Source organism: Leptodactylus fuscus, chromosome 2 (assembly GCF_031893055.1).
Source record: "Leptodactylus fuscus isolate aLepFus1 chromosome 2, aLepFus1.hap2, whole genome shotgun sequence".
Classification (NCBI taxonomy): Eukaryota; Metazoa; Chordata; class Amphibia; order Anura; family Leptodactylidae; genus Leptodactylus; species Leptodactylus fuscus.
In genome coordinates, this window is record NC_134266.1 from 47,393,927 (window position 1) to 47,538,105 (window position 144,179).

Consider the following 144,179-nt stretch of genomic DNA (forward strand, 5'->3'; position numbering starts at 1 on the left):
GTTATGTGCGCGCTTATATATGGTAGTTATGTGCGTGCATATTTATGTGCGCGCATATTTATGGTAGTTATGTATATGGTAGTTATGTGCGCGCATATATATGGTAGTTATATATAAGGTAGTTATGTGCGCGCATATTTATGTGCGTGGTTATATATGGCAGTTATCTGCACGCATATTTATGTGCGCGCATATTTATGGTAGTTGTGTGCGCTTATTTATGTGCGCGCATATATATGGTAGTTATATATATGGTAGTTATGTGCGCGCATATTTATGTGCGCGCATATTTGTGTGCGCATATATATGGTAGTTATGTATATGGTAGTTATGTGCGTGCATACATATTGTAGTTATATATAAAGTAGTTATGTGCGCGCATATTTATGTGCGCGCTTATATATAGTAGTTATGTGCGCGTATATTTGTGCGCGTATATTTGTGCGCGTATATTTGTGCGCGTATATTTGTGCGCGTATATTTGTGCGCGCATATTTGTGCGCGCATATTTGTGCGCGCATATTTGTGCGCGCATATTTATGTGCGCGCATATTTATGTTCGCGCATATATATGGTAGTTATATATATGGTAGTTATATATATGGTAGTTATGTGCACGCATAGTTATGTGCGCGCATATTTATGGTAGTTATGTATATGGTAGTTATTTGCGCGCATATATATGGTAGTTATATATAAGGTAGTTATGTGCGCGCATATTTATGTGCGTGGTTATATATGGTAGTTATGTGCGCGCATATTTATGTGCGCGCATATATATGGTAGTTATATATATGGTAGTTATGTGCGCGCATATATATGGTAGTTATGTGCGCGCATATTTATGTGCGTGGTTATATATGGTAGTTATGTGCGCGCATATTTATGTGCGTGCATATATATGGTAGTTATATATATGGTAGTTATGTGCGAGCATATATATGGTAGTTATGTGCGCACATATTTATGTGCGTGGTTATATATGGTAGTTATGTGCGCGCTTATTTATGTGCGCGCATATATATGGTAGTTATGTGCGCGCATATTTATGGAAGTTATGAATATGGTAGTTATGTGCGGGCATATTTATGTGCGGGCATATTTATGTGGGGGCATATTTATGTGCGTGCATATTTATGTGCGCGCATATTTATAGTAGTTATGTGCGCGCATATTTATGTGCGCGCATATTTATGTGCGCGCATATTTATGTGCGCGCATATTTATGTGCGCGCATATTTATGTGCGCGCATATTTATGTGCGCGCATATTTATGTGCGCGCATATTTATGTGCGCGCATATTTATGTGCGCGCATATTTATGTGCGCGCATATTTATGGTATTTATGTGCGCGCATATTTATGTGCGCGCATATTTATGGTAGTTATGTGCGCGCATATTTATGTGCGCGCATATTTATGGTAATTATGTGCGCGCATAGTTATGTGCGCGCTTATATATGGTAGTTGTGTGCGCGCATAGTTGTGTGCGCGCATAGTTGTGTGCGCGCATAGTTGTGTGCGCGCATAGTTGTGTGCGCGCATAGTTGTGTGCGCGCATAGTTGTGTGCGCGCATAGTTGTGTGCGCGCATAGTTGTGTGCGCGCATAGTTGTGTGCGCGCATATTTATGGTAGTTATATATATGGTAGTTATGTGCGGGCATATCTATGTGCGCGCATATTTATGGTAGTTATGTGCGCGCATATCTATGTGCGCGCATATTTATGGTAGTTATGTGTGCTCATATCTATGTGCGCGCATATTTATGGTAGTTATGTGTGCTCATATTTATGTGTGCGCATATTTATGTGCGCGCATATATATGGTAGATATATATGGTAGTTATGTGCGCGCATATATATGGTAGTTATGTGCGCGCATATATATGGTAGTTATGTGCGCGCATATTTATGTGCGCGCATATTTATGTGCGCGCATATTTATGTGCGCGCATATTTATGTGCGCGCATATTTATGTGCGCGCATATTTATGTGCGCGCATATTTATGTGCGCGCATATTTATGTGCGCGCATATTTATGTGCGCGCATATTTATGTGCGCGCATATTTATGTGCGCGCATATTTATGTGCGCGCATATTTATGTGCGCGCATATTTATGTGCGCGCATATTTATGTGCGCGCATATTTATGTGCGCGCATATTTATGTGCGCGCATATTTATGTGCGCGCATATTTATGTGCGCGCATATTTATGTGCGCGCATATGTATGTGCGCGCATATGTATGTGCGCGCATATGTATGTGCGCGCATATGTATGTGCGCGCATATGTATGTGCGCGCATATGTATGTGCGCGCATATGTATGTGCGCGCATATGTATGTGCGCGCATATTTATGTGCGCGCATATCTATGGTAGTTATGTGCGCGCATATGTATGTGCGCGCATATTTATGGTAGTTATATATATGGTAGTATGTGCGCGCATATTTATGTGCGCGCATATTTATGTGCGCGCATATTTATGTGCGCGCATATTTATGTGCGCGCATATTTATGTGCGCGCATATTTATGTGCGCGCATATTTATGTGCGCGCATATTTATGTGCGCGCATATTTATGTGCGCGCATATTTATGTGCGCGCATATTTATGTGCGCGCATATTTATGTGCGCGCATATTTATGTGCGCGCATATTTATGTGCGCGCATATTTATGTGCGCGCATATTTATGTGCGCGCATATTTATGTGCGCGCATATTTATGTGCGCGCATATTTATGTGCGCGCATATTTATGTGCGCGCATATTTATGGTAGTTATGTGCGCGCATATTTATGTGCGCGCATATTTATGGTAGTTATGTGCGCGCATAGTTATGTGCGCGCTTATATATGGTAGTTGTGTGCGCGCATAGTTGTGTGCGCGCATAGTTGTGTGCGCGCATAGTTGTGTGCGCGCATAGTTGTGTGCGCGCATAGTTGTGTGCGCGCATAGTTGTGTGCGCGCATAGTTGTGTGCGCGCATAGTTGTGTGCGCGCATAGTTGTGTGCGCGCATAGTTGTGTGCGCGCATAGTTGTGTGCGCGCATAGTTGTGTGCGCGCATAGTTGTGTGCGCGCATATTTATGGTAGTTATATATATGGTAGTTATGTGCGGGCATATCTATGTGCGCGCATATTTATGGTAAATATGCGCGCACATAGATATGCGCGCATATTTATGGTAGTTATGTGTGCTCATATTTATGTGTGCGCATATTTATGTGCGCGCATATATATGGTAGATATATATGGTAGTTATGTGCGCGCATATATATGGTAGTTATGTGCGCGCATATTTATGTGCGCGCATATTTATGTGCGCGCATATTTATGTGCGCGCATATTTATGTGCGCGCATATTTATGTGCGCGCATATTTATGTGCGCGCATATTTATGTGCGCGCATATTTATGTGCGCGCATATTTATGTGCGCGCATATTTATGTGCGCGCATATTTATGTGCGCGCATATTTATGTGCGCGCATATTTATGTGCGCGCATATGTATGTGCGCGCATATTTATGGTAGTTATGTGCGCGCATATGTATGTGCACGCATATTTATGGTAGTTATGTGCGCGCATATTTATGTGCACGCATATATATGGTAGTTATATATATGGTAGTATGTGAGCGCATATTTATGGTAGTTATGTGCGTGCATATTTATTTGCGCGCATATTTATGTGCGCGCAGATATATGGTAGTTATATATGGTAGTTATATATGGTAGTTGTGTGCGCGCATATATATGGTAGTTATATATAAGGTAGTTATGTGCGCGCATATATATGGTAGTTATGTGCGTTCATATTTATGTGCGCGCATATTTATGGTAGTTATGTATATGGTAGTTATGTGCGCGCATACATATTGTAGTTATATATAAGGTAGATATGTGCGCGCATATTTTTGTGCGTGCTAATATATGGTAGTTATGTGCGCGCATATTTATGTGCGCGCATATCTATGTGCGCGCATATTTATGGTAGTTATGTGCGCGCATATCTATGTGCACGCATATATATGGTAGTTTTGTGCGCATATTTATGTGCGCGCATATATATTGTAGTTATATATATGGTGGTATGTGAGCGCATATTTATGGTAGTTATGTGTGCGCATATTTATGTGCGCGCATATATATGGTAGTTATATATATGGTAGTTATGTGCGCGCATATTTATGTGCGCACATATATATGGTAGTTATGTGCGCGCATATATATGGTAGTTATATATATATGCGAGCACATAAATATGCGCGCACATAACTACCATATACATAACTACCATATATATATGCGTGCACATAAATATGCACGCACATAAATTTTATATTTATGTGCACGCATATATATGTAGTAGTTATGTGCGCGCATATATATGGTAGTTATATATAAGGTAGTTATGTGCGCGCGTAGTTATGTGCGCGCGTAGTTATGTGCGCGCGTAGTTATGTGCGCGCGTAGTTATGTGCGTGCGTAGTTATGTGCGCGCGTAGCTATGTGCGTTATATGTGCGCATATTTAGGTGCGCGCCTATGCGCGCTTATATATGGTAGTTATGTGCGCGCATATTTATCGTAGTTATGTGCGCGCATATTTATGTGCGCGCATATATATGGTAGTTATGTGCGTGCATACATATTGTAGTTATATATAAGGTAGTTATGTGCGTGCATATTTATGTGCGCGCATATTTATGTACGCGCATATATATGGTAGTTATATATATGGTAGTTATGTGCGCGCTTATATAAGGTAGTTATATATATGGTAGTTATGTGCGTGCATATTTATGTGCGCGCATATTTATGTACGCGCATATATATGGTAGTTATATATATGGTAGTTATGTGCGCGCTTATATAAGGTAGTTATATATATGGTAGTTATGTGCGTGCATATTTATGTGCGCGCATATTTATGTACGCGCATATATATGGTAGTTATATATATGGTAGTTATGTACGCGCTTATATATGGTAGTTATATATAAGGTAGTTATGTGCGCGCATATTTATGTGCGTGCATATTTATGTGCGCGCATATTTATGGTAGTTATGTATATGGTAGTTATGTGCGCGCATATATATGGTAGTTATATATAAGGTAGTTATGTGCGCGCATATTTATGTGCGTGGTTATATATGGTAGTTATGTGCGTGCATATTTATGTGCGCGCATATTTATGGTAGTTATGTATATGGTAGTTATGTGCGCGCATATATATGGTAGTTATATATATGGTAGTTATGTGTGCACATATATATGGTAGTTATGTGCGCGCATATTTATGTGCGCGCATATATATGGTAGTTATATATATGGTAGTTATGTGCACGCATAGTTATGTGCGCGCTTATATATGGTAGTTATGTGCGTGCATATTTATGTGCGCGCATATTTATGGTAGTTATGTATATGGTAGTTATGTGCGCGCATATATATGGTAGTTATATATAAGGTAGTTATGTGCGCGCATATTTATGTGCGTGGTTATATATGGCAGTTATCTGCACGCATATTTATGTGCGCGCATATCTATGTGCGCGCATATTTATGGTAGTTGTGTGCGCTTATTTATGTGCGCGCATATATATGGTAGTTATATATATGGTAGTTATGTGCGCGCATATTTATGTGCGCGCATATTTGTGTGCGCATATATATGGTAGTTATGTATATGGTAGTTATGTGCGTGCATATATATTGTAGTTATATATAAAGTAGTTATGTGCGCGCATATTTATGTGCGCGCTTATATATAGTAGTTATGTGCGCGTATATTTGTGCGCGTATATTTGTGCGCGTATATTTGTGCGCGTATATTTGTGCGCGCATATTTGTGCGCGCATATTTGTGCGCGCATATTTGTGCGCGCATATTTGTGCGCGCATATTTGTGCGCGCATATTTGTGCACGCATATTTGTGCGCGCATATTTGTGCGCGCATATTTGTGCGCGCATATTTGTGCGCGCATATTTGTGCGCGCATATTTGTGCGCGCATATTTATGTGCGCGCATATTTATGTGCGCGCATATATATGGTAGTTATATATATGGTAGTTATATATAAGGTAGTTATGTGCGCGCATATTTATGTGCGTGGTTATATATGGTAGTTATGTGCGCGCATATTTATGTGCGCGCATATATATGGTAGTTATATATATGGTAGTTATGTGCGTGCATATATATGGTAGTTATGTGCGCGGTTATATATGGTAGTTATGTGCGCGCATATTTATGTGCGTGCATATATATGGTAGTTATATATATGGTAGTTATGTGCGAGCATATATATGGTAGTTATGTGCGCACATATTTATGTGCGTGGTTATATATGGTAGTTATGTGCGCGCTTATTTATGTGCGCGCATATATATGGTAGTTATGTGCGCGCATATTTATGGAAGTTATGAATATGGTAGTTATGTGCGGGCATATTTATGTGGGGGCATATTTATGTGCGTGCATATTTATGTGCGCGCATATTTATAGTAGTTATGTGCGCGCATATTTATGTGCGCGCATATTTATGTGCGCGCATATTTATAGTGGTTATTTGTGCGCATATTTATGTGCGCGCATATTTATGTGTGCGCATATTTATGTGTGCGCATATATATGGTAGTTATATATATGGTAGTTATGTGCGCGTATATATATGTGCGCGCATATATATGGTAGTTATGTGCGTGCATATTTATGTGCGCGCATATATATGGTAGTTATATATAAGGTAGTTATGTGCGCGCGTAGTTATGTGCGCGCGTATTTATGTGCGCGCATATTTATGGTAGTTATGTGCGCGCATATTTATGGTAGTTATGTGCGGGCATATTTATGTGCGGGCATATTTATGTGCGGGCATATTTATGTGCGCGCATATTTATGTGCGCGCATATTTATGTGCGCGCATATTTATGGTAGTTATGTGCGGGCATATTTATGTGCACGCATATATATGGTAGTTATGTGTGCGCATATTTATCTTAGTTATGTGCGCGCAAAGTTATGTGCGCGCAAAGTTATGTGCGCGCAAAGTTATGTGCGCGCAAAGTTATGTGCGCGCAAAGTTATGTGCGCGCAAAGTTATGTGCGCGCATATTTATGTGCGCGCATATTTATGGTAGTTATGTGCGCGCATATATATGGTAGTTATATATAAGGTAGTTATGTGCGCACATATATATGGTAGTTATATTTAAGGTAGATATGTGCGCGCATATTTATGTACGCGCATATTTATGTGCGCGCATATTTATGTGCGCGCATATTTATGGTAGTTATATATATGGTAGTTATGTGCGCGCATATTTATGTGCGCGCTTATATATGGTAGTTATGTGCGTGCATATTTATGTGCGCGCATATTTATGTGCGCGCATATTTATGTGCGCGCATATTTATGTGCGCGCATATTTATGTGCGCGCATATTTATGTGCGCGCATATTTATGGTAGTTATGTGCGCGCATATTCATGTGCGCGCATATCTATGTGCGCGCATATGTATGGTAGTTATGTGCGTGCATATTTATGTGCGCGCATATATATATGGTATTTATATATATATGGTAGTTATGTGCGCGCATATTTATGTGCGCGCATATTTATGGTAGTTATGTGCTCGCATATTTATCGTAGTTATGTGCACGCATATTTATATATATACCATATATATGCGCGCACATAAATATGCGCACATATAACTACTATAAATATGCTCGCACTTATGTCCACGCATATTTATAGTAGTTATATGTGCGCATATTTATGGTAGTTATGTACGCGCATATATGTGGTAGTTATGTGCGTGCATATTTATGTGCGCGCATATATATGGTAGTTATATATATGCGAGCACATAAATATGCGCGCACAAAACTACCGTATACATAACTACCATATATATGCGCGCACATAAATATGCACGCACATAAATTTTATATTTATGTGCGCGCATGGTTACGTGCGCGCATATATATGATAGTTATGTGCGCATATTTATGTGCGCGCATATATATGGTAGTTATATATATGGTAGTTCTGTGCGCGCATGTGCGCGCGTATATTTATGCGCGCATATATATGATAGTTATATACACTCACCGGCCACTTTATTAGGTACACCATGCTAGTAACGGGTTGGACCCCCTTTTGCCTTCAGAACTGCCTCAATTCTTCGTGGCATAGATTCAACAAGGTGCTGGAAGCATTCCTCAGAGATTTTGGTCCATATTGACATGATGGCATCACACAGTTGCCGCAGATTTGTCGGCTGCACATCCATGATGCGAATCTCCCGTTCCACCACATCCCAAAGATGCTCTATTGGATTGAGATCTGGTGACTGTGGAGGCCATTGGAGTACAGTGAACTCATTGTCATGTTCAAGAAACCAGTCTGAGATGATTCCAGCTTTATGACATGGCGCATTATCCTGCTGAAAGTAGCCATCAGATGTTGGGTACATTGTGGTCATAAAGGGATGGACATGGTCAGCAACAATACTCAGGTAGGCTTTGGCGTTGCAACGATGCTCAATTGGTACCAAGGGGCCCAAAGAGTGCCAAGAAAATATTCCTCACACCATGACACCACCACCACCAACCTGAACCGTTGATACAAGGCAGGATGGATCCATGCTTTCATGTTGTTGACGCCAAATTCAGACCCTACCATCCGAATGTCGCAGCAGAAATCGAGACTCATCAGACCAGGCAACGTTTTTCCAATGTTCAATTGTCCAATTTCAATGAGCTTGTGCAAATTGTAGCCTCAGTTTCCTGTTCTTAGCTGAAAGGAGTGGCACCCGGTGTGGTCTTCTGCTGCTGTAGCCCATCTGCCTCAAAGTTGGACGTACTGTGCGTTCAGAGATGCTCTTCTGGCTACCTTGGTTGTAACGGGTGGCTATTTGAGTCACTGTTGCCTTTCTATCAGCTCGAACCAGTCTGGCCATTCTCCTCTGACCTCTGGCATCAACAACGCATTTCTGCCCACAGAACTGCCGCTCACTGGATGTTTTTTCTTTTTCGGACCATTCTCTGTAAACCCTAGAGATGGTTGTGTGTGAAAATCCCAGTAGATCAGCAGTTTCTGAAATACTCAGACCAGCCCTTCTGGCACCAACAACCATGCCACGTTCAAAGGCACTCAAATCACCTTTCTTCCCCATACTGATGCTCGGTTTGAACTGCAGGAGATTGTCTTGACCATGTCTACATGCCTAAATGCACTGAGTTGCCGCCATGTGATTGGCTGATTAGAAATTAAGTGTTAACGAGCAGTTGGACAGGTGTACCTAATAAAGTGGCCGGTGAGTGTATATATGGTAGTTATGTGCACGCATATTTATGTGCGCGCATATATATGGTAGTTATATACAGTCCTATGAAAAAGTTTGGGCACCCCTATTAATCTTAATCATTTTTAGTTCTAAGTATTTTGGTGTTTATAACAGCCATTTCAGTTTGATATAGCTAATAACTGATGGACACAGTAATATTTCAGGATTGAAATGAGGTTTATTGTACTAACAGAAAATGTGCAATATGCATTAAACCAAAATTTGACCGGTGCAAAAGTATGGGCACCTCAACAGAAAAGTGACATTAATATTTAGTAGATCCTCCTTTTACAAAGATAACAGCCTCTAGTCGCTTCATGTAGCTTTTAATCAGTTCCTGGATCCTGGATGAAGGTATTTTGGACCATTCCTCTTTACAAAACAATTCAAGTTCAGTTCAGTGTGATGGTGGCCGAGCATGGACAGCCCACTTGCAATCATCCCACAGATGTTCAATGATATTCAGGTCTGGGGACTGGGATGGCCATTCCAGAGCATTGTAATTGTTCCTCTGCATGAATGCCTGAGTCGATTTGGAGCGGTGTTTTGGATCATTGTCTTGCTGAAATATCCATCCCCGGCGTAACTGCAACTTCGTCACTGATTCTTGAACATTATTCTCAAGAATCTGCTGATACTGAGTGGAATCCATGCGACCCTCAACTTTAACAAGATTCCCGGTGTCAGCATTGGCCACACAGCCCCAAAGCATGATGGAACCTCCACCAAATTTTACAGTGGGTAGCAAGTGTTTTTCTTGGAATGCTGTTTTTTTGGACGCCATGCATAACGCCTTTTTGTATGACCAAACAACTCAATCTTTGTTTCATCAGTCCACAGGACCTTCATCCAAAATGAAGCTGGCTTGTCCAAATGTGCTTTTGCATACCTCAGGCGACTCTGTTTGTGGCGTGCTTGCAGAAACGGCTTCTTTCTCATCACTCTCCCATACAGCTTCTCCTTGTGCAAAGTGCGCTGTATTGTTGACCGATGCACAGTGACACCATCTGCAGCAAGATGATGCTACAGCTCTTTGGAGGTCATCTGTGGATTGTCCTTGACTGTTCTCACCATTCTTCTTCTCTGCCTTTGATATTTTTCTTGGCCTGCCACTTCTGGGCTTAACAAGAACTGTCCCTGTGGTCTTCTATTTCCTTACTATGTTCCTCACAGTGGAAACTGACAGGTTAAATCTCTGAGACAACTTTTTGTATCCTTCCCCTGAACAAATATGTTGAACAATCTTTGTTTTCAGATCATTTGAGAGTTGTTTTGAGTAGCCCATGATGCCACTCTTCAGAGGAGATTCAAATAGGAGATCAACTTGCAATTGGCCACCTTAAATACCTTTTCTTATGATTGGATACATCTGGCTATGAAGTTCAAAGCTCACTGAGGTTACAAAACCAATTTTGTGCTTCAGTAAGTCAGTAAAAAGTAGTTAGGGGAATTCAAATCAATAAAATGATAAGGGTGCCCATACTTTTGCACCAGTCAAATTTTGGTTTAATGCATATTGCACATTTTCTGTTAGTACAATAAACCTCATTTCAATCCTGAAATATTATTGTGTCCATCAGTTATTAGATATATCAAACTGAAATGGAAATATTTAGAACAAAAAATGATTAAGATTATTAGGGGTGCCCAAACTTTTTCATAGGACTGTATATGGTAGTTATGTGTGCGCATATTTATGTGCGCGCATATATATGGTAGTTATATATATGGTAGTTATGTGCGTGCATATTTATGTGCGCGCATATATATGGTAGTTATTAGAGATGAGCGAACAGTGTTCTATCGAACTCATGTTCGATCGGATATTAGGCTGTTCGGCATGATCGAATCGAACACCGCGTGGTAAAGTGCGCCATTACTCGATTCCCCTCCCACCTTCCCTGGCGCTTTTTTTGCTCCAATAACAGCGCAGGGTAGGTGGGACAGGAACTACGACACCGGTGACGTTGAAAAAAGTAGGCAAAACCCATTGGCTGCCGAAAACATGTGACCTCTAATTTAAAAGAACAGCGCCGCCCAGGTTCGCGTCATTCTGAGCTTGCAATTCACCGGGGACGGAGGTTTCCGTCCAGTTAGCTAGGGGTTAGATTCTGGGTAGGCAGGGACAGGCTAGGATAGGAAGGAGAAGACAACCACAACAGCTCTTATAAGAGCTAAATTCCAGGGAGAAGCTTGTCAGTGTAACGTGGCACTGACGTGCTCAATCGCCGCAACCCAGCTTTCCGCGGATCCTGAATGGAATACACTGACAGTGTATTCCCGTATACCCGATATATACCCCGATACCCGTTCCAACGGTGTGCCCCCCCACCTTCACCCCAGAAATACCCTGCAAGTCCCCTAGCAATAGAATTGGGGCTATATACACCCACAATTTTTACTACTGGTATACAGTGCCATTGTCTGACTGGGAATTCAAAGAATATATTGGGGTTATAAATACCCTCATTTCTTGCTACTGCCATATAGTGCCAGTTTCTGACTGGTAATTCAAAGAATATATTGTGGTTACGTGCACCCACAATTTTTACTACTGGTATACAGTGCCATTGTCTGACTGGGAATTCAAAGAATATATTGGGAATACAAATACCCTCATTTCTTGCTACTGCCATATAGTGCCAGTGTCTGACTGGGAATTCAAAGAATATATTGGGAATACAAATACCCTCATTTCTTGCTACTGCCATATAGTGCCAGTGTCTGACTGGGAATTCAAAGAATATATTGGGGTTACGTGCACCCACAATTTTTACTACTGGTATACAGTGCCATTGTCTGACTGGGAATTCAAAGAATATATTGGGGTTATAAATACCCTCATTTCTTGCTACTGCCATATAGTGCCAGTTTCTGACTGGTAATTCAAAGAATATATTGTGGTTACGTGCACCCACAATTTTTACTACTGGTATACAGTGCCATTGTCTGACTGGGAATTCAAAGAATATATTGGGAATACAAATACCCTCATTTCTTGCTACTGCCATATAGTGCCAGTGTCTGACTGGGAATTCAAAGAATATGTTGTGGTTACGTGCACCCACAATTTTTACTACTGGTATACAGTGCCATTGTCTGACTGGGAATTCAAAGAATATATTGGGAATACAAATACCCTCATTTCTTGCTACTGCCATATAGTGCCAGTTTCTGACTGGTAATTCAAAGAATATATTGGGGTTACGTGCACCCACAATTTTTACTACTGGTATACAGTGCCATTGTCTGACTGGGAATTCAAAGAATATATTGGGAATACAAATACCCTCATTTCTTGCTACTGCCATATAGTGCCAGTGTCTGACTGGTAATTCAAAGAATATATTGTGGTTACGTGCACCCACAATTTTTACTACTGGTATACAGTGCCATTGTCTGACTGGGAATTCAAAGAATATATTGGGAATACAAATACCCTCATTTCTTGCTACTGCCATATAGTGCCAGTTTCTGACTGGTAATTCAAAGAATATATTGGGGTTACGTGCACCCACAATTTTTACTACTGGTATACAGTGCCATTGTCTGACTGGGAATTCAAAGAATATATTGGGAATACAAATACCCTCATTTCTTGCTACTGCCATATAGTGCCAGTTTCTGACTGGTAATTCAAAGAATATATTGGGGTTACGTGCACCCACAATTTTTACTACTGGTATACAGTGCCATTGTCTGACTGGGAATTCAAAGAATATATTGGGAATACAAATACCCTCATTTCTTGCTACTGCCATATAGTGCCAGTGTCTGACTGGGAATTCAAAGAATATATTGTGGTTACGTGCACCCACAATTTTTACTACTGGTATACAGTGCCAGTGTCTGACTGGGAATTCAAAGAATATATTGTGGTTACGTGCACCCACAATTTTTACTACTGGTATACAGTGCCATTGTCTGACTGGGAATTCAAAGAATATATTGGGAATACAAATACCCTCATTTCTTGCTACTGCCATATAGTGCCAGTGTCTGACTGGGAATTCAAAGAATATATTGTGGTTACGTGCACCCACAATTTTTACTACTGGTATACAGTGCCAATTTCTAACTAGGAATTCAAAATGCGCAAGGCTCCCGGAAAGGGACGTGGACGAGGCCGTGGGCGAGGTCGGGGGAATGGTTCTGGGGAGCAAGGTAGCAGTGAAGCCACAGGGCGTCCCGTGCCTACTCCTGTGGGGCAGCAAGCATTGCGCCACTCCACAGTGCCAGGGTTGCTTGCCACATTAACTAAACTGCAAGGTACAAACCTTAGTAGGCCCGAGAACCAGGAACAGGTCTTGCAATGGCTGTCAGAGAACGCTTACAGCACATTGTCCAGCAGCCAGTCAGACTCTGCCTCCTCTCCTCCTATTACCCAACAGTCTTGTCTTCCTTCCTCCCAAAATTCCGAAGCTTTACAGAACAATATCCCAAACTGTCCCTGCTCCCCAGAGCTGTTCTCCGCTCCTTTCATTGTCCCTCAACCTGCCTCTCCACGTCACGATTCCACGAACCTAACAGAGGAGCATCTGTGTCCAGATGCTCAAACACTAGAGTCTCCTCCATCTCCGTTCGATTTGGTGGTGGATGACCAGCAACCCACCCTCATCGACGATGATGTGACGCAGTTGCCGTCAGGGCATCCAGTTGACCGGCGCATTGTGCGGGAGGAGAAGATGAGACAGGAGTTGGAAGAGGAAGTGGTGGATGATGAGGACACTGACCCGACCTGGACAGGGGGGATGTCAAGCGGGGAAAGTAGTGTGGATGTTGAGGCAGGTGCAGCACCAAAAAGGGTAGCTAGAGGCAGAGGCAGAGGTCAGCAGCTTAGGCGAAGCCAGGCCACACCCGGAATCTCCCAAGATGTTCCAGTTCGTACCCAGCCCCGAAAAACTCCCACCTCGAGGGCACGTTTCTCGAAGGTGTGGAGTTTTTTCAAGGAATGCGCCGAGGACAGATATAGTGTTGTCTGCACAATTTGCCTCTCGAAATTGATTAGGGGCTCTGAGAAGAGCAACCTGTCCACCACTTCAATGCGCCGTCATTTGGAATCCAAGCACTGGAATCAGTGGCAGGCAGCAACGGCAGGACAAAGGCCGCCTGCCGTTCACGCCACTGCCACTGCCTCTGCCACTGCTGACTGTGCTGGCGATGCACTCCAGAGGACGAGCCAGGACACCACTTCATCTGCCTCCGCCACTTTGTTGACTTCTCCCTCATCCTCCCCTGTTCCTGTCTTATCTCCTTCTCCTGCACCATCAAAGGCACCATCAGGCGCTTCTTTACAACAACCCACCATCTCTCAGACATTGGAGCGGCGGCAGAAATACACTGCTAACCACCCACACGCGCAAGCCTTGAACGCCAACATCGCTAAACTGCTGGCCCAGGAGATGTTGGCGTTCCGGCTTGTTGAAACTCCCGCCTTCCTGGACCTGATGGCAACTGCGGCACCTCGCTATGCCGTCCCTAGCCGTCACTACTTCTCCCGGTGTGCCGTCCCCGCCTTGCACCAGCACGTGTCACTCAACATCAGGCGGGCCCTTAGTTCCGCGCTTTGCACAAAGGTCCACTTGACCACCGACGCGTGGACAAGTGCATGCGGACAGGGACGCTACATTTCACTGACGGCACACTGGGTGAATGTAGTTGAGGCTGGGACTGCTTCCCAAACTGGCCCGGTGTACCTCGTCTCCCCGCCTAACATTCCTGGCAGGGACACGAGAAGAACACCCCCCTCCTCCTCTACCGCCTCCTCCTCCGCCACCGCCTCCTCCTCCGCCACCGCCTCCTCCTCCGCTGTTAGATTGACCCCAGCTACGAGTTGGAAACGTTGCAGCACTGGCGTTGGTAGACGTCAGCAGGCTGTGCTGAAGCTGATCAGCTTGGGGGACAGACAGCACACTGCCTCCGAGGTGAGGGATGCCCTCCTCGATGAGACGGCAATATGGTTTGAGCCGCTGCACCTGGGCCCAGGCATGGTCGTTTGTGATAACGGCCGGAACCTGGTAGCAGCTCTGGAGCTTGCCGGACTCCAACATGTTCCATGCCTGGCCCACGTCTTCAACCTAGTGGTGCAACGTTTCCTAAAGAGCTACCCCAATGTTCCAGAGCTACTGGTGAAAGTGCGGCGCATGTGCGCCCACTTTCGCAAGTCGACAGTAGCCGCTGCTAGCTTAAAATCTCTCCAGCAACGCCTGCATGTGCCACAACACCGGCTTTTGTGCGACGTCCCCACACGCTGGAACTCAACGTTTCAGATGTTGAATAGAGTGGTTGAGCAGCAGAGACCTTTGATGGAATACCAGCTACAAAACCCTAGGGTGCCACAAAGTCAGCTGCCTCAGTTTCACATCCATGAGTGGCCATGGATGAGAGACCTTTGTGACATCCTACGGGTCTTTGAGGAGTCCACAAGGAGGGTGAGCTCTGAGGATGCGATGGTGAGCCTTACAATCCCGCTCTTGTGTGTTCTGAGAGAATCCCTGATTGACATCAGGGATAACTCAGATCACACAGAGGAGTTAGGGATAGCATCCGATCCGTCACAGCTGGAGAGTAGGTCCACACATCTGTCCGCTTCACTGCGTTTAATGGAGGAGGAGGAGGAGGAAGAAGAGTTGTCCGATGATGTGATGGTGATACAGGAGGCTTCCGGGCAACTTCGAATCGTCCCATTGTTGCAGCGCGGATGGGTAGACATGGAGGATGAGGAGGAAATGGAGATTGAACTTTCCGGTGGGGCCAGAGGAGTCATGCCAACTAACACTGTGGCAGACATGGCTGAGTTCATGTTGGGGTGCTTTACAACCGACAAGCGTATTGTCAAAATCATGGAGGACAACCAGTACTGGATCTTTGCTATCCTTGACCCCCGGTATAAAAACAACATCTCGTCTTTTATTCCGGTAGAGGGGAGGGCCAATCGCATCAATGCTTGCCACAGGCAATTGGTGCAGAATATGATGGAGATGTTTCCAGCATGTGACGTTGGCGGCAGGGAGGGCAGTTCCTCCAGTAGGCAACCAAGTTCTCACCGGTCCACACAAACGAGGGGCACACTGTCTAAGGTCTGGGACACCTTGATAGCACCCCCTCGCCAAAGTGCCGCCACGGAGGGTCCTAGTGTCACCAGGCGTGAGAAGTATAGGCGCATGTTGCGGGAATACCTTTCCGACCACAGCCCTGTCCTCTCCGACCCCTCTGCGCCCTACACATATTGGGTGTCGAAGTTGGACCTGTGGCTTGAACTTGCCCTATATGCCTTGGAGGTGCTGTCCTGTCCTGCCGCCAGCGTCCTATCTGAGAGGGTGTTCAGTGCAGCCGGTGGCATCATCACTGACAAGCGCACCCGTCTGTCAGCTGAGAGTGCCGACCAGCTCACTTTGATAAAAATGAACCACCACTGGGTAGAGCCGTCATTTTTGTGCCCACCTGTGTAAAGCACCCCAACATGAAACTCCATGTCTGTACTCAACCTCTCCAATTCCTCTGCATCCTCATACTCATCCACCATAAGCGTTGCACAATTCTGCTAATACTAGGCTCCCTCCACCCTGATTTCCCCCAACTCTGCTGGTTAGAGGCTCCCTCCACCCTGATTTCCACCAACTCTGCTGGTTAGAGGCTCCCTCCACCATGAATTTGCCCAAACTGGGCTGTTTAGAGGCTCCCTCCACCATGAATTGGTCCAAACTGGGGTTTTTAGAGGCTCCCTCCACCATGAATTGGTCCAAACTGGGCTGTTTAGCGGCTCCCTCCACCATTAATTGGTCCAAACTTGGCTGTTTAGAGGCTCCCTCTACCATTAATTGGTCCAAACTGGGCTGGTTAGAGGCTCCCTCCACCATGAATTGGTCCAAACTGGGTTTTTTAGAGGCTCCCTCCACCATGAATTGGTCCAAACTGGGGTTTTTAGAGGCTCCCTCCACCATGAATGGTCCAAACTGGGCTGTTTAGCGGCTCCCTCCACCATTAATTGGTCCAAACTGGGCTGGTTAGAGGCTCCCTCCACCATGAATTTGCCCAAACTGGGCTGTTTAGAGGCTCCCTCCACCATGAATTGGTCCAAACTGGGGTTTTTAGAGGCTCCCTCCACCATGAATTGGTCCAAACTTGGCTGGTTAGAGGCTCCCTCCACCATGAATTGGTCCAAACTGGGTTTTTTAGAGGCTCCCTCCACCATGAATTGGTCCAAACTGGGGTTTTTAGAGGCTCCCTCCACCATGAATTGGTCCAAACTGGGCTGTTTAGCGGCTCCCTCCACCATTAATTGGTCCAAACTGGGCTGGTTAGAGGCTCCCTCCACCATGAATTTGCCCAAACTGGGCTGTTTAGAGGCTCCCTCCACCATGAATTTGCCCAAACTGGGCTGGTTAGAGGCTCCCTCCACCATGAATTGGTCCAAACTGGGTTTTTTAGAGGCTCCCTCCACCATGAATTGGTCCAAACTGGGGTTTTTAGAGGCTCCCTCCACCATGAATTGGTCCAAACTGGGCTGTTTAGCGGCTCCCTCCACCATTAATTGGTCCAAACTGGGCTGGTTAGAGGCTCCCTCCACCATGAATTTGCCCAAACTGGGCTGTTTAGAGGCTCCCTCCACCATGAATTTGCCCAAACTGGGCTGGTTAGAGGCTCCCTCCACCATGAATTGGTCCAAACTGGGGTTTTTAGAGGCTCCCTCCACCATGAATTGGTCCAAACTTGGCTGTTTAGAGGCTCCCTCCACCATTAATTGGTCCAAACTGGGCTGGTTAGAGGCTCCCTCCACCATGAATTGGTCCAAACTGGGTTTTTTAGAGGCTCCCTCCACCATGAATTGGTCCAAACTGGGTTTTTTAGAGGCTCCCTCCACCATGAATTGGTCCAAACTGGGGTTTTTAGAGGCTCCCTCCACCATGAATTGGTCCAAACTGGGCTGTTTAGCGGCTCCCTCCACCATGAATGTGCCCAAACTGGGCTGGTTAGAGGCTCCCTCCACCATGAATGTGCCCAAACTGGGCTGTTTAGAGGCTCCCTCCACCATGAATTTGCCCAAACTGGGCTGTTTAGAGGCTCCCTCCACCATGAATTTGCCCAAACTGGGCTGTTTAGAGGCTCCCTCCACCATGAATTGGTCCAAACTGGGCTGATTAGAGGCTCCCTCCACCATGAATTTCCCAAAACTTGGCTGTTTAGAGGCTCCCTCCACCATTAATTGGTCCAAACTGGGCTGGTTAGAGGCTCCCTCCACCATGAATTTGCCCAAACTGGGCTGTTTAGAGGCTCCCTCCACCATGAATTGGTCCAAACTGGGTTTTTTAGAGGCTCCCTCCACCATGAATTGGTCCAAACTGGGCTGTTTAGAGGCTCCCTCCACCATGAATTTGCCCAAACTGGGCTGGTTAGAGGCTCCCTCCACCATGAATTGGTCCAAACTGGGCTGGTTAGAGGCTCCCTCCACCATGAATTTGCCCAAACTGGGCTGTTTAGAGGCTCCCTCCACCATGAATTGGTCCAAACTGGGTTTTTTAGAGGCTCCCTCCACCATGAATTGGTCCAAACTGGGCTGTTTAGAGGCTCCCTCCACCATGAATTTGCCCAAACTGGGCTGGTTAGAGGCTCCCTCCACCATTAATTGGTCCAAACTGGGCTGGTTAGAGGCTCCCTCCACCATGAATTTGCCCAAACTGGGCTGTTTAGAGGCTCCCTCCACCATGAATTTGCCCAAACTGGGCTGTTTAGAGGCTCCCTCCACCATGAATTTGCCCAAACTGGGCTGGTTAGAGGCTCCCTCCACCATGAATTGGTCCAAACTGGGTTTTTTAGAGGCTCCCTCCACCATGAATTTGCCCAAACTGGGCTGGTTAGAGGCTCCCTCCACCATGAATTGGTCCAAACTGGGTTTTTTAGAGGCTCCCTCCACCATGAATTTGCCCAAACTGGGCTGGTTAGAGGCTCCCTCCACCATGAATTGGTCCAAACTGGGCTGGTTAGAGGCTCCCTCCACCATGAATTGGTCCAAACTGGGGTTTTTAGAGGCTCCCTCCACCATGAATTTGCCCAAACTGGGGTGTTTAGAGGCTCCCTCCACCATGAATTTACCCAAACTCTGCTGGTTAGAGGCTCAATCCACCCTGATTTTCAAAACAAATGTTGGTGCCAACCTCAACTTACTACAAGGGCCAAATTCACTGCTGGTGACAAGCTCTCCTCACTACAAGTGCCAAATACACATGTTTCAAGGTGTTTTCCTACTGTCAGAGAGGTGGTATTGAGTGTGTAAAGTGTGTAGTTGTTAGGCTGTGATGTTGGGGTAATAGAGGGTCTTTGGTGTGTTAGATGCCCCCAGACATGCTTCCCCTGCTGTCCCAGTGTCATTCCAGAGGTGTTGGCATCATTTCCTGGGGTGTCATAGTGGACTTGGTGACCCTCCAGACACGGATTTGGGTTTCCCCCTTAACGAGTATCTGTTCCCCATAGACTATAATGGGGTTCGAAACCCGTTCGAACACACGAACATTGAGCGGCTGTTCGAATCGAATTTCGAACCTCGAACATTTTAGTGTTCGCTCATCTCTAGTAGTTATATATATGCGAGCACATAAATATGCGCGCACATAACTACCGTATACATAACTACCATATATATGCGCGCACATAAATATGCACGCACATAAATTATATATTTATGTGCGCGCATGGTTATGTGCGCGCATATATATGGTAGTTATGTGTGCATATTTATGTGCGCGCATATATATGGTAGTTGGTATATGGTAGTTATTTGCGCGCATGTGCGCGCGTATATTTATGCGCGCATATATATGATAGTTATATATATGATAGTTATATATATGGTAGTTATGTGCGCGCATACATATGGTAGTTATGTGCACGCATATTTATGTGGGCGTATATATATGAAAGTTATATATATGGTAGTATGTGAGCGCATATTTATGGTAGTTATGTGCGTGCATATTTATGTGCGCACATATATATGGTAGTTATATATATGGTAGTTATGTGCGCGCATATATATGGTAGTTATATATAAGGTAGTTATGTGCGCGCATATATATGGTAGTTATGTGCGTGCATATTTATGTGCGTGCATATTTATGTGCGCGCATATTTATGTGCGCACATATATATGGTAGTTATATATATGGTAGTTATGTGCGCGCATATATATGGTAGTTATATATATGGTAGTTATGTGCGCGCATATATATGGTAGTTATATATAAGGTAGTTATGTGCGCGCATATTTATGTGCGCGCATATATATGGTAGATATGTGCGCGCATATTTATGTGCGCGCATATATATGGTAGTTATATATATATAGTAGTTATATGTGCACATATTTATAGTAGTTATATGTGCACATATTTATGTGCGCGCATATTTATGTGCGTGCATATTTATGTGCGCGCATATATATGGTAGTTATATATAAGGTAGTTATGTGCGCGCATATTTATGTGCGCGCATATTTATGTGCGCGCATATATATGGTAGTTATATATATAGTAGTTATATGTGCACATATTTATAGTAGTTATATGTGCACATATTTATGTGCGCACATATTTATGTGCGTGCATATTTATGTGCGCGCATATTTATGGTAGTTATATATAAGGTAGTTATGTGCGCGCATATTTATGTGCGCGCATATATATGGTAGATATGTGCGCGCATATTTATGTGCGCGCATATATATGGTAGTTATATATATGGTAGTTATGTGCGCGCATATTTATGTGCGCGCATATTTATGGTAGTTATGTGCTCGCATATTTATCGTAGTTATGTGCGCGCATATTTATGTGCATGCATATTTATGTGCGCGCATATTTATAGTAGTTATATGTGCGCATATTTATGTGTGCGCATATTTATGTGTGCGCATATATATGGTAGTTATATATATGGTAGTTATGTGCGTGCATATTTATGTGCGCGCATATATATGGTAGTTATATATATGCGAGCACATAAATATGCGCGCACATAACTACCGTATACATAACTACCATATATATGCGCGCACATAAATATGCACGCACATAAATTATATATTTATGTGCGCGCATGGTTATGTGCGCGCATATATATGGTAGTTATGTGCGCATATTTATGTGCGCGCATATATATGGTAGTTGTATATATGGTAGTTATGTGCACGCATATTTATGTGGGCGTATATATATGAAAGTTATATATATGGTAGTATGTGAGCGCATATTTATGGTAGTTATGTGCGTGCATATTTATGTGCGCACATATATATGGTAGTTATATATATGGTAGTTATGTGCGCGCATATATATGGTAGTTATATATAAGGTAGTTATGTGCGCGCATATATATGGTAGTTATGTGCGTGCATATTTATGTGCGCGCATATTTATGTGCGCACATATATATGGTAGTTATATATATGGTAGTTATGTGCGCGCATATATATGGTAGTTATATATATGGTAGTTATGTGCGCGCATATATATGGTAGTTATATATAAGGTAGTTATGTGCGCGCATATTTATGTGCGCGCATATATATGGTAGATATGTGCGCGCATATTTATGTGCGCGCATATATATGGTAGTTATATATATATATATATATAGTAGTTATATGTGCACATATTTATAGTAGTTATATGTGCACATATTTATGTGCGCGCATATTTATGTGCGTGCATATTTATGTGCGCGCATATTTATGGTAGTTATGTATATGGTAGTTATGTGCGCGCATATATATGGTAGTTATATATAAGGTAGTTATGTGCGCGCATATTTATGTGCGCGCATATTTATGTGCGCGCATATATATGGTAGTTATATATATAGTAGTTATATGTGCACATATTTATAGTAGTTATATGTGCACATATTTATGTGCGCACATATTTATGTGCGTGCATATTTATATGCGCGCATATTTATGGTAGTTATGTATATGGTAGCTATGTGCGCGCATATATATGGTAGTTATATATAAGGTAGTTATGTGCGCGCATATTTATGTGCGCGCATATATATGGTAGATATGTGCGCGCATATTTATGTGCGCGCATATATATGGTAGTTATGTGCGCGCATATATATGGTAGTTATATATATGCGAGCACATAAATATGCGCGCACATAAATTTTATATTTTATATTAAATTATATATTAAATTATATATTTTATATTAAATTTTATATTTATGTGCGCGCAGTTATGTGCGCGCATATATATGGTAGTTATGTGCGCGCATATATATGGTAGTTATAAGGTAGTTATGTGCGCGCATTTTTATGTGCGCGCATATATATGGTAGTTATGTGCGCGCACATTTATGTGCGCGCACATTTATGTGCGTGGATATATATGGTAGTTATATATATGGTATTTATGTGCGCGCATATTTATGGTAGTTATGTGCGCGCATATTTATGTGCGCGCATATGTATGGTAGTTATGTACATGGTAGTTATGTGCGCATATATATATGGTAGTTATGTGCGCGCATATATATGGTAGTTTTATATATGGTAGTTATATATATATATATATATGGTAGTTATGTGCGCGTTTATATTTATGCGCGCATATATATATGGTAGTTATGTATATGGTAGTTTTGTGCGTGCATATTTATGTGCGCTCATGTATATGTGCATATGCACACACACATTCCATTTTTCTGTCTGCAACTTTGTCTAGCTTCTCCAATGGTAGTTCTGTGGCTCAGCCCCATTGTCTACATACTGGACCCTACTCGGTTCACAGGTGCCATACTACCTCTGTCCTATGGAGACATATTGGGGCTTTTTGGATCTCTGGAACCAGCTACCCCCAATGGCCAGGGGCGAGACTTCTGCACTACAAATACAGGAGGAAAGTAATGATTCTGGAAGGGGGCAAATACTTTTTAAGTCTTATGTGCGCGCACATATACAGGGTGGGGCGCATATATATGTGCGCACATATACAGGGTTGGGCGCATATATATGTGCGCACACACACACATATATATGCGCACACACACACAAATATATATATATGCACACACACACACACATATATATATGCACACACACATATGTATATATGCGCGCACATCTATATATACTCTACACAAACACCCACCAGCAAACCCCCCCTCCCCCCCTTTCACTTGAGATCCTCAGAGACTCCTTATCTGAACTAGAAAGAGATTTCACATACTTCAAACAACAAATTAAAAGGAACCTCAGTGACAACAACACAAATAAGCAAACCATTGCTGAGCCGACCAGGCTGAGGTGTGAAGCCCTGCAGAAACTAGAATGCGATTTTCATAAACTACGCCAAGAAAACGCAGAATTGTGGAAAGTGATAGCAGACATGAAATCTCAGATACAACACCTCACCCAAGAGAGAGGGTCAGAGAATGAGGGGGGTGAGAAACAAAGGACAGATAACAGACAGGACCCCAACAAAGCAAAAGGAAATACAACACAGGAGAGACCAGAGCTGCCCCTCACCCAAAGAACAGAACCAGAGCTACCCCCCAACCCAAGATCAGAACCAGAGCTGCCCCCCACCCAAAGAACAGAACCAGAGCTATCCCCCACTCAAAGAAGAGAACCAGAGCTGCCCTCCATCCCAAGATCAGAACCAGAACAAACCCCAACAACCCAGCCGAACAGCAGACAAGTCTTGACGAGGAGATCACCAGGTCCAGATATTGTCCTGATCACAGACTCCAATGGCAAATACCTGGACACAAATAGACTGTTCCCAGGGAAAAGAGTCACCAAAATCCGCTGTTTAACAATCGAAAAAGCAAACGCTGTCATCAACGACCCTTATTTCACCAAACCCAACCACGTCATCATACACACAGGGACAAAACACCTTGAGGCCCAGGACCAGCACCAACAGATAGCGGGACAGCTGACCCAGCTAGCAGAGAAAGCGCAACAACAGTTCCCAGACTGTAGTATCATCCTGTCATCTCTGCTCCCATGAAAAGACATCTCTGAACACATCATCAGAGATATCAATTTAGAGCTGGCGTCCAAAATTCGATCAACATCAGGTATCACCCTGGCACAACACACCTCATAGACAAGCACAGGGCCGGCTCCAGGTTTTTATGGGCCCTTGGGCGACAGAGCCTCAGTGGGCCCCCTTGTAAAGGAGGTGGGGGAGTCGAGACACTGTGTGTTGCAGATGAAGCGAGTGACGTCACACAGGAGTGTGGCGTCACCAACGCCATACCTCCCAATTTTTAAAGAGTAGAAAGAGGGGCAAAATCTGCGCGCCGCGGCAAATTTGGCTCCACCCACTTATGTTGACTCTGCCCATTCTCATTAATTTATCATGTGCTCCCACACAGTATAATCCTCCTACAGTCACCCGTAAATTATATGCCCCCCCTCCATCTATCCCCCAGTTTCATATACACCCTTCCTCTGCCCCCAGTTTCATGTCCCCCCTCCATCTCTGCCCCCAGTTTCATCACGTTCTCCCCTTTCATCTGCCCCAGTTTCATGTCCCCCGTCTCTGCCCCAGTGTCATGCTGTTCCACCCCCCATCTGCCCCAGTGTCATGCCGTCCCCCCCCTCCATCTCTGTCCCCAGTTTCATGCCATTCTCTCCCCACCCCCTTCATCTTCCCCAGTGTCATGCCATTCCCCCCCTCCCCTTCATTTGCCCCGCTGTTTCATTGGGCCCCCTCCATCTCTGTCCCCAGTTTCATGCCATTCTCTCCCCACCCCCTTCATCTTCCCCAGTGTCATGCCATTCCCCCCTCCCCTTCATTTGCCCCCCTGTTTCATTGGGCCCCCTCCATCTCTGTCCCCAGTTTCATGCCATTCTCTCCCCACCCCCTTCATCTTCCCCAGTGTCATGCCATTCCCCCCTCCCCTTCATTTGCCCCCCAGTTTCATTGGGCCCCCTCCATCTCTGTCCCCAGTTTCATGCCATTCTCTCCCCACCCCCTTCATCTTCCCCAGTGTCATGCCATTCCCCTCTCCCCTTCATTTGCCCCCCAGTTTTATTGGGCCCCCTCCATCTCTGTCCCCAGTTTCATGCCGTTCTCTCCCCACCCCCTTCATCTTCCCCAGTTTCATGCCGTTCTCTCCCCACCCCCTTCATCTTCCCCAGTGTCATGCCATTCCCCCATCCCCTTCATTTGCCCCCCAGTTTCATTGGGCTCCCTCCATCTGTCCCCAGTTTCATGCCGTTCTCTCCCCACCCCCTTCATCTTCCCCAGTGTCATGCCATTCCCCCCCCTCCCCCAGTTTTATGGGCCCCTTCATTATGTTCCACCTTAATAATTAATACAAAAAAAACCACTTACACTCACACTCACCTTCCATCGCTCCCCCGACGCTCCTCTCTCCGCTCTCACTCCATTCACATAAGCGATTAAAGCAGGACCTGTGTGTGAGATCAGTTCTTGCTTTAAAGCTGCGGCCCTACTTGTGTCTGTAGGCGCGATGTGATGACATCATCGCGCCTACACACGCACGCCGGGCCACAGCTTTAAAGCAGAAGCTGATCTCACACACAGCTCCTGCTTTAATCGCTTATGTATTTAATTCAGCTCATCGGCGTCCGTCTGACGCCGATGAGCTGATATTGGGACAGGCAAGTGCTGGGGCGGGCAAGTGCCGGGGGGCCCCCAGAGGCTCTGTGGGCCCCGGCACTTGCCCGACTATGCTGTGCGCTGATGCCGGCCCTGGACAAGCATCACCTATATGATAACAAACACCTCAACAAACAGGGAGTCAGCCTCCTGGCCAAAGAACTTAAAGACAGTGCTCAACAGAGACCCCTGGCCCATACACCACACAAGACAAAAACCTGTGGAGAAGTCACCTGTGGAGAAGTCACCTTCCAGGAGACACACCCAAACACCATACCCCCCTCAACATACAAGACAAAGACCCATGGGGGGGTTGCCTGGCAGGAAAATATCTCAAACACAACATCTCCCCCAAAAAACTGGAAATTGGGACTACTACAAGCCAGGGCGGAAGCCACCTGTGCCATACAGAACAAGGCAGAGCACAGACATGGAGGAGATAAAAAACATGCTCAGCACCCTGTGCAACACACTGCTCCAGACTGGGATCCACAACATGGCCACCAGTCAGGAACCCAGCCCGTCCTCTGCAGGACAGCTCATTACAAGGTTTACCCACCAAAGATGACACCACTGACTATCAGTAGCTGGAATATCCAAGGGCTGAACGCCTCAGCCTTTGGATCCAAACCAAACGATCCAGACTTTATAGACAGACTAAAAAACATAGACATCCAAATCCTCCTAGAGACATGGACCCGGGCAGAAGATGAATCTCTAACACCCATGGGCTACAAGGAATTCTCTGTCGCTGCCCGGAAAAGCAAGACTACCAAACTAGGCCGCCACTCAGGAGGCATACTAATATGGTACAAGGAGGAGCTTAAAGAACATGTGAAAGCCATCAAACGCGGTGACAACCACATGTGGATAAAAATAAGCAACTCCATCCTCAACGGGCAACACGACATTTATCTCTGTGCAGTATACATCCCCCCATCAGAGTCCCCTTACCACAACCCAGACATCTATGAGGTCCTACAAAGGGAAGCTGCCCAATTCCAGTCCCAAGGAGAGTGCTGATCTGCGGTGACCTAAACGCCAGGACTGGAACAGAGAAAGACTTCCTGTCCTCTGATGGAAACCTGCACATCCCGGTAGGCGAGGTCCACCACCTGGAGTCTGCACAGAGAAGAAGAAATAGCTATTACATAGTCGTCAACAAGAGCGGGAGACAGCTGCTGAATCTGTGCCGGAGTCTGGGACTGTACATAATGAATGGGCGTACCAGAGGGGACTCTCAGGGACGCTTCACACTAAACTCCCATGTGGGCAACAGCGTGGTGGACTATATCATCACAGATGCAGACCCAGCAGACATAGATGCTCTCATAGTCACCCCTGAGACACACCTGTCAGACCACAACCAGATCCTGCTGTACATGAGATCCACTGACAAGCCCCTCACACAGCAGCCCCACCAGATTGGTCTCTACAACTTACCACCATCCTTTAAATGGGCCAGTCACCGAGCCACCGAATACACCAATGCGGCTAACCGACCCGAAATCAAGGAACTGCTCACAAACTTCTATATGAGTTCCTACCAGCCAGACCAACAAGGGGTCACCCAAGCAGTGAAGGACTTCAGTAACATCCTGTACACCACAGCAGAACTAGCAGGCCTGAAAAAGACAAAGCCCAAGAGACCGACTAACAAACAGTCTCACAAATGGTTTGAGACTGCAAGGTTCTACATCATTCTCTAAGGGCAGCCTCCAGCCAAAAACACAGGGACCCCAACAACAGAGAGACGAGGGAAGCCTACAACAATCTATGCAAGCAATACAAGGGCACCCTCAGAGAGAAGAAACAGAGGTACCTCTCCCACAAAATAGAGCAACTAGAGGACTCCCTCCAGGACAGCTCATTCTGGGAGACCTGGCACCACATGGGCACAAAGCCCAAGAAAAACTCTCTCCACATCCAAAATGGCAATATCTGGCTCAACTACTTCAGAGGTCTCTACAAAAACATCCCAGAAGAAGAACTAATCCCAGAACAGCAACGGATAATCACCAAACTGAGGGACATGGAGAAAGTCATCAAAGACTTCCAGAACCGTCTGGACTCGCCAATCACCATAAAAGATATACAGGAAAGAATTGCCCTGCTGAAAGGCAAAAAGGCCAGTGACCCTGACGGCATCCTACCAGAGATGATCAAATACAGCCCTCAAGCAATACACGCGGCACTGGCAAAGCTATTCACCCTCGTGCTCAATGCTGGACACTTCCCCCAAGACTGGAACAAAGGTCTCATAACCCCCATCTACAAGAATGGAGACCATTATGACCCCAACAACTACAGAGGGATCTGCGTCAGCAGCACGCTGGGGAAACTGTTCAACAGCATCATCAATAACAGAATCCTCACCTTCCTCACACAACATGGGGTCCTCAGCAAGAGCCAAGCAGGGTTCATGCCAAACCACTTCACCACAGACCATATCTACACCCTGCACAGCCTCATCAAGACGCACGTCCACAACACCAGAAGAGGCAAGATATTCACCTGCTTCGTGGACTTTAAGAAGGCGTTTGATTCAGTATGGCACCCAGGTCTACTCCTAAAACTCCTATAGAGTGGAATAGGAGGAAGAACATACGACATCATCAAGAGCTCCTACACCGGAAACCAGTGCAGTGTGAAGGTGAATGGAAAAAGGACAGCATACTTCCAACAGGCCCGAGGGGTCAGACAAGGCTGTAGCCTGAGCCCAACGCTCTTCAACATCTATATCAATGAACTGGCTACAGCCCTGGAGGCCTCACCCTGAACAATCGAGAGGTGAAGTTCCTGCTATATGCCGACGACCTCCTACTCCTGGCCCCCACCGAGAAAGACCTCCAAGAAAGCCTGTCAGTGCTGGAAAAATTCAGCACCACATGGGCCCTACCCATCAACCACAAGAAGACCAAAGTCATGGTATTTCAGAAGAAGGGCCACAATACAGCCTCCACCCCACAGTTCACACTGAACGGCTCCACACTGGAGAAAACCAACAGCTACACCTACCTGGGGCTGGAGCTCAGCCAATCAGGAAGCTTCAAAGCAGCAATAGAAACCCTGAAAGCAAAAGCCTGCAGAACCTTCTACGCCATCAGAAGACAACTGTACCACCTCAAACCACCGGTGAGGGTCTGGCTGAAGATATTTGACGCAGTCATCTCCCCGATCCTTCTCTATGGCAGTGAGGTTTGGGGCCCAGCCACCTACCCAGACCAGTCAAAGTGGGATTCCAGCCCAACAGAGAACTTCCACCTGGAGTTCTGCAAATACCTGATCCATGTCCATCGCAACACCTCCAACATGGCCTGCAGGGCAAAGCTAGGCAGACTCCCCCTATGGCTCACCATACAGAAGAGGGCGCTAGCTTTCCAGGCACACATCCAGGGGAGCAAGCCCGACTCCTACCACCACCAAGCCTGGCTAAGCCACCTGAGCAAACCAGACACTCACCAACCAAACAACAGCCAACCACCAAACCAAAAACACCAACAGATGATAACCAAGGCCGAAATAAAGGCGACCACAGAGGCAAACAGAGAGTGGTACATTGAAGAATGGAGAAACGAAATAAATAACTCCAAGAAACTCACCGTGTACCAATCCCTACAAAGGGACTACACCATGGCCACCTACCTGGAGAGAATACGCCACCCCAAACACACAGACCCTGAGCCGGTACAGACTGAGTGCCCACAACCTAGAGATAGAGACGGGGCGACACAGGCAGACGTACAAGCCACGGGAGAACAGACTGTGCCAGCACTGTGACCAGGGGCCCTAGAAGACGAGACCCACTTCCTGCTACACTGCACCAGATACTCAGCTGTGAGGGCCGTCTACTACCAAAGACTCTCTGCCCACATCCCAGACTTCATATCTGCAGACGAGAAGAGGAAACTCTACATCCTACTGGGAGAAGAAGAGGCCACTGTGGAGATCGCTGCTCAATACCTGTCCAGCTGTCACCAAACAAGAGGAAGATGAGACTCCACGGACTATTATATTTATCCCAATACACCCGCCCCACCCCACCCCCACCTCCCCATATAGCGGTCACAAACGAAGAGGAAGATGAGACTCCACGGACTGTTATACCCCAAACCAACCGCCCCACCCCACCTCCCCATATAACGGTCACCAATGAAGAGGAAGATGAGACTCCACGGACTGTTATACCCCAAACCACCCACCCCACCCCCACCATACCCACCACTCACCCACCCGGGTCCAACTCTTCCCCCCCCCCCCCCCCCCCCGACACACTTTACTAGCTTTGGCAATGCCAAATATCTATTCGGACGTGCCAATAAAGCTTTTTTGATTTGATTTATATATATATATATATATATATATATATATATATATATATATATATATATATACACACATGCACATATATATGCACACAAAGTCCTGCATGTCCGACTTTGTGTCCAGTTAAAAAAAAAAAAAAAAAACTGTTTCGCCACGGAGACCAGAAGACGCTCACGGGCGGACACTTTGCAAACCCATTCAAATGAAAAGTGACTGCCAGTTTTCGTCTCCTATCCAGTTTCTCGGGCAGAGGACGGAAACCTGCAAAGCGAAGAGCGTGAACAGGTGTGAACCCGCCCTAACATACATTCAGCACAGATTACTATACAATTGTATAGTGAATACTGGATATTAACGGAAAACAGCAGCTTCACTCACAAAACTGCTGCCGATGTTACAAGCCGTGCGGCTTCTGAGTAATACAGCACTTATCTACTACATATAAGCAATATACAGTACTACACTCACACCACACTGAATAATGGTCAGCCTTACATTCAATGAGGGGATTCACATATCCGGGTCACGGACTGTCAAACAATACAACATGTTCTCTTTCCTCACAGATCTCTTCATACACTGACTATATACTATCTTATACCATCTGACACCTCCTAAGTACAGTATGTGATACATGGATACAGTGCGAGACATAAGAAAAGGTCCTTACGGAGTATAGTAAATAGGCAGTTCAGTGTGAGACAGCTAAATACTATCACTGGAAGGACCTCACCGGTATGAAACCTTGTAAGTCAGTCACACTTTTTGCTGAAAATGTTTTTTTTCCATCTTTTATTGATTTCAAACAATTGTTGGAATAATAAAGATAATATGTGTCTTATCTTAAAATTTTTACGATGTAATCTTGTCCCTTCATTGTGAGATTTACAAACATTACTGAAGCCGGAGCCCATTTATTATAAAGGTCCTTACAGAGAGCGGGGTTTAGCCAATTCACTGTGAATACTATAAGAGTTCAGGACCGACAAATAGGGGCAAAAATGGTCCCTACAAATGATGGGAAATAGACGGCTCACATAGAGTTGGCTAAATACCATCACTGGTGAGGACCTGGTCCCTCTGGAGTACGGGATTTAGCCAATTCACTGTGAGCTGGCTAAATACTATCTCAGTTAAGGACCCGACCACTAGGGGGCAAAAAGGTCCCTACCAGTAATGGGAAATAGACAGCTCACACTGAGCTGGCTAAATACTAGACGCTGTAAGGACCAGGTCCTTACGGCGTCTAGTATTTAGTCACAACCATTTTACTTCCACTCAGAATATAGCAGTGGACGCAAGATGTGTGCCCCAGCTCCATTCATTTTAATAGGACTGCAATACGTTAAATAAGTTTTTAAGTATTGTGCTTTACTTATCCACACTATGGTTATTCTGGGGGTGGAGTCGTGTTGATTTCCATGCAGTGTTACCGCCCACTTGACTATTAAACCCTAATTTGCATCAACACTAAGGCTGAGTTCACACGGGGTATTTTGAGGCCGTATCCGCCTCAAAATCCTGACCAAAAAGATGGCTCCCATTGAAATCAATGGGAGCCGGTTAGGTCTTTTTTCCAGGAGCCGTTTGTTCTGGTTCCCGGAAAAAAAAGAACAGACGTGTTCATTCTTCAGGTGGAGTCGCCTTGCGAATCCACCTGAAGATACTCCCTCCCGAGTTGGCCTATTCATTTGGGCCTAATCTGAAGTGGAGTACGTGACTGGATGCCGATGCAGTGCACCGCCATCCAGTCGTAGCTACCCATATCTTGGACTGGAACCTGAGGTGGCCTCCGCCTCAGGTTCCAGACCAAAAAACCCTGTGGAAACCCGGCCTAAAAGGTCTTATATCTTCGGAATGGCTGTGGATTAACCAACACCACAATACTCAGGGTGACAGCGCCTATCAGATGAGGAATGTCATTGGGCTTTTTAGACCTGGTGACAGGTCCTCCTTAAGGCCGGGGCCCCCACATGGTATAAACGCTTTGGCACAAACCGCAGCATTTTACAGTCTCTGCAAAGTGGGTGGGATCCACACATTGCAGAAAAATATGCGCAGCGGAAATGCTGCGCATGTCAATTATACCCACAGAAATGCCAGCGGTTTCCCGTTAGGTATAACAGAGCAGGAAACCTCTGTGAACTTTTTAAGAATACAGCTGCAGGAAAAACTGTGATATGTTGCCGCCGAGTTTTTTCCCGCAGCCCGCTATATGGGGCCTTAGCCTTAATATGGTTTTGTGGATTATTACTAAATTATTGGAGTATGTTACATCTCTTGACTAGAAATAACCCAACACTACATTAAATCCATACACACAATACACAACACATTTTAAAATCCAGTTTGCATTTTATTTGACGCTTGTGTAGAAACAGTAAAAAATAAGCTGGAAATTTATGCCTAACACATTGTGAATCCGGCACAGGTTTGGTCAGCTATAAGGAGTGCAAAATTAGTGCATTTATAAAGTATCATCATTTACAGTGTCCCTTCATGAACAAGTGGTCTCAACTGTACAGTCTATACAAATAAAACATGGAAAACCAATCTACTAGCTAAAAAGTCATCATTGTATCAGCTGAACACTACAAACATTCTGGGAGAATAGAAAGGAGTCATTGCATTCATACAGTGCGGGACTGGTTATCACACAAGCGTGTTTTAGCTCTGTATTCACAAGGCCTGTCCCTAGAAAACCTGATCTTTGTATATCTGGAATGGTGTACATGTCTGCAGTGTCTAAGGCCCCATAAATGTATGATAGACGCACACGGTGTGTGCCTGGTTATATACAAGAAGGCTAAAGGAAAAGTACTGAGAACAGTGCTACATCTATACTTATAACCTGTATCTAATCTCATGTCATAGGCAGTGCATGGTGTAGTCATCCTCACCTCCAGCAGTTTAAAGGGGTAGTCTCATCCCAAGAACAAGGGTCATCCAGTCCCTGTTTTCTAGTCACAATGAGTGGATAGGGGGACACTGATGTGGTGGCTCACTGCATTCACTTCTATGGGACTTCACGAATAAGTGAGCAATACATGGCCGACCCCCTGTCCACTCACCGTGAACATCCCATTCTCAAGACAGGTACCTGTGAAATATTTGATACATCAGACCCTCTGTGTTTAAGGTCTGTTAACCGAAGGCACTGTGAGAAGTTGTCTGAGATGTATGCAAATACAACAAAAAATCACATTGCATGAAATCTGATAAGCTGCAAGGAAAACAGGTCTTCAATTTATTAGCAGTGTCAGGATTCTGGGAACTTAAAAGCAAAAGTTTATGTAGCGACCGTGGTCCGGTCAGACTAGCACCTCTTCATTTAGAAGTTACTTATAGGCCATGGCTACAAGGAAATTCATTGTAGCGCTACTGATCGATATAAAGTGTACCTCCAGTTATATAACAACTTTTTATAACTGTAGAGTACAATTGAATATAAGAAATTTTGTTGTTTATCTTATTAAAGAAAAATGCTTCTTTCTCCATTTATCAGATTGCTTTCTTCTTCCCTCTTATCACCGATAGAACCTGTATCCAGACAGAAAGTGGATAGTCTGTCAGACTCACAAAAACTTCAAGTTACCTTTAACATAGTCTACAAAGAGAGAAGGGGAGATGAGCAACTGGTCGAAGGAGACTGTGATAAGGAAGGAAGCAGCCTGTTAAATGGAGAAAAAAGCATTTTATTTAATAAAATATATTACAAACTTTCATATATTTACTTGTACTATTCATTTATGACAAGTTGTTTTACAATGGGACATGAGAGGCAGAATACGTTGATCTGTATGTAATGTTGTGGACTGCAACGGTCACTTGAGAAATTACATCAATAAAAATCAACAGTCTCTATGAAATTTAAGAAACTCGAAAAACATTTGTGAAACATTTTGCTCCCTGTTCCAATGAACAATAAGTATACAGCGCTACTATGGAGTGATACTATGACTGACTGCATCCCAGTCTGCACTCACACTTCCTTATAAATAGTGAATGTGAGAACGACTTATTTTTTGCCAAATAATTTCTTTGGAAGAGGTTTCTACACTTTTCTTTCACAGAATACGATTTTTGACAAGCCATACGCCGTTCCCACATAGTAGGAGTGTGTGATATTACAGAAGTGTGGGTGCAGCCTTCTATCCCAGGAGTCCCTCCATAATGTATGCCGTGCACACAACTCTGTGGTATTTATGGCTTTGATGGGAAATCACAATTTTTTACAGCCACAGAATATTTCACCACAGGTTTGCAATTTCGTCAAAATAAAGAATTCTGGACTTAGATTTCACGGCATATTTTCCTGATGCAAATATATACCTCATGAAGATGCCCTTATAGATCTAGAATTATACCATGTGCATGGGCCCTAAGGCCTTATTCACATGTCAGTGTTTGTAGGCCAGAACCAAGAGTGCAGACTACACAGAAATAATGTATAATGGAAGGATTTGTACCTGTTCTGTTTTAGACCGGTCTTTGATTCTGGCTTAGAAACATTGATGCAAAACAAGGGTATGTGAATAAGACCCGAGAATTCTGCAACTGATCTTTAAAGTAGATAAAGGGAACCACAGTCGAATGAGGCAGCGAATGTGTACTTGCATCTAGTCTATAGGGTCTGAGGGTTACTGCCGTTTTAGCGATCCGACTCTGTTGTTCGGGTCTCCTGGCAGACGGAGAGCTGGGTGCAGATGTGAACCTAGCATAATACATTTGTTGGGTTGAGATGTCCTGGATCCGCTCTACCCACTTTTTTGAAAATTTAAAAAAAATCCAATTTTTGAGTAAAAAACAAGCACATGTGGCAAAGATTGTGACTTGTTATAATAAATTGGCGCCAAAGTGCCTCCGATATTCATATGCCCTGGCCAGTTACTCAATTACAATATCTACCATACATGAGAGATTACATGACAATTCTAGAAGAAACTGCTCAGTACACTATGTTGGTAGAGCAGTATTAGTGTTAGTCTTTGGTATAAGTATCTCTATAGACAGTCCCTTGTGATAACATATAAGCTGCCAATAGTGGTTAACATGTAGCAGAAACATCAACAACCGTCGTTGCTGTCCGCATGCGTTTTGTATACTCCAGTTTCTAATATTAAAATTGGTCCTTATGGTTCATGGTCATACATGATAGGTCAGCATTGGAATAAGCGAATGTGTGTGTGTGGGGGGGAGGTGTTTGGTTAAAGTGGAATTAACGCTTAGTGGTTAGTTACACAACCCTATAGGCCATAAAATGGGAGGATAAGGGGTTCACTATCAAAAGTATGCATATAATGATATAGGATATTATTGTAGAGTAGTACCAGGTGTGAACTGACTTCTGCCACGTGTTTGTAGCATTGCATTCAATTTACCCCCTTGATGTGCAGCAATAGAGCCGTGTAATACTGGAATTCTTTATAGTATCAGAATTAGTAAAAATAAGTTCCAAGGGAACCTGACAGTTCTATTTTAGTAAATACTTGCATGCCAAATGAATTTACAATGTGGCTGCACCTTTTCCCTTTTTGTTATGTCATTCTTTTGTTATTCCTCCTGGAAATGTAAAACTTAAAGGGAGTCTGTCACCAGGTTGAAGTGTAATAAACCAGACAGGTCAGGCTCATCTGAATGTATTGCCTCATTTATTTAACAATAGAAAAATGAGCAGTTTGGAGCACCGAAAGCAGCACCATTGCCCCAAACTACTGTCCCTCGCACTGCTCTAATAGGCCAGAACAAATACAAGAAAAGGGGACCAGGCGAGATTTCAGCAGGAATTATGATTCCGGTCCAAAAGCCGGGTTGCCGCGACTGAAAGTCAGTGCACTACATCGGCAACCAGCCACGCACTCCGCTCCGGATTAGGCCCAATGAATGCGCCTAGTCCAGAGGAGGGAGTATCTTCAGGCCAAATCGTGAGGTGACTCGGCCAGAAGAATGAGCACCTCGCTTCTTTTTTCCAGGACCTGTTTCTTGTTGAGCGGCTCCCACTGAAATCAATGGGAGCCATCTTTTTGGTCAGAATTTTTAAGCGGATACGGCCTTAAAATCCTGACCAAAAAACTACATGTGAATTTACCCTAATAACAGGTATCATCTTATTGAAATATTGCCAGGAGGAGTAACAAAGGAACCGAACAGAGCAGCGTTCTAAGAAACAGAATTGTTATTCCAGATATTTACTAAAACAGACATGTCAGAAAAGAAGAAAGGTCAGCTTTATAACATATGACAGTAAAGGTGGGCTTGAAGATGGAATGTGTTTAAAACAGTGCAAGCTATTGTTCTTTGTAGTCAGCCAATGTAAGATGAAAGTGTTCTCATAGGGGAAGCATTTTTACTATGTAGACTTAGATCACTGGTGAGTCTTAAAGTAAAATGCCACACCTTTGTGAGGATATAGTCAATAGCTTATAAAGGCATTTGAAGTCAGACCTATGGTGGACCAGCAGCTTGGGATTAGTTGAGAAAGAGGAGGTCTTTTCCCAGTTCTCATTGGAGAGGTCACATACATGATCACAGTGCCCATGACATAATGGAGATTATAGTGGGACACTGCTTACACTGCTTGTAAAAGCAATATAGAGTGAAGTGTATTGGATAGAGTAGCGTTTGACACTTTAGGTATTAAGGAACATATCACTTGGCCAGATGCAAACTAAGCACATGTGCTGCTGCTGGATCTCTCCCACCAGGTTCTTTGGAATGGGGTTTGAGATATGAAGACCAGCAACAACCCATGCATTGCAAGCTTGCCTATCACGTGTTCTTCTGTTCAACTAGCAGATGATGAGATCCGTGGAGCAGGGTGGTCTTTATGGTCTCATAGACTGCCTCACAGCCTCCTGCAGGGATTTCCTGGTCACTAAAAGCCGGACCACTTCCTCATTTGGTTTGGTGAGACGCTTTCGGGCCTGATCGTGTGTGACCATGGTCATGTCCCATCCGTTCACCTGGCAGAGACAAGGAGGAGATGTTTTAGAAGGAGGAATGAAGGGTTTTCCACAGTGTGCCTTTAGATGTAGTAGAATTAAGTGAAAACTTAAGATGGTTTATTTACCTGCATGATTTTGTCTCCCATCTGAAGTCCAGCTACTTCTGCAGGTCCTCCTTCAGTCACTCGTGTGACATAGATACCCTGGAATTCAAAGCAGGTAGCTTATAGTTCATTTTGCTAAATGGTTAATTCACATGTGGTCAGTTTGGTTTTGCTGCTGTGTTAGGTTATTGCAGCAGAATGTAGTGAATGGCGTTTCGGGACACGAAGAATTTTACAAAACCAACAGCTGGTCACAGTATTCTTGACTCCAGGTAACATAAATAAAATCTCTAACTTTTCCATGCATTTTTTCTGTTTTTGCATAATGTATATTGATGATCTATTTTCAGGATAGGTTATGAATATTAGGCCCTGTTCACACGGGGCAAGAGGGGGTGGATTTTGGCGCAGAATCCACATCATAATCTGCCCCCTCACAATAGCGGTCTATGTAGACCGCTAGCGCTTTTTTTTCCGTGAGCAGCATGAATGGGACCTGAATGGGACTAACCCATGTGATGTATAAATGTTACCTGTGAAGCGGAAGGTGTTAGACCCCCAATATCAGTTATTGATGATCATGGAATGCACTCAGATATCAGTCCCAGTGTCATCCGAATTCCGCTGAAAACTCTGCCCCACATCAGAAGCACACTTGGTCATATACATGGGGCATGAGTACAATGTACATGAATGGAGTCTCACTAGGACCTGAGAATGTGACTTCAAGTTGCAAAAAAAAAAAAAAAAAAAAATATATATATATATATCTATCATTGTTCCATTTCTTTTTGTGAATCCTAGTCAAAGTCACAGCACTCTCAGATCACAGTGCGACTCCATTCGTTTACATTAGTGGCTCGGTGACATGATGCTCTTTTAGTGTGTGTAGGAAAAAAAAAAAAAAAAGGTCAAAGCCAAGGTTGCAATATGGCCCTAGCCTAATATGGAGAGGGGAATAGGGAACCTGTTAATGTATCCCTGGCGTTATTAACTTTTGATTGTGAGATTTAGTAAAGGGATCCTATCAGGAGGTGGGTGAAGTTGGATGTACCTGCACTGGGTTCACTGTCACACCGTGCATGCTGCAAAAGCTGCCAGCCGGTCAGGAAAGGATTGAGAATGGTTTGTGATGACATATGTCTGCCAAAGGGATGTCAAGTAAACCAGAATGTTGGCAATTAGGGGACAGCCATTGTGACTAATAATTCAAGGTGCTGCACCTCCATGACGCCAACTTGTATACAGCGCCTGCGAAGTTTGAAGTACACATCTTTTGGAGAATACTGGTTATACATATAGGTATGTGCATAGTCAGCTATAGTACACACTATAAGGCAGTATTGGAGATCTGGAGACGTAAATCCTCCTGACAGGTTCCCGTTAAACAATCACTGCCTTTACCATAGAACAAGTATAGCAATGTGCAGTCCTATTTCTGGTATGTGATCCTCACCTTATCTGTCTTATCTTCCGAAAAAGGGTTCTGGCTGGGGTCTTGATCAATTCCTCCTCCAATACTGAACCCTAGGATCAGGTTGCATCCCTGACGCAGCTTATGGATTTCAACTCTTTGCTATAAAGAAAATAGAAGAGAGAAACAGAATCAGTCTGCGGTAGAATAGATATATCACCAGTACAGGATATAGTTCATATATATATATATATATATATATATATATATATATATATATATATATATATATGCGTATATATATATATATATATATATATATATATATATATATATATATATATATATACTGCATATATGGTGTACAGACAGCAGTGTCCTCACCTCTCTGTGTATACCTTTTCACTCTCAGGTCACTGGGACCTGGCCAAGCCTTTTGGCTAATTCCACTGTGCATTGTGTAGAGGATGATCTCATACAGAGAAGAATGACAAGAGGATCTTGGTGACACGTGCAAGACTGAAAAATGATTCCAAGTCTACAGGATCAGATAAAACCTTCAGTCTTGTTCACACATTTCATTTTATTCTAGCTTTTCTACAGTAAGTAAATGGCAAAAACAACAATTTTACACTTGAAGGCCTATCAGTTTATGATACTTTTTTTCAGACCCCAATAGGACACATTAGGGGAAATTTCCTAAGCTAAACACTCCAGAATTCTTGCTTTAAAGGGGTAGTCTGGGCTAAATTAAAAATGTCACTGGGGTCGGTGTCCTCGCTTCAGAGGGTTCAATTCCCCTTTCCCAATGGTTCACGGACTGCCAGACCAGACAGGCAGAGGGTGGTCAAATGCCCACTATGGCCAATCACTGGTCTCAGTGGTCACTTGCGGGATACCAGTGATGTCACTGCTAATATGTCACCGTTCCCAGCAAATGACCGCTAAGACCAGTGATTGCTCGTTGTGGTCACCCTCAGCACTTCCGGCACCAGAAGTCCATCGACTGGAGTTTATACTATAGTTTGCCACCTAAACCAGATTGGGCGTAGGTTTTATTTTTTAAAACCACCACAGAGAGATTTCACTTTAGCTGGGATAACCCCTTTAATGTGCACCGAGAAACACCCCATCATTGCATCATATTTATTTTGTGCTTTAGGCACTTTCTTTTACCACACTCAACATGGACTTTTGGTTTTGTGGGAAAATGGACATGTTTTAACGGGTTCCCCACCCCCTCGGACGGAATACAATCGCAAGTCGAAACGCTGTGCTGTAAAAGCACACGGACCCCATAGACTATAATGGGCTCCCCATTATAGTCTATAGGGTCCATGTGCTTTGACAGCACAGCACTTGCAATTACGATTGTATTCTGTCCGGGGAGTCTCCATGCGGACTCTAACCAAGCGGAATACATACGCTAATGTGAACCGACCCTTTACCAGGGGCCTCACTAGCCGCTGCATAAGCGGCAGTGCTTTACAGTTAAAGTGAATGGGATTTAGGCCGAAAGCTGAGGAAAGCAGCCACGAAGAAATCTGCAGAGAAGCCATAGCAAAAAAAAACACCACATCAAGAAACAACCGCCATGATTTTACAGAGGAAATGCTGTTGAATTTCCCTTCGGCTATACATATGAGGAAGAAATGTCTGTTTTGATATTATAACATTGTAATCTACAAGTATGTTCGCATGGTGAAATCTGTACAAGTTTCAGGCACTAAATGTTGACCAAATTCTGCTGAGGAATCCACCGAGGAGTCTGCAAATTCTAACCCAGCCAGGAAGACGTTTTCTGCCTTCTTTTCACTTCAATCTACCTGAAGATCGAGGAGGACGCTTATCTCTTTGGCTACCAGCTCTCTCTCACCTATGTGAACGTACCCTGACATGCAAGGACAAAAACATTAGGAAATTCTCAAATCCCTAAGTAAAAAAGTGTGCCATTTATTCTGAAATTCTATGGGAACAGACTGAATAGGGCCCCGACTTAGAGAAGCGAATAAGGGACATGTTTGCTTGCCTTGCCCTTGGATACCACAGATAAGCACAGGCCTATGTACTCACTGCACAAGTGCTGAGGTAACCTCCAGCGATGAGAATAAACAAATCCACCTACATATTACACTTCTCTGAGGTAAAGTCATTCTCTACCACTGGCAGACGTCTCTCAGGTATGTTCAGTTCTCCATCGGAGACTGATGCACTTTTTTGCCCAGGACATGATGGACAGCACAAGAGATACCTGACTGACCGTATTATAGTCAATGGGATGGGTTGTTGTCCGTCAATAAATAATACCGATTGCATCTTTCCTTTTTTCTGTTTTTATAAAAGAAGGAACTCAGATACGACCCAAAATATGACCCATGTTACCCAAATCCTGTATTATTGGGGTGGTTTCAAGACTCCCACTTTACAAGCCAAAATAATGAACATTGGCTACTACTCTGACCAAGTTGGCCCATCCATGTATTACAGGTTCATCTAAAGCTACAGTTCTACTTCCACACCTTCCCCAAGTACTAACAGCAAGAGAAGTCGAACCAGTCCAAGACCACTTTCACACAGTCAGTATTTGGGCAGTATTTTTTAAGGCTAAATTCACATGTGCGTAGGGGGTTATAGTGTGTGGGTCCAAAATCGCCAGATGAAAAAGTCCAACTTTTTTTCGATTAGCAGTTTCAGTTTTAAAGAATGGATACTCGAGAGTCCCCGTTATAGTTAAAGGGGTTCCATTGATATGCCACAAGCTATATCCATAAATATAATAATGAACCATTTAATATTGAAGCTGAAGTTTGTAACTTTTTTTCTGTCTCCGACTTTTTTGGTCTCCCATTTATTACTCTGAATCTCGGTGCGGTTTCCAGCCAAGAATTAACAGGACCCCCGCATGCTTTTCAAAACTTGCATACAGTAAAAAAAGAAGAAAAAAAAAACCCTTGTATGTCAATTTTTTTTTATATACATAGAGATGAATTAGCATGTTAAGACCCTGTATGAACAAGCCCTTTGGAAATAAAATTACTATATTATAGTCATTGTCTTTTTACTGATACACATTTACAGACATAACCTCACCTATGGATTATGTATAGGGGCCCAGTGTTCAGATGATGGGTGACAGCCCCTTCCTTATATCCCACACAATGAATCAGGCCTTCCCCTTACTGTAAAGTATGGCTGCTTGTAAAGACGGATGACCAGGCAGCAATTGTAGGGAGAGGCAGGAAAAGATCACAAATGTTCTGACATGTCAAACGCTATATAAAAACTGCTGTCAAAGTCTGGGATGACTCAGGCGGGAACTGACGGTGAGTCTTAGGAATGCAGTTGCGATAGGCACGTCACACACACCTCCGCTAGCACCAGGACACACTCTGTGCGATATCTTATACACCACTTCACTCCGACACTGTATCAGCTCTTGGGCTATTTTCCCAATGACCAGTTTACAATAACCTTATATAAATTACAATAATTTACAAGATCGCATGTTGATGAACTGACTTTCTGATGATGTCATATAGTGGGGGGCTACTTTTTAATGTGTAGGTGGTAAGGTATGCATGGGATGAATGCAAAGAAACCAGTGTTTCCATAAGGCCCTGTTTACACTTGTATTGTAGATTCCTTTTATAACATAGTGCCGGAGGTGTCGTACGACATATATCAGCTCCTGAGAAACCATACTGACTTATCATAGACCTGATATACTGTAGTTATGTCATGAAGAAGACTAGTAATGCATGTAGTAGTACGATTCCCATGTGACAAAGGCCTCCGATACAAATGTGAACAGGCCCTTTTTCTTCATTCAATGGCATAGACAAATTAATTTATCCTTTAAATAGCACCTGCATATTCCATAGCCATGTGAAACCACAGGAACCAGTAACCAATAGAACACAAAATGACAGATATTGGAAAAAGGATTGCGGTGAACAACATGGGAAATGGAAGAAACTGATTCAACTGCCCGAGGGAGAGAATTCCAGAGTACGGGAGCAGCACAGGAGAAGTCTTAAAGAATGGAAATGACTATAGCCTATGGTCACAGAAAGATCTGAAAGTGGTAAAGATGGGAAGGGAGGTAGATTCATGAACATCTATGGGATTTGTGAGGATCCAGAGATGAAGTCAATGTACAGACAACATAAATTAGAATGTTACAGCTCAGGGACTAAGAAAACACCTTAAGGAGAGTGCACCTTTGCAGGCGTATGGAGACTTACAAGCCATTTTCGCACCACTGGGAGATTCTGGGGAATATGCAAATCTGTTTTCCAGGATGTCATTAGGAAAACAATGTTACAATGTTACAGCTGTCAAGACACTCTCACATGACTGTAAAGCCACAATCAAACAGTCCATTTAGCATCAATGGGGCATCTATTTTTGCGAATCCCTCTGACAGTAGAGGGATATCAGTGCCGAAACTAACAACACCGATATCTCTGGCACCTGGGCACACACTGGTAAGGATCACAGTGCCTTGAATTCAACGTCAGCTTTTTCTCGGTATATAATACTGCGCATCTCTGAGGACATGAATGGTCCTCTTTAAAGGAGCTCTCTGTTTTCCCAGTCCCTTAAAATGGATCCTTGACAACGAGCTGTTCAGAAATTGTTTCCCCATGATGTTACCATCAGCATGGGAAAACATGTTAGTAAGTGTTCAATTTCCCTGCAGTGCCACCACAAGGGGAAATTAGGCATTACACAATGAACATTTGGATCAACTGGTTGTCAAGAGACGTTCTTTGTAACCTGTGTCCTCTCTGGCCAAGAGATGAAGATCTTGAACAGAGGATAAAATATACACCACATGTAAACTACCTGACTAGTGACATATAACAGGGTAAGTCGAGAGTTTTGACACGGACTTATTATTAGGACCGGACATCGATATCAGATCAATGGAGCTCCACTTGAATGAGAACTAAGCTGCAGTACCCTGCATAGCCACTGTGCACAGTAAGGCGCTGCAGCTCCTGCTACCACCTGATCAGAAAGATGTCAGGTATCGGATCAATCTGATATTGATGATCTTTCCTTAGGACAGGTCATAAATCGTGGAAAACCTATTTACAGGTAAATTGTTTGTACTCAATGCAAAAAGACTAAATACATCTTAAATTTATAACAAAAATTGTAACAGGTTTATAGTAAATCCTCCATCGGGTTACACTTATGGCTTCTATATCACATCTGACAATTTAAAGATAGCAGCCACCAATACTACAAAGCTCTAGTATTCCTCCGGGCACCACACCAAATGTCTGACTGTCTTCTAACAAAGACCCCACTATCCAAAAAGATTAAAGCGGCGTCCTGCACTTGTAGCCCGGCGTTTTATTTAGCATTCCACTTGCTGACCTCCATGAGCGCTGGTTCTGTGCCGCACATCCGCAATCTTTTATTTTTAGATCCATGAATAGAGACGAAGACCAGAGCATAATAGATCTCTATAGGGTAAAATCTGGGTATGTGCCCACTCGTATCTCTCCTGTTGTGTGTAATAAGCCTTAATTAAATAGAGGGTTAATTCCTGCCATTCCTTTCAAGGGGGTGTAAACTTTTTGTACCTCGTTTGGCAACCGTTCCTACACATAAAGCGGACCATCAGCTCTCCTGAAATATCTGCTTTTACTAAATCCTTTCCTTCTCCATGGAATAATTCTGTTAACTCTCCTGGAAATTTATGAACACAACTGATAACGGTGTGTTACCATTTAGGGCTGTGTACATACTACATCTAATCACTGTTGACAATGGCAGACTTTGTAGGGACACAAAGGGAATAGTAACACCCAGTTATCAATGTACTCATACATTTCTAGGAGGAACAACAGAGGAACAGCACAATGCAAGGTTGTAAGAAAAGATGATCCAGACTTGTTATTCTGTGGTGAAGTATTTACTATACGAGACACATCAGGAAAGATGATAGGATCTCCATTAAATGGTGGTCAGCTCAACACCTGCTATCTCTCCTGTCCACCCCATGTACATGCACACTTGGTACCAAGCATGCATGTATATCAATAGAGAGATGGGATAAACAGATACAAGAGACCTTTGGCAGTGGATTAGCTCCCATGAGAGCAAATCTTAAAGTACATGTCTGATCCCCCCTCCTTCCTAATATATGCCATTTTAAAAATGCTGGGAGACCCCTATAGACAACAGATAGTTAGCCAATCTCACTGAGTTTGGGAAGCAGCTTTAGGCCCCATGTACACATCTAAGTGTGCAGTCTGTGGGGGCATCTGATGCTCCGTTCTGATGATGGCAGAGAATGTCCTATCCACATCTGCGGAAGCCACAGATTCTCTAGGGTAATGCTGAGCATGTGAACATATACTTAAGCTGGATATATATACATATATATATATACAGTCCTATGAAAAAGTTTGGGCACCCCTATTAATCTTAATCATTTTTAGTTCTAAATATTTTGGTATTTGAAACAGCCATTTCAGTTTGATATATCTAATAACTGATGGACACAGTAATATTTCAGGATTGAAATGAGGTTTATTGTACTAACAGAAAATGTGCAATATGCATTAAACCAAAATTTGACCGGTGCAAAAGTATGGGCACCTCAACAGAAAAGTGACATTAATATTTAGTAGATTCTCCTTTTGCAAAGATAACAGCCTCTAGTCGCTTCCTGTAGCTTTTAATCAGTTCCTGGATCCTGGATAAAGGTATTTTGGACAAACAATTCAAGTTCAGTTAAGTTAGATGGTCGCCGAGCATGGACAGCCCGCTTCACATCATCCCACAGATGTTCAATGATATTCAGGTCTGGGGACTGGGATGGCCATTCCAGAACATTGTACTTGTTCCTCTGCATGAATGCCTGAGGATTTGGAGCGGTGTTTTGGATCATTGTCTTGCTGAAATATCCATCCCCGGCGTAACTTCAACTTCGTCACTGATTCTTGAACATTATTCTCAAGAATCTGCTGATACTGAGTGGAATCCATGCGACTCTCAACTTTAACAAGATTCCCGATGCCGGCATTGGCCACACAGCCCCAAAGCATGATGGAACCTCCACCAAATTTTACAGTGGGTAGCATGTGTTTTTCTTGGAATGCTGTTTCTTTTTGGACGCCATGCATAACGCCTTTTTTTATAACCAAACAACTCAATTTTTGTTTCCAAAATGAAGCTGCCTTGTCCAAATGTGCTTTTTCATACCTCAGGCAACTCTATTTGTGGCGTACGTGCAGAAACGGCTTCTTTCTCATCACTCTCCCATACAGCTTCTATTTGTGCAAAGTGCGCTGTATAGTTGACCGATGCACAGTGACACCATCTGCAGCAAGATGATGCTGCAGCTCTTTGGAGGTGGTCTGTGGATTGTCCTTGACTGTTCTCACCATTCTTCTTCTCTGCCTTTCTGATATTTTTCTTGGCCTGCCACTTCTGGGCTTAACAAGAACTGTCCCTGTGGTCTTCCATTTCCTTACTATGTTCCTCACAGTGGAAACTGACAGGTTAAATCTCTGAGACAACGTTTTGTATCCTTCCCCTGAACAACTATGTTGAACAATCTTTGTTTTCAGATCATTTGAGAGCGGGCTGTCCATGTTCGGCGACCATCAAACTTAACTGAACTTGAATTGTTTTGTAGAAAGAAATGGTCCAAAATACCTTCATCCAGGATCCAGGAACTGATTAAAAGCTACAGGAAGCGACTAGAGGCTGTTATCTTTGCAAAAGGAGGATGTACTAAATATTAATGTCACTTTGCTGTTGAGGTGCCCATATTTTTGCACCGGTCAAATTTTGGTTTAATGCATATTGCGCATTTTCTGTTAGTACAATAAACCTCATTTCAATCCTGAAATATTACTGTGTCCATCAGTTATTAGATATATCAAACTGAAATGGCTGTTGCAAACACCAAAATATTTAGAACTAAAAATGATTAAGATTAATAGGGGTGCCCAAACTTTTTCATAGGACTGTATGTATATATATATATATCTATCTTAGGGGTGACCGGTTGATCTAATATATATGGGGCTTCTCTCCTCTCCTCTCAGACAGGATAATGATCAGGCAGTAGGATTTCAGACGCCTCATCCTTTTGTTCATTGAAGGACCAGATGAACGGAAATACTGATCCATTCCATATTGGCCAAAAAGAGAGCCCCAGAAGCTGGGTCCATCTGGGGTCCTTCGGGTACCCGTCCTATTCAACTAAAATCTCTGACCAAAAAGGTCAGGTTTGCATAGAGAATGTCAGTCTACGCGTTTCAATATGTGGATAAATGGTTAAAGGGATTGTCCGGGAAGTTTAGGTTACCTTACCTGATCCAGCAACCTTCGGCACTCCAGCTGCTGTGAAACTACAACTCCCAACATGCTCCATTCACTTCCATGGGAGTTCCAAGAACAGTAGAGCAAGCATGCATGCAGGGAGTTGTAGTCTTACAACAGCTGGAGCGCCGAAGTTTGTCTACCCCTGTCCTAGATGGTGGACCTCGGGCTGGGTCATATCGCCATCTCCTTACCTGTAGTAATAGTAATTACCTGCGAGATTAGGGGGGGAAAAGCACTACTTCCATCACGTGGGGCAGGGGTCTGCAACCTGCAGGTCCATCATCACATAAGTTAACGCAAAGTCCCTGGACAACCCCTTTAAGGCCCCATGTACATGACCATAGTTCTTCTCCATAGATTATGGATACCACAGTCATACACTACTATGGCCTCATACACACAGCTGGAATTCTTACAGATCAGTGTACGGGCCATAGAAGAAATCCCAAAAATACAGACTAGGTGCCATTCCTATCTGCGGCACAGATTCGTCCATACTAGGTTATGGGATTATACAACATATGGATGTCATACGGGGATGTTTTTTGCTTCTTTAGATGAGAGTTTCTAAAAATATTTTCCATGTTAAAGTTTCTTGCAACAAAGTATCACCGTGAGACGACATGTAAGAAGTATGGAAGTCACAGGATCTGGGGGAAATATAACTGTACTACATGTCATCTAGTGGTCGGTGCAGTGAATCAATCACAAGTCATGAAAAAGTTTTTTTAAAAAAAGTTTCCAGAATAGTTCCACTTGCATTGCATTATTGTATCATGCTCACAGTGGTGACATCATCAGTGACATCATCATCACTGTCTGGTCACCCCTGCACAGGCTGGTCATGGAGCGAGGCGCTGGCTGCAGACCAGTTCAGGCACAAGTCACCCAACAACTTGTTACAAAACACTCCGGCTGCATAAAGGAACTATAACGCATAAGTGTGAACAAGGCAAGTAGGTAAAACTTACCACAACGGCAGTGACTGGCTGTCCCGGGATATACGACATCTCTGCGACTATTCCACAACTCGTCGCCACCACCCGCAACTGGACAAAGCGGCCCGGGCCTCGCACACGCCCAGCTCATGAATATTAATTAGCAGACACACCCTTATCTGAATAACACCGCCCACCTCGTAAACGTCATACTAGCAGTCAGGCAGCTGATTCACACCCTGCGGGCGGGGCGTGAGCTATTGAATTATTTAGTAAACTAATAACCACGCCCATTACAAGTTTCACCGTCGTATGGAACAGCTGCACACCACGCCCACCTCCAAAACGTCACGTGTTCTCATGAATTATGTAGTAACTTCATAACCACACCCTTTAGAAGTTTCGCGGTTGGTATAGTACAGCTCCACGCCCGCCTCCTAAAAAGTCACGTGTTGTCGTGAATTATATAGGAACTTAGTAACCACGCCCATTGGGATGTAGTACAGCTACGCCCCGCCCACCTCCAATAAGTCACCAGATTTACCCCTGAGTTATGTGGTAACGCGTAAACCGCAACCATGAGGCGTTTTACATGCGGTGTACTGCGGCTTCGTTCTGTTCATGTGTGTTCAGTACACTTTGAAAGAGACGGTGCCCTCAATAAATATGGCCGCCTGTATTCTCCTCATAGTCACGTCTAAAACAGCTTCCGGGGTGAAAGATCACTTCCTTTCAGTTCCTGAAGATGGCGGTGATCGTCCTGTAGTGTTCGGCTGGTGGTAGTAGAGTGGTCGGTAGAAGGAGGCTGTGGGCTCGGCAGACGGTGTCGCATCTTCGGCAGAGGTGCGGTATACTCGGTATAGGCTCCATGTGGACGTCATATCTGTCTGTATGCAGAGTGTCCATTCATTGCGGCTGTCATTACCTGCCTGCAGCACAGGGGGCGACACTTAATCCTGCCCCGTGTCATCCCTTCAGTCACATGTACTAGTGGCCAGATTGATGCAGGTGTCAGTAACTGTTATATGTGAGGTAGTCAGTGACTAGTCATATAAAGGGTCTTATTTTTTTTGGCCCTAAACTGCGCCCCTCCACTCTGTGGGTTGTCTCTGGTATTACAGGTCAGTTTCGTTACGCTAGGTATACATTGATGCTTGGGCCTCTGTCATTCACATCCGCATGGGGACCCGAAATATAGAGACCTGTCCGCTTCAGAAGCGGTTACCTGCACACCCTATAGACTATATTGGGTACTGCCAGTTTTATACTGGACTTCTCTCTGTCTTATGTAAGCGAATCTGTGACGGAGTCTACTATGGCACCTGAATTCAGTCTTAAAGGGGGTCTCCATGGTTCAATGTTCATGGCCTTATTTTGGGATCAGTTATCTGTAACAGATTGGTTGGGGTCTGACAGACGACACCTCCAATAGACATAGGACGTGTGATATTTTTGGGGCTCCTGCTGATTATGAGACTGGGGATCTCATGTCCCCTGTATTACTGGAGCGCTAGATCAAGCAGGGGTGCTGCCTCTCCTTTCCTCCTATTGGTCGGGGTGAGGTGGCCAATTACTGGGCTTAGCTAGCTCCATAAGTCCAATAGAGGATAATACATTTTATTTATATATCGCCAACATATTCCACAGCGCTGTACAATTTGTAGGGTTCAAGTACAGCCAAAAAAATACATAACAAAGAAATAGTCACTTCACACAATGGGACTGAGAGCCCTGCTCACAAGAGCTTACAATCTTTGAGGCACATATACCATATACAGGAGACACTTGATCGTCGGCAGCAGTCTGACCTCCAATGATCTGACACGACTCACCTGTCCTGTGATAGCTGGTGAGAACTTCATACAACCAGATTCTCTCCCTTCACAACAGAACAGGCCCCTATGATATCATATATGTGATAGATACTAACACATTTGTGGCCCCCCCATTGCAAATTGAGTCTGACAACAGTCCGGGTGTATCTTTAACACTTGGTGGACGGATGATTTACTTCACTGGGAGTGTCGGAGATAGCAAACCAGATGACGTGCCTTCATTAATCCTGACTGTGGTTAGGCGGATTTCGCAATGGAGGGGAGACACTCCTTGTTTTCAGGATTGGTTGGGATCTTAGTACTCCGCACCCCACTGATCAGGTATTTTGTCCCTTTAAGTAGATTTCCTGGGATTAAACCAGAGATAGGACTTGTATATGTGTGAATGCTCAGCATGTTATAAAATTGAAGTAATTCATTGCCTTGGCCAGCTCTGTGCTGCACCTTTGTTTTGATACTGCTAGGGCTTGCTGTGAATAGGATTACCAATGTTAGACACTACAATTCCATGATCTCTCCTATCTCTCATTCCAATTGCTTCTATGACCCTTCCTTTAAGCTAGAGCTACATTTTGACCACAAAACCAGTTGCTGGACCAAAGAGCACTGCGTCAGTGCGACTCCATCATCACTGGAAGTCAGTGGAGTCTCATAGAGTAGAAGACTGATTACTATTCCAAAAAGATTGAGTAGTGTTAGATTTTTTTTTTTTTTAAACCACTAGATGGCGCAGCACCTTTGGAGAGCAAAGGGACTCCATTGGTAAGCTGGAGTCGCAGCTAAAGTCGCTGTATAGCCTGACCCTAAGGATGTGAGATAGTGATGATTATAGTAGGTCACTGACTTCACATTCATTCATATCTGAGGCTGACACTACTCTGCTGTTCAGCCTGAAAAAGGATTCCCCAAGTGACAAAGAGGAGGGGGAGAGGCACATGAACCTGCTAGAAGTGTTGTATAAGTGTTATTAGTTACAGGGATTGTCCAGTATTAGAAATTATGACTGCTTCCATCCTAAAACTGTGCAATTTCCATAGGTTGTGGCTGATATTACAGCCTATGGAAATGAATGGAACACAGTTGCAATACCACACACAGCTTGGGTTCAGGTGTGGGGCTGTTTCTTATCATTTAAAAAAAAAATACAATTTTTTTTTTTTGGAATCTTGGACAACCCCCAATCCTGTCCTTGGCTATTGATATGTCTCCATATTCAGCTGTAACAATGCATTGCATGGACAATGAAGGATGGTATAGTAGGGACATATGCACCCACTTATACTCTTCTCTATGGAGGTGGACTGTAGCAGTGCATGGTTTGCATGCTCTCATAGTGTCTTTGTTGCCCATTGTAACCAATTACCACTCGGTGTCATTTCCAAAAATGTACTTATTAGCCCAGCTGTGTGTTATGGTCAACAGGGACCCTCATTGAGTGTACATTTCAGTTTAGGCTCTGTTCACACTGTCAATTTATTTTATTTTCACAATCATAGGAGAAGAAAACCTCTAGATCCATCATATAATGGACACCACTGGCATCTGACTGACCTTTTTGACTTCAGTCTGGCAGTAAGATTAGTGCTGGATGCTGCACTATACTTTCCACCAAATAGGACTGAATCTCTGACAGAAGTGTGAACAGAGTCCTACTTACGTGATAGTCTTTCCTTTAACAGATCCCATTCCCCGCAGTCATGGGTCTGATATAATAGAGTTTTTATAGTACAGTCTTCACATTTGTCATCCATTGCAGGCAGGGTTGATAAGGAGCTAATGGTTTTTCTATTCTGTTGCACAGCCATAGCTGGAGTCCATCCACTTGCTGCAATGGCTGCGCTCGGTCTGAAGAGAGAAGGTCCGCAGTTTATCAGTGAAGCTGCAGTCAGAGGGAATGCCGCCGTCCTCGACTACTGCAGAACATCGGTTTCTGCTCTCTCCGGAGCCACAGCTGGAATTCTCGGCCTCACCGGCCTGTACGGATTCATCTTCTACTTCCTCGCCTCTTTTCTCCTCTCCCTGCTATTGGTGTTAAAGTCTGGACGCAGGTGGAACAAATATTTTAAATCCCGGAGGCCACTGTTTACCGGGGGGCTTATCGGCGGCCTCTTTACGTACGTCCTGTTCTGGACTTTCCTCTACGGCATGGTGCATGTGTACTGAGGTCGGCTGCCTTTCAGGAACACTCTTTTTAATGGAATTCATAGACTCATCCCCAAGAATTGATCTGACCTAGGGCGTTAATTTTTACATGAATGTTTCTGCTTGTTCTGTTAGTAAATTATCACAGTTCTGTATCCCTTCCTCTATTAAACAGTTCTAGGCTTCTCACCTTACTTGTATCTTGTCAGATGATTCGATTAATTCACAGGAAAATGATATAGAGCGCCATCTGAACTATGCAGTAATCTGTACGATCAGTAATATGTGTGTATTCTCTATGTTTTTAGACCTTATACTGACCTCAAACAATATGCTTACAGTGTGGACCTCTAACGCTTGATGAAATCTTCAGCTGCTACATATGTGACTTGATCAGTATGTTGATTCCTAGCTGTATATGCATATCTATATGAAATAAAGCTATATAAAAAGGGAAAGTAGTAATAGGTATATGTCCTGATGGGTATTGCCACAGTATGGGCCCAAGCTTTTCACTTTGACTGTACTGTTCATAGAAAATTCTCATAAAGGCCTAGGCATGTTCTTGAAACTCTTCTAACGTCACAAGGTACAGTGGCCTTTCGTGTTAGACCCATTTCACATCTGCGTTCAGGAGTCGTCCCCCCCCCCCCCCCCAAACAGAAACCTATACGCATAGAAAAGTGGTTATCTGGGAAAGCACAGACACCGTAGACTATAATGGGGTCCGTGTGGATTCCGCACAAAACAAGGCGGAGAGAAAAGTCCTGCAAGCAGCATGTTTCATGCGGAAACCACACGGACCCCATTATAGTCTATGGCGTCTGTGCTTTCCCAGGTAACTGCTTTTCTACGCGTATAGGTTTCTGTTTGGGGGAGGGGAGGACTTCCTGATTGCAGATGTGAAATGGGCCTTAGACTAAGGTCAGCTGAATGTGGTAGGACCAGCTGACCATCTAAGGGTAAATACCCATTCATATTATGTCAGGGGATAAAGGGATTGGACATATTGAAAAGCAACATACTTGATCCTTTGTCGTCTGGCAGTGGTGTACTCCCCTCTTACTATACTGGACACATGCATGCTTTGCCAAGCCAAGCTTGGCTTTTTAGTATTGGATGGCAAGGAAAACAACCATTGACTGAAATAAAAATAAAAAGTGTAGCTGCTTTTAGTCGCCATTTGCTATGGCTACCTTTCATTTACTGTACAGTCCAAACCCCTTCTTTGTGTTAGGTCAGCAGTTGCTGGAGGTCGCTTCATCTAATGCAACACTCCTTTGCTTAGGCATTTTTGGGGTAACTTTGGACAAACCTCTCTGCTGTTGGGGTAGGGAACTTTCAGATTTGCTACACGACTGATCCATTCTGCCTTCTATATCTTCTGCTAAGAATACAGCATTGTACAACTCCATGACCATCAGCCACTAGGTGACGTCCCCCATGCGTTTTACTAACTGAAGACCCAAACTGCGCTGGAATCTTGCAACATAAAACTTGTGTGTCTACCTCTGCTGTATTTCATTAAAAAAAAAAAAAAAAAAGGGTTGTGTGGGATTAGTAAACATGGCTGCTTTCTTCTTGTCAGTAAATGACCTCCGGTCCATTGGTTACATGGCAATGTTACAACTTGGTACCATTAAATTGAATAAGACTAGGTTGCAGCATGACCATGTGACATGATGTTTCTTTTTCCAAAGAAACTGGCCATGTTGTCTAATCCCACTAAGCCCTTTTAATGGCTATTGTATCAGGCTCACTAAAAACCATTGAAGACCATTTGAAGCTGAAGGTCCAAGAGTCCGAAGATAATCACGTATGTTTAGATTGATAGTGAGCTGCGGAGTAGTCATGGAGACCTTACATGTTCACACTTATACATACCAAACATCATGTGTTAATTCACCTGATCTGAAAAGCATGAAACAGAAACAACTTTATAGAATTGAAAAATACCAGCGCACATTAGAATAATGCAGGATATAAACATTCTGGTCATGTGCTGTGTTCAGACTGTGCTGCTGTCAGGTGCTACATGCAGGAGAAGGGGCACAAAAGCAAATCTTACAATACAGACCTCTATGACTTGATGAATAGTATCACATGCTCTTATTTTAATGGTCATGAGGATCCATTGCTTGTTTTTCTATCCTGCTGCGTCCTCTCCATCCTTTGAAGATGAGTCTTTGCAAATTATCTCTCAAAACAATAGTTCCCAATAAATGGGCTCATAGCAGGATACCTGCATGATATGTCTGTCCTGGACCCACGTAATACTATAACTACAGCAGTAGGAAATGGTATGTTGGGTTAGGGTGTGCTATAGTAATATCAGGATATGACATTTCTTTATAAAGAAACCTCCCAATATATTATGTACAGTATAAAGTTGTATAGACATATTCACATGTTATTGATACTTATTCAGGAATTGGGCAATGAGACTCCATACAAATGAAGAGATATCATTTAATAGAATACTCCAAAAAAAAAAAAAGCCAACTCACAAAACACTCGCAGTACAGCGCTATAGACGCTGCTGTGAGGAAGGACGTTCCTGACTGACTGTCAGAAACGCCTTTCTGACGGTGAAGGGCTACAGTATCGGCACTGCTAGCTCTTCACCCAGGGCACAGATCGTGAAAGCCAACAGTGCACTGAATTCAGCGCCCTGTCGGCTTTCCAGCGGTGTATAACACCTCATGTGCCCCAGAATGGAGAAAGGTCCTCTTTAAGCTACACCCCATTGTTTTACAGGGGGCAGACATTCTTTGGTGTATACAATGAATGTGATGTTAAGCGTGTAGACCATACTTTAGCACAATGTCAGATTACAGATTTGCCAGTCATTCAGGAGCCTTGGAAAGGTTCTTAACAAGCCTTAAAACTGGCCTATAAAAGTCATCTTTAAAATTAGCTGCAAACAGTTGTTCATGGTGGTGGACAGCCTTCCAATGATGTGATTTATCATGTTGGAATTTTTTTGGCGATTCTTGGCTGACTCTAAACTTGTATGCAGGACCAGGACAAGGTACTTTGGTGTCCTAGGCAGATTAATCAAATTGTTACCCCAAAGTAAATGAAAGACCAAGCCCCCAAATTAATACATAGACTACCAATTAGACCCCAAGATTAAAAACAATTAAAAGGTAAACATTTTTGCAAATATAATGACTTCGTTTACAGACTTGTAAAGACTTTCTCTAACCATCTTAGTGGTAACAGTCGCTTGTCTTTTTCAGTTGCCATTGGATACATCCATGAATACAGCCAGGATTTTCATATTGTGTCTGGATTATCTTCTCATATGTGTAGTGTCCCTGCCTGATAACCTGTCCACAATAAGGAAATCATGGCTAGCTTTCTGACAAGTCCAAGACCATAGAACGTTTCTGTACTCATGGTCGTATTGACAACCTATGAAGACAACAGACTGTCACCCCTAAGGGGACGTGCACACTACCGCTGCTGTCCGCCAGGGGTTTCCGTCCTAAACCCTGGGGAAACTAAACAGGGGACAGCTTGCCGGCGGTCAGTTATAAAACCCATTCATTTGAATGGGTTTTTAAAGGTAACGGCCGGTGTCCATATGTGGCCTGTCCTCCTGGAAACCAATTTTTTTGCATGGACACTTAAAGTCCTGCATGTACGACTTTGTGTCTGTGCAAAAATAAATGGTTTCAAGGCAGCCCGCTACCTTTAAAAACCCATTGAAATGAATGGGTTTTATAGCTGACTGCTGGTAAGCCGCCCCTGTCTAGTTTCTCCAGTGTTTAGTACAGAAACCCCTGGGCGCACAGCGGTGGTAGTGTGAACACCCCTAAGATGATTAGAGAAAATCATTAAAACTCTGCAAAATTTTTAGTTATTTATGTTTACAAAAATGTTTCACTTTTGTCTACAAATCTAAATCTGGTTATGCCCATAATTCAATCCCTTTAATACATGTGGTCGATCAGAACCTAAGATTATTATGGACTACAGAAGAGACTAATAAAGAGTAATAGAGACCCCTGAACCAAAAATGATTGTAGACCCCAAATTATTAGAGCAAGCCATAAATGATTACAGAAATAATGGAGATAACAATACCTAAGACATCTCTGAGGCTCCTTCCTGCCGCTGCTGAGAAGTCGTCCTGTTGCCATTTCCACTCAGTTGATAACTTTATATTAATCACAATTTTATTGCTGAGAATCTTTTTTTATTCATTTATTTATACTCTCGTCTTTCTCATTGTTACAAGGTCTCAGATACAGTTCAGATTACAGGTATTATATCACTGATACATGATGATACGTCAGTGACACTTATAGCTCACATAGATGGTCATTCATGGCGCTGGGTGGAGTGGAACACATGCTAGTTGTTTCAGAATGGACAGTGTGAATTTGGAAGCTTAAATCAACCTTCCCTATGAGACAAGTGCCTATGACCTGTGTTCCTATGACCCACAGCCATCATTTCTTTATATAAAATTCTATATAGATTTATAGTTTGTTTTTCAAGTTTAAAGGGATTATCCTATGACGTACTGTACACCATCTATTCAGAAGGTAGGTGCGAAATCACTGGGGGTCTGTCCGCTGGAACCCTCACCAGGCAATAAGACTGTGGCTTGGAATAGAGCGGTGGTCTTGGATGCGCCCTGCCACACCATTCACATTCTGTGGTAGCAGTGCCCTTGCATGAGCACCACTTCATCGAACGGAGCGTCTGTCCTAGTAACTTTCCTATGGGTAGGTGATGTTTGTTATGGGAGAACGCCTTTAAGAAAATAAAGGGGTTACTAGTTTGGGACTCTATTAGCCATAGTAGATATGGGCTACACAGTGCACCTTTATCAATGCATCCGCATACAGCCCGTTGCTAAAATAACCATGTTATGCTTCATTTTCCCTGTTGGTGGCGCTGTATGTGAACTGAACACTTACCACCAGGTTCCGTCTCAGTTATCGTTAAGGGCTTCTTCTAACAAAATGGGATTGTGAATCCTTTTAAGGGCACAACTTGTCTAACTTTATCTTGCAGGTCTCTTTAGCCCTGTTTACACCCACATGGCCCTCTCCTGTCCATTGCACCCAGCTTTTCTGTCACCATGAACGCTGATCCCTAGTATGTTGCATCACCTACCCAGAGATTTGCCGCATGACGTTATACATGCAAGCTCATTGTAGCTTGGAATGAGATAACTTCTCTCTACAAAATACTGATTTCTTATTTATTGGGCACATTATTATTAGCGATGCAATGTAAGATCCAATGCATGCTCCAAGATGATCTGTCAATATAAAAATAACCATATCAAGTTTCCAAGATGTCAAGAAAACTACACTGAATTCTACCTGCAAAGCAGTAAATGGCGCTCGTCCATGTCTCTATGATGAGTCTCTAAAGTGCTTGTTCTCCAGAGGATGAGATTGGCAGGAGAATACATGATGAATCCGAATGTCACAGTGCAAAGAGGGTGCAGCAATATGGTCGCCTTGTGTAACAGTATTGCAGCAACCCACTGAAGAGTTCATGCTGCAGGAAATCTTCATCTATCCGGCTCACAGCAGCATGATGTCTATTAGAAGCAATAGTTGGGAAAACAAAGGTTCATGGATGTACCCCACCAGAAGACCAGTGTGTCCAGCCATACACATCTCCCTGACAGGCGCTTCTCTTGGTTCGAGGTTTGTCCCATGGTCAAAAGTTAGGTCTCCACACTCTGCAGCTGTTTCATTTGGTCTATGGCGTCATGGCTTTTTGATTTCTTTTGACCATTGACTGGCAAGGTTTTCTTGGATGATCTGCAGATATAAAAGTATTATATACAGGTAAACATAGGTAATAACAGACCGAATACGAGGTACAAGGTCACATGGTGCATGAATGGCCTTCCGTTCAACCATGGGGCTGGGGCTGCTTTGCCTCTACAACTATTAGGGGGGCAGGTGTCCCCTTTTATGAATAGTTGGGGATCAAAATTTATTACATACCACATGGATATCAGTTTTGGACTCCACAAGATCTCTGAAGGTATCCTTCCAGGCTTAAGGATTTATGGTCTATGTGTAGCTGTATGAAGCTGCTTCCGACATTGGTCCTATACTTAATCTAAGGTTGGAAGCAAAAGTTCTTTCCCAGGTATATCAGCGGGGTGCTGTCACTGCAGCTTAAGTCAGTGGGATCTGAGTGGCAGTGATGGTGCCTTGAAGCTATACAGGGAATGGAGTTTTGTGCCTCTAGACCTGTATTGTGTATAGGACAGGCTCTATACAGCTGATCAGTACAGGGGCTGGCTATTGGCATCAACCGATCAGGTATTTATGGACTATCCTAAAGATAGTCCATAAAAACTTTAACCCATGGACAGTCCCTTTATCTTTTTTAGCTATATCTGGTAGAGGAGCCCTTCTGTTTTTCACTACCAACACACAGTGAGCCCCGAGCACCCATGATCTCACCACCTGTTCGCTGGTTATCTTCCCTTGCACCACTTTTGGTAGGTAATAACCACTACATACTGGAAACACTCTGTAGGATTTGCTGTTTTGGAGATAACCTGACCCAGTTGTCTAGCCATCACAGTGTAGCCCCGCAAACCTGCTCAGCTCCTCATACTTGCCTATTTTTCCTACCTACAAACCACCAATGTTAAGAGCAGAATGTTTACCTAAAGTCTTATATATCCCACCCTGTGACATTGCCATTGTCAAGAGACAATCCATGTTATTCACTTGTCAGTGGTTGTAATGTTATGGCCAAATGGTATAGTTATACCATAAATATCTAAGAAACGCTAGGTTTACACTAGTATACAGGTTTGCGACAAATCCAGTGGAGAGAAAAGTCCTCCTTGTAGGCCGATTTTAAGTGGAATGTGGGATGGAGTCTTGTACGGAGACTCGAACACTAGTTTGAACCTAGTATACGAAGAAATGTTAGGTCTATTGATGATACTTACTTTACTTCTTCAAATTTCTTGTCTCGGTAAAAGTTACTCTTTTTGATGAAATACAGCAAGACCAAGTCACAGAAGAAAGCTCCCTGGAGGAAGAAGATAAGCAGTCAATGCTCAAACCTAAACTATCATATCTGTCATATCTTCTGTTGTCTATGATTGACAGGAAAGGAAAATAAAACCTAGATTCTCAATGATATTGAGATTGTGAAATGATATTTGGAAATCAGGCATAGTGTGTGACACTTGTAAGGCAGGTGTTGTGACATACAGGAGAATTCCTTCTGTGGGCATCTCCAAGTCTAGTAGACTCACCCATGGTTTACATTAGCTACTCATATGCGCTGTTCACACATAGGAATTTGACACTGATTTAAGAGCGGATTCTATCCCCAAATCAGTGGCAGATTCTGCCCTGGTTAATATAGAAGGGTATAGATTTCTTCAGGGGATCAATTTGGAAATCATAAGAGATGATAATATATGTCATTGACTGTGGATAGGGAAGGTGTCCATAATGGCACAAGCCCATCCGAGATTTCTTCACAGTATACAGTAACAAATATAAAACCTGATGTTACTGAGACCTGATGTTACACAGGTTACAATTTACCACCTAATACCATTTTCCATCCAAAACTCACCATTCAATCCATAAGAAGTGAATAATCTTCGGTATCAGTAGATACAGAGTCCTGAACCCCTTGAGGTTATCATTTCTTATTTACTTAGAATTATATCTCGCAATGTATATACAATGTTATATAATGTGGATAAACTGTATCAATACTGTATATACTGTATACCATGTTTGTTACTATACTTTACGTATATATGTACAAACATAACAAGGATGCTGATAAACCCAGTTTAATAGAAATTCTTTTCCTCCTTACCGCGCCCATCAATGCCAAGCCGGAACCAATATTAATAATCGTCGGGATAATATTAAACTTCCCAGCCTGTAAAACACATGAAACAAAATCTTTTATTTTTTCTGCATAGAATTGTATTAAGCCAAATATAATACAGTGAACTCAAAATCCATAAAGTATATACTAGTGAGTGGTAAACACTAGAGAGTAATATATACTACTGAGAGCTAAACACTAGAGAGTATTATACACTAGAGAGTACTATATACTAGAGAGTACTATACACTAGAGAGTGCTATATACTAGAGAGTGCTATACACTAGTGAGTACTATACATTAGAGAGTACTATACACTAGAGAGTACTGTACACTAGAGAGTGCTATACACTAGTGAGTACTATACACTAGTGAGTACTATACACTAGTGAGTGCTATACACTAGAGAGTACTATATACTAGTGAGTGCTATACACTAGAGAGTGCTATACACTAGTGAGTACTATACATTAGAGAGTACTATACACTAGAGAGTACTGTACACTAGAGAGTGCTATACACTAGTGAGTGCTATACACTAGTGAGTGCTATACACTAGTGAGTACTATACACTAGAGAGTGCTATACACTAGAGAGTGCTATACACTAGAGAGTGCTATACACTAGTGAGTACTATACATTAGAGAGTGCTATACACTAGAGAGTACTGTACACTAGAGAGTGCTATACACTAGAGAGTACTATATACTAGTGAGTGCTATACACTAGAGAGTGCTATACACTAGTGAGTACTATACATTAGAGAGTACTATACACTAGAGAGTACTGTACACTAGAGAGTGCTATACACTAGTGAGTGCTATACACTAGTGAGTGCTATACACTAGTGAGTACTATACACTAGAGAGTGCTATACACTAGAGAGTGCTATACACTAGAGAGTGCTATACACTAGTGAGTACTATACATTAGAGAGTGCTATACACTAGAGAGTACTGTACACTAGAGAGTGCTATACACTAGTGAGTACTATACACTAGTGAGTGCTATACACTAGTGAGTACTATACACTAGTGAGTGCTATACACTAGAGAGTACTATATACTAGTGAGTGCTATACACTAGAGAGTGCTATACACTAGAGAGTGCTATATACTAGTGAGTGCTATACACTAGAGAGTACTATATACTAGTGAGTGCTATACACTAGAGAGTGCTATACACTAGAGAGTACTATACACTAGAGAGTGCTATACACTAGAGAGTGCTATACACTAGTGAGTGCTATACACTAGAGAGTACTATATACTAGTGAGTGCCATACACTAGAGAGTACTATATACTAGTGAGTGCCATACACTAGAGAGTACTATATACTAGTGGGTGCTATACACTAGAGAGTACTATATACTAGTGAGTGCTATACACTAGAGAGTGCTATACACTAGAGAGTACTATACACTAGTGAGTGCTATACACTAGTGAGTGCTATACACTAGAGAGTACTATATACTAGTGAGTGCCATACACTAGAGAGTACTATATACTAGTGAGTGCTATACGTTAGAGAGTACTATATACTAGTGAGTGCTATACACTAGAGAGTGCTATACACTAGAGAGTGCTATATACTAGTGAGTGCTATACACTAGAGAGTGCTATATACTAGTGAGTGCTATAAACTAGAGAGTGCTATATACTAGTGAGTGCTATACATTAGAGAGTACTATATACTAGTGAGTGCTATACACTGAGAGTACTATATACTAGTGAGTGCTATACATTAGATAGTACTATATACTAGTGAGTGCTATACACTGAGAGTACTATATACTAGATTGTGGGGATAACGTCTATCCTTAGGGAGAGACCACCTTCTCAGGTGTGTGGAGACTTATACAGCCATAGTTGCTCCACTGCAAGGGAACATGGGAAGAATATGCAAATCTGTCTCCCAAGATATAAACAGGGAGACAGTGCCTCTGTTATGTTGCCCTCTATAGCAAGCACCCTGAACAACATGCCCGACTTCCCAGAAGTCTTTACTGCATGATGCGAGGTTATAACCAAATCAATTTCTCAGCTACGGACGGCACCGTTTCTGTTTCTTTGGACTTCATCAGCACAGCCTAGAGAGAATTGATTTGGTTTAAGTGAGAGGCTAAAAGACCAGATTGTAGCCGAGACAGAAACGGTGCCGTCCGTAGCTGAGAAACTAATTTGGTTATAACCTCGCATCATGCAGTGAAGGCTTCTGGGAAGTTGGGCATGTTGTTCAGGGTTGCTTGCTATAGAGGGCAGCATAACAGAGGCACTGTCTCCCTATTTACATCTTGGGAGACAGATTTGCATATTCTTCCCATACTATATACTAGTGAGTGCTATACACTGAGAGTACTATATACTAGTGAATTTCTTGGTTGTAGTCCCTTATTATATCATCTGTTCCATTATATAATAAGTTCCATTAACTTCCTTAGGCTACCGTACCTGCTCCAAAATCTACTATAATTCGCACCAAATTTGCCTTTGGATTTTAAAATTAACTCCATATATCTCTGGGTGAAAAAAACCCCTGCATTGTGTACATAAAATCAAGAAAATCCCAATGACTTAAATGCTAGAGTATTTTGCTGTGGATTTTCCATAATCAAATCTGCACTGAAAATCTGCCTGTGTGCATGTACCCCAATGTGGGCGCTTCAAAATGAGTTTCTAAACCAGTCAACCCCATTATGTGTTCCATTTATTATGTTTGTATCAAGAATATTATAGGGGTGTTCCCACCTTACACACAGTGGCGGATCCAGGCTTTGCGGGGCCCTGGGCAATTGACTGTGGCGGGGCCCTACTTACAAAAACCCGACAAGTTTTTTTCTGTCCGCTTGAAAAGTCGGACATCTTTAGGACAGGCACGGAGTGTAAAACAATGCACCCAATGTCAATTTAAAGGGGCTCTATCAGCAAAATTATGCTAATAGAGCCCCACATATGTGTGAATAGCCTTTAAAAAGGCTATTCAAGCACCGTAAATGTTATATTAACCCCCGGTCCCATTTTTAAATAAAAGCATAAAAACATATATGCAAATCTTACCGAACGTGTACCATGGGCGGGGATAAACGATGCGACGTCAGCTTCAGGCACACCTGCCTCTTCTGTCTTCTTGGAGCGACACCCTCTGGTCCTGTCTCTTCTGCCGGCTTCCTATTGGTCCTCTTCCGGCTTGAGGTCTTCAAATCTCGCGCCTGCGTAGTAGCACTTCCCTCCGGATCGCTACTGTGCAGGCTCACTTGCCATTTTACTTAATGGCAGTTTGCAAGTGTGCAGTACGCTCGTATAGTTCTACGGGGACTGGCAAGTGAGCCTGTGCAGTAGTGCTCCGGAGGGAAGCGCTACTACGCAGGCGTGGGATATGAAGACAAGAAAACGGAAGAAGACACGGAACCAGAGGGTGTAACTACAAGAAGACAGAAGAGGCAGGCGTGCCCGAAGATGACGTAGCATGGTGCATCCCCGCCCATGGTGCACGTTCAGGTACGATTAGCATATATGTTTTAATGCTTTTATTTAAAAATGGAACCGGGGTTTAATATAACATTTACGGTGCCTGAATAGCCTTTTTAAAGGCTATTCACGCATATGTGGGGCTCTATTAGCATAATTTTGCTGATAGAGCCCCTTTAAATGAATGCAGAATGTCATGGACACATCTAGTGTCCGCTGCTAATGTCCGTGCAAGATTTTGAACAACATTAGCAGCGGACACTGACGGTAGTGTGAACGCCCCCTAAGATACTCCATGTGCCTCATATTAATAGCAATTAACCCTATCATGTCCTTCACAATAACCACCTGTGTGCCTCACATAAGAGTTACTGATATGTGAGAGACATGGAGGTAATAATGAAGTATCTTCATGATTAGTACCCCCATATGTCTCACATATCAGTAACCCTTATGGTGAAGTACACAGGGGGTTAATGTGAGGGACATGATGGGGTTAGTTGCTATTAATATGAGGCACATGGAGTTACCAAAACTAAATGAATAACTCCAAATGCCTGACATTAATAGGCATAGTAACCCCTCTCCCCCTTCCAGCCTGTACCTGTGCGTTCTTTCTTTACTTTCACTTTGCCGAAGCTTCCTCTTCTCCCTCTAATGTGTGCAAGATGCAAGATGGCAGGGTTCATCTTCTGTATAGCGATAGGCTCCGCCTTCTGAGCTCTCCTCACCCTCTCATTGGTTGACAGAGGGCAGTCAGAGAAGTGCAAGTGCTGGGGCCCTCGGCAATTTCCCTGCCGACTGACCCGACCTGCGTTTTGTTAAGTCCGGGCCCTGCTGCGGGGCCCCGCTGGGCTCGCCCGGCCCTGGATCCGCCCCTGCTTACACATCTTCAATACAGGCTTTCATGGACCATGACCCAGCCTAGGGGGTGGCTATCAGCTGGCGTGCCCAGGCTCTCTCCATTCACAGCATTATGAGCAGGCCTTTCTGTAACTCCCATAGAAGTGAACGAAGACAGCAGACACCAGCCTCACCTTTTAGGAGTAGGGATTGGTGGACACCTTGTAGGTCCTAGGAATGTGACCTGGATCTATCAGATATTGATGGCATATTTTGTGGATATGCCACAAATATCTAAGGCAGAAGCTCCTTTTACAGAACATATAGCCATATACTTTTCAAGACTTTTCTTCAGGACAGACCACCAATGTTTGGTCAGTGGTGGACTGATTTTTGTTACCCCCACCGATTCACACAGTGAAGAGACGATGGTATGTTAGTTAACACCATGTCCTCTACTCTGTCTACACAGGTATAGAGACTCATCCATAAAGGTGGCGGTGCTTGGTATTACAACTCGGTCATATTCACCTGGATAGGACTTTCCCATGAATTTTTCCTGGATTTGACCAGTATCATTTTGGTTATAGCTTCAATTTTCAAGGGCCCAATAAGAAGTACATAGTCTGCATGTATGGTGTCTATACCATGGTAGGGTTCAGTACTGACCTCTAATAGATAGCCCTGTTATTTACATTGTCTGCATTGTTGTATATTAGACTTACCTTTCCATTCACCATGATATCAAAGCGAATACCATAAGCCTTTATCAGAGTCCTGTAATCGGATCCATTAGCATCACGGTAATACTTTGCATACCTTAAATGAGAAAGACATATAGACATTAATATCATAGCGGCGGTCAGTAGTCACTATTATACGTCTGTCTCTTTGGAGACTACATTGGAAAAAACTTTTGAACATAACAGTAAAAACCATTTATGACTAATGTGTTTATTAAAGAGTTTTCTCTGCCCAGCTGAATATGATGATATTTTGTAGCTATAGGGGGAACAGAACAGATGGCAGCTGTGAAGTTATCGGGGGTGCAAAACAGGTAGCATCCATGTAGCTATCAGGGGTGCAGAAGAGGTGTAAGGCATGAAGCTAATGGGGGTGCAGAGCAGGTGTAAGCCATGTAACTAATGGGGGGTGCAAAACAGGTATAAGCCATGTAGCTAATGGGGGTGCAGAACAGGTATAAGCCATACAGCTAATGGGGGCGCAGAACAGGTATAAGCCATGTAGCTAATGGGGGTACAAAATAGGTGTAAGCCATGTAACCAGTGGGGGCGCAGAACAGGTATAAGCCATGTAGCTAATGGGGGTACAAAATAGGTGTAAGTCATGTAGCTAATGGGGGCGCAGAATAGGTGTAAGCAATGTAGCTAATGGGGGTGCAGAACATGTATAAGAATGTAGCTAATGGGGGTACAAAATAGGTGTAAGTCATGTAGCTATTGGGCTGCAGAACATGTGCAAGCTGTATAGCTGTTGGGGTTGCAGAGATAACCTATATGGTCCCTATATATAGAGATCTCTATATGCCAAGACATAGTCACTTATTCTGCTCATTGCATAGTAGTGTGTATATATCTTATAGAGTTTTGTGTAATCACATATGGTACAAAGTAAAAAGGACTGAGTTAAGTGTTACATACATACATGTTACATGTACTATAGGACAGCATCATAAGGGCAATATCTGAATCTGTACAGTAAAATGAACTTGTAGTCTAGTTAGACATGTATACCTGAAATTGTATCCTGAGGAAACAGTTTTTTCCGTGAATTTATTATCCAATCGAGTAAATGAATATTGGGGATGGCACTCAGAGGCGTCTCTGTCAAGGTTACAGTCCCATTCTATCTGAATGCCAATGACTCCACCCTGGGAATAGAAGTATATTTCATCTTTAGGTTATAATGTTCATTTTGCTGCTACGGCAGGTGCGACTGACATGGGGACATTTTCTAAAAGCAAATTTCCTGTAGTCGATCATAGATTTTGAATTTTGAATAGAAATAATTATATACATGCATGTAGCACCTCATAGTCCCACTAGAGGGCAGCATTGATGTTAAAAATTCTACAGTATGTTAGTGATTAATCCTACTTCACACTAAGGGTTCATGTACCTGCAGATATAGATATGATTTTATTTTTATATACTAAATTATGTGCTGATTAATTATACAATATATCATGGGTTGTGTTTTTATGATTCACAGCACCAATCTTTTTCACGACTGTGTCTGGAATTGCAGGTCTGACCTATACTCGTGCATGCTATCTCTTTAAAGCTAAGGATCCATGCAAAATGCAGCGATTTTGGCTTCTGTGGAAATGCAGTGGAAAAAAAAACACTGCATATTTTTTGTAAAACACAACATGTTGATTTTAGCTGCAGAATCTTGAGCAGTTTCCCTATAGATTTAATAGGGAAAAATTACACAAAGGAAAACACAGCAAAAACATTATAGAAAAAAAATGGAGGACTACAGAGTTTAGATGGCTGGCACAGGAAAGGCTTACAATACATTTTATTACTAGCACTGCCCATTCCATTACTGGATTGACAGCAGAGTGCCCTCATTACTAATATTAGTAGTGTCAGCAATGTGTCGCCAACTATTAAGTATTCCTCATTACCAAATTACCCCCGCACCGGCGTTTGGGACTGGTGCCCTAAATGTACAGTATAATGATGACATGAACACAGAAGCTGTGACAGCCAGTCTACCATAGCGACAGCAGAGATCACAGTTTAACCCATTAGATGCTGCTGTCAACACCCTGCATCATCTAAATGATCAAAACTAAAGTATTTACAGCATCCATCTCCAATCCCTGATGGCATATATCGGAAATGAAACAAACAAGTCAAAACAGATACATGTGCCCCAAATGGTGCTATTCATAAACTAATAGATTCTCTTTAACTTTTGTTACAGTCCCTTGAAATAGAACAATATATCAATGCGCCCCAAGGGTGGATTCACACTATGTTGATCAATGTCCGTTGCTGTCACAGGATGAAAGCAATGGACATTAAGTAACAGATGCAGATGGAGCCCACTCCATCGGGTGTCTGTCTACATTCAGTCCCATGTAAAAACATGACATTAGCTTTCTTGTATCATTGTTTTTTTTTACTTTTCTAATGGAAGAAAAAGTCTTGGACTTCCATTATTAAAAAGTAAACAAGATGGAAGAAAGTGTCCATCATGTTGTGTACATTAGAGTCAATGGGAGTGGACACATATAGAGGAGTCCCATCTATGTCATGTTATGATGGATGACAGCAATAGACTGTAATAATAGTAGTGCAAATGTAGCCTAACACAGGAGGTGTGCCCCTGCTTAAAGGGATCCTATCTTTTAAACACATTTTTTCTAACTAACACGTTCGGGCCACGAGAAAATGGCCCGCCCCCAGTGCTGCAAGAGAACTCATTTACATACAGAGAAAAAAACGGAATTTCAAGCGAACGGTGGCGCGGAGAAGACAACGAAAGGTAGGAGAAGAAGTTTCCCTCTGCAGTTGTTCTGCCCCTATTATACCTATACATAAAATGTCAGCGTTTCCATAGGTATATTTGACATGTTGCGATTACCAAGTGTTTTTTATTCGCAGTATTTCTGGTGCAGATTTTTACTGCAAAGTTAGATGGGATTAGCCAGAGATTGTAAAACGCATCGTCATCTTTTTCACAACATGGGACCCCGGTCTCAAAGAGGAGCTGTTAGCTCTCCTGATATGTCTGTATTGTTAAATACTTGTATTCCCCATGATATAACAATCCTGGAGCATCTTCATCTAAATATGTGAGTATATTATAGCCTCATGTGGCCACATTAGACTCTTAGTATTATCAGTCTTCCATAAGAATATAGACTAATGTCACTTACCTCCAGTGCCATTTCCTGAAAGTTGTTTCCGGACCACGAGACAATTTTTCCCAGGTAAAAGATAGGACAGTAGTGGTTCTCTTTACTATATCGACACGTCTTAAGAAATGAATCATCGTCTGTGTTCAGAATGTTGGTTCTATAAGAGAGAATGTAATACATACATGGTGAAATATATTTATACAGTATATATATATATATATATATATATATATATATATATATAGATATATATATATGATGTTCTTCTCTTTTTAGTTTTTGTTTTATTGCAGAATCTTAATATGAATGGCCTGCTATGTAATATAATGGTGGCTCATTCTCATTCTGACTCATAGATGGAATCCAGAACAAAGGACCCCCCTCTCCTTGAGGTTCATACATTTAATAGGGTCTATGGTTAAGGGGTCATCTTATCTTTAAAAGAAAGCTAACTGTAACCAACATGAGACGGTTTAGTTCATGGTACTTATACTTTGTTTTTAGAGAAAATTGTCAGGATATTTTTGATAACCTCTCCGCAGGCAGCATGCAGTATTGTTAGGCTGGGGTGCCATGGGATTGACTGTGATTTGCCAGCGGCGGAGATGCCATGGGAAAAATCGCAGCATTCTACAGTAAAATCAAAGTGGATAGGATTCTAGTGAACGCCATGCCCACTTTGCAGTAAAAACTGCAGTGTGGACACACTGCAATTTCGGCGCGGTTTTGGAAATCGCAGCATGTCAATTATACCTAAAGAAATGCTGGTGGTTTCCCCATAGGTATTATTGTAACAGAAAGTCCGCAGAGGAAAACTACGCAAACTTTCTGTCTAAAATGCTGCGGGAAGAACTGCGATGTGTTGCCTATGTAGTTTTTCTTGCAGCGCTTTTTTGCTGCGGGACGTCCCGTGGGGCCTCAGTTTTAGGCTAAGGACCCATGGGCCGTATCCGCAGCACTAAAGCGCTGCGGGAAGAACCGCTGCGTGAACGCATTGCGGTTCTTTCCACAGCGCTTTTAATAGAAAGATCACAGAGTTTTCCTCTGGGGACTTTCTCTTAACATTATATCTACGGGAAAGCCACCGGCGTTTCCATAGATATAATTGACTGCTGATTGATTGAATTGATTGCTGAGATTTGCAAAGCCTCAACGGTTTTGCAAATTGCAGCGTGTCCACACTGCGTTTTTTTCCGCAAAGTGGACATGGGATTCGCATGAATCCCATCCCCTTTGCTTGCACTGTAAAACGCCGCGATTTTTCCCACAGCGTTTCCGCCGTGGGCAAATCGCGGCGTTTACGTCCCGTGGGGCCCTGGCCTTAGACACGCTTCATGCAGCAGGGTTTTTTTCTGCAGTGAGCTTGTGTAGGTTATAAGAGCTCATAGGCTAAGGCCACACTGGGCGGAAAAGCAGCAAAAAAAATGCAACAACGCAGAGAAAACGCTGCTTTTTCTGTCGCGGTAACAACTACACATGTACATGCGGTTTTCATTGTGTTTTTCAGTTTTGTGCTGCGGAAATTCATATGAGTTTTCTGTTGAGTTTTTCATCGTGTTTTTGCTCGAGTTAAACCTTAGCCTCAACCAAGCAAAACAGTGAATTTTGTCTACGGATTTTGATGCTTTTCTGTGAAGTTTCCGCAACACATTTATCATGTTGCGTTTTTCACACTCTCCATAGAAATCTATGGAGGAGAAACTCAGCGTTTCCGCAACTATAATTGACATGCTGCGTTTTTCAAAAACTCAATTGTTTTTGAAAAATGCAGCTTTTCCGCATCGTTTTTTTCCGCAGTGTGGGTCTAGGATTAGACAAAATTGCATTCACTATGCTGGTACTGCGTTTTTTTCTGCTGCGTTTCCACAATGCCCAAAAACGCTGCGTATCTGCCCAGTGGGGCCTTAGCCATAGTCAGGTTTGGACTGGGTAACTTGCTGCTTGTATCGAATGGCTTTACCAGCCCAAATCTGGTTCAGCTGAACTGAAGTGGCACACTGTGTTCACCTGAACTGCATTTGGGCTAGTAAATCTGCAGGATATACAAATTAAGTTTCACAGCCCAAGCTCAGCCTTGTAACATAGCTCTAAGGCCCTTTGCAGAAGATGGTGGAGTTGCCGGAAATAGGAGCCACAGAAGCACGGCTGCAAAATGACAGGAATAGGACCTGTCCTGAGTTTTGTGGCCTGGACTGTCAGCCCGTGCACAGAACCGTGCAATACATGGTCGTCTGTGTGGGCCAATAGAAATGAATGGGTCAGTGTCCTATCCGGGAAAAACCTGGATAGCACACTGAACTCACCTCCAGTCTTCTGCAAGGGACCTAAGGTTGAAGCCCTACATTGCGAAAACACATAATTTTTACCCGCAAAGTGTATGAGATTCTGGCTAATCATATCCTTACATTGCAGAAAAAGACACTGCTGAAAATTTTTGCATTTTTGAAAATCGCAGCATGCCAGTTATACTTGTCAACTGATATATATAGTTATATAAGGGCAGAAAGGTAAACTCTGCAATAATGCATTTGCATCCGCTGTGTTTTTTCCGCAGCGTTGTATTGATAAAATGTGAAATCCTCCACCCACCAGTTGCTGATTGACAGCTTTCTCCCTTAACACATACCACCAATAGAAAACCAATTATACTGTAGGATTTTGCAATACAATTGTTTTTCTAAACCAACAAGCACAGTAAGATCTCTATGGCTCTGGCTCCTACACCGCAGACACGAGCCAGAGCAGGATACTGTATAGTTCACTGCACACACAGCTTGGCAGGTCTGTGCTGTGGGATAACAGCAAAATAAAATATAAAAAAACACAATTATATTGCAAAGTCCTAATCTGCAAAGTGTACCTTCGGTTTCACTACAAACACTGTTGTAGGAGGTTTTTAGGATTAAAGTATTAATGAACCACCTTTAGGATAGGTTGTCAATATCAGACCTGTGAATAGACCACAGTGTTCACATGAGCTCTGCTATCTTTTTACTACATACCAAGCACAGCGTATTGATGCTCAGTCTCATTCACTTGAATAGGACTGAAGCCTAGTTCACATCTTCTTTGGTAATATGTTCAGGGGAGTCTGCATGCGGACCGACCCAGCCCCCCCCCCCCCCCCCCCCGAACAGACTACTGAATGCATTGGCAAGCGGTGTGCAGTAAGAGCACATGGACCCCATAAACTATAACGGGTCTGTGTGCTTTCCACAAGGTCTCCGCACGGAACATGTGGTTAGAAAAGTAGTTCACGATCTACTTTCCTCTCCACATGACTCGTGCAGAGACCGCGTGGAAAGCACACGGATCCCGTTTCAGTCTATGGGGTTCGTGTGCTCTCACTGTACACTGCTTTGCAATGCGTTCAGTAGTCCGTTCGGGGGGTCGGAGGTAAGTATGATGGGGTGAAGTGGTAAGGACATTCCATTTCTGGAAAAAGGGAAATGGAACATCACCGGTAATCATAAAATGTCCCTGTGGCGGTCATATGGATAAATATATATTTTCGATAAATTATGTAATTTAGAAAGTAGGCGGGAGGAGCGTGTTTTGGATTAGGGTAGGAATTAGCTTTCATCCCGGACAACCCCTTTAATAATATCACAGTATTCAGGAAAGCCATAGGCTCCACTTAGTGGTGACAACAGGTTGTGAATACCCTGTCCCTATGGAGAGTGCATTACCTAGACTGGACTACTTACAACATACAACATATAAAACAACTAATACAATCAAATATCATAGTACTGAACATGCAGATAATGCATTTTGTTAACTGTTAAACCTCGTGCACACGACCGAATGTTTCCTTTGCAGTGGATTGTAGTTGGATGACTTTGGATGACTCTTGGAGTGATATCCGAGAGCCATCAGACTGCGTTCAATGATGCATTCATGTGGGGGCTTTTCATCCATGTATTGCTAGGAATCCCAGACCTGGCACATTGTTGAGGCCAGTAAATATGACTAACACACAGGCCGAGTTTCAAGGCTGATACTTGGTCGTGTGAATGCGGGGTTAGTGTCGCTCTGTATGAATATATTATTAGCTGTTTTTGTTCACTCCTTGTATATAAAGTAGATAATTCCAGCTCATGTTTCATCATAATTCATTCACAAATGGAACAGGAACCATTCTACTGTCATTTCTCTATAACAATGCACAATAAAATATAGCAAATAAGCCGACACTAACTGACACTAACTGACACTTACTTTGAAAACTTGAACTTTGGAAAGCGTATGGAGTTTTTAATATAGACTGTGAAGTTCTCAGCTTTTCCCAGCACTGGTATTCTAAGAATAAAGAGAAAGAACATATTAGTACATGTAAATCAGCAAAATAGTCTAATAATACAAACATATCTACAAAACCATTCAATGCATTGAATATATCCCTTGTGTGTTAGAAGGAAAGCCCCAAAATCTGATGAACATCAGAAAGAACTGCAATACTGGTGCTTGTTCTCGCTACACTTCCAAGGTTTGGGGCATAATTTTACCTAAAATGTAATTTATTTGTCATGTGATGTCTATGGACTCCTATCATTTATACTTCTACTGTATATGTCTATGCCAGACTGCAAGGAATTCTGTAAATCTGCAGTCACATATCCCTAGATTAGAACTCATGGATTGAGTTTTAAATATTCATGTGCTAGAAGATTAATAAAGAGCAAGATATATCAAGTCATTTCACCTTTGGTTGCAAAAAATGTTAGAACCTGTTTCAACAAGATGCTATGTATACAGTATATGTAGTTCATTGCTTTAGCCAATTATTCCAAAGGAGCCTCCAAGGACAGATTTTCCTAGAGAGATGAATCCCTTAGGGTGCATTCACAGGGTGCGGACCCCGCGTCAAAATCAGCGCTGAAAAGAAAAAGACTCGCATTGACTTCAATGGGTTCTGTTTTTTGCGCGGAATCCATTGAAATCAATGGGAAAAAATCCTCTCATTGATTTCAATGGGTTCCGCATGGAAAACAGAACCCATTGAAGTCAATGGGAGTCTTTTTTTTCAGTGCTGATTCTGACACGGGGCCCGCACCAGAATCAGCGCCAACTTCCTCCGTGTGAATGCACCCGTAGGTGGGAAGACTAACCCTAGAGTCATATGATCATGGTAGAAATCGGCTGTGAAAAATGGATATTTTTCACAGCTGTATCGCAGGGCTCCAAGGCATCAATATGCAGTCTCTCATATGATCTCTCATATATATGGTCTCTAATGTAAGACTTTTACCATAATTGATACATATTAGACTACGTTCACATCTACAGCAAGCTAAGCTATTTTGTTTAGTAAAATAACAGACACTACAAGGAAACCTGATGAACCTTATTATGGTCAGTGGTATCCATTGGGTGCTGTTATGTGCATCATGTTATAGATCCAAACAGAACCGAAAAGTAGATTTAAAAAAAAAAAGAAAAAAAGAAAAAAAAAGAAAAGTAGAAAAAGCAGCGGATTAAAATCTTAACTTAATCTAAGAGGATCTTACTGTGGCTTTTGCCTCTTCTCTAGTGGACACCAAGCAAATATTTCACACATTCCTGTCGTGTTTACTGCACCCGACTTCAAGCAACGTCCAGTCTTGACCCCTAAAATGACAATTTTGTCTACTGTAAGGGAGCGTTCACACTACCGTTGGTGTCCGACAGGTAGTGTCCGCTCCTAGCGTCCGCTCAAAATCTGTCACGGACACTAGGAGCGGACACTAGCTGTGTCCGTGACACCTGTCATTTATTTCAATGGGCATCGGGTGCGTTCTTTTGCACTCCGTGCCCGTCCTTTCCTGTCCGCAAGTGAAGATGTCCGACTTCTCAAGCGGACAGAAAAACCCTGCATGCAGGGTTCCTCTGTCCGCTTGAGAAGTCGGACATCTTCACTTGCGGACAGGAAAGGACGGGCACGGAGTGCAAAAGAACGCACGATGCCCATTGAAATAAATGACAGGTGTCACGGACACAGCTAGTGTCCGTGACAGATTTTGAGCGGACACTAGGAGCGGACACTACATGTCGGACACCGACGGTAGTGTGAACGCCCCCTAACACTTGATAATAGGTCTACAGCAAAAATTCCTAAAATAGAATTTGCAAATTAAATTTTTTTAAAATAAATTTATAAATTCTGCATTTTTATGTTGTAGGTAAATATGTGATAATTGACCCAAATATCCCAGATAGTTTGGGATAGTGAAAATAGAACTGGAAGTGAAATTATTATACTCTGGTGTCTCTTCAGAGGTGAAAAAAATAAAAAACATTTATACTCACCCTACCTCACCACTTCTGGCCTCCTGGTGGCATCAAGAATTCTCTCTCTGCCTCCTAGGTGATGTCTGGTGCTCTCCTTGGTGATGTCATACAGCAGGATCACTGCTGAGGCCTATGAGTGGTCACATCGGCACACCAAGCATCATGATGTCATAGCACTTGGCCTGCTCATGTCACCACTGAGGCCCAATCACAGACCTCAGCAGTGATCCTGGGTGTGTGACATCACAGGAGAACACCAGACGTCATCTAGGAGGTGGAGATGCTGGATGCCGGAGGGAAGCCCAAAAGTGGTGAGGGAAGGAGAGTATAAATGGCAGGCCCCACCTGTTATACTCTAGGGTTTGAAGAGACCAAAGAGTACAATAATTTTGCTATTGGATCTATCCAAACTTGTTTGACCCAAAACAAATCAGGGACCTGTGCCACCCGAAACAAAATGGATCTTAGGAGTTTCGCCCAACTCTAGTGTTAATCAGAGTCATAACTTAAAGCTCCTTAGCCCTCAAAAATGGGGCCTCTGCCGACCTTGTACTATTTAGAGCAGTGGTATATTTTATATGGCAGAGGGCCTGGTAATGACTACTACCTCTGCACCCTCTATAGCTCTATACGTCCATGGTGGTAATAGCTGAGCAGAAGACAAATTATATCCTAGCATGGCTTCTGAATTTATATTTCATGTATCAGGTGCAGAATAAAATATTATTTATTAGAGATATATCATAAAACAAGTCATAAAAATAAAGTTTAAAAGTCGGGACGATTATTTTATGATTTTATAGGTTGATCCATTTGGTAAATATTTCCCTAAATTCTCCACTTTCCTGCTGGTCTGAGTTATATTCACACTAAATGGTTCGGCGATGGGATTTCTGGATGGCTTCTCTTCTCTTGTACTTTATTTTGTCACATTATCTGCTTTTCTGTTCAATTAATGAAGACAATCTCCTCTAAGTATTTATGGCTCTTCTACTCTTGGTAAAGTAATTTGTGCAATGAACAAGAGACGCTGCCAGTACATTAGTAAATGTGATGACGTGATACCATTGCCAGCGATGACTGGTTCACCCTCTGGGCAGTCGCTGTTCTTGGTGCACACTGCATCAGGGATTCCAAAACTCTGCAGGAAAAAATAGAAAAATATATTTTTATGGATATTTTTGAGATGAAGTCGCAGCAGCTCTGTACCATTTGTCAGGTTAGGACACATGAAGATATCCTGGTTTAGAAGTAAACCTTCTTGGGGAGAATACTGTTGTGACATGGCATCTGATAATCACAACAGATAGTACAAAATTCTATTGGTGCTGTTTTTTGGTCTCGTTCACGTTAGATATTGAGTTATAGTACAGTTATGTTTCTCAGCGCTAATACTAATAAACCTAATTTATATAAGGTTAAACAACAAGCTGTGGCCTATGGCCCCATCCAGTGACATCCCCTGACATAAATTTTGACAGGTTTCAATTTGCGGTGACCAAGGTTACTCTGGTGGATGCAGCCATGTCCCGGATTCACCAAACAGCTCATTTGCAGTCAGATTCTTGGCAGCAATAATGCAAAATAAAGATATTCTCACAATGTTGCTAACCAACCCCCTACAAAAGCATAGAAGTGATTTTGGTGATGATAGACTCCCTTTACTATTACCTACCCTATGAGTGCCACTTGTAATACTAGTAGTCCAGATTGTGACTGATACATGTGTAGTTACATATGTGCATACCATGATGAATTTTGTTTGCATGCTGAATCAAAGTAATACACAATCAGAATAATTAGCCATGGGTGTACCGATCACAGAAATGGCCATTGCACCTGCTATGGGGTGCTGGAGAGGGGAGGTCTAGCCCTAGTTGGTCCCTTACCTCTTACTGTGCAGGATCCCCCATTCCAGGAAAACTACATTGTTGGAAAACATGGAGCTGTGGAATTGAGCCAAGAGTCATGGAAGCTGCATGGAAGGGTAAGCAAAAACCTATGTAGCAAAGCCTAACAACATAACTGGGGCTCATTTTAGCCCTTTCTATATCTACTACACAGATGCTACCGAACATATGGCAATTCAAGTGGTATTCCAATTTTAGGCTTTTACGATATATACATGTAGTGCACCATAACTTCCTCAGCTGTAAGTGTCACATCTGTGTCCATCATCTATAAGGATAATGTTTTTCAGCTAAGGAGTGAGGTATGCTTTACATACAGTCCTATGAAAAAGTTTGGGCACCCCTATTAATCTTAATCATTTTTAGTTCTAAATATTTTGGTGTTTATAACAGCCATTTCAGTTTGATATATCTAATAACTGATGGACACAGTAATATTTCAGGATTGAAATGAGGTTTATTGTACTAACAGAAAATGTGCAATATGCATTAAACCAAAATTTGACCGGTGCAAAAGTATGGGCACCTCAACAGAAAAGTGACATTAATATTTAGTAGATCCTCCTTTTGCAAAGATAACAGCCTCTAGTCGCTTCCTGTAGCTTTTAATCAGTTCCTGGATCCTGGATAAAGGTATTTTGGACAAACAATTCAAGTTCAGTTAAGTTAGATGGTCGCCGAGCATGGACAGCCCGCTTCAAATCATCCCACAGATGTTCAATGATATTCAGGTCTGGGGACTGGGATGGCCATTCCAGAACATTGTAATTGTTCCTCTGCATGAATGCCTGAGGATTTGGAGCGGTGTTTTGGATCATTGTCTTGCTGAAATATCCATCCCCGGCGTAACTTCAACTTCGTCACTGATTCTTGAACATTATTCTCAAGAATCTGCTGATACTGAGTGGAATCCATGCGACTCTCAACTTTAACAAGATTCCCGATGCCGGCATTGGCCACACAGCCCCAAAGCATGATGGAACCTCCACCAAATTTTACAGTGGGTAGCATGTGTTTTTCTTGGAATGCTGTTTCTTTTTGGACGCCATGCATAACGCCTTTTTTTATAACCAAACAACTCAATTTTTGTTTCCAAAATGAAGCTGCCTTGTCCAAATGTGCTTTTTCATACCTCAGGCAACTCTATTTGTGGTGTACGTGCAGAAACGGCTTCTTTCTCATCACTCTCCCATACAGCTTCTATTTGTGCAAAGTGCGCTGTATAGTTGACCGATGCACAGTGACACCATCTGCAGCAAGATGATGCTGCAGCTCTTTGGAGGTGGTCTGTGGATTGTCCTTGACTGTTCTCACCATTCTTCTTCTCTGCCTTTCTGATATTTTTCTTGGCCTGCCACTTCTGGGCTTAACAAGAACTGTCCCTGTGGTCTTCCATTTCCTTACTATGTTCCTCACAGTGGAAACTGACAGGTTAAATCTCTGAGACAACTTTTTGTATCCTTCCCCTGAACAACTATGTTGAACAATCTTTGTTTTCAGATCATTTGAGAGTTGTTTTGAGTAGCCCATGATGCCACTCTTCAGAGGAGATTCAAATAGGAGATCAACTTGCAATTGGCCACCTTAAATACCTTTTCTTATGATTGGATACATCTGGCTATGAAGTTCAAAGCTCACTGAGGTTACAAAACCAATTTTGTGCTTCAGTAAGTCAGTAAAAAGTAGTTAGGGGAATTCAAATCAATAAAATGATAAGGGTGCCCATACTTTTGCACCGGTCAAATTTTGGTTTAATGCATATTGCACATTTTCTGTTAGTACAATAAACCTCATTTCAATCCTGAAATATTACTGTGTCCATCAGTTATTAGATATATCAAACTGAAATGGCTGTTGCAAACACCAAAATATTTAGAACAAAAAATGATTAAGATTAATAGGGGTGCCCAAACTTTTTCATAGGACTGTATGTAAAATTTCATCTCTTAAAAGCATGGGGAAATGGTTGAAACATTATTTGTCAGTGCCTGGCATTCAGCTGAACATATCGTTTCTATTTGGCCGGGTATAGTAGATGTTATATTATATATCAAAATTTCTCTTTGGGAATATGAAGAATTTCATGGCATGAAACTAGGACTGAACTATAAGATATTTGTCAGCTTAAAAGCTTACTGGAAATTGTATCCAGCTTGGAGTTTCAAATACATATTTGAAATATATGGTATACAGGCAGGTCCCAGAAGAAACATCTCATAAACATCTCTGGTTTTCATCAAAGGTGTGTTATCACTCTTTCTGAAGGATAGGGGATAGGTTTCGGAAATGGGAATTTGAGCTTGGGTGCTCCATTCTTATTAACAGTAGGGAGCCCCATTTTTGTCTCCCATTGGGTTCCCAATGGTCAATCCTCAGCATTTAGGTTGGGGAGAGGGTTACTTCAAAACACTTTTATCTTGGGTAGTATAAAAATTAGAATGGTAGTTTTGGTTTAATTTGATACCTGTATACTTACCATAAATATCATCAACTGAAAGCACAGTTGGGATTGGTATATTTATATGTAGCTGCAGCTACTCCCAATCCCAACTCTGTTTCCAGCTGATGATATCTCTGGAAGTAACACAGGTAGAATGTGATCTGATTAACCCCTGAATAATGGGCTTGTGGGAGCCCGGGTGGCACACGGACCATGTAATCCATACATGTGCCATCCAAACTGTTCAACATATACACACAAACTTCTAGATATCACTTTTCACTGGTACATGCAGATTATGGAAGTTGACATTTAGTTACCTATTCCAGTTTTATTTTTCTTACCTCACGACATTTTTCTTGTCTCTGATTAGGAGTGACGATTAAATTGGTTACTACAAAAAACACATTCTCACCCTGAAAAAGGAAATAAAAAAATGTGTTTTGGGTTTTTTAATTTGCATACTTTATAGAATAAAAATTACACCAACCTGAGGAGGTATGACATAATCCACCACGTCCCATAGTCTTGGCCCAAGTTCAGTGGTGTTTGTATAGGCGACTCCTTTTAACTTTGTTATGACAGAGCTTTGTATGGATGTGTCTATATCTTGATAACCTTTTTTAACCACAAACACCCACCTGTCCGATCAAAGAAGAATACATGATTGAGCCTTGACTAGGAAACAGCAGAGTATAGTGCGACACATCTGTATCCATTCTATAGCTGGATGGGGGGGCAGGACAGCATTTAGGGGACACTATGATGTCAAGGCAAAAATTAGTGCATGCCACAGTATAGTGATGTCACAGTCGAGAAATACTGCTCGTATAGATGTCACATAATAGGGGGAAAAAACACAGTGATGTCATGGTTAAAAACTAAGAACTACACTACCGTTCAAAAGTTTAGGTCACTTAGAAATGTCCTTATTTTTGAAAGAAAAGCAGAGTTTTTTCAATAAAGATAACATTAAATGAATCAGAAATACACTCTATACATTGTTAATATGGTAAATGACTATTCTAGCTGCAAACATCTGGTTTTTAATATATACATAGGTGTATAGAGGCCCATTTCCAGCAACCATCACTCCAGTATTCTAATGGTACATTGTGTTTGCTAACTGTGTAAGAAGGCTAATGGATGTTTAGAAAACCCTTGTGTAAGTATGTTAGCACAGCTGAGAACAGTTTTGCTGGTTAGAGAAGCTATAAAACTGACCTTCCTTTGAGCTAGTTGAGAATCTGGAGCATTACATTTGTCGGTTCGATTAAACTCTCAAATTGGCCAGAAAAAGAGAATGTTCATGTGAAACTCGACTGTCTATTCTTGTTCTTAGAAATGAAGGCTATTCCATGTGAGAAATTGCCAAGAAACTGAAGATTTCCTACAACGGTGTGTACTACTCCCTTCATAGGACAGCACAAATAGGCCCTAACCAGAGTAGAAAGAGAAGTGAGAGGCCCCGCTGCACAACTGAGCAACAAGACAAGTACATTAGAGTCTGTAGTTTGAGAAATCTATGCCTCACAGGTCCTCAACTGGCAGCTTCATTAAATAGTATCCGCAAAACGCCATTGTCAATGTCTACAGTGAAGAGGTGACTCCGGGATGTTGGCCTTAAGGGAAGAGTGGCAAAGAAAAAGCCATATCTGAGACTATATAATAAAAAGAAAAAGATTAATATGGACAAAAGAACACAGACATTGGACAGAGGAAGATTGGGAAAAAGTGTTATGAACAGACGAATCGAAGTTTGAGGTGTTTGGATCACGCAGAAGAACATTTGTGAGATGCAGATCAACTGAAAAGATGCTTGAATACCCCATGACGCCATCTGTCAAGCATGGTGGAGGTAATGTGATGGTCTGGGGTTGCTTTGGTGCTGGTAAAGTGGGAGGTTTGTACAAGGTAAAAGGGATTTTGAATAAGGAAGGCTATCACTCCATTTTGCAACGCCATGCCATACCCTGTGGACAGCGCTTGATTGGAGGCAATTTCACCCTACAGCAGGACAATGACCCAAAGCCACCTCCAAATTATACAAGAACTATTTAGGGAAGAAGCGGCAGCTGGTATTGTATCTGTAATGGAGTGGCCAGTTCAGTCACCAGATCTCAACCCCATTGAGCTGTTGTGGGAGCAGCTTGACCGTATGGTACGCAAAAAGTGCCCATCGAGCCAATCCAACTTGTGAGGGGCTTCTGGAAGCATGGGGGGAAATTCCTCCAAATTACCTCAGCACAGCTAGAATACCAAAGGTCTGCAAGTCTGGAATTGCTGCAAATGGAGCATTCTCTGAAGGAGAAATTTATTATTTTTTTAAAAAATCATTATTTCTAACCTTGTCAATGTCTTGACTATATTTTCTATTCATTTTGCAATGCATTTGATAAATACAAGTGTGAGTTTTCATGGAAAACATAAAATTGTCTGAGTGACCCCAAACTTTTGAACGGTAGTGTATGGTGATGTCATAGCTAAACCCTGAGAACCACAGTAATGTAACAGTTAAATAATAAGAACCACAGTCATATTACAGCTAGATGCTAAAAACTATAGTAACAGGAGATGAGGTTAGATGAGGACACAGATCCATCAAGTCCAACCTATATGTCTAAGTTATTGATCCATAGGAAGGATTAAAAAAAAAAAACTCACAAGAGGCTGACGCCAGTTGTCCCATGTCAGGGGAAAAAAAATTCCTTTCTGAATCCAATTCTGACAATCAATAAAAAAAATTGTGCAAAAAATTGAAGTTTTTTTTTTATGTCCATTAACAAGCTACTTGGTCATGATACAAGGCTAATGCACACGATGGTGTCTCAGTATGGGAAAAACGTAATGTAAAAAAAAAATAAGAAAAATCATGTGAAATATTCCAGTTTACCTGATAATTATAACAAGTCTATGTCATAGATTTACCTAAAAAAAGGTTCAATCTTCACTGATCCTCACCACTGATTAGAAGTAAGAACTAGAGAAACATACTATATATTTCCAGGGTATATACACTATGAAGGTATTGAGTATATACAGTAGTATGTTGTACAGGCGTTATGATTACCTGACTATCCTATATTACCAGGAATGACTGTTTGAGATTAAATATACATAAAACATATGAGTAATACACCATCATGGAGTCATACATCACAGTAATAAGGCCTTTCCTCCATCCGGTGAATACACTATTTAGGTAATGTAACCCCTCCTTTGTACAAACTGGTTAAACCTGCTCAATTCAAGAAATGTCTAGATCAGCAATTCATGACAAAAACTTGAGTGTATTACCACTTGGACACTGAAAATCTTGAAAGGGAACCTGTCACATTGAATATGGTGACTAAACTGAAGGCAGCATAATATAGAGCAGATGATCCTGAGCAGTTTGATAAATAGTTTTCTATAAAAAGAAAAAAAAAAAAAAAAAAAAAAAAAAAAAGAATCTGCAGGAGAGACTGGATGGTCCTAATGGTCCTACTCATCAATGTCCCAACTGCGGTAGGGTAAGGATAAAGATAGGATAGGATAGGATAAGGTAAGGATCAGGTAAGGTAAGGATCAGGAAGAGTAAACTGCCACTCCATGAAGTTTGAATAGGCGGTGGAGCTCAATGTTGCAGCTGGTAATCTGATTCCTCCTCTGCTTCCTCTTTACTGATGTCCCAGTCAGGTGATGAACGCTAGTATAGACCTGGTGCTGGGGATTAAGAACCAGCTTACCCACGGTGCCAGTAAGCCCCAACTCTTATTCAAACTCCATGCCTCCTTAGAAAATTCCTCTGTATGGGCTTGTTCACATCTGCATCCGGTGCAGGTTACCGTTTCCTGCACAAAACAGAGGCAGGAGATGGAAACCTGCAGGACTCTTTCATACTCATTCATTTGAATGGGTATGAAAGATGTCCGGCCGTGAGCGGCAGTGAGCGTTTTATGCTCTCCGCTGAGAAACCGGTTTTTTAAAATCGGACACAGAGTCGGACATGCAGTACTCTGTGTCCAATTTAAAGAAAACGGTTTCACGGTGGAAAGCATAAAACGCTCACCGCCGCTCCTGGCCGGAGCCGCTCTGACAGCTTTCCATCTTCTGCATGCAGAAGACGGAAAGCTGAGAACGGAGACCCGAACGCTAGTGTGAACCTAGCGTATGCCGCTGGTTCTGTATATGGCTGTAAGACAATTGGCTGCAGTAGAAGCCACCATGCTGTGCCCTGTCTACAGTTAGACAAAACCCATTAAGCTCCTGGAGAAACTCCACCTCTCAGTCCGTTTACTACTGAAGATGAACTATATCAGCAGATTAACCCTTTTATTCTCTGTAGGATTTTTACTAGGCTCGTGCAGAAAATGACGCAGAAGTGAAGGCAACTAGAGATGAGCGAGTACTGTTCGGATCAGCCGATCCGAACAGCACGCTCGCATAGAAATGAATGGACGTAGCCGGCACGCGGGGGGTTAAGTGGCCGGCCGACGTCAAAGCGGAAGTACCAGGTGCATCCATTCATTTCTATGGAGCATGCTGTTCGGATCGGCTGATCCGAACAGTACTCTCCTCATCTCTAATGGCAGCTAATCACTTTGCTTTTGCAATTCTTTTCCAATTGTTCCTTATAGAATAAAATGACTGCCAAAAATTACATCATTTGGGGTTTTTTGGGATCAAACCAAATTCTACATTTTCGGAAAAATAACAGGATTTACCGTATTTATTTTACAAAATCTACAAAACCTGGCTTGCTTAGTAACAATGTCATATGAGCCAGTAATCTGCAGAAAGATGTCTCTAACTAAACAACTCTACACATCCCTTTAGTAACGGCTTCACAGATTTTATCAAAACCACAACATCTAACTGATAAATGCTTTCATGTGTTTTCCGAAACATTGGAAACCACAGAAAAAAATAGAATTTTGCACATTTTCCATTTTTCATGATAATTTAATATCAGATAAATCGAGCAGCACAATGATGGGGTCATTTTACCCTTCTGGTTTATTAGTGTATAGGTTGAATACTGTGGCTTGATTATAGCTTGGGCACAAGAAGACTGGGATATAAGCCATGAAAAAAGTTGCATTTTGGCATGTCAGAATTTTTACAAAAAAAATCGAGACTTTTTAAGATTTAGGCCCTCACATGAAAGTTATATGGCCCCACTAGTTTTTTTTGGTGTAAATGATGCCAGAAATCTATGCCAGCAAGGAGTTGGCGTAGATTTCTGTGTAGTCCCAAGGACCATGGAGGAAGCGGCCAATTTATAGAGAGGCCAGCACCTTGTCATATATTAGGCGCAATCTGTATCAGATTAGGGATTATTAAGGCCAACATGGAAAAATCAGTGTTGATAAGTGAGGCTCTATGTACTGTATTAATATATTACTGTATATTAATGTATAGATGGAATACTATTTGTTAAAGGATAGAGATGAGCGAGTACTGTTCAGATCAGCCAATCCGAACAGCACGCTCCATAGAAATGAATGGATGCACCTGGTACTTCCGCTTTGACGGCGGCCGGCCGCTTAACCCCCCGCGTGCCGGCTATGTCCATTCATTTCTATGCGAGCGTGCTGTTCGGATCGGCTGATCCGAACTGTACTCGCTCATCTCTATTAAAGGAGTTTTCCGGAATAAATCAAATCTTTACCTCTAAGCTAAACCCCCTCCCACTTCCTAACTTCTAATTTACTCCCTTTAAAAAAATGTATATTTACCCATATACCTGGGGCAGTTATGTGACAGCCCCAGGCACATTTTCTGATTCATTGATGACATTCCATTTTGGCATTTCCGGAAACGGGAAGCCACCAGTACTCCTCACCCTCCCTTCCCCCCTGTCCCTTTCATACTCATCAATTCTCACTTCTACTTCTTCTGCTGGTCATCGCTTCCTTCATAAGGAGCCGAAGCCGGTGCATACGCAATAGTATGCTGGCAGAAGCAAAAAGAATTAGCGTTCTATTGCGCGTGTGTGGCTTCTGTCGGCGTTGTATTGTGCAGGCGCCAGTTACGGATTCCAGGTGAAGTGGAAGAGCGGACAGCGGCATCCCAAAGTCATTTCCAGGTTTAGAAGACAGGTAAGTATGATGAGGTGGGGAGGGGGTTGGGGGATTGAACTAGGTAGCTAGATGTTGGCTAGTAGTCCACCGGCTAGTTAGGGAAATGGGAGGGGGGGTTGTGAGGGAGGTAGTGAGAGAGGGGATCTGAGTGAACTGCAATGCATCATGGTAGATGTAGGCTAAGACAGCAGAAAGCTACGCATGGAAACAAATGCAGAGAATACCAGGAGCTCCCAGACAAAAAAAAGACAGAAATCACTCAAAACTGTAACATCTCTGCCTGTTCGGGTCTCTGCGCCACCCTCTGCTCGCGTGCTGCGGCGCAGGAGGCGTGTGCAGTTTGGTTCTTGGCTTAAAGTTTTTGGTCGCACTGTGTGAACACGGCTCTAGTTCTGTGATTGTATTTGCACCACACCCGTCTTCTGCCCTAGTTTGCCTCTGTTCTTGACGTGTTAATTCGTGTGATTGAAAGCCTGACTTGTGTGTACTTGCTCCTTACTGTCACTATTTCTGTTTGCATTCCTATCCTTGACCTCTGGCTTCCCTACTGACAATTTTTTTTACTTCGATTTGGCCCTGCATCGCTGGACTGTTTACTGACCCTTGGCTAGCTGACCTCTCTTTGTTCTTGTCCGTCTTGTCTGCGTTTTGTGTCTCACATATCCAGGAAGGGACTGTCTTCGTGGTTGCCGCCTATTACGTAGGATAGGGCCTGGCAAAAGGAAGGGTCAGTTGGGGGCTTCAGCTTAGGGCTCACTGTCTCTTGTGTCCCATCCCAGGGTTCAAACAGTTACTGGGGAATTGCTGTCCTAGCAATTCCCTAACAAAAACACTGCTAAAGGTATTTGGGTGCACTTATTGGCCCATTGATAGCACTAACAACACCTTTTTAAAATATATATATATATATATATATTTGCCCGAAAACCCCCTTTAATATATGATACTAATGTATAGATTGGATACTGTCCTTCCTTTATATGAGATCAGGAACCTTGAAGAGATAACAGGAGATGAGTCACTTTCTGTAGGCTCTATCCTTTATTTCAGGGCCGTCCACCTCTGGCAGCATAAAGGCTAACAATGCCAAAATGATCATAAGCTCAGTGCAATATTGTTACACAATTAGAAATATGAATACTTTGTAATATATTGCTTGGTAAAACCCCAAACGGTGTCATAATTAAATATCATCTTGGCAGTCATAAGAAATAAATTAAGGATCTGCAGTCTTCCCAAGACCATTCACTTAATCACTGCAGCAGGCTTTATGGACTGACGTGGGTCGTGCACAATAATAGGAAACAGGAAGTCTGGATCAATTGTCAGTTGTCACTTTGTCACAAGTGATGAACGGAAACAATGTATTTGCATGAAACCATAAACATGACTGAGGTCGCGTTCACACTTGTATGTGGGAATGTATTAATTCCGCTTCACACAGTATCTGGGGGGGTTGTCATGTTATTTTAGTTTCTTCTTCCAAGTTGGTATCAATGGAATAGATGCTATCATATTTACTATGCTGTAGAAGTCAATAAAACGTCACATTATAAGCTGGAATAATAAGGCTTCATTTAATAGATGCGTCTAAGTCAGAACTGTAGCTCAGAACATACTTCTATGAGAAGTCTTTAGGAACAAAAAATCCTGCTTTCTTCTGATGGGATCCAATTAAGTTTTTGGTAGGACATATAGGATTTTCGGTCTTTAGGGGCCATGACAACTAAACAACTCTACTTATAAACCCTATTTGATCATATGGAGGTCATAAAACATGATCCTGCTCTCACAGAGGACAAGTGTTTGCTCAAATGGGATAATTCCTTTAAAGGGATTGTTTTACTGCTTGGATCTGCCACCAGAATATGGCTGCTTACTCAATTACTGGCTACCATCTCAATAAGTGATTGACTGAATGGGTTGTCTTACCAATGATTAAAGGGGTTTCCAGGAATTTTTATTCCTAAGGATAGACCATAAGTATCTGATCAGTGGGGCCGACCTGTTCAGGGCCACTTATGATGCCTATGTCTGGGCTGCAGTGCCGGTCCCTGGCCACTATACAGGGCACAAACCATTGCTTGTGCCGCTCCTGCTCCGCTCTCTGCTTCACCACCTGCTTTCTTTGCTCCTGGTGTCCTGGGAGCAGGAGGTGCAATGTATGACGTCACTTACATTGCACATGTTGCTCCTTGAAGACTCCGAGACTAAAGACAAGAGTGAATGGGGTAACGGGTAAAAGTGAGTAATAAGGTTTGATTTTTCTTTGATAATATATAGTGGAGGAAACTGTGGAAGCAATCTGGGGAGGTTGGGGGGACATACTGTGGGGCAACCTCAAAGGGACATGATACTGTGGGGGCAACCTGAAGGGGACATGACACCAGGGGGGACATACTGTGGGGGGGACATGATACTGTGGGGCAACCTTGGGGGACATGACACTGTAGGGGCCACCCGATGCAGACATGACAATGTATGGCAACCAGAGTGGTGGGGTATATGAATCTGTGAGGGAGACATGAAAATGTGGGGGCAACCTGGAAGGGGACATTATGAGGGGCACTATGGTGCTATTAGTGAGGCATTAGCCACTAAGGGGAATTATACTATGAGGGGGCCATCGAGGGGCATTAGAATTTGTGCAGGTCAGGTATTTCTAGGTGGTGTAGATGGGGGGCCACTGATGAAAACTTGCACTGGGCCCACCAATGTATTAAAACGGTCCTACTGGAAGTGATTATATGGTCACCCCCCATCTCAACATCATCCAGTCTGTCTGGGATTACATAAAGAGATAGAAGGATTGGAACAAGCCTATATCCACAGAAGATCTGGTTTTAGTTCTCCAAGACGGCGGGAACATCCTCCCTGCCGAGTTCCTTCAAAAACTGTCTGCAAGTACTGAGAAGAACTGATGGAAGGCAAAGGGTCAAGGTCACACCAAATATTGATGGGATTTAGATTTCTCTTTTCTTCATTCCCTTCATTTTATTAGTTGACAACAATAACCTTTTAACACTTCTATTTGTTACTTTGCAGCAATTTTTCCACTTGTGCCTAAATTATTTCCATAGTACTGTAGGTTGGACATATGGTGTCATGTTTAACCCTTACACTACATTACACTAGATAGTATTTTTTCTGATATTCCAACTAGTACTGAGCATCATCTTGGAAAAATTCTCCAAGTACCTTGTGGTCTATGAATTCTGTCCTGTAATAAAGCAGAATTCACTGCATTGAATACGCAGTATTGGTACAGCTGGCTGGCATATAGACTATGCAGAACACGCTCTCACTTTGAACTTTTTGGAAAGGTTGTTAATAGCGTCTGTAAATGTAAATGATCTCTAGAGAATGACCAGAAATCTTCTCTATTTTTAGAAATATCTAGCAGGCCAGCATGTTTAAATCACCTCCCTTAATGGATTTTGGATACCGAGACTGTTGGAAATCTTTATCTTTTTCATGGACAACGTTTCCACGTTTTATGAACTCGTTCGATATATTGTGACCAGAAATAATACAATTCTTACTTGTGTACTAAAAGTGCATAGCATTACTGCTGGATATAGTAAGATAAGGTGGTCGAAAACAATGCCAACATTTAATAATAAATCGGCGCCATGGAAGACGTAAAGCCAAGAGAATCTTCAGAATATATAATGTAACAAAATGTCTGTCCTATATGTTATGTGCCCTATTTGGAGAATAAGGAGTCTAGTCTGGAGACTATACAATGCATACAGGATCCTTATGGATTTATAATTTTCTGTCCCCCTATCAACATTTTGGTTACTCTTCCAATAGTCGTTGAGAATTCTATGTTCTGGAATGTTTTCAGCTTTTAACCCTTTGATGACGCAGGGTAGTTTGTATATTACTACTCATGACTTTTTTTATATTTTTATTCCCTGCCTTCTAAAATACAATTTTTTTTTTAATTTTTTTATTTTATGTTTAGGGGAATGTTATGATTAGCTTTTATTAACCTTTTGGCAGGGTCCATGTGAACCCCCCCCCCCCCCACACACACACACACACACAGTTTTATCATATATTTGGTTTCTACCGCATTGATTTGCCTTAAAAATGACTATGTATGGAGGGAGTTACAATTATGATAATACCATGGTTTTATTATGTTTTACCGTGTGTACTAATAAAACGGTTTTCCTAGGGTCACCATTTTCTGACATTAAAGGGATCCTTTCTTAAGGCTATTCCGACGTGTTAGTTAGAAAAATACTGTGCAATACTGTGCAAGTGGCCATTTTCTCGTGGCCTGTGGGCATGCAAAGTCTGCTCTGCCCAAGGCCTGAGACCTAGAAGTTACAAGCCACTGCCGGAAGAAGAGGATGAAGAGGACGCTGCTGACAAATATGGAGGCGGCGCTGGAGAGAGTTCTCTCACAGCATTGAGGACGCCCCCAGTGCTGCGAGAGAACTCATTTGCATACCAACAAGAATCGGGATTCCAATGAAAGGTAGGAGAAGACAATGAAAGGTAGGAGAAGAATAGCCTTTCTTAAGACTATTCTGACATGTAAGCTAGAAAAAAAAGGGTTTGTATGATAGGATCTAGAGATGAGCGAGTACTGTTCGGATCAGCCGATCCGTACAGCACGCACGCATTGAAATGAATGGACGTAGCTGGCACACGGGGGGTTAAGTGGCCGGCGTCAAAGCAGAAGTATCAGGTGCATCCATTCATTTTAATGCGTGCGTGCTGTTCCGATCGGCTGATCCGAACAGTACTCGCTCATCTCTAATAGGATCCTTTTAACTTGGGGGGCGTTCACACTACCGTCGGTGTCCGACAGGTAGTGTCTGCTCCTAGTGTCCGCTCAAAATCTGGCACGGACATTAGGAGCGGACACTAGCTGTGTCCGTGACACCTGTCATTTATTTAAATGGGCATCGGGTGCGTTCTTTTGCACTCCGTGCCCTTCCTTCACTGTCCGCATGTAAAGATGTCCGACTTCTCAAGCGGACAGAAAATAAATAAATGACAGGTGTCACGGACACAGCTAGTGTCCGCTGCTAATGTCCGTGCCAGATTTTGAGCGGACACTAGGAGCGGACACTACCTGTTGGACTGTGTAGTTGACAGCGATATATCAGGGCTCTTTTTTTAGGGGCAAGTTGAAGTTATTATTGGCACCAGTGTTTGGTATGTATGAATTTTTGATCACTTTTCACATTTTTGCAGAGAAGAAAGGTGACCAATATATACTAATTTGTGCATTGCGGTATATGTTTCTTTTTACATATGGGACAAATAATACTATTTTATGGATAGTGGGGACTTAGGGATACCTAACATGTTTGTTTAGTTTATTTTGCTTACATTTTATGTGTATTAAATTTAAAGGATGTTTGTTTGTTTTACTTTTAATTATTTATTTACTTTTTCATTTTATTTTAAATTTTTTAAACTTTTTTTTTTTTTTTTAAAACTTTTGTTCCTGTCACACAAGGAGATTTGAAACTTGGATCTGCTGATCTCCGGTGCAATGTACTACAATAGATAGGCTCCCTATTTGTAATAGGGAAAGGCAGTCAGGAGGTCGTTGCTCAGCCTCCTGGCTTTCATTTTATCACATAGGGTCTGAGGGGTGGTGTTGGCAACATGGAGAGTAGTCTCCCCCCCGCATAGATAATAGTACCCTAAGGGTAAGTTCATACAGGGTTTTTGGTCCGGAAGCTGAGGTGGAGGCCGCCTCAGGTTCCATACCAAAAACCGGGTAGCCGCGACTGAAAGCCGGTGCACTGCAGCAGCATCCAGCTAGACACTCCGCTCCGGATTAGGCCCAATAAATGGGCCTAGTCTGGTGGAAGGAGTGTCTTCAGGCCGAATCACGAGGCGAAAGGCCTGAAGAATGAGCACCTCACTTCTTTTTCTGGGAGCCAGAAAAAAAAGGCTCCCGGAAAAAAAGACCTGAGTGGCTCCCATTGATTTCAATGGGAACTGTCTTTTTGGTCAGGATTTTGAGGCGGATACGGCCTCAATATCCTGACCAAAAAACTCTGTCTGAACTTAACCTTATAGTGGAAACAGCCATGTAACATATGTTTTTTTTTTTTTTTTTTTCTGTTAATGGCCATCACATGGCTGTCTTAAAACAATGAGTGTGAATGAGCATATTCATGTTAGTATTTGACGGACAAAAGAAATTTCAGCTGTATATGTATTTTATCACTGGCCATGTTTTGCTGTTACCCCATAGCCAGTAAAGAGATACAACTGAAATGAATTGGTATTTTACATACTGACCCCTTGTTCACATCTGCGTTTGGTAATCCGTTCAGGGAATCTGCATGGGGACCCCCGAACGGACTACCGAACGCATTTGCTAGTGCTGTGCAGTAAAAGCACATGGACCCCATAGACTATAATAGGGTCCGTGTGCTTGCAGCGTGATCCCCGCAATGAACATGCAGAGAGGAAAGTAGATTGTGAAATACTTTCCTCTCCATATGTTCCCTGTGGAGATCTGGCAGCAAGCACACGAACCCCATTATAGTTTATGGGGATCCATATGCTTTTTACTGCACAGCGCTTGCAAATGCATCTGGTATTCCGTTGGGGGGGGGTCCCATGTGGACTCCTCCGAACGGAATACCAACACAGATGCAAATCAACCCTTAGATGTGTAAGTCAAGGCAGGCTGGGGACTATCTGCGGCTATAGCTGTGTGGCACTGGTTTTAACTTCCCTGTCTATCATTTTGTTGGGTATTTCCGGTCTGGCACTTCTTCACTCATTTCTTCAAGGTGTAAAAACTTGGTGCATAGTTTACTAAATATGTCCTTTCTTTTTTTACCTCCAGCGTCAGTGTATCATGTAACGTAAAAAGGGAAACTATCTATGGTATACTGGAGTTATAAAGCGATGTCAGTACAAAGAATTGCTTAGTATATGGAAAAGATTACAAGTTTTGTAAAAGTTTTGTATTTGGAATATATAAAAAGACTAGCATATAAGATGAGCGGCATGTGAACATGGGCGTATTGTGCATATTAGCGCTCACTACTAACCAGGCCACGTCTCATCAGTTCGTCTTTAAAAAGCAAAACTGTTTTAAAACATGGATTAAGTCATAAAGTAAAATTTGGAATTCTTCACCGTTTTAAAGATCTCTTCTTACTGTCGCTCAACAAAATAATTGAATACATTTATATTTTGGAGAGCAGTAGTGACTAGACAACAGCTATTTTAGCATTGTGATTTCTTTTTGGACAGTATTCGCTATATGTAATATTTTAATGGCCCCTGTGGCATCGTCCTCTGATGGGTGTAATAGGTATATTAAGGGGGGTTCACATTACTATTAGAAATTCGTTATAACTCTGTTCATTCTTAATGAGAGTGCCAGAGATAGCCGAGCTGTACTCCCACTCTGGGGCATACTCAGCCTGTCGCTCCATCAGGACAGGGGAAATTTAGTCCCGTTCTTGGGACTGATGAGAGTCTCAGTGCTGAACCCCCACTCATCATTTATAGGGAATAACGTCATAACTAGAGATGAGCGAACAGTAAAATGTTCGATATTCTATATTCGTTTCGAGTAGCTCCTCAATATTCGACTACTCGAATCGAATATCGAACCCTATTATAGTCTATGGGGGGAAAATGCTCGTTTCAGGGGTAGGCAACATTCGATCAAATTATACTCACCAAGTCCACGAGTGAGGGTCGGGCTGGATCCTCCGAGCAGTCTTCTCCTTGCAGGGTCCCCACGGCATCTTCTGGCTCTGAATTCACTCTGCCAGGCATCGGGCCTGGGCAGAGCCGACTGCGCTTGCCCGCACTACAGGCGGACATGCGCAGTCGGCTCTGCCCAGGCCTGATGCCTGGCAGAGTGAATGAAGAGCCGGAAGACGCCGCGGGGAAGCTGCACGGAGAAGACTTCTAAAGGTAGGAGAAGAACCAGCGTTGATTGGCCGACTGTATAGCATTCGGCCAATCAATGCTGGTTCTGCATCGAACTTTTACATTCGAATAGCGAGTGGTACCTACTCAATCGAGTACTACTCGCTCATCTCTAGTCATATCCTTATAACTTGGCACAACCCCTTCTGGTGTTGCACATCCATTGCGTACATGTGATGTACTTGTACATGACATATTCCTGAAGAAGCTAAATAGAGCGATACAAAGTAGATTAAAGGGTTTTTCCAGGACTTGTATATTGATGACCTATGATTAGAATAAGTCACCAATGTGTGATCAGTGGGGGGGTCCTACCGCAAGAACCCCTATCAGCAGTTGGTTGAAGAGGCCACAGCATTCTGGTGAGAGTGATCTCTTCACTAAATACCAAGCACAGTGCTATACACTGCATAGTGGTTGAAAGTGGTGTTGCAGCTCAGCCCTCTTCACTTAAATGGGACTGAGCTGCTGGTGCACTATGTGACTGATGAACATGAGGCAATGGACACAGGGAAAAGGCCATAAATATATAAGTCCACAGTGTTTCACAGTCCCTTCTAAAGAATCCCATCCAAACTTTGCAGAAAAATACACGCAGCGGAAACGCTGCGATTTCCAAAGCCGTTATGGCAACATGTCAATTATACCTACGGAAACGCCAGTGGTTTCCCTATAGGTATAATGGAAGCAGAAAGTCCTCAGAGGAAACCTCTGCACATTTTCTGTGAAAGGCGCTGTGGAAAAAAACGCAATGCATTGCTGCTGAGGTTTTTCCCGTTATGTGGCGTCTTACATAAAATTGTGAATCCCATATCAAATAGTAATAAATCTGAACATACGTTGTTAAATAAATACTACGGAATCATCATCACATCTTGGTCACCTTTCATCTTGGCACTTCCTCTGTAAAGGATTTCCCAAACCACTAGTTAGAGTCACCGCTCTGTCAGAAATCCAAGTCCACTTATCCAATTAATCTGTTACAGGACTCCAGCTAATCCCACAAATGACCTAACCTGACTGTCAAAGCCAACGCCTTACTGAATTAATCATTAGTACGAGGGGCTATGGTATTGCATCTGTGGAAGTAATGCAAGTGATAGCTCCATTCAGCAATCTTATCCGTAGTATTATTATACCCCTGTTCTGTCCTTTGACCTTCCTGTCCTATGCTTGACACAATGATATAAATATACCGGACACCACCAGCAACTGCATAGGAAAGTCACATGGAAGTGAATGTAACAGAAGAGATAGAAGGCAGTGTACACAAATGGAATTCTTAAAGGGATTTTCTAAGACGTTCTAAGATAGGGGATTTCTGGGGATTTATTAACTGATGTTCTATCCAAAGGATAAGTCCTCAATTGAAGATCAGCAGGGTCCAACACTCAAGACACCAATGACTCAGCTGTATGTCATGTAATGTCACATTAATCAGTCACATGGCCTGTTCACAGCTCAATCCCATGCAAGTGACTGGACTAAGTTGCGATACCAAGCACAACCTCTATACAAATGTACACATGGGGGTTATTTGTCATCTACCCCTTTTCTGGTCATACTTTTCTTTTTTTAGACTAGTTTTACTGTCGTGTTTATTTAAGATGTTGGCGCTCCTCCTTGTTAAATGCTGTGCACATGTTAGTTAGGGCAAGTTCACACGGAGTTAACGCGTGCGCATTTTGGCACGTATACAGGTGTCAGAATGTGAGCGCTCAAAACAGATCCCATTCATTTCAATGTATCGTTACGGGCGTTATACACCCATAACGTTACATTGAAATGAAAGGGATCTGTTTTGAGTGCTCACATTCTGACACCTGTATATGTGCCAGAATGCGCGCGCGTTAACGCCGTGTGAGCTCGCCCTTAGTGTTATGTGCACTTTGCACCTTTTTGGTCAAAAAAGCGCAAAAAAGTGCACTTGTCCCTTTATAATCTATTCTAACCTGACGAGCTCTTTTAAGCCGCCCATGGATTGGAGTGCATTTGAGTCTTTTTAAAACAGGCGCAAGTCGTAAATACAGTGTCAAAAGGATCTACATTTAGGCCACAACCCCTTTTCTCGACAAAAAGTGAAAGTGGCGAGAGCAGCATTACAGCGTGAGAAAAGGTGAAGCATAGCACAGAAAGAGATCTCACAAGTTTTCCTCTGCAGACTTTCTGCTTCAATTATATCTATAGGGCTGGTTCACACAGAGTTTTTTGCAGGCGGATTTTCACACGGAATCTGCCTCAAAATCCGCCTGTAAAAAGGCTCCCATTCTTTTCAATGAAAGTTACTCCCTTCTTTTTCCTACTAGCAATTTTTTTCTGCTAGCGGGAAAAGGAAGCAGTATGCCCTATCTTCCCGCAGACTCCACGGCTGAGACAGACGCGGCGTCCGCAGCGCGAGACTCAGTCCATTCATTTGGGCCTAATCAGGAGCAGGATGCCGCAACCGGATGCCGGTGCACTCCATCGACATCCCATTGCGGCTAGCCGCGCAGAGAGTTCACACAGCGGAAAACGTTTCCGTCGTGTGAGCAGACCCATAGGTAAACTTCTGGTGTTTCTATAGGTATAATTGACATGCTGCGATTTTCAAAAACACAACGGTTTTGGAAATCTCAGCTGCACATATTTTTCTACAAAGTGTGGATGGGATTTGCTAGAACTGCAGCGTTTTACAGTCACAGCAAAGTGGATGGGATTTTAGAGAATCCCATCCACACATTGCGGAAAAATACGTACAGTGGAAATGCTGCGATTTCCAAAACCATTGCATTTTTGGAAATTGCAACATGTCAATTATACGGAAACGCTATTGTAGTAATGGAAGTAGAAAGTCTGCAGAGGAAACCGCTGCAAACCTTCTGTGAAAAACACTGCGGGAAACTGCATTTTAAGTGGACAGACTTTCCTTCTTTCCTTCTTTCGGGTCCCTGTGAACAACAGAGACTCAAACACTAGTGTGAATTTAGCATTGCTTTGGCTACCAATACAAGTCTACTGTCATATAGGATGACTAGTGGAGGCCAGTGATGGATTTGGAGCAGTAAGTGCCGACTCACTGGAATATATAATTCACGCAGAGGACACGATATGTCAGGACAGCACTGGTTGGTGACACAGGAGGACCTCATGAATATTTTTTTTGATCTATGGATTTTAGCATGAAGTGCTCAGTACATATGCAAGTATATACCTACATCCAGTGTTTGTTTTTCCAACCTTCCGATGCTAATGTTAGGGTGGAGCTGTATGACTACTATTGTAACCTACATGTAGCACTCAAGCACAACATGGAGAGCTAGCTTTCTAGAACAGGTTATTTTTACATATAACACGTTGAAGAGTTTTTCATCATTTCAAATTACTCATAATCGTGGCCCATCACAAAATTTTTGGAAAGAAGGTCTCCTCCACTTACTGTACAACAATTAGAGACCTGCGCAAGTGCTGTTACCATATTACAAGATATACATTGTTGTTTTTTTTTTGCAAAAACAGGTCTGTTGCAATGTTCCTATTGGGGATACAGTGGCGGTTGCTCCTGGGCCCTAGGCCCGGAGTGGTCCCTCTGCCATGTAAGATATACCACTATTCTAAATGGTAGGTATAAGGTTTGCATTACAAATATTGCAATAGGGCCCAGGAGCTTCAAGTTAAGCCTTTGGTTCCTATAACTATTCTGTGGAACGTTGTGGTTAGCACTGTTGCCTTACAGCGCTGGAGTCAAAAGATTGATTCTGACCAAGGACAACACACTAATCGGGAATGTAGATTGTGAGCCCCATATGGGGCCGTGACTGACAATGTCTGTAAAGTACTGTGGAACATGCAGGCGCTACTCAAGTGAAAGACATAATTTTGTGTAGTGCTATTTGTCTTGAAAAGAACAGACTGCAAAACAAGCCTAACATAGTTTCTTCCATATATTCAATACTTCTTACTAACATACATTAAAGAGGACCAGTGCAGTTAGTTGTGGTGCCGAATATGCTAACAAGACTCGGTAATGTCAAATGGATGGTGTCAGGCAGGAGCAAGCAAGGGAGTTTGACTCCCTTGACATTATCAGAACTCAGAATCACGCCCCCTTGTCTGCTCCTGCCTGACACCACCCACTTGACATTAGAAAGTCTAGTTAACAAATCCGACAACAAAACTAACAAGGAGAGGTGACAGCTTGAGAAAAAAAAAAATCCATCTGTACTGGAATCACTGGAGGGACGTCTATTAAAATATGAAAAGTGCTGATTTAGTGAAGGTGGTGAAAGATTCTTTTTCTCCATTTCCCAGCTTCCTCCATAATAGAACAGCAGTTGTAAGTTCTTTAAATATTGCTTTCGTTCAGGAGTTCAGCAGCCACCATAGCTGCTGTATAATACAGCAAAGACCTGGGGGTAGTGCCCATGATCAGTGCCCACATAACCCAGGTGCCATTTTCCATTTAGCTCCATACACTGGGGGGAACTGAACAATCTCTCTACGCCAGTATTTAGCAATTTATTTATCCCAATACGCCTCTGTCTAACATTTTCATTACAATTCATGACAATTTTCCGTCATTAGTTATAATGGAAATCTACACCAGTTCTTAACTCCTCAGACCCCAGAGTATCAGAGGCCCAGGGAAAGTAATTAAAAATAACAAACACTAAGGGTAAGTTCGCACGGGGTTTATTGGATCGGAACCTGAGGCGGATAGCCGTGGCTGAAAGCCGGTGCACTGCATCGACATCCAGCCGAGCACTCCGCTCCGGATTAGGCCCAATGAATGGGCCTAGTTGGGAAGAGGGAGTGTCTTCAGGCCAAAAACGGCCTGAAGAATGAGCACCTCGCTTCTTTTTTCTGGGAGCCGGAAGAAACAGCTCCCGGATAAACTCCTGAGCGTCTCCCATTGATTTCAATGGGATCCGTCTTTTTGGTCAGGATTTTGAGGCGGATATGGCCTCAAAATCCTGACCAAAGATCTATCTCCATGTGAACTTACCCTTATACTCACCTTGTCTCACCTTTCCTGGGCATCCTCACTCCATCCTGCTGTCTTCAGCGTCTTCATCCTGCTTCAGACATCACTGCTGAGGCCTATGAATGGACCTCAGCGGTCATGTGGGGTGCACTGATGTCATTATGCCGTCGTGCCCCATGTGACTACTGGGGCCTAATCACAGGCCTCAGCGTGGCTGTAGTAACATGACAGAAGAGCACTGGAGAGAACACTGAGCCCAGGAGAGGTGAGTATATGTATTTATTGTTTTCAGTCACCTCCCCTGGGCTTCCATCTATTGGAAAGGGACCTGGCGATATGCCAGGGCCCCTTTCCAATAACAGTATGTATTGCAGTTGGGGAACCACGCTTTCCTCAACCGCCATAATATCCCTGCCAGGCCCGGTCGCACCCCCTGCAACCGTGATCATTACATTACTGAAATTCCTCATTCCACAATGTAAAACATACATGCATCATTCTATAAACAATTTGGAATATTTCTCCTATTTTCAGCCTGCAGCTTTTCCGCTGCTTTCTCTGACATCCTTACCTAACAGGTTAGTTCTGTACACTCACAAGTAGATGAAACAACTCCTAACTCCTCGAGGGAGGGTGGTGGTGTTGTAGTCAGTGAATGAGAGCACGCTGGTTATTTTAACTAGGACACATCAGTTTTGATAAAAATAATTGTATTCCCTATGAAAATACAATTTGGGGCTTTCTTTTTTTTAGGATCTGCATTGTGATGCTCCTGTGTTATTCCTCCTAAAAATGTATGAATAAATTGACAAGTGGGTGTTAACCTTCCTTTTGGTAATAAATGAATGGATGATATCAAAGTATATAGTGACATGGCCTGTTGATAACATAAAACACAACACCCATTCCTCAGTTTTATTTAGTCATTTGCAGGAGGAATAGTAGAGGAATTTGCAGAAATCTAAGAAGCTCCAAAATTGTTATGTTATGGACAATACAAGTATATACAGACCTGCCAGGAGTCAGGAGAGGTGACCGGTCCTCTTTAGTACATACAGTAAATGTATTGATGTCTCCTATATCTATCAAGTATATTATATTATTGGCAGTGTCCAATTGTTGCGGCATAGCTTGTCAATTACCATTTCCACGTGATAATATATCCTTAATAACTGACTATATAAATACTGAATCAGATCACAAGCCCGTTCTATCTGTGCAGCATCTCCTGAGGTTCCCTGTATTTCATATTGATGCTTTATGTACAGAAATAAAAAATCTGAGCGTACAAAATTTTGTTGGAAAAACTTTACACATATGGATATACATTTGCGGTACCTTGTATATTCTAGGAATATTTTTCTACAGATACAGGAAGCTAGATTATTTTTGGACCCTATTAATATTACATTATAGCTAGCTTGCAGACATCATATACTTTACATTGTAGCAGAGGAGAATATCTAATATAAGTCACTTGAGTTTAGGTAGTGAAGTCAGTTCACCAGCAGTCCTATATATAACTATACATTGTGATATCACATAGAAAAATGCCAAATTACAAACTCAGCTCTGCTTTGACATATACGGTACAGTCAGCAAATACTAAATAGCTTACATGCAGTATATAGCACTTAGCATAGCCATGCAGTAAAAAGAGATGAGTTCTTACCCCACTAGATAAGCCAGAATGGAGAGCTGAAGTATTCGGAATAAAATCCCCACCTTTTTGTTCTTGGCAATGACATATTTTTCAGTCTTATAGTCAAAGAGTGACAGGAACAAGCCTTTCCATGCAACCTGCCCCATTCTGTCTGCTCACATTGCAGCAGTGAATGAGGCAGAGAGAGGAAGGGAATGCAGCTCTGATTCAGGAACCAGCTCTGAAACATGAGAAAGAGACAGCTGAACCCTGAGCTAGTGCTGTGTGCGAGCACACCCAGGACAGCTCACCACAGTAGCACTGACACAATGTGACGGAGACCCTGGGGTCACGGGCAGAATACCTCTAACCATTGCAATAAATCATTCATCTCATCTTTTATTTATAAACTTTACAAACTACACAAATGAAGATTCTCACTTTTTTTGTTACAAGACATCATACTCATGACTTTATTTTGGGTACCAAATACATTTTTATTCAGTCTTGGTATTATTATTTTTTTATGCGTTTATCAGTTATCTGATGTTCCAGACCAAAGGCCCCCTTGGGTTCCTGCGATGCTACTTTTCCTAGTGTCTCCCGATACACAGAAAGTTCTCCGAGATGCCCATCCATACAATCACTGCGTGATTTATGTGACCACCAACATCAGCAATCTGTGGAACGGAGCAGGGGGGATTGTGGAGCGATGAGGAAAGTATTTTTATGGTATCATGCCACTATTAGGCGCTTTTATTTTCTGGAAGCCCATTTAAAGGGAGTCTGTCAGTGCAATATTGAGATATAAACTAATCGCAGCACCTTGTAGGGCTGTCAGCACAGTTTACAATGATGTATATCTTATTCAGGACTGCTGCTCCATTGTTGTAAAAATTGTCCTTTTATTCCCATGCAAATGAGCAGAAAAGGACTTTAGGGGCGTGGCTTTCGATCAATGGGCTTCACTATCTGCTGCTGCTAACTGCTGCTCAGCTCTGCCCCCACTAGGTTGACTAAGCACACAAGACTAACTGTACTGTGCATGTCTGATGATGACACTCTGCACTCAGAAGTGAAGGAAGCGGCTTCAGGTACCCCATCTGTGATTAGTTTATATCTCAGTTTCGTACTGACAGACTCCCTATAAAGGGTTTATCCAAAATTAGAAAACATAATTGATTTCTCCTTCTTAAGAAGTGACATTGTGTCCATTGGTCACATGGCAATGCTAAAGTTCAGTACTATTCATTTTGCTATGCAGCATGGCCATGTGGACAAAAGATGTGATGTCACTGAGAAGAAGAAAGTAGCCATGTTTTCTAATCGTGGATAACCTTTAAGGTCTGATCCATGGAGTCAACCACTGTGGCCCCTTGGGTCAGTAGAGCAAACTGTCAACACTGTTAACTTCTAATGGGCTAACCATGTGGTATCTGGAGTCATCAGGCTAGTGATCAGGTTGCAACATATAGTGGCATCTCGAAATTCAAGTGTGGATCTTTATGCATGAAACTAGATGGCCCAGACTAGACTGAGGCGTGGAGTCTATGTAATTTCCTGGTTTTACCCCTTTAGTCTTTCCACAGAATTGTTACCTTAACTGCAGGTAAATCCTCAGATTGTGATCCCCTACGAAGTCTACAGGACTGAAGGATGCAGTATCAATGAGAGGACAGAAACACGACCAGACATGGAACGTAGAGCAGCTTTTGGATGTCAGGAACATGCAAGTATGGAATATGGATATTGGCGACTGAACATGAGTTGGAACAAGCAATATGGACACCAAGAATGGACCAGGAGCTTGAACCAGGAGGACAAACACCAGGAACAGACCAGGATCTGGGAACAGAGTCACAGAGACCAGGAACAGATGGAACCAGAACATACCAGGAACAGCAACCAGTGGCAGACAGACATTAGGAAGAAACTTCTATGAAGGAATCCAAAGCATTGCTGAGGTCGGAAGAAAAATGTTGACATCATGACTCTTGTTAGCAAGGGGCAGTACCACACTAGAGGATTCACAGACATGTCTCAGAATTAGAGGATCACTGGTGAAGAAGTTGAACTGTAAGGGAATCAAACTCAAAATTGTGCAGACCCATTATGTAGGGTTTGATAGCCAGAGAGCAGGACCAGGGAAACATCTTCTTCATGCTGAGACTGGCAAACCTGCTGGTGGAACACGGAACACAGCAGCCATGTATGTGTAATGAAATGCTCCTAATCCTGAGCAATCTCCTTGAAGTGGCCATCAATCCAGAGCCACCAACACACTATTGCAATGCAGGTAGCGAAGGAGCTGGTCCATAAACTTCACAAGATTTAGGATTATGAAGTGTTCCAAGCAGGCACTGGAACTTTACAGTTTCGACACATTTGTAGTAAATAGAGAAACTAGACAAGACACTGCAGACACAATTCAAGCAAAAATATGTACTTTTTAAAGCTTGAAACTGAGACCAGAGAAGGAGCAGGTACTAGAACGTCAGGAGATGGACCAGACACACATCATCCAGCCAGGAACAAATCTGCTCCAGAAACTAAAGTATCCATTGATGATGACCATTCATGTGTTGCATACCTGCATAAAATTACTTGGGTCAGTGAGAGTAGTGCTATTACAGGACATTAAGTAACATCTCACAACTGGAGTGTGGATCCTTATGCCTGAGTACAGGGACAGGCCAGACTCAAAAGCAGGATATGAAAGAAACAGGGTCCAAGGAACAAATTAGGGAAGGAACCAGGAGGCAGAGTGAACATGAACAAAAAAAAACTGGATGGTCCTTTTCTGGGATGGACTGTGAATGGTATGCTGACTGTAAATAAATGAGGGAAGTGGCTGGAAATGTACACTAGATCCTGATGAAGTCACAATGGAATAGATCCGAAAAAAATGCAGACTTGGATAGCCCACCAGGAGCAAATGGCATCCTGCATTTGCTACAGGTCTCCTTTAAATAATTTGATATCAGGAACTTCCATATCACACAACCATTTCATTAAACACGTGAAACATGGTAATCCCAATATGACGGGGTCTCAGCATTTTGACACCTAGCATTAAAATATTTAGTACAGTATATTGGTTGATATAATATCAAAACCCTTTAGTCTTGATATTCCTCTACTACCTTATCAAATCTTTCTTCAGGTCCTGTGTAAGGGGGGGAGGAGGAAGGGAAAGACACGGCAGCCGACTGGCTACCGGGGCTCTTGCAGGAACTTTTAGGATACAGCGGTTCCACGGACAGGCACAAACACACCAGACACAAAGTAAGAAATATAAATTTTACTCTATACCCTTTTTGGGGGAACTCCAGGCTAACGGGCCTGATGAAATCAATAAATACAAGACACTCAGCCGAGGGCCGAGACCCCTGAGTGACACTGCACCGTGACCTAATATGTCAGAACTAGAGAACTATGCCTTTAACTAGTGGCTACCTATATAAAGCAGCTGCAATTTACCTATTAATACCAAACTAACAAAACAATGTAAGTGTGCAGAGGAAGATCACCTGCGGTGTCTCACTGGGGTTAACAATATCACAGTTTACTATTTAACCTTCCCAATTCCCAATGTCCACATTTCAACACACTACCCCAACCCTGCAGGGAGGACTTCAGCAACCGGTTTTGTTTTATCAGAAGTTGGTGCTTAGCTGCACAAGTCCCAGTGAACCAAATAACTCCTCTTATGACGAACTTCTGGTACTATAATCCAGGATATAGTGTCTCTTTTGAATAGCAGGACAACACGTGCTGTATCTCCGTTTAGATAGAACTCTCTTTAAAGCAAAATGGCCGGAACCAGTCTATGCTAGGTTTTTGGCGCCAAAAACTATTTACTGAGTGTATACACTATTCACCCTTATGAAAGGTGAATTGGAGCTCCGCTTACCCGGGTTAGCATGGGGGCAAACAGTCAGATGGATTTTCCGAAGGAAACAGGAATCTCCTTGCCTCCAGGCAACTTGAACACGGTGTCATAAGGGCTGGTGTTTCTTTTCATCCGCTCTGTGGCGTCTGTACCGTAATCGTCTCCAACTCTCCTGACATGGGAACCAGCAACAGGTCCGGGCTTCTCCAGAGCTGGCCCTGGCCTGAAACAAGCGTTGCACGTGTAAGGGGGGAGGAGGAAGGGAAAGACACGGCAGCCGACTGGCTACCGGGGCTCTTGCAGGAACTTTTAGGATACAGCGGTTCCACGGACAGGCACAACCACACCAGACACGAAGTAAGAAATATAAATTTTACTCTATACCCTTTTGGGGTGAACTCCAGGCTAACAGGCCTGATGAAATCAATAATTACAAGACACTCAGCCGAGGGCTGAGACCCCTGAGTGACACTGCACCGTGACCTAATATGTCAGAACTAGTGAACTATGCCTTTAACTAGCGGCTACATATATATAGCAGCTGCAATTTACCTATTAATACCAAGCTAACAAAACAATGTAAGTATGCAGAGGAAGATCACCTGCGGTGTCACACTGGGGTTAACAATATCACAGTTTACTATTTAACTTACCCACTCCCCAATATCCACATTTCAACACACTACCCCAACCCTGCAGGGAAGACTTCAGCAACCGGTTTTGTTTTATCAGAAGTTGGTGCTTAGCTGCACAAGTCTTAGTGAAACAAATAACTCCTCTTATGACATACTTCTGGTACTATAATCCAGGATATAGTGTCTATTTTGAATAGCAGGACAACACGTGCTGTATCTCCGTTTGGATAGAACTCGCTTTAAAGCAAAATGGCCGGAACCAGTCTATGCTAGGTTTTTGGCGCCAAAAAAAACCCAAAACTATTTACTGCGTGTATACACTATTCACCCTTATGAAAGGTGAATCGGAGCTCCGCTTACCCGGGTTAGCAAGGGGGCGAACAGTCAGATGGACTTTCCGAAGGAAACAGGAATTTCTTTGCCTCCAGGCAACTGGAACACGGTGTCACAAGGGCTGGTCCTTCTTGTCATCCGCTCCGCGGCGTCTGCACAGCAATCGTCTCCAACTCTCCTGACATGGGAACCAGCAACAGGTTTGGGCTTCTCCAGAGCTGGCCCTGGCCTGAAACAAGCGTTGCAGGGCAGTGGATGGCAATGGATTGTCCCTCAGATCTCTCACTGCTCACAGCCAGCTTCTTCTCCCCCACTACAGCAGTCCACTTCCTCAACTCGTCACTTCCTGGTTTTTCCTTTACCTAACACAGCGGCATCTTGTGGTCAAAAAGAATTACTACAATAGAATTTTTCATTACAGAAACATCTCCTTTTACCACTGCTATTATCACATCACACACTTGTCAGTGAGAAGTGTTCTGAGACTGTATAGCATTAGTCACCCCGTGACACACCACCCCACTAGAGGTCGGCGTCCTCGACAGACCTCCCCAGACAAACTCATCCTGGGCGTATCGCTGTGGGGGAACCCCAGCATTAGACCTTGGCGTTCTGCGTAAAGTCGGGGCATCAGTCACTTCATTCCCACAGGTCGGCTCAGGTTCCTGTACAGGAGCAGCCATTAGTGTCGTCCCCTCCCGTGGAGGTAAGATCACCACGGCTGGAACCGTTTCAGACATGGGAACTGGTACATCCCACCACTCATCGGGATCAATCTGTGCAGCAGGTGTGAAGGTTGGGGCTGTTGGATTCAACCGAGACACCTCAGTCTCTGTTGTGGGAGTCTCTGAATTACAAGGTCTGAGCATATTACGGTGAAGAGTCCGGGTAACTCCTTCACCCCTTTCAGGCTCTATCTCATACACTGGTCCGTCAGGGATGACCCTTCGTTTTACTCGATATGGCATTGCCTCCCACCGATCATCCAACTTTCCTGAGGGTCTCTTGGCCCTTACTAACACCCTGTCCCCAGGTTGGAAGGGTTCATGTTGAACCGGGGTCTTGTCTGGGTGACTGGACAGTCGGGTTTTGTCAATCACCAATCGGTGTATGGTCTGCAGTTTTCGACGGTGTAGTTCTACCCAGTCATCGGGCGAGCGAGCGCCCTCTCTCTCAGGATTTGTCAAGTTCAATTCTTCAATCTCCCGTCCGGGATGCCCAAACAGCATCAGGTATGGCGTGTAGCCGGTGGTACTATGGACCCGATTATTATAGGCCCAGAGCAACTCAGCTAAGCTCTCTGGCCACCGAGCTTTTTGATCTTTCTCCAACGTTCGCAACATCTGAAGGAGGGTGCGATTGAATCGCTCACAGGCCCCATTCCCCTCTGGGTGATAAGGAGTCGTCCGGGATCTGTGGATACCATACACCCGATACAACTCCGACATGAGCCGCCCCTGAAAACATGCCCCCTGATCTGAGTGAATACGAGTGGGGCACCCATACACTTGGATGAAGTGCTTACACACAGCCCTGGCGGCAGATTCGGCAGTCTGATCTTTCGTAGCTACTGCTACTGCAAACTTGGTAAAGTGATCGGTCATTACCAAACAGTACTGATGTCCGCTGTTGGAGTGTCCTATCAGGACATAATCAATCATCAGCACCTCCAACGGCGCAGTGGTCCTAATCGTCTGAGTGGGGGCCCTTTGTTCTGGGGGTTTAGCGAGCTCACAGGCCCTGCAGGCTTGGCACACGTCCTGCACTGTCTGCTCAAGACCAGGACAATAGACAAATCGCTGGAGCCACTTGAACGTTTTATCAGGACCAAAGTGGGCCCCTCTCACATGAGCCTCACGGGCAACTTCCCTGGCACTGGTACTTGGTATTACTAGTTGCCATCTCACCTCCAACTCAGTCTCTAAATATACTTTACGGTACAGTAACCCATTCTCACACTTCAGTCTATCCCACTGTTGCATTACTCTTGCCCCCATAGGTGGCAAGCGTTTGCGCTCCATCGGGGTAGGCCACTCCTTTGCCATCACCCACTGCTTGATCTTTCTTAGGGTCACGTCATCATTCTGAGCATATACCCAATCTCCATGGGTTTTCCCAAGCAACACTGGTCGGTCTGTCACCACCCCACTTGTCCGTGCCAGTATCACAAACAAGGGTATTCTACCCAAGTGGGGAACCTCTGAGTCTTCCAACTCTCCATCCTTATCTCGTCCGGAGTCATCCGGCGTCACTCGAGACAGGGCATCCGCATTTGCATTTTCTCTACCGGATCGGTACTTGATCTTGTACTTGTACCTGGACAACCTGGCCATCCATCGCTGCTCCAAAGCACCCAACTTTGCATTGTCTAGGTGCGCCAAGGGATTGTTGTCGGTCATAACAGTCACTTCCGCTCCTGTCAAGTATTCTGAGAATTTCTCCGTCATGGCCCACACTAGGGCCACTAGTTCCAGCTTGAATGAACTATAGTTGTCAAAGTTCCTCTCTGTCTCCCTCAGGGACCGGCTTCCATAGGCTATGACCCTCTCACGGCCATCTTGTTCTTGGGCGAGCACCGCACCTAGGCCATGGAGACTCCCATCTGTGTATAACATGAAGGGCTTGTCAAACTGCGCATAGGCGAGTATTGGTGCACTCGTCAGGGCTTCCTTCAACTCCTCGAACGCCTGTTGTTGTTTCTCTCCCCATGGAATGGGCTGGTTCTTTGGCCCCCGGGAGGTCCCCCTCAGCAATTCGTTCAGCGGTCCTGCCTTCTTTGAAAAATTTCTTATGAAGCGCCGGTAATATCCAGCTAGGCCCAAGAATGCGCGAAGTTCCCTGAGGGTTCTTGGGACAGGCCAGCGTTGTACCGCTTCCACCTTGCTGCTTGCCGGTTGCACCCCCTCAGCAGAGACAATATGCCCCAGGTACTCAATCTGTGTCTGGAACAGCTGGCACTTCTTGGGCTTGACCTTGAGCCCATGCTCCATCAGGCGCTTCAGGACTTGTCTCAGCCTCTGAAGATGTTGTTCGAAGGACGATCCGAAGACCACAATATCGTCCAGATAGATGAGCACTGACTCAAAGTTTAGGTCACCAAGACAATACTCCATGAGTCTTTGGAACGTGCCGGGGGCATTGGACAATCCAAAGGGCATCCTTCTGAACTCATACAAGCCCATCGGCAAGATGAACGCTGTTTTCTGTCTGTCTTCTGCTGCCATTGGCACTTGCCAGTATCCGCTCGCCAGGTCTAGGGATGAGAAGTATTTCGCCTTTCCCAATGCGGATAAGGATTCCTCGATCCGCGGCAAGGGATAAGAGTCTCTCACTGTCTTTGCGTTCAGCTTCCGGTAGTCGACACAGAAGCGTAAGGTGCCGTCTTTTTTTCGGACCAGCACCACCGGGGCAGCCCACGGACTCTGACTTGGTTGTACCACGCCATTATCCAACATTTGATGTAACATCTCCTTCACTTCTTGGTACATGTTTGGTGGGATCTGTCGATACCTTTCACGGATTGGGGCCGTGTTCCCGGTCGGTATTCGGTGCTCGATAGCAGACGTACAGCCAAAGTCTTCGTCATGCCTAGAAAATGCAGCTTGGAACTCCCATAGGGTCTCTTCCACTAGCCGTACTTGGTCTGGACTCAAAGAGGGACGGTTTATTCCCATCATTTCCAGGATCTTCCTCCCATTCCACTCGGGCGTGGGTTTTTCAGGTTGATCCATCTGTACCGCCAAGGTCCAAACGTCCCCTCTCTCTTCCCTAAGAGTAAAGGGTCTTCTCCGGGCTGTCTCACCCTGGTGTAGGAAGACTCTGGCGACCTTGACTCTCCTTGGTAGGGTCACTTCATGATCCTGTAGATTCACGCACCGCACCGGCACTCGCCCGTTTCGGACTGTGGCCACCACTCGCCCAAACATCACACCAGTTATCTCTTCACACCGCTCTACCGGTTCCAGCTCGACATCCAATCCGTCCACATTCAGATTGGTCCCCACAGGCAACATCAATGTCCGTTCCTGCCGGGGAGGTATTTTTACGGGCGCACCATTCGGGGTATACACCGCCCCCAGCCGGTGGTTTTCAGGGAGTCCCTTCTGGATTCGGCAAGTCTGGACAATTTGCCGGAAAACTTGCTGTGTTGGCCTATGTGCCGTAGTCCGCTTCCAGTACTCCGGTCCTTTCTTGGTGAAAAGCACGTGGTTCAGGTCTCGCAACACATTCATGCCTAGAATCACCGGGACCTCCGGCAAGTAGGTAGACTTGACAAGGATAACTCCCTTGACTCCTAATTCTTGGCCACAGGCCCGAAGCCGCATCCAGACTACCCCATGTACAGGGATAGTTCCATTATCTGCCGCTCTCAGTCGGATAACCATTCCGGTGTTTGGTCGCATAAGGTGGCCATGATGCCGTTCAAAATAGTCTAAGGGCATTGTTGTCACTTCAGAACCCGTATCCACTAGGCAGGGGACCTTCTTTCCCTCAAAACTCACTTCCAGCACGGGGCTTTTTGCGATCAAATCATGTGGGCTTTTTGGAGCACTTGGGCCCCCTGATACCCCCGCGGTGCGCCCTCTTATCGCGGAGGTCTCCCGTTTAACGGCGGTGAGTTGCTGGGCCTGGCCCTTCTCGGTCCTGGGCAGTTCCTTGAGATATGCCCGAACTCTTGACATTGCCAACATTGAACATTGCTATAGTCCCACTCCCGAGGTGGTGGCCTTTGTCGCAGTTGGGGGTCAGGAGGAGAGCGATACCACGGCCGTGATGGAGATGGCCTTCCCTGTGGTTCCTCTGTTTGCCACATGGGGGGTCTTGCTGAGCATTGACATGGGGGCCCGTCTGAGGGAGTTGGTAACGGGTTCCCAGCAGCAGGAGTCTGTACCCTACTCTGCACCTGGCTCAATTGTTGGGTTAGCGCATCTATAGTACGCTGCATTTCTCTCATCTGGGCCTCTGTCTCACCCCCTACAGCATTGGTCATCACCCTTCCAGCTCTCTGCATGGCGACCTGACCCACCTCTGGCTCCTCCATTTGAGTCCTGGCGATGGTCTCCTCCAGAATCTGGACAAAGGTCAGGGTCTTGTCCGCCAGCACGCGGTTCTGTAGTTCCCGCCTCACCGTACTCAAACATAATCCCCGAATAAAATAGTCCCTCAACAGCTCGTCATCTTCCTCAGGGGCACGCTGGGCGTGGGATTCGGCCCTCCGGACATCAGCTAACAACCCCTGTAGTTCATTAGCATACTCAGGGACGGTCTCCCCCTCCCCCTGTCTCCGATTAACAAACCGGGCAAGTAAATCAACTGACGGGGCACGGTTCCCGTAAACCTTCTCCAACCTGTTTACTATGTCTGTCACCGTACTCCTCTGGGACTCTGGCAGTAATGTGATTGTCTGTCGGGCATTCCCTTCCAGAGCATTTATCGCTACCTCCGGTTGGAGTTTGGGGGCTAGATTACACAGTTTAATCGCACTCCTCAGTCGTTCAGTCCAATCGGTCAGCAACATGTTATGTCCGTCAAATTTAGTCAGTTGGTTTAAGATGGCACCTGCTGGTAAACACCTGACTGGGGCTGTCGGTGCAAGAGTAGGTGCAACAGGCGGGAGGACAACACCTACAGCCACCCCGCCATTAGGCACACGGTCCGCGTCCACCAAGGGCGCGTCCCCAGATGCGTTGTCCATGTCCATGGTGGCACCGTATCCTGCCGACTACGCCAAAAATGTAAGGGGGGAGGAGGAAGGGAAAGACACGGCAGCCGACTGGCTACCGGGGCTCTTGCAGGAACTTTTAGGATACAGCGGTTCCACGGACAGGCACAACCACACCAGACACGAAGTAAGAAATATAAATTTTACTCTATACCCTTTTGGGGTGAACTCCAGGCTAACAGGCCTGATGAAATCAATAATTACAAGACACTCAGCCGAGGGCTGAGACCCCTGAGTGACACTGCACCGTGACCTAATATGTCAGAACTAGTGAACTATGCCTTTAACTAGCGGCTACATATATATAGCAGCTGCAATTTACCTATTAATACCAAGCTAACAAAACAATGTAAGTATGCAGAGGAAGATCACCTGCGGTGTCACACTGGGGTTAACAATATCACAGTTTACTATTTAACTTACCCACTCCCCAATATCCACATTTCAACACACTACCCCAACCCTGCAGGGAAGACTTCAGCAACCGGTTTTGTTTTATCAGAAGTTGGTGCTTAGCTGCACAAGTCTTAGTGAAACAAATAACTCCTCTTATGACATACTTCTGGTACTATAATCCAGGATATAGTGTCTATTTTGAATAGCAGGACAACACGTGCTGTATCTCCGTTTGGATAGAACTCGCTTTAAAGCAAAATGGCCGGAACCAGTCTATGCTAGGTTTTTGGCGCCAAAAAAAACCCAAAACTATTTACTGCGTGTATACACTATTCACCCTTATGAAAGGTGAATCGGAGCTCCGCTTACCCGGGTTAGCAAGGGGGCGAACAGTCAGATGGACTTTCCGAAGGAAACAGGAATTTCTTTGCCTCCAGGCAACTGGAACACGGTGTCACAAGGGCTGGTCCTTCTTGTCATCCGCTCCGCGGCGTCTGCACAGCAATCGTCTCCAACTCTCCTGACATGGGAACCAGCAACAGGTTTGGGCTTCTCCAGAGCTGGCCCTGGCCTGAAACAAGCGTTGCAGGGCAGTGGATGGCAATGGATTGTCCCTCAGATCTCTCACTGCTCACAGCCAGCTTCTTCTCCCCCACTACAGCAGTCCACTTCCTCAACTCGTCACTTCCTGGTTTTTCCTTTACCTAACACAGCGGCATCTTGTGGTCAAAAAGAATTACTACAATAGAATTTTTCATTACAGAAACATCTCCTTTTACCACTGCTATTATCACATCACACACTTGTCAGTGAGAAGTGTTCTGAGACTGTATAGCATTAGTCACCCCGTGACACACGGCAGCGGATGGCGATGGATTGTCTCTCAGATCTCTCACTGCTCAAACAGCCAGCTTCTTCTCACCCACTACTACAGTTCACTTCCTGAACTCGTCACTTCCTGGTTTTTCCTTTACCTAACACAGCGGCATCTTGTGGTCAAAAAGAATTACTACCATAGAATTTTTCATTACAGAAATATCTCCTTTTACCACTGCTATTATCACATCACACACTTGTCAGTGGGAAGTGTTCTGAGACTGTATAGCATTAGTCACCTCGTGACACACCACCCAACTAGAGGTCGACGTCCTCGACAGACCTCCACAGACAAACTCATCCTGGGCGTATCGTTGTGGGGGAACCCCAGCATTAGACCTTGGCGTTCTGTGTAAAGTCGGGGCGTCAGTCACTTCGTTCCCACAGGTCGGCTCAGGTTCCTGTACAGGGGCAGCCATTAGTGTTGTCCCCTCCCGTGGAGGTAAGATCACCACAGGTGGAACCGTTTCAGACATGGGAACTGGTACATCCCACCACTCATCGGGATCAATCTGTGCAGCAGGTGTGAAGGTTGGGGCTGTTGGATTCAACCGATGCACCTCAGTCTCCGTTGTGGGAGTCTCTGAATTACAAGGTCTGAGCATATTACGGTGAAGAGTCCGGGTAACTCCTTCACCCCTTTCAGGCTCTATCTCATACACTGGTCCATCAGGGATGACCCTTCGTTTTACTCCATATATGCATTGCCTCCCACCGATCATCCAACTTTCCCGAGGGTCTCTTGGCCCTCACTAACACCCTATCGCCAGGTTGGAAGGGTTCATGTTGAACCGGGGTCTTGTCTGGGTGACTGGACAGTCGGGTTTTGTCAATCACCAACCGGTGTATGGTTTGCAATTTTCGACGGTGTAGTTCTACCCAGTCATCGAGCAAGCGCCCTCTCTCTCAGGATTTGTCAAGTTCAGTTCTTCAATCTCCCGTCCGGGACGCCCAAACAGCATCAGGTATGGCGTGTAGCCGGTGGTACTATGGACCCGATTATTATAGGCCCAGAGCAACTCAGCTAAGCTCCCTGGCCACCGAGCTTTTTGATCTTTCTCCAACGTTCGCAACATCTGGAGGAGGGTGCGATTGAATCGCTCACAGGCCCCATTCCCCTCTGGGTGATAAGGAGTCGTCCGGGATCTGTGGATACCATACACCCGATACAACTCCGACATGAGCCGCCCCTGAAAACATGCCCCCTGATCTGAGTGAATACGAGTGGGGCACCCATACACTTGGATGAACTGCTTACACACAGCCCTGGCAGCAGATTCGGCAGTCTGATCTTTTGTAGCTACTGCTACTGCAAACTTCGTAAAGTGGTCGGTCATTACCAAACAGTACTGATGTCCGCTGTTGGAGGGTCCTATCAGACATAATCAATCATCAGCACCTCCAACGGCGCAGTGGTCCTAATCATCTGAGTGGGGGCCCTTTGTTCTGGGGGTTTAGCGAGCTCACAGGCCCTGCAGGCTTTGCACACGTCCTGCACTGTCTGCTCAAGGCCAGGACAATAGACAAATCGCTGGAGCCACTTGAACGTTTTATCAGGACCAAAGTGGGCCCCTCTCACATGAGCCTCCCGGGCAACTTCCCTGGCACTGGTACTTGGTATTACTAGTTGCCATCTCACCTCCAACTCAGTCTCTAAATATACTTTACGGTACAGTAACCCATTCTCACACTTCAGTCTATCCCACTGTTGCATTACTCTTGCCCCCATAGGTGGCAAGCGTTTGCGCTCCATCGGGGTAGGCCACTCCTTTGCCCTTACCCACTGCTTGATCTTTCTTAGGGTCACGTCATCATTCTGAGCATACCCAATCTCCATGGGTTTTCCCAAGCAACACTGGTCGGTCTGGCACTACCCCACTTGTCCGTGCCAGAACCACAAACAAGGGTATTCTACCCAAGTGGGGAACCTCTGAGTCTTCCAACTCTCCATCCTTATCTCGTCCGGTGTCATCCGGCGTCACTCGAGACAGAGCATCCGTATTTGCATTTTCTCTACCAGATCGATACTTGATCTTGTAATTGTACCTGGACAACCTGGCCATCCATCGCTGCTCCAAAGCACCCAACTTTGCGTTGTCCAGGTGCGCCAAGGGATTGTTGTCAGTCAAAACAGTCACATCCGCTCCTGTCAAGTATTCTGAGAATTTCTCCGTCATGGCCCACACTAGGGCCAGTAGTTCCAGCTTGAATGAACTATAGTTGTCAAAGTTTCTCTCCGTCTCCCTCAGGGACCGGCTTCCGTAGGCTATGACCCTCTCACGGCCATCTTGTTCTTGGGCGAGCACCGCACCTTGGCCATGGAGACTCCCATCTGTGTATTGTCAAACTGCGCATAGGCTAGTATTGGTGCACTCGTTAAGGCTTCCTTCAACTCCTCGAATGCCTGTTGTTGTTTCTCTCCCCATGCAATGGGCTGGTTCTTTGGCCCCCGGGAGGTCCCCCTCAGCAATTCGCTCAGCGGTCCTGCCTTCTTTGAAAAATTTCTTATGAAGCACCGGTAATATCCAGCTAGGCCCAAGAATGCGCGAAGTTCTCTGAGGGTTCTTGGGACAGGCCAGCGTTGTACCGCTTCCACCTTGCTGCTTGCCGGTTGCACCCCCTCAGCAGAGACAATGTGCCACTCAATCTGTGTCTGGAACAGCTGGCACTTCTTGGGCTTGACCTTGAGCCCATGCTCCATCAGGCGCTTCAGGACTTGTCTCAGCCTCTGAAGATGTTGTTCGAAGGACGATCCGAAGACCACAATATCGTCCAGATAGATGAGCACCGACTCAAAGTTTAGGTCACCAAGACAATACTCCATGAGTCTTTGAAATGTGCCGGGGGCATTGGACAATCCAAAGGGCATCCTTCTGAACTCATACAAGCCCATCGGCAAGATGAACGCCGTTTTCTGTCTGTCTTCTGCTGCCATTGGCACTTGCCAGTATCCGCTCGCCAGGTCTAGGGATGAGAAGTATCTCGCCTTTCCCAATGCGGATAAGGATTCCTCGATCCGCGGCAAGGGATAAGAGTCTCTCACTGTGCGTTCAGCTTCCGGTAGTCGACACAGAAGCGTAGGGTGCCGTCTTTTTTTCGGACCAGCACCACCGGGGCAGCCCACGGACTCTGACTTGGTTGTACCACGCCATTATCCAACATTTGATGTAACATCTCCTTCACTTCTTGGTACATGTTTGGTGGGATCTGTCGATACCTTTCACGGATTGGGGCCGTATCCCCGGTCGGTATTCGGTGCTCGATAGCAGACGTACAGCCAAAGTCTTCGTCATGCCTAGAAAATACAGCTTGGAACTCCCATAGGGTCTCTTCCACTAGCCGTACTTGGTTTGGACTCAAAGAGGGCCGGTTTATTCCCATCATTTCCAGGATCTTCCTCCCATTCCACTCGGGCGTGGGTTTTTCAGGTTGATCCATCTGTACCGCCAAGGTCCAAATGTCCCCTCTCTCTTCCCTAAGAGTAAAGGGTCTTCTTCGGGCTGTCTCACCCTGGTGCAGGAGGGCTCTGGCAACCTTGACTCTCCTTGGTAGGGTCACTTCGTGATCCTGTAGATTCACGCACCACACCGGCACTCGCCCGTTTCGGACTGTGGCCACCACTCGCCCAAACATCACACCAGTTATCTCTTCACACCGCTCTACCGGTTCCAGCTCGACATCCAATCCGTCCACATTCAGATTGGTCCCCACGGGCAACATTAACGTCCGTTCCTGCCGGGGAGGTATTTTTACGGGCGCACCATTCGGGGTATACACCGCCCCCAGCCGGCGGTTTTCAGGGTGTCCCTTCTGGATTCGGCAAGTCTGGACAATTTGCCGGAAAACTTGCTGTGTTGGCCTATGTGCCGTAGTCCGTTTCCAGTACTCCGGTCCTTTCTTGCTGAAAAGCACATGGTTCAGGTCTCGTAACACATTCATGCCTAGAATCACCGGGACCTCCGGCAAGTAGGTAGACTTGACAAGGATAACTCCCTTGACTCCTAATTCTTGGCCACAGGCCCGAAGCCGCATCCAGACTACCCCATGTACAGGGATAGTTCCATTATCTGCCGCTCTCAGTCGGATAACCATTCCGGTGTTTGGTTGCATAAGGTGGCCATGATGCCGTTTAAAATAGTCTAAGGGCATTGTTGTCACTTCAGAACCCGTATCCACTAGGCAGGGGACCTTCTTTCCCTCAAAACTCACTTCCAGCACGGGGCTTTTTGCGATCAAATCATGTGGGCTTTTTGGAGCACTTGGGCCCCCTGATACCCCCGCGGTGCGCCCTCTTATCGCGGAGGTCTCCCGTTTAACGGCGGTGAGTTGCTGGGCCTGGCCCTTCTCGGTCCTGGGCAGTTCCTTGAGATATGCCCGAACTCTTGACATTGCCAACTTTGAACATTGCTATAGTCCCACTCCCGAGGGCCTATATCCTATATACGATTTGGCCTATATCTATTAGGGTCATCTTGTTGTTTATGTTATCTTTTTATATGACCCTTATTGTGTATATCAATGCTCTTATTTGGTTACATCAGAGTTGATTAGCATATCTATTTGCAGATCAATTCATATATTAGGTTCGCATTTGGTTACATTAGAGTCGATTTGCATATCTGTTTGCAATTCGCTTTGTATATTGGTCAGCTTATTGGGATTATATATACTATTGATACTTACTTGTTCAATTGTCCACTTTGGGTGGTATGATGATGATTTTTCTGAGGTTTCTTTCCGGTCTTTTTTCTTCTTTTCTCCTGTCTAGGAGCCGTGTTGTTCACGCGTGCGCCGTACGTTCCAACATGATATGTTGGTCAATGGGACATTCAGGTGCATGCGCAATTTTGTTTCCTGGTGCACGTTCAGCCATCTTTGTTTTGGGCAGACAGGTTGTATAGCGCATGTGTGTATTTTGCTGCACTGGCGTCCGGGATATCATACCGGTGGACCCTTGCTTCTTGAGTGGGATCTTATGTTATACGGATCCACCCATGATTCGGGGGTCTCTCGATCAGACGCTTATGTGATCATAATTGTGTAAGTATATTAATATCCGAGGTACAGTGATTTTTTATTTTATTCGGGCAACAATGTATCTTTTCGTGACATTTTGGCATGAGATCATCTATATGTGTCATCATAATATATGCTCTGTGATTTATGCCTCCCGTTAACATACTTCTCGTGACAATACCTCCTACATTTTTTATATATATGATGTTTTTAAGGGATTGGTTACATTATCAATTTTATTGATTTCACATGTGGTTGTACTATTTATTGGGGTGGGATGTAGTAGACGATTAGGCTATGACTAAGGCACGCATGTGCTGAAACGCGTCAGCCAACGTCATCATCGTCTTCAGCGTTTGGGGTAGGGAGCACCTCTGACCTAGTGAGATGTGTTTTTTAAATTTGAATTAATAAAGAAATGTTTTTTTATTGATGTGGATGCTGGACTTTTCCAACTTCTCTTAGCGCATCTATAGTGCGCTGCATTTCTCTCATCTGGGCCTCTGCCTCACCCCCTACAGCATTGGTCATCACCCTTCCAGCTCTCTGCATGGCGACCTGACCCAACTCTGGCTCCTCCATTTGAGTCCTGGCGATAGTCTCCTCCAGAATCTGGACAAAGGTCAGGGTCCTGTCCGCCAGCACGCGGTTCTGTAGTTCCCGCCTCACCGTACTCAAACATAATCCCCGAATAAAATAGTCCCTCAACAGCTCATCATCTTCCTCAGGGGCACGCTGGGCGTGGGATTCAGCCCTCCGGACATCAGCTAACAACCCCTGTAGTTCATTAGAATACTCAGGGACGGTCTCCCCCTCCCCCTGTCTCCGATTAACAAACCGGGCAAGTAAATCGACTGACGGGGCACGGTTCCCGTAAACCTTCTCCAACCTGTTTATTATGTCTGTCACCGTACTCCTCTGGGACTCTGGCAGTAATGTGATTGTCCGTCGGGCATTCCCCTCCAGAGCATTTATCGCTACCTCCAGTTGGAGTTCGGGGGCTAGATTACACAGTTTAATCGCACTCCTCAGTCGTTCAGTCCAATCGGTCAGCAACATGTTATGTCCGTCAAATTTAGTCAGTTGGTTTAAGATGGCACCTGCTGGTAAACACCTGACTGGGGCTGTCGGTGCAAGGGTAGGTGCAACAGGCGGGAGGACAGCATCTGCAGGCATCCCGCCATTAAGCACACGGTCCGCGTCCACCAAAGACGCATCCCCTGATGCGTTGTCCATGGTGGCACCGTATCCTGCCGACTACGCCAAAAATGTAAGGGGGGAAGGAGGAAGGGAAAGACACGGCAGCCGACTGGCTACCGGGGCTCTTGCAGGAACTTTTAGGATACAGCGGTTCCACGGACAGGCACAAACACACCAGACACGAAGTAAGAAATATAAATTTTACTCTATACCCTTTTTGGGGGAACTCCAGGCTAACGGGCCTGATGAAATCAATAATTACAAGACACTCAGCCGAGGGCCGAGACCCCTGAGTGACACTGCACCGTGACCTAATATGTCAGAACTAGAGAACTATGCCTTTAACTAGTGGCTACCTATATAAAGCAGCTGCAATTTACCTATTAATACCAAACTAACAAAACAATGTAAGTATGCAGAGGAAGATCACCTGCGGTGTCACACTGGGGTTAACAATATCACAGTTTACTATTTAACCTTCCCAATGTCCACATTTCATCACACTACCCCAACCCTGCAGGGAGGACTTCAGCAACCGGTTTTGTTTTATCAGAAGTTGGTGCTTAGCTGCACAAGTCTCAGTGAACCAAATAACTCCTCTTATGACGAACTTCTGGTACTATAATCCAGGATATAGTGTCTCTTTTGAATAGCAGGACAACACGTGCTGTATCTCCGTTTAGATAGAACTCTCTTTAAAGCAAAATGGCCGGAACCAGTCTATGCTAGGTTTTTGGCGCCAAAAACTATTTACTGAGTGTATACACTATTCACCCTTATGAAAGGTGAATCGGAGCTCCGCTTACCCGGGTTAGCAAGGGGGCGAACAGTCAGATGGATTTTCCGAAGGAAACAGGAATCTCCTTGCCTCCAGGCAACTTGAACACGGTGTCATAAGGGCTGGTGTTTCTTTTCATCCGCTCTGTGGCGTCTGTACCGTAATCGTCTCCAACTCTCCTGACATGGGAACCAGCAACAGGTTCGGGCTTCTCCAGAGCTGGCCCTGGCCTGAAACAAGCGTTGCACGGCAGCGGATGGCGATGGATTGTCTCTCAGATCTCTCACTGCTCAAACAGCCAGCTTCTTCTCACCCACTACTACAGTTCACTTCCTGAACTCGTCACTTCCTGGTTTTTCCTTTACCTAACACAGCGGCATCTTGTGGTCAAAAAGAATTACTACCATAGAATTTTTCATTACAGAAATATCTCCTTTTACCACTGCTATTATCACATCACACACTTGTCAGTGGAAAGTGTTCTGAGACTGTGATAGCATTAGCCACCTCGTGACACCTGCAGGAAGTTAGAATGGAGCAAATATCTTATTATATTTCTTTAAAATAATTTGCTATGTATCATCATTATTTCTATATAACTTTCAACCACAGATGTTTTAATGGCATCAATTTGCCCAGATTGCAATGAGACATACATATACAAAGAAGCAAAGAAGATTCAACCATTTAAGTAGACATAGATGTTAGGGACAACAAGGGATGTCTACATCCTCTCACACTCACCTACCTCACCTCGTAGCATATATAGATAATTGTTAGTATATATATTACAATAGAAAATGGCTGACAGATACAAAATGGAGGACCACTCATTGAGGATTATATCTAACACAGAGAACCATGAACATAACATACAGTATGTCACCATCCACCTTGGTATAATATCACTGCAGTCTGGCAGTTTTGGTGGAGTCAGGATTACTGATTTAACAGATTCTGCATTGGATGACTTGTAATGCACTAGACTGGGACGTAAAGTCAAAGAGTCTGACATAGTCTACAATGGAAGAAAAATAGTCAGCCAGTATGGAAAGATCTTAAACTGGATATTCCTAATGCTGAAAAAGTTAAATTGACTTGAATATTAGTGTCTACAATTATATTTATATCGCACGTCAAGTAAAACTTGGATATAAAATGAAAGATTAAACACCCAATGACATCATTCGCATAAAATAGTGTCAGTGTCTAAATAATGCTATTACAAGAGATTTTCATTGCAATCCTATCCTTAGGTTTAGCCATACTTGCAGTCTCTTCCAGAATGTCCATGCCAATCTCCCTAAACCTATCAGCTCCCTATTATTTTCTATGTGATGTAGGAATGTTACAGTATGTGCCTGTCATGTCACAAAAAGGGATGAGACTGTGGGGCAACACAGTGGCTCAGTGGTTAGCACTTCAGCCTTGCAGCGCTGTAGTCCTGGGTTCAAGTCCCACCAGAAACAACATCTGTAAGGAGTTTGTGTGTTCTCCCCGTGTTTGCATGGATTTCCTCCCATTCTATGAAGACATACTGATAGGGAAAAATGTACATTGTGATCCCTATATGGGGCTCACAATCTACATTTAAAAAAATAAAAGCGGTGTGACCGGAACGTTTTTTCAGTTCGTGGTATATTATGAAATGGGCGTGTCTATGGGAAGGGGGCAAGGCTCTCTGCAATGTACTGTCCCTCCTAGAACACTGCTGGCAAAGCATGGGTTTAGTGAATGTCAACTCTAACAATGAAAAAACATATTTCCATTACTTTTCATTGCTTTTGTTGTCTTCTGTGATAATATATTACGCTGCAGCAGTTTAACCAATTGCAGAAGTTCGGGTTAAATCTGCTATATTTGTATATGTTCTTGTTGAATGCTGGACGTCTATCTGTCTGCAACCACTAAGGTGAGCTTATAAAAGCCCTGCCCGCTGTCTATTCATTATACTCACCTTCCATTACCTCTTTTGGGCCTCCTCGCAGTATCCAGCGCTCTTCTGTGATGTCATCGACCTGGGCTCAGCACTGATGCCTATGATTTGGCCTAAGCAGTGACCTGGGCACGTCAAGTGTCATGACATCATGATGCTCGGTATGTCCATGAGACCACGGGTGGGCCATTCACAGGCCTCAGCCATGACCCCCATGCCGATGATGTCACAGAAGAGTGCTGGACACCATGAGGAGACTGTGTGCATTAGAGGGCTAGAATTTACATAGAGTCCTGAGAGTGTTCGACACTATGTTTAACCCAATTTAACATTTGATTTGTCCTGAAACTTACCGGGGCCCCGAGCCGCCAAACTTGAACGTGAAACAAATCTTGAGAGGTTTGCCCATCTCTATGCAGGAAATTTCTTAGTGGTAGATGCAAGAAGTCAGTGCTTTTGACATTTTGTTCCATAAAAATGTAGAGGATTTCCAAAGAGAAAATTTGATCTTCATGAATATGTTAAAAAAAAAAATTGATCAGTTCAATTTTGGCCCTAAAATGACTTGTGTAAGAAATAGGAGATTCACTTTAAATAAAACAAATATTGTATTGTTACATAAGGATAAACTTTTATATAAATAGAGGAAGTTTAGAAAAATAACAGATAAAAAGTCACATCCGTTGCATAACAGTAAGCATACTTGATGTCTCATCTTCAAAATCATAGATAACAGGCTCCAAAATATCAGTGAAAATATACAACATACAACCCTACATTCTCCTTATATGTCCTTAACCCGTTACCCTAAATCCCTAAAACCCAAATCGCTGCTACTTCCCAGATCTCTGTATTACATTTGTCCCTGTTTATTCCTGATTCCACTATAAGCTGGCTACATGCATGCCTGGGACACACCACCAAAGATTGCCAGGTTGACCTGCAAGTCCTTCACTAATGTAAGTGAATGGAGTCATGAGGTTGCTGCAACTGAAACTTCTAGATACAAAAAAAAAAAAAAAATTAAAGATCCAGCAGTCCCTTTATTGCAACTAGAAATAGTGGTTATAGCGCTCCTGGGGTCACACTGTGACTATAATCACTTGCATCTGAGGAGAAGTACAAACAAGTGCCTACAGTAATTTGTTTGCCCGGGAGCCCATTTTCTATCAGACAGGTACTTTTTATATTCTAGAAGGTGGTCTTATAAAATTACATCTTAAAGGCTAATAGCTTCAAAACTGTGCTTAGATTTACATGTATATACATGAAGATGTGACCCTAACCTAAAGCTAGGATATACAGAGAATAGAGATTGGTTCCAATATTGGTTTTCTACTAAAAATATCTGAAGTTACATTATAGCTTGGTTTCAGAAACAATGGTTGCTTGGTGGTGTCACGGGATGGTTAGAGTCCGGCAATAGGCAATGTGTAATATATATTTCATGTGGAATGTATTCTCTAACCTGTTGTAAACATCAGTGTGTAGTTGGCTGATTCGGGTCTAGTGTGTTAGCACATTGTATGCAAATACCTCTAACTAGTGAGGACAATGGGTGGAGATAATCTGATCCGTGTCTCCAAGAAGATGTTGGACTGTGCATTGTTCAAAAGAGACAGGGAGTCTGCTCTCCTTGGCATAGGTGAGGGGGGAAGGATCTGTGACTCAGCCCTTCCCACCCCCAGATATAGGAAGTAACAGTTTGGTATATAGATGTAGCTAGCAGTTAGTATGAGTTAGCCGGCCTGTGCACAGCTCTGTAGAGAGCCAGGATTTAGTTACAGGACCAAGGAACCAAAGCTATCATTGGATTGTGACTTCTGTGGACTTATGGTTATTACGGTTGATGTGACCACCGCCGGCTACTAACTTTGTGGATTACAATAAATTGCTGTTGTCTCCCGACCTCTTGCGTCCGTGTTGATTCAAAAGACCTTCCGGAGGAAGACATATACCTTCGCTCCGTGACAACTGGTTGGCAGCGGTGGGATCAACAGCGGACAGCGAGATGGACTACAGCAGCCCAGCGATTAATGGAGCCACAACCTCAGAATACAGGAACTGGACTATGGCAAGTCTACAAGTAAGGGCCCGGGAACTAAACCTGAGTTACCAGGGAAGAACGAAAGATCAACTGATCGAGGCACTGGAGGAGATGACCCTGCAAAGCGACCATGAGGAGGGCTGCCCCCAGGAGACAGTAGAGATACGGGAGTGGCAGGTACAGACCCAAAAGAGCAGATGGGTTGTTTTGTATGAGGAGGAATTGGCAGTGCTGGGGCTAGAAGCAACTGCAGAGCAAAGGAGTAGAGCGTTACAGAGGGCTCAGGAAACGGAGAAGGAGGAACAGAGAATGGCGTATGAAAAGGAAAGAATGGCGCATGAAATGCGAATGGCTGAGATAACTGCGCGGAATTATAATCAAACGTCGACCCCCAGCCCAACAGTGAGAGAACCACCATATGTCTCCCATAAACACTTCAAGACCTTTGATGAAGCGGCTGGGGATGTTGATGGATATTTTCAGGACTTCGAACACCAGTGCCGCCTGATGGAAGTCCCAGAGAAGGATTGGGTCCGGTATCTGGTGGGGCACCTACGAGATGGGGCTGCGGAAGCTCTCAGAGCCATGGACCCTAGTGATCAGCGGGACTATGAGGCCATTAAAAGAGCGGTGCAGAAGTATTATGCAGTCACTCCAGAGTCCTACCGAGTTCAGTTCCGCTCTTTGTCTTACAATGGGGGAAGCTCCTTCCACATGTTCACCCACAAGTTGAAGCAAGCATGCAAGCGCTGGCTAGAAGGAGAGGAGGCTGTCACAGTCGATAAGATCCTCCAAGTCATACTTAAGGAACAGTTCTTTTCCCAGTGCCCCGCTGAGATCCGTGAGTGGGTGCTGGAACGGAACCCAGTCACAGTTGAGCAAGCTGCTTCTCTTGCAGATGAGGGCCTGACCATCAAGCCGCAGTGGAAGAGGTTGTTTGCAGAGGAGCGGAAAACTACCACAGTCCGCCAGACACCCTTCAGCCAGCCACCCACCTTTCGTGTCCGGCCTCAGGATTACAATTTCCCCTCTACCCCTGCCCCAGCCCATCGGCCTCCAGCTATGAACAACCCTGTCCCTAGACAACGACCCACTGGAAGAATGCTAGAGCGCAGATGTTTTGGGTGCGGGCGGCCTGGACATTGGCAAGCTAGTTGCCCTGCTAACATGGGGGCACGGGCCACCGTGGCATCCCGGCCTATTCACTACCTGGGAACCACCCCTAGGACAGAAAGTTTGGCCCCATTTCCAGATGACTCCATGAATGACCCATCTGTTCCACCTCCAGGGGTCTATGGGATTCAGCCTTCCGCCACACATCCCGCAAACCTTCAGAGGAAGCACTTGCAGGAGGTCCTACTGGATGGCCGAACAGTTGTTGGATTCCGGGACTCGGGAGCTTTCCTAACGGTAGCGGACCCCCGAGTTGTGCGACCCGAGGCCCTAGAGGAGGGCCCTGGCATTTCTATCAAGTTGGCAGGGGGTACTCAAAGACGTATTCCTAAAGCTACCGTGGAACTCGACTATGGTTATGGACCAAAACGATGCACAATTGGTGTGATGAGCGGGCTGCCGGCCGATGTTCTGTTAGGCAACGATGTTGGAAATCTACAGTGCCACTTTGTGGGAGCAGTGACCCGAAGCCAAGCTCAGGGAGAAGCCAACATGGATCCACCGGATTTTCTGACAGATGCCAGCCCTTCAACCCTACAACTTTACCATTCAGCACCGCCGAGGGAACCAACACCAGAACACAGATGGGTTATCCCGGCAGGAGGAAATATGAGCTATAGAGACTGATGTGCATTCCCCAATTTACCTGTGTAGGCCAATTGTGTCATGCACATGTTTTGAGAGGGGGAGGGGTTGTCACGGGATGGTTAGAGTCCGGCAATAGGCAATGTGTAATATATATTTCATGTGGAATGTATTCTCTAACCTGTTGTAAACATCAGTGTGTAGTTGGCTGATTCGGGTCTAGTGTGTTAGCACATTGTATGCAAATACCTCTAACTAGTGAGGACAATGGGTGGAGATAATCTGATCCGTGTCTCCAAGAAGATGTTGGACTGTGCATTGTTCAAAAGAGACAGGGAGTCTGCTCTCCTTGGCATAGGTGAGGGGGGAAGGATCTGTGACTCAGCCCTTCCCACCCCCAGATATAGGAAGTAACAGTTTGGTATATAGATGTAGCTAGCAGTTAGTATGAGTTAGCCGGCCTGTGCACAGCTCTGTAGAGAGCCAGGATTTAGTTACAGGACCAAGGAACCAAAGCTATCATTGGATTGTGACTTCTGTGGACTTATTGTTATTACGGTTGATGTGACCACCGCCGGCTACTAACTTTGTGGATTACAATAAATTGCTGTTGTCTCCCGACCTCTTGCGTCCGTGTTGATTCAAAAGACCTTCCGGAGGAAGACATATACCTTCGCTCCGTGACAGGTGGAATCTGGACTGATCTCTAATAATAGAACAGGCGGGGAGTATTACAATAATATAGTCATGGTGTAATGCTGTCAACTCCTAAATTTAATATGTTGAGATTTGGTTGCAAATTAAATCAAGTAAATTGAAGATCTGGTGTGGAATACTGAGCAGTTATATGTGTATATTGATTATAACATTACAGGAAGGTCAGGCTGACATTGAATTAGAATAAAGCTGAATCAAACATAAAGTCCAATGCAACTTTACCAGCCATAAGTGGTGCACTGGAGGAGATATTTCCAAAGTAGGGGGCTATACATTGTATCCACCGGGACTATTGGATTTATGGTAATGCATAAGATAACTATTAGAGATGAGCGAACACTAAAATGTTCGAGGTTCGAAATTCGATTCGAACAGCCGCTCACTGTTCGAGTGTTCGAATGGGTTTCGAACCCCATTATAGTCTATGGGGAACATAAACTCGTTAAGGGGGAAACCCAAATTCGTGTCTGGAGGGTCACCAAGTCCACTATGACACCCCAGGAAATGATACCAACACCCTGGAATGACACTGGGACAGCAGGGGAAGCATGTCTGGGGGCATAAAAGTCACTTTATTTCATGGAAATCCCTGTCAGTTTGCGATTTTCGCAAGCTAACTTTTCCCCATAGAAATGCATTGTCCAGTGCTGATTGGCCAGAGTACGGAACTCGACCAATCAGCGCTGGCTCTGCTGGAGGAGGCGGAGTCTAAGATCGCTCCACACCAGTCTCCATTCAGGTCCGACCTTAGACTCCGCCTCCTCCGGCAGAGCCAGCGCTGATTGGCCGAAGGCTGGCCAATGCATTCCTATGCGAATGCAGAGACTTAGCAGTGCTGAGTCAGTTTTGCTCAACTACACATCTGATGCACACTCGGCACTGCTACATCAGATGTAGCAATCTGATGTAGCAGAGCCGAGGGTGCACTAGAACCCCTGTGCAAACTCAGTTCACGCTAATAGAATGCATTGGCCAGCGCTGATTGGCCAATGCATTCTATTAGCCCGATGAAGTAGAGCTGAATGTGTGTGCTAAGCACACACATTCAGTACTGCTTCATCACGCCAATACAATGCATTAGCCAGTGCTGATTGGCCAGAGTACGGAATTCGGCCAATCAGCGCTGGCTCTGCTGGAGGAGGCGGAGTCTAAGGTCGGACCTGAATGGAGACTGGTGTGGAGCGATCTTAGACTCCGCCTCCTCCAGCAGAGCCAGCGCTGATTGGCCGAATTCCGTACTCTGGCCAATCAGCGCTGGCCAATGCATTCTATTAGCCCGATGAAGTAGAGCTGAATGTGTGTGCTTAGCACACACATTCAGCTCTACTTCATCGGGCTAATAGAATGCATTGGCCAATCAGCGCTGGCCAATGCATTCTATTAGCTTGATGAAGCAGAGTGTGCACAAGGGTTCAAGCGCACCCTCGGCTCTGATGTAGCAGAGCCGAGGGTGCACAAGGGTTCAAGTGCACCCTCGGCTCTCCTACATCAGAGCCGAGGGTGCGCTTGAACCCTTGTGCAGCCTCAGCTCTGCTACATCAGAGCCGAGGGTGCGCTTGAACCCTTGTGCACACTCTGCTTCATCAAGCTAATAGAATGCATTGGCCAGCACTGATTGACCAGAGTACGGAATTCGGCCAATCAGCGCTGGCCAATGCATCCCTATGGGAAAAAGTTTATCTCACAAAAATCACAATTACACACCCGATAGAGCCCCAAAAAGTTATTTTTAATAACATTCCCCCCTAAATAAAGGTTATCCCTAGCTATCCCTGCCTGTACAGCTATCCCTGTCTCATAGTCACAAAGTTCACATTCTCATATGACCCGGATTTGAAATCCACTATTCGTCTAAAATGGAGGTCACCTGATTTCGGCAGCCAATGACTTTTTCCAATTTTTTTCAATGCCCCCAGTGTCGTAGTTCCTGTCCCACCTCCCCTGCGCTGTTATTGGTGCAAAAAAGGCGCCAGGGAAGGTGGGAGGGGAATCGAATTTTGGCGCACTTTACCACGCGGTGTTCGATTCGATTCGAACATGGCGAACACCCTGATATCCGATCGAACATGTGTTCGATAGAACACTGTTCGCTCATCTCTAATAACTATATAAATATTCAATAATTTAATATCACAATTAAAATGAATTTTTAGTAAAATATGAATATACAATATGTAAACTTACAAAGGCTAAAAAGAAGATGTTTAAAGGGATTCTACCATTAAAAATCTTTTTTCTGTGGCTAACACGTCGGAATAGCCTTTAGAAAGGCTATTCGTTTCCTACCTTTAGATGGGATCTCCGCCACGCCGTTCCTTAGTAATACCGGTTTTTACCGGTATGTAAATTAGTTCTCTGGCAGCGATGGGGGTGGGCCCCAGCGCTGAAAATGCGATGAGGGTGTCCCCACCGCTGCCTGAGAACAGGATCCTGCGCCGCCTCTATCTTCTGCTGGATCCTCCCCTTCTTTCTTCATCTTTCTTCTGACGCCTGCGCAGTTGGCTCTGCCACTGAGACACTAGTAGAGCCAACTGCAAATGCGCGCAATTGCAGGCTCGGAACTATGGCCGCGCATGCGCAGTCGGCTCTACTAGCGTCTTAGCAAACAGAGCAAACTCACACCCCCTCCCTGTTTCCTACTACTAGCCCTTCCTATCTAACTCATCGCCCACCGCATCATACTTACCTGTCTCTGGGGCAGAACTTTCTGGGCACAGGACTTCACTTGTTCTGGGCAGCCAGCTACACCTGCGTAATAGAGTCGGCATGCACAGAGCTGTGGGTAGCTTAGATTAGGAAGATTGGTTTATCCTGGACAAAACTGAACTGGCCGTTTAAACTTTAACAAGGGTAAGGAGAAAGCAAATTTATTCAACATTTTTTTGTCTGTATTCACAAAGGAAAATGAAATGTCCAGTCCGATGACGTAAACTCTACAGTAAACTGTGTGACCCAAGAAGAAGTATTTATAGACGAATGACTGGATCCAGATAGTATATACCCCCAAGTCCTAAAATAATTTAGTAATGTCATAGATAGACCTTTATTTCTAATAATTGAAGAGTCTATGAAGACTATGACTGTGCTACTGAATTGGTGCGTAGCAAATGGCCTGCCAATGTTCAAAAATTTGGTTCAGATTTGCATCGTTCCCCTCCTCTATATTGCTGTTTATGCTGAGCTGAAGATGTTATGTCAGTGGGTGCTGCCAGAAGCTGAATGTGATGTCATCGCTGATAAGTGAGTAGGCCATTTTCTGCTTCTTCAGTAGAGAGGCTGTGCTTCTGTGGAGCAGATTTTGTGGAGAAGGCTGAATTCGGAGTGTGGAGCTCCGTGTGGATTGTGAAGGAGCCAGAAGTGGGAGGCATCACTATAGTTAGGTTGGTGCTGTCAAGAGTGTGACGGAGCAGGGGACTAGCCAGTGTGCATACAAGCCATTGGCATAGGGTGCTGTGTATGTGAGCTGTCACGGTAAATCTCCATTGTACCTTTGATGTTAGGAATGACGCAAAATTGAAACTGTAAGTCAATTTAAAAATTAAAGGGGTTTTCCAGGCAAAAAAGTATGGATTTTTGCTATTAATAGGTTAGCAGTGTTTTCAGTGATTTCCGGGTTTCTCTGGGAGCTCCTGGCATCTTCTGCATTCGTTTACATGGGTAGCTTTCTGTTCTGTTTTCCTACAACTACCAGGATGCCTTGCACTACACTCAGAGCTGACCTCCCCTCTCTCCTTCTCTTACTGGTGGGCCTCAGCTGCTTTTTTTTTTTTTTTTTAATAGACTGTTACCTGCTGGAATAACCCCAACAGGTAACAGGCCCTATTTACTTACCAATCCCCACTCCTGCTCCCAGCCGCCTCCATTTCCCCTTCTTGAGGGGAAGAAGGAAGAAGGGGAAGTGGAGGCAGCTGTGAGCAGGAGCGGGCCCGTAGCAAGAGTATTTGTTGGGCGAACCCCAACAAATACTGCTATCATTATACATTGGAGTCTCTTCAGACATCAGAGTATAATGGTTGGAGGCTCTTCGGCCTCTTTAAGTCAGACCGGTGCCAGGACGCATAATGACCCACATCTGTGACATCATTGAGGCGGACTGCAGCGGAGTCGAGGAGAAGTAGGGACTACTTGTTTTCATGTTTTGGCCTCTGATCATTATAGGTGAGATGGTGACTATCATTTTCATACCTCAGAGTATAATAATGGTTCATGAAATTTGGGGTTTTGCTGAACCTGAAAGTATCTGAAAGTGTCTGAAAGTGTAGATTAACATCCAGAGATAGAAGCTTCATCAATGGACCAGACCATTCTATAGCGGGGGTGCTGAGATACTACAACTCTGCGCCTATCACTTGAATCAGTGGCGTAACTACCGCCATAGCAGTGGAGGCAGCTGCCACAGGGCCGCTGCTATCATTATACTCGGGGGTCTTTTCGGACCCCCGAGTATAATGATTGGCGGACCGGGAGAGGTAAGAAACATAAAAAACATGTTACTTACCTCTCCACGATCCTGCCAGGCCTCCTTCCTGACGTTTCTGATGTCACATGAACCCGGCCTGCGATCCAGACAATACTGTGTGCAGGGGCCACTAAGGGACATAATACTGTGTGCAGGGGCCACTATTGGGGATAATACTGTGTGTAGGGGCCACTATGGGACATAATACTGTGTGCAGGGGCCACTATGGGACATAATACTGTGTGCAGGAGCCATTATGGGACATAATACTGTGTGCAGGGGCCACTGTGGGGCATAATACTGTGTGCAGGGGCCACTATTGGGGATAATACTGTGTGCAGGAGCCATTATGGGACATAATACTGTGTGCAGGGGCCACTATGGGGCATAATACTGTGTGCAGGGGCCACTATGGGGGATAATACTGTGTGCAGGGGCCACAGTCTATGGGACATAATACTGTGTGCAGGAGCAACTAAGGGACATAATACTGTGTGCAGGGGCCACTATGGGACATAATACTGTGTGCAGGGGCCACTATGGGACATAATACTGTGTGCAGGGGCCACTATGGGACATAATACTGTGTGCAGGGGCCACTATGGGACATAATACTGTGTGCAGGGGCCACTATGGGACATAATACTGTGTGCAGGGGCCACTATGGGACATAATACTGTGTGCAGGGGCCACTATGGGACATAATACTGTGTGCAGGGGCCACTATGGGACATAATACTGTGTGCAGGGGCCACTATGGGACATAATACTGTGTGCAGGAGCCATTATGGGACATAATACTGTGTGCAGGGGCCACTGTGGGGCATAATACTGTGTGCAGGGGCCACTATTGGGGATAATACTGTGTGCAGGAGCCACTATGGGGCATAATACTGTGTGCAGGGGCCACTATGGGGGATAATACTGTGTGCAGGGTCCACTATGGGGGATAATACTGTGTGCAGGAGCCATTATGGGACATAATACTGTGTGCAGGGGCCACTATGGGACATAATACTGTGTGCAGGGGCCACTATGGGACATAATACTGTGTGCAGGGGCCACTATGGGGCATAATACTGTGTGCAGGGGCCACTATGGGGGATAATACTGTGTGCAGGGGCCACAGTCTATGGGACATAATACTGTGTGCAGGAGCAACTAAGGGACATAATACTGTGTGCAGGGGCCACTATGGGACATAATACTGTGTGCAGGGGCCACTATGGGACATAATACTGTGTGCAGGGGCCACTATGGGACATAATACTGTGTGCAGGGGCCACTATGGGACATAATACTGTGTGCAGGGGCCACTATGGGACATAATACTGTGTGCAGGGGCCACTATGGGACATAATACTGTGTGCAGGGGCCACTATGGGACATAATACTGTGTGCAGGGGCCACTATGGGACATAATACTGTGTGCAGGGGCCACTATGGGACATAATACTGTGTGCAGGAGCCACTGTGGGGCATAATACTGTGTGCAGGGGCCACTATTGGGGATAATACTGTGTGCAGGAGCCATTATGGGACATAATACTGTGTGCAGGGGCCACTATGGGGCATAATACTGTGTGCAGGGGCCACTATGGGACATAATACTGTGTGCAGGGGCCACAGTCTATGGGACATAATACTGTGTGCAGGGGCCACTATGGGACATAATACTGTGTGCAGGGGCCACTATGGGACATAATACTGTGTGCAGGGGCCACTATGGGACATAATACTGTGTGCAGGGGCCACTATGGGACATAATACTGTGTGCAGGGGACACTATGGGACATAATACTGTGTGCAGGGGCCACTATGGGACATAATACTGTGTGCAGGGGCCACTATGGGACATAATACTGTGTGCAGGAGCCATTATGGGACATAATACTGTGTGCAGGGGCCACTATGGGGGATAATACTGTGTGCAGGGGCCACTATGGGACATAATACTGTGTGCAGGGGCCACTATGGGGGATAATACTGTGTGCAGGTGCCACTATGGGGGAAAATACTGTGTGCAGGGGCCACTATGGGACATAATACTGTGTGCAGGGGCCACTATGGGACATAATACTGTGTGCAGGGTCCACTATGGGACATAATATTGTGTGCAGGTGCCACTATGGGGGATAATACTGTGTGCAGGGGCCACTATGGGACATAATACTGTGTGCAGGGGCCACTATGGGACATAATACTGTGTGCAGGGGACACTATGGGACATAATACTGTGTGCAGGGGCCACTATGGGACATAATACTGTGTGCAGGGGCCACTATGGGACATAATACTGTGTGCAGGAGCCATTATGGGACATAATACTGTGTGCAGGGGCCACTATGGGGGATAATACTGTGTGCAGGGGCCACTATGGGACATAATACTGTGTGCAGGGGCCACTATGGGGGATAATACTGTGTGCAGGTGCCACTATGGGGGAAAATACTGTGTGCAGGGGCCACTATGGGACATAATACTGTGTGCAGGGGCCACTATGGGACATAATACTGTGTGCAGGGTCCACTATGGGACATAATATTGTGTGCAGGTGCCACTATGGGGGATAATACTGTGTGCAGGGTCCACTATGGGACATAATATTGTGTGCAGGAGCCACTATGGGACATAATACTGTGTGCAGGTGCCACTATGGGGGATAATACTGTGTTAAGGGGCCACTATGGTCAGACCAGATCACGGTCAGATCAGACAGTCCTTTAATTTTTACAGGATATGTGAGAGTGGAAATGAACACCATAGTATAAATACTGTAACTAGTTTTTATTATAGTGTTACATGGACTCTGTATTGCCTGCAATGTCCTACTCCCTGCAGAGATACAGTATGTCATTGGCTGGTTGGACGTCTGCCTGGGACTGTAATACACACAAGCACAATGTGAGCTGCAGTATCCTGTGTAATTATTACTTATATCTTACTATTAAGTGCCATCTAGTGGTAAGTTAATAGATACAAGTATACTGTATTAGACATGAGCGAACAGTGTTCTATCGAACACATGTTCGATCGGATATCAGGGTGTTCGCCATGTTCGAATCGAATCGAACACCGCGTGGTAAAGTGCGCCAAAATTCGATTCCCCTCCCACCTTCCCTGGCGCCTTTTTTGCACCAATAACAGCGCAGGGGAGGTGGGACAGGAACTACGACACTGGGGGCATTGAAAAAAATTGGAAAAAGTCATTGGCTGCCGAAATCAGGTGACCTCCATTTTAGACGAATAGTGGATTTCAAATCCGGGTCATATGAGAATGTGAACTTTGTGACTATGAGACAGGGATAGCTGTACAGGCAGGGATAGCTAGGGATAACCTTTATTTAGGGGGGAATGTTATTAAAAATAACTTTTTGGGGCTCTATCGGGTGTGTAATTGTGATTTTTGTGAGATAAACTTTTTCCCATAGGGATGCATTGGCCAGCGCTGATTGGCCGAATTCCGTACTCTGGCCAATCAGTGCTGGCCAATGCATTCTATTAGCTTGATGAAGCAGAGTGTGCACAAGGGTTCAAGCGCACCCTCGGCTCTGATGTAGCAGAGCTGAGGCTGCACAAGGGTTCAAGCGCACCCTCGGCTCTGATGTAGGAGAGCCGAGGGTGCACTTGAACCCTTGTGCACCCTCGGCTCTGCTACATCAGAGCCGAGGGTGCGCTTGAACCCTTGTGCACACTCTGCTTCATCAAGCTAATAGAATGCATTGGCCAGCGCTGATTGGCCAATGCATTCTATTAGCCCGATGAAGTAGAGCTGAATGTGTGTGCTAAGCACACACATTCAGCTCTACTTCATCAGGCTAATAGAATGCATTGGCCAGCGCTGATTGGCCAGAGTACGGAATTCGGCCAATCAGCGCTGGCTCTGCTGGAGGAGGCGGAGTCTAAGATCGCTCCACACCAGTCTCCATTCAGGTCCGACCTTAGACTCCGCCTCCTCCAGCAGAGCCAGCGCTGATTGGCCGAATTCCGTACTCTGGCCAATCAGCACTGGCTAATGCATTGTATTGGCGTGATGAAGCAGTGCTGAATGTGTGTGCTTAACACACACATTCAGCTCTACTTCATCGGGCTAATAGAATGCATTGGCCAATCAGCGCTGGCCAATGCATTCTATTAGCGTGAACTGAGTTTGCACAGGGGTTCTAGTGCACCCTCGGCTCTGCTACATCAGATTGCTACATCTGATGTAGCAGTGCCGAGTGTGCATCAGATGTGTAGTTGAGCAAAACTGACTCAGCACTGCTAAGTCTCTGCATTCGCATAGGAATGCATTGGCCAGCCTTCGGCCAATCAGCGTTGGCTCTGCCGGAGGAGGCGGAGTCTAAGGTCGGACCTGAATGGAGACTGGTGTGGAGCGATCTTAGACTCCGCCTCCTCCAGCAGAGCCAGCGCTGATTGGTCGAGTTCCGTACTCTGGCCAATCAGCACTGGCCAATGCATTTCTATGGGGAAAAGTTAGCTTGCGAAAATCGCAAACTGACAGGGATTTCCATGAAATAAAGTGACTTTTATGCCCCCAGACATGCTTCCCCTGCTGTCCCAGTGTCATTCCAGGGTGTTGGTATCATTTCCTGGGGTGTCATAGTGGACTTGGTGACCCTCCAGACACGAATTTGGGTTTCCCCCTTAACGAGTTTATGTTCCCCATAGACTATAATGGGGTTCGAAACCCATTCGAACACTCGAACAGTGAGCGGCTGTTCGAATCGAATTTCGAACCTCGAACATTTTAGTGTTCGCTCATCTCTATACTGTATGTATAAGTGCTAAGAAGGATCCTTTCTGTATATTATGTTAATTAAGTTTGTTTAGTTACTTTGCATATAGTGACGTAAAGATCGCGGTCGCAGGGGGTGTCACTGTGAGCAGGCCCAGAGTGGTAAGTGACCCGTGGCCAACTGAAGATTGCCAGGGCCCCCGGACCGCTATGATAGCGGTCGGGAAAAGCCTGGTTCCCGGACTGTTATACATATTGTTAATGGTATATGAGTTGCCCCAACTCAGCCTCTGTGGATTCACGAATCAAGCAGGCCCGACACCGGGGGCGGCTGCGCCTTGCAAAAGGGGAGTTTTAAGCAAAAATGGATTAAAGAAAAATAAATGTTTGTCGTGACGCCAGTTGGGGTGAAGCCGGGCACTCTAGACAGGGCCTCTGGGAATAGGTGGTGACACAGTGCCAGATGTTTTTTGTTTTTTTTCTTATTTAAATGTACTGTAGATTGTGAGCCCCACATGGGGCTCACAATGTACATTTTTTCGGAATATGGGATGGAAATCCATGCAAACATGAGGAGAACATACAAACCCCGTGCAGATGGTTTTTTGCTCTTGCTGGGATTTGAACACCAGGACTCCAGCGCTGCAAGGCTGCAGTGCTAACCACTGAGCCACCGTGTGCCACCCCCCCAGTGCCAGATGTTATACCCTCCCCAACCAGGGCAGGTACCAGGGCCAAATAATATAGGTGAGGAAGGGGTGATTTCCAGGAGGAGTAACAGAGGAACGATGATCGATGAAAGAATACAGTCCAGACAGGGATTAACCAAACACTTATGGTTTACTTCTGTAGTCAGCAGGAGATAACAGATGTTACAGGAGGATTCACCTTGCTCCAGTATAGTGAGATGCCAGTCTTCCCTTTTACCACTATGGGAAAAATATGCAAATCTGTCTCCTAAGATGTAAACAGGGAGACAGTGCCTCTGTTTGCTGCCCTCTATAGCAAGCACCCTGAACAACATGCCCGACTTCCCAGAAGCCTTCACTGCATGATGCGAGGTTATAACCAAATCAATTTCTCAGCTACGGACGGCACAGTTTCTGTCTCTTTGGACTTCATCAGCACAGCCTAGAGAGAATTGATTTGGTTTAAGTGAGAGGCTGAAAGACCAGATTGTGGCCGAGACACAAACGGTGCCGTCCGTAGCTGAGAAATTGATTTGGTTATAACCTCGCATCATGCAGTGAAGGCTTCTGGGAAGTTGGGCATGTTGTTCAGGGTGCTTGCTATAGAGGGCAGCATAACAGAGGCACTGTCTCCCTGTTTACATCTTGGGAGACAGATTTGCATATTTTTCCCATGTTCCCTTGCAGTGGAGCAACTATGGCTGTATAAGTCTCCACACACCTGAGAAGGTGGTCTCTCCCTAAGGAAAGACGTTATCCCCACAATCTGGTCTTTCAGCCTCTCACTTAAACCAAATCAATTCTGCACGAATTGAAAGTGATAAAAGCCTTTCCCGTTTTTTTTTTGTTTTTTTTTGGCCGATTTATTTTTTACCACACTATTAAAAATTTAAATAAAAAACTGATTTCAAATTAAAAATTAAATCTTATTATATAAAATATAAAAAACTAAATTAATATCTGTTTGTAAAAAAAGTAAAATACGTTCAAAGAATTTTCTCGCGTGTCCCGAGATTCACGAGAATTGACGAGAATCTCGCCCACGCTGCGTTAACTTGTTAATTTATTAATGATAAAAACAAACAATTTCTAAGTTTTTAACATGTTATTTACTTGTTTTTTTAAAAAGTATCTGATATTACTGTATGATTATGTCATGAAATACAGTAAATTCGCTTCTTTTAGCCTATGTTCAATTGTTCCATTTTCTGTTTTTATTAAATTTTTTGTTTAAATTTTTCAAGTATTTTTTAAATACTTTTGAAGTAGTATTTAGTATTTGTATTTAAAATACTTTCCCAAAGTATTTTCCTGAACACTGAAGAACACCATCCCAACCGTGAAGCATGGGGGTGGAAACATCATACTTTGGGGGTACTTTTCTGTAAAGGGAACAGGACGACTGCACCGTATTGAAGGGAGGATGGATGAGGTCATGTATCACGAGATTGAAGATGGGTCGTAGCTGGATTTTCCAGCATGACAATGACCCAACTAAGGAGTGGCTCCGTAAGTAGATCTTTCAAGGTCCTGGAGTGACCTAGCCAGTTCCCAGACCTGAACCCAATCAAAAATCTTTGGAGTGAGCTGAAACTCAGTCTAGCCCACAACAAAATCCCTGCTGCAGCGTGAGTAAACTTGGTCAAGAACTACAGGAAAAGTCTGACCTCTGTAATTGCAAACAAAGTTTTTTGTACCAAATATTAGATTCTGTCTTTTATTGTATCAAATACTTATTTCATGCAAAAAAATGAAGGGAGGGGTTAATTATAATTAATCATTTAAACATCATACAATGTGATCTTCTGGATATTTTTTAGATTCTGCCTCTCACAGTTGAAGTGTACCTACCATAAAAATTACAGACCTCTCCATTATTTGTAGGTGGGAAAACTCGCACAATCATCAGTGTATCAAATACTTTTTTTTTTCCATATACATATATATAAACATATATATGTATATGCGTGTTCTGTGTCTGCATCTTTACATATCCTGTCCTCTACAGGAAAAATAAGTTATCCAAATCAGACAATCCTTTAAAAATAAAATTCAGACCTGAACTAAACATCTTAGATATACCACTAACTTTACAATTACATCTCTAGAAGAACGGACTACACTGCATCTGTGCAGTGAATTCCATTTTTTAACATAAGCAAACACACAGTCGCAAGAACCCTCACATGATGGATATCAATGCTGCCTAATGACACACCTCACTGAGTTATTTGCAATCCTGTAAGTGATGATGTGCCTCCCCCTGATCTGAAAATCATTCAGTGTGAACTTTGCATAAGGAAATAGAAATAGCAATGTAATATATTTCAAGACTTACATGGAAAGACAAGTTTTATTGTTCTTGCTGTTGCACCAAAACCATAAGAATACTGTAAAAATGACATAGCATTTTGAATGTAAACCAGTTCTAAAAAAAAGAAAGTGCTATATCATGTAATGTTATGAACTTGAGCAGAGGATCTGGCTCATGGAGGAAAGTCTCAAGTATAGTATCCCACTCTCTAATTCCCATACGCTGTAGATGTCCCGTGTCAACCACTTTAAAGAAGACCTTTTACCAACTCCACCAATGCAAGTGCTTAACTGGCAATAGGCACCGCTACACTGATACCAGCGCAATTGGGATTTTCTCTCTAGCCCCCACCATTCCTGAGCCAAAAGCACAGTTAGTTTTGTTACCTACCATGTTATTTAAGCGCTGTAATGTCAGATGAGCGATGTCAGGCAGTTAGCGTAATTCAGAGCTCCAATCATAGGCAGCCAGTGTCAGCTCAGAATCACACCCCTTGTCTGCTCCTGCCTGACACCACCCAGGTACTATAAGCCACCAAAAATAACAGCATTGATTGCTCAGGAATGGTGGGGGCTAGAGAAAAAAATCTAACTGTGCCAGAATCAGTGGAGTAGCTATGATATTATGTAAAAGCTGTACTTGTTGGAGGTTGTGAAAAGTCCTCTTTAAGTCACTAAAATGTTTGCAGAGTGCAGCACATATACCCTTAATTCCTTTAAGGAAGACCTGGGCTAAGTACAGCCGATGGGCCACATGCGGTCCTCTAACTATCTTTGAACAGCCTGCTTAGGGTAAAGGCTACATGGTAGGGTAAAGGTAGATGCTGAAAGTTCCTTTAGCCCACTGGGATTTAGCTGCTAAACCCTAGTGGGCTATAGGACCTTTGATGAAGTCATGACCATGTGATCGGACTCTTTAGTGGGTGGAGCTATTCTGGATACTAAAAGACAGCGTGGTATTACAGAAAGAGCAAACTGCCAGGAACGGAGACTGATGGAAGGTAAGAAGGAGAGAAGAGACAGTATGTGTGATCTAGAGGAGAGAACTGGGGACAGATGTAGGGGGCAATAAAACGGAAGGCATATTAAGGGGGCAATTAAACTGGGGCAGATGAAGGGTCAATTAAACTGAAGGCATATGGAGAGAGCAATTAAACTGAGGGCAGATAAAGGGGGATATTAAGATGGTGGCAGGAAAAGGGGGACATTAAACTGGTGGTAGATGGAGGGGGCAAATATATTGGGGCAGATGAAGGGTGACAATTAAAATGGGGGCAGATGAAGGACGACATTAATATGGGAACAGATGGGGACATTAAACTAGGGACAGATCGAGGAGTGAACATTAAACTGGGAGCAACTGGAGGAGGACATTAAACTATGGGGGGTAGCCAGCGCCGTTCCTCTAATGAGGCGAGGTGAGGCGACGGCCTCAGGCGGCAATCCGGAGAGGGCAGCAGCTGCAGCCATTTTTTTTTTTTACTTTTTTTTCCTAAACTAGTGCAGGAGAAGGCTGCTCTGAAAACAACCTGAGTGGCCCTTCTCCTGCACTTGTTTAGACCTCTGCATCTCAGCGCAGGTGGTGTCATCACATCGGATCCCGGAGAGGTGAGTAACAGTGTTTACTATGTTCCGTCACCTCCCCTGGGGCTCCGATTATTATACTCGGGGGTCTGAAAATACCGAGGTTGGGTGCGTGGAGAAGTGAGGAGTCAAAGATCTCCGTGTTGCAAAATTTACAGAGTCAAGTCACAGCTGGCAGAAGTGGTCATGTCGGTCTAAAGGGAAGAGATGGGAAATGTGAGAAGGCATCTCCTGTGAGTATTACTGCACAAAATATTACTGCACTGGGGTTAGCTAGAGGGGGACGTGTCTGCCTATAGTTGCCCCCAATCTAATATCCCCTCCAACTACCACCATTGTTTAATGTTCCCCTCCAGCTGCCCCAGTTTATTTTCCCCCTATAGTTTCCGCCAGTTTAAACTGGGGCACGAGGAGAGGGGCTTAATCGTGTGGGGGCAATTGGAGGGAAGCATTATAATGTGGTGGCATGTTAATGTTAGAGTGACTGTAGGAGCATTATACTGTGTGGAGGCACATGGAAAAATGGATGAGAATGGGCAGAGTCATCGTAGAAGTGGGTGGAGCTAAATTTGCAGCAGCGTGCATAGCCCTCGAGAACCATTTCATATATACAGTTGCCGCCAAAAAAACCCACACCTTTTTACAAAATGCAATGATTGTGGCAAAAATGCTTTCTTGTCTTTTTCCATTTCTATCCTCTTCTCTCCTGGATGACGAGTATTTGGTAATTTTCTACATGATGTCACATGACATTTTTCCGTCGATTTCGTAGTAGGAGGTATACATATCATCTGCAGGGACCCAATTTATACACATCACATACATTTGACAAAATTCACTGGTGGTGCATTTTTTTTGGCCACCACTGTATATTTATATATGTATATTTCATTATACCTATAGGGAAACCTCCAGCGCTTCTATAGGTGTAACTGCCGACTCTGTGTATTTTTTGGTAATATGTGGATGGAATTCGCTAAAATCCCATCCACTTTACAGGAACTGTAAAACACTGCATTTTTTTCTGCGGTGTTTACACCGTGGCCACACTACAGCATTTACAGCACGTGCAACCCGGCCTTAAGGTGTTTTCCAGATTGTTTTCATTACTAGCCTCTGTCCGCAACTCCGTCTGCGTGTTGTTAGCGTCGATGATCCACCTATATTCAGCAAATTGCTGCCGTTAATAGTTCGGCTGCTCAGATATTCCGGCAGCTCTCAACCTGTCCTGCTGCTGAACTCATTCCTTGCGCCGTGCCCGTGATTGTTATGGCATCTCAGAAGTTCACTGGCATGCCATATAATGAGCGTGTTGTTCGCATCGATGATCCTTTTGCTCCAGCATTTCGCAGCTCTCAAGCTGACCTGCTGCTGAACTTGTTCCTCGCACTGTGCCTGTGATTGTTCCAGCATCTCAGCAGCTTGCTGGGATGCTATATAATGAGTGTGTTGTTGGCATCAATGATCCCCCTCAACTCCGCTTAAGGAGAACTCTGTTGACTTCTGGCTACCTTCATAGCTCTCATTCTTTTAGAATTTTGTGATAAATTAATGTTTAAAAGTAGCAAACTGCCAATTTGGCTGCTTACACCAGGCGGGCATGCGCAGTCGGCTCTGCCTGAGGCCCAACGGCAGAGCCAACTGCACATGCCTAGAAGTTTGAAGCCAGCGCGGAAGAAGATTCAGGGAGAGGCTGTTCCAGAAGAAGATAGAGGCATCCCTGGAGAGTTCTCTCGCAGCATTGTGGACTCTCCCAGTGCTGTTTGAGTGCTGGGGACCGCCCCCAGTGCTGTGAGAGAACTCATTTGCAAACCGGGATTTGTACCGAACAGCGGCGCAGAGAAGACATCTAAAGGTAGGAGAAGAATAGCCTTTCTTAAGGCTATTCTTACATGGTAGTCAGAAAAAAATGCATTTAATGATAGGATTCCTTTATTGTGGTAAGTAATAGTAAGTGTAACATACCTGCTTTCTATCCAAGGAATGATAGGCAAAGTTTGAGTCTGCCAAAGTCTACATTGGTGAGAGTACAAGTAATCGAAGAACTGACTGCAAGCTAATATAAATACATATATATATATATTACTAGAGGGAGGACCCGGCTTCGCACGGGTATATTACATTTTATGTTTGTGTAGTGGCCCCATAAGAAATGTCCAATTTTGCACTGGTGTATTTTGTATGTGGTTTGTGTGTATGTCCATAAGCGTCATGTGATTATGTGTATCTCATTTTGGATATCAGTGAAAAACCTGTGATCAGTTGTTATGGATACCTGGAGTAAAGCTGTATCTAATCCTTCCCCGTGTAGTACTGTGTTTAGACGCAAGTATCTAATCCTTGTTGGTGTGGTACTGTGTGCAGATGCACATATCTAATCCTCCGGCGTGTGGTACTGTGTGCAGACGTGCATATCTAATCTTACGGCATGTGGTACTATTTGCAGACGCGCGTATCTAATCCTCTGGCGTGTGGTACTGTGTGCAGACAGGTGTATCTAATCCTCTGGCGTGAGGTACTGTGTGCAGATGCACGTATCTAATCCTCCCCCGTGTGGTACTGTGTGCTGAGACGCGTATCTAATTATCTGGCATGTGGTACTGTGTTCAGACGCACGTATCGAATCCTCCCCTGTGTGGTATTGTGTGAAGAGGCGCGTATCTAATCCTATGGCATGTGGAACTGTGTGTAGACGCACGTATCTAATCCTACAGCATGTGGTACTGTATGCAGACGCGTGTATCTAACCCTATGGCATGTACAACTTTGTGAAGATGTGCGTATCTAATCGTCTGACATGTGGAACTGTAAGCAGACGCGCGTATCTAATCCTATGGCATGTGGTACTGTGTGCAGGCGTGCTTATCTAATCCTCTGGTGTGTGGAACTGTGTGCAGATGCGTGTATCTAATCCTCCCCTGTGTGGTATTGTGTGATGAGGCGTGTATCTAATCCTACGGCGAGTGGAACTGTGTGTAGATGCGCGTATCTAATCCTACGACATGTGGTACTGTGTGCAGATGCGCATATCTAATCCCCTTGCGTGTGGTACTGTGTATTGAGACGCGTATCTAATTCTCTGGCTTGTGGTACTGTGTGCAGAGGCTTGTATCTAATCCTCCAAAGTGTGGTACTGTATGCAGACACACGTATCTAATCCTTCCCTGTGTGGTATTGTGTGAAGAGTCGCATATCTAATCCTACGGCGTGTGGAACTGTGTGCAGATGCACGTATCTAATTCTTCCCTGTGTGGTACTGTTTGCTGAAGCACGTATCTAATTCTCTGGCTTGTGGTACTGTGTGCAGAGGAATGTATCTAATCCTCCAAAGTGTGGTACTGTATGCAGACACATGTATCTAATCCTCCCCTGTGTGGTACTGTGTGAAGAGGTGCGTATCTAATCCTACGGCATGTGGAACTGTGTGTAGATGCGCGTATCTAATCCTACAGCATGTGGTACTGTGTGCAGACGCGTGTATCTAATCCTCTCTGTGTGGTACTGTGTGCTGAGACGCGTATATAATTCTCTGGCTTGTGGTACTGTGTGCAGAGGCATGTATCTAATCCTCCAAAGTGTGGTACTGTATGCAGACACATGTATCTAATCCTCCCCTGTGTGGTATTGTGTGAAGAGGCATATATCTAATCCTACGGCATGTGGTACTGTGTGCAGACGCGCGTATCTAATCCTCTGGCGTGTGGTACTGTGTGCAGATGCGCGTATCTAATCCTCTGGCATGTGGTACTGTGTGCAGATGCGCGTATCTAATCCTCCCCTGTGTGGTACTGTGTGCAGATGCACATATCTAATCCTCTGGCATGTGGTACTGTGTGCAGATGCACGTATCTAATCCTCCCCTGTGTGGTACTGTGTGCTGAGACGTGTATCTAATCCTCCAAAGTGTGGTACTGTATGCAGACACATGTATCTAATCCTCCCCTGTGTGGTACTGTGTGAAGAGGTGCGTATCTAATCCTACGGCATGTGGAACTGTGTGTAGATGCGCGTATCTAATCCTACAGCATGTGGTACTGTGTGCAGACACACGTATCTAATCCTCCCCTGTGTGGTATTGTGTGAAGAGATGCGTATCTAATCCTACGGCATGTGGAACTGTGTAGACGCGCGTATCTAATCCTACGGCATGTGGTACTGTGTGCAGACGCATGTATCTAATCCTCCCTGTGTGGTACTGTGTGCTGAGACGTGTATGTAATTCTCTGGCTTGTGGTACTGTGTGCAGAGGCATGTATCTAATCCTCCAAAGTGTGGTACTGTGTGCAGACACACGTATCTAATCCTCCCCTGTGTGGTATTGTGTGAAGAGGCGTGTATCTAATCCTCCGGCATGTGGAACTGTGTGTAGATGCACATATCTAATCCTACGGCATGTGGTACTGTGTGCAGATGTGCATATCTTATGCTCTGGTGTGTGGAACTGTGTGCAGATGCGTGTATCCAATCCTTTGGCATGTGGTACTGTGTGCAGACGCATGTATCCAATCCCCCGGCGTGTGGTACTTTGTGCAGACGCGTGTATCTAATCCTTCGGCATGTGGAACTGTGTGCAGAAGCGTGTATTTAATCCTCTGGTATGTGGGACTGTGTGCAGACGTGTGTATCTAATCCTCTGGCGTGTGATACTGTGTGCTGATCTGTGTATCTAATCCTCTGATGCATGTATCTCAGTTTGGATATCAGTGTTGGGTTGTGTATGTGGAGTGACCATGTGTATTGCAGTTGGAATATGAGTGAAAGACTTGCAGGTTTGTATTGGCTAAGAGGGGGGGGCATTGTGTTTGGAATGCTGTATCTCAGCAACGGTACATCTGAGCGAGTTGGAGTCTCGTCTTAAACCTTCCCGGATACCTGAAGTATCTCTGTGCCAAATTTGGTGAAGATCGGTCCAGTCGTTTGGTTCGCATTAGAGCACAGACAGACAGACAGACAGACAGAAATTCATTTTTATAATATAGGGAGATTATATAAATTACTAGAGGGAGGACCCGGCTTCGCACGGGTATATTACATTTTATGTTTGTGTAGTGGCCCCATAAGTAATTGTCCAATTTTGCATTGGTGTATTTTGTATGTTGTTTGTGTGTATGTCCATAAGCGTCATGTGATTATGTGTATCTCATTTTGAATGTCAGTGAAAAACCTGTGATCAGTTGTTATGGATACCTGGAGTAAAGCTGTATCTAATCCTTCCCCATGTAGTACTGTGTTTAGATGCAAGTATCTAATCCTACGGCATGTGGTACTGTGTGCAGACGTGTGTATCTAATCCTATGGCGTGTACAACTGTGTGAAGACACGTGTATCTAATCCTCCCCTGTGTGGTATTGTCTGAAGAGGCGCGTATCTAATCCTACGGCGTGTGAAACTGTGTGTAGACGCGTGTATCCAATCCCCCAGCATGTGGTACTGTGTGCAGATGCACGTATCTAATCCTATGGCATGTGGTACTGTGTGTAGATGCGCGTATCTAATCCTCCCCGGTACTGTGTGCAGACGCGCGTATCTAATCCTCCCCGTGTGGTACTGTGTGCAGACGCGCGTATCTAATCCTCCCCCGTGTGGTACTGTGTGCAGACGCGTATCTAATTCTCTGACTTGTGGTACTGTTTGCAGAGGCATGTATCTAATCCTCCAAAGTGTGGTACTGTGTGCACACACACGTATCTAATCCTCCCCTGTGTGGTATTGTGTGAAGAGGCGCGTATCTAATCCTTCAGCGT

The 144,179-nt window shown here is 44.2% G+C and overlaps 3 protein-coding genes across 8 annotated transcripts; 1 reads left to right on the forward strand and 2 right to left on the reverse strand.

Moving 5' to 3' along the window:
* Positions 1 to 36,492: 36,492 nt before the first annotated feature.
* TAX1BP3 (Tax1 binding protein 3) lies at positions 36,493 to 48,200 on the reverse strand. The gene is made up of 4 exons (XM_075263801.1): positions 48,109 to 48,200; positions 38,825 to 38,944; positions 37,390 to 37,467; positions 36,493 to 37,282 (listed from the first exon to the last, which is right to left on the reverse strand). Exons 1-4 carry the CDS (start codon positions 48,145 to 48,147, stop codon positions 37,145 to 37,147), a joined length of 375 nt encoding a protein of 124 aa, XP_075119902.1. The 5' UTR covers positions 48,148 to 48,200; the 3' UTR covers positions 36,493 to 37,144.
* Positions 48,201 to 48,804: 604 nt separating this feature from the next.
* Positions 48,805 to 52,246, forward strand: EMC6 (ER membrane protein complex subunit 6). Its single transcript, XM_075263700.1, has 2 exons — positions 48,805 to 48,918; positions 51,712 to 52,246. The coding sequence occupies exon 2, from the start codon at positions 51,741 to 51,743 to the stop codon at positions 52,071 to 52,073; it is 333 nt and encodes a 110-aa protein (XP_075119801.1). The 5' UTR covers positions 48,805 to 48,918; positions 51,712 to 51,740; the 3' UTR covers positions 52,074 to 52,246.
* A 4,033-nt stretch (positions 52,247 to 56,279) lies between these two features.
* Positions 56,280 to 99,529, reverse strand: P2RX5 (purinergic receptor P2X 5). 6 transcript variants are annotated; one of them, XM_075263776.1, is made up of 12 exons: positions 99,430 to 99,529; positions 79,229 to 79,379; positions 79,083 to 79,154; positions 75,454 to 75,529; positions 73,629 to 73,728; positions 72,340 to 72,420; positions 68,137 to 68,275; positions 65,978 to 66,114; positions 64,949 to 65,042; positions 59,898 to 59,963; positions 59,005 to 59,087; positions 56,280 to 57,847 (listed from the first exon to the last, which is right to left on the reverse strand). In XM_075263776.1, exons 1-12 carry the CDS (start codon positions 99,450 to 99,452, stop codon positions 57,751 to 57,753), a joined length of 1,119 nt encoding a protein of 372 aa, XP_075119877.1. In that variant the 5' UTR covers positions 99,453 to 99,529; the 3' UTR covers positions 56,280 to 57,750. The 6 variants fall into 6 exon arrangements, with proteins under 6 accessions (XP_075119877.1, XP_075119874.1, XP_075119875.1 ...); XM_075263773.1 differs by having other exon boundaries at positions 99,377 to 99,529; XM_075263774.1 differs by lacking the exon at positions 79,083 to 79,154 and having other exon boundaries at positions 99,377 to 99,529.
* Between the last annotated feature and the right edge of the window lie 44,650 nt (positions 99,530 to 144,179).

Coding starts and splice junctions, on each gene's coding strand:
- TAX1BP3 (XM_075263801.1), bottom strand. CDS start 48,147: ATGTCGTATATCCCGGGACAGCCAGTCACTGCCGTTGTG. Junction 38,945..48,108: donor AGCCAGTCACTGCCGTTGTG/GTAAGTTTTACC, acceptor TTTTCTTTATAG/CAAAGAGTTGAAATCCATAA. Junction 37,468..38,824: donor CGGAAGATAAGACAGATAAG/GTGAGGATCACA, acceptor TTTGAATTCCAG/GGTATCTATGTCACACGAGT.
- EMC6 (XM_075263700.1), top strand. CDS start 51,741: ATGGCTGCGCTCGGTCTGAAGAGAGAAGGTCCGCAGTTTATCAGTGAA.
- P2RX5 (XM_075263773.1), bottom strand. CDS start 99,513: ATGGGGCAGGTTGCATGGAAAGGCTTGTTCCTGTCACTCTTTGACTAT. Junction 59,088..59,897: donor GCTTGGCATTGATGGGCGCG/GTAAGGAGGAAA, acceptor TTCTTCCTCCAG/GGAGCTTTCTTCTGTGACTT. Junction 57,848..59,004: donor AAGAAATTTGAAGAAGTAAA/GTAAGTATCATC, acceptor TTATATCTGCAG/ATCATCCAAGAAAACCTTGC.